The sequence below is a fragment of the Triturus cristatus genome, chromosome 1_1 (genome assembly GCF_964204655.1).
Source record: "Triturus cristatus chromosome 1_1, aTriCri1.1, whole genome shotgun sequence".
Lineage (NCBI taxonomy): Eukaryota > Metazoa > Chordata > Amphibia > Caudata > Salamandridae > Triturus > Triturus cristatus.
Window position 1 is genome coordinate 1193656946 of NC_140579.1, and position 144179 is coordinate 1193801124.

Sequence of the window (144179 nt, forward strand, 5' to 3'; positions counted from 1 at the left end):
TGCTGTCAGAGCGGACATGCAGCGACAATGATCAAAGACGCTGTGGGGACGGTGAGTCCGCTTTGTGGATGTTGTATGGAAAGGATGACAGCCCGGACAGCTTCAGCGCAGCCCACTTGGGTAAACATTTTGAACATTTTGGGGCGAGGCATGCAACCCTGGGGGTAACATTTGTCATGCACCACAACTACCATCATTCCTTGCGCAGACGCCCACAGAGGCGGGACATTTAAATTTGTGCAGATGGTGCGATTGCTGCCTTTCCATTCTGCCAGTGAACAAGAGCGTTGTTGTCCTCGAAACGCGTTTGGCTTGAGATTTGTGCAAAGGAGCAGCTGGTCTGATTGTCCTGTATTTCACAAATAAAGGACTTTACTCACCGTAGTGTGGCTTCATCTTGGAGGCAACTTCCTTTTTTCTGTGTTATGCGGCGTGCCCCGCCGCGATGGAGCCCCACTGCTATCAGGGCGGGACTGCAGCGACAATGATCAAAGACGCTGTGGGGACGGTGAGTCCGCTTTGTGGATGTTGTATGGACAGAATGACAGCCCGGACAGCTTCAGCGCAGCCCACTTGGGTAAACATTTTGAACATTTTGGGGCGAGGCATGCAACCCACTTGGGGTAACATTTATCATGCACCACAACTACCATCATTCCTTGCGCAGTCGCCCACAGAGGCGGTACATTTACATTCGCGCTGGTGGTCCGATTGCTGCCTTTCCCTTCTGCCAGTGAACAAGAGCGTTGTTGCGCTCTAAACGCGTTTGTCTTGAGATTTGTGCAAAGGAGCAGCTGGTCTGATTGTCCTGTATTTCACAAATAAAGGACTTTACTCACCGTAGTGTGGCTTCATCTTGGAGGCAACTTCCGTTTTTCTGTGTTATGCAGCGTGCCCCGCTGCGATGGAGCCCCACTGCTATCAGGGCAGTCCGGCAGCGACAATGATCAAAGACGCTGTGGGGACGGTGAGTCCGCTTTGTGGATGTTGTATGGACAGGATGACAACCCGGACAGCTTCAGCGCAGCCCAGTTGGGTAAACGTTTTGAACATTTTGGGGCGGGGCATGCAACCCACTGGGGGTAACATTTATCATTCACCACAACTACCATCATTCCTTGCGCAGATGCCCACAGAGGCGGGACATTTAAATTGGCGCAGGTGGTGCGATTGCTGCCTTTCCCTTCTGCCAGTGAACAAGAGCGTTGTTGCGCTCGAAACGCGTTTGGCTTGAGATTTGTGCAAAGGAGCAGCTGGTCTGATTGTCCTGTATTTCACAAATAAAGGACTTTACTCACCGTAGTGTGGCTTCATCTTGGAGGCAACTTCCTTTTTTCTGTGTTATGCGGTGTGCGCCACTGCGATGAAGCCCCACTGCTGTCAGAGCGGACATGCAGCGGCAATGATCAAAGACGCTGTGGGGACGGTGAGTCCGCTTTGTGGATGTTGTATGGAAAGGATGACAGCCCGGACAGCTTCAGCGCAGCCCACTTGGGTAAACATTTTGAACATTTTGGGGCGAGGCATGCAACCCTGGGGGTAACATTTGTCATGCACCACAACTACCATCATTCCTTGCGCAGACGCCCACAGAGGCGGGACATTTAAATTTGTGCAGATGGTGCGATTGCTGCCTTTCCATTCTGCCAGTGAACAAGAGCGTTGTTGTCCTCGAAACGCGTTTGGCTTGAGATTTGTGCAAAGGAGCAGCTGGTCTGATTGTCCTGTATTTCACAAATAAAGGACTTTACTCACCGTAGTGTGGCTTCATCTTGGAGGCAACTTCCTTTTTTCTGTGTTATGCGGCGTGCCCCGCCGCGATGGAGCCCCACTGCTATCAGGGCGGGACTGCAGCGACAATGATCAAAGACGCTGTGGGGACGGTGAGTCCGCTTTGTGGATGTTGTATGGACAGAATGACAGCCCGGACAGCTTCAGCGCAGCCCACTTGGGTAAACATTTTGAACATTTTGGGGCGAGGCATGCAACCCACTTGGGGTAACATTTATCATGCACCACAACTACCATCATTCCTTGCGCAGTCGCCCACAGAGGCGGTACATTTACATTCGCGCTGGTGGTGCGATTGCTGCCTTTCCCTTCTGCCAGTGAACAAGAGCGTTGTTGCGCTCTAAACGCGTTTGTTTTGAGATTTGTGCAAAGGAGCAGCTGGTCTGATTGTCCTGTATTTCACAAATAAAGGACTTTACTCACCGTAGTGTGGCTTCATCTTGGAGGCAACTTCCGTTTTTCTGTGTTATGCAGCGTGCCCCGCTGCGATGGAGCCCCACTGCTATCAGGGCAGTCCTGCAGCGACAATGATCAAAGACGCTGTGGGGACGGTGAGTCCGCTTTGTGGATGTTGTATGGACAGGATGACAACCCGGACAGCTTCAGCGCAGCCCACTTGGGTAAACATTTTGAACATTTTGGGGCGAGGCATGGAACCCACTGGGGGTAACATATATTATGCACCACAACTACCATCATTCCTTGCGCAGTCGCCCACAGAGGCGGGACATTTAAATTTGCGCTTGTGGTGCGATTGCTGCCTTTCCCTTCTGCCAGTGAACAAGAGCGTTGTTGCGCTCGAAACACGTTTGGCTTGAGATTTGTGCAAAGGAGCAGCTGGTCTGATTGTCCTGTATTTTACAAATAAAGGACTTTACTCACCGTAGTGTGGCTTCATCTTTGAGGCAACTTCCTTTTTTCTGTGTTATGCGGCGTGCCCCGCCGCGATGGAGCCCCACTGCTATCAGGGTGGGCCTGCAGCGACAATGATCAAAGACGCTGTGGGGACGGTGAGTCCGCTTTGTGGATGTTGTATGGACAGGATGACAACCCGGACAGCTTCAGCGCAGCCCACTTGGGTAAACATTTTGAACATTTTGGGGCGAGACATGCAACCCACTGGGGGTAACATTTATCATGCACCACAACTACCATCATTGCTTGCGCAGACGCCCACAGATGCGGGACATTTAAATTCGCGCTTGTGGTGCGATTGCTGCCTTTACCTTCTGCCAGTGAACAAGAGCGTTGTTGCGCTCGAAACACGTTTGGCTTGAGATTTGTGCAAAGGAGCAGCTGGTCTGATTGTCCTGTATTTCACAAATAAAGGACTTTACTCACCGTAGTGTGGCTTCATCTTGGAGGCAACTTCCTTTTTTCTGTGTTATGCAGCGTGCCCCGCTGCGATGGAGCCCCACTACTATCAGGGCAGTCCTGCAGCGACAATGATCAAAGACGCTGTGGGGACGGTGAGTCCGCTTTGTGGATGTTGTATGGACAGAATGACAGCCCGGACAGCTTCAGCGCAGCCCACTTGGGTAAACATTTTGAACATTTTGGGGCGAGGCATGCAACCCACTGGGGGTAACATTTATCATGCACCACAACTACCATCATTCCTTGCGCAGTCACCCACAGAGGCGGGACATTTAAATTCGCACTGGTGGTGCGATTGCTGCCTTTCCCTTCTGCCAGTGAACAAGAGCGTTGTTGCACTCGAAACGCGTTTGTCTTGAGATTTGTGCAAAGGAGCAGCTGGTCTGATTGTCCTGTATTTCACAAATAAAGGACTTTACTCACCGTAGTGTGGCTTCATCTTGGAGGCAACTTCCTTTTTTCTCTGTTATGCGGCGTGCCCCGCCGCGATGGAGCACCACTGCTATCAGGGCGGGCCTGCAGCGACAATGATCAAAGACGCTGTGGGGACGGTGAGTCCGCTTTGTGGATGTTGTGTGGACCGGATGACAGCCCAGACAGCTTCAGCGCAGCCCAGTTGGGTAAACGTTTAGAAAATTTTGGGGCGGGGCATGCAACCCACTGGGGGTAACATTTATCATGCACCACAACTACCATCATTCCTTGCGCAGATGCCCACAGAGGCGGGACATTTAAATTGGCGCAGGTGGTGCGATTGCTGCCTTTCCCTTCTGCCAGTGAACAAGAGCGTTGTTGCGCTCGAAACGCGTTTGGCTTGAGATTTGTGCAAAGGAGCAGCTGGTCTGATTGTCCTGTATTTCACAAATAAAGGACTTTACTCACCGTAGTGTGGCTTCATCTTGGAGGCAACTTCCTTTTTTCTGTGTTATGCGGCGTGCACCACCGCAATGAAGCCCCACTGCTATCAGAGCGGACCTGCAGCGACAATGATCAAAGACGCTGTGGGGACGGTGAGTCCGCTTTGTGGATGTTGTATGGAAAGGATGACAGCCCGGACAGCTTCAGCGCAGCCCACTTGGGTAAACATTTTGAACATTTTGGGGCGAGGCATGCAACCCTGGGGGTAACATTTGTCATGCACCACAACTACCATCATTCCTTGCGCAGACGCCCACAGAGGCGGGACATTTAAATTTGTGCAGGTGGTGCGATTGCTGCCTTTCCCTTCTGCCAGTGAACAAGAGCGTTGTTGTGCTCGAAACGCGTTTGGCTTGAGATTTGTGCAAAGGAGCAGCTGGTCTGATTGTCCTGTATTTCACAAATAAAGGACTTTACTCACCATAGTGTGGCTTCATCTTGGAGGCAACTTCCTTTTTTCTGTGTTATGCGGCGTGCCCCGCCGCGATGGAGCCCCACTGCTATCAAGGCGGGACTGCAGCGACAATGATCAAAGACGCTGTGGGGACGGTGAGTCCGCTTTGTGGATGCTGTATGGACAGAATGACAGCCCGGACAGCTTCAGCGCAGCCCACTTGGGTAAATATTTTGAACATTTTGGGGCGAGGCACGCAACCCACTTGGGGTAACATTTATCATGCACCACAACTACCATCATTCCTTGCGCAGACGCCCACAGAGGCGGTACATTTACATTCGCGCTGGTGGTGCGATTGCTGCCTTTCCCTTCTGCCAGTGAACAAGAGCGTTGTTGCGCTCTAAACGCGTTTGTCTTGAGATATGTACAAAGGAGCAGCTGGTCTGATTGTCCTGTATTTCACAAATAAAGGACTTTACTCACCGTAGTGTGGCTTCATCTTGGAGGCAACTTCCTTTTTTCTGTGTTATGCAGCGTGCCCCGCTGCGATGGAGCCCCACTGCTATCAGGGCAGTCCGGCAGCGACAATGATCAAAGACGCTGTGGGGACGGTGAGTCCGCTTTGTGGATGTTGTATGGACAGGATGACAACCCGGACAGCTTCAGCGCAGCCCACTTGGGTAAACATTTTGAACATTTTGGGGCGAGGCATGGAACCCACTGGGGGTAACATATATTATGCACCACAACTACCATCATTCCTTGCGCAGTCGCCCACAGAGGCGGGACATTTAAATTCGCGCTTGTGGTGCGATTGCTGCCTTTCCCTTCTGCCAGTGAACAAGAGCGTAGTTGCGCTCGAAACACGTTTGGCTTGATATTTGTGCAAAGGAGCAGCTGGTCTGATTGTCCTGTATTTCACAAATAAAGGACTTTACTCACCGTAGTGTGGCTTCATCTTTGAGGCAACTTCCTTTTTTCTGTGTTATGCGGCGTGCCCCGCCGCGATGGAGCCCCACTGCTATCAGGGTGGGCCTGCAGCGACAATGATCAAAGACGCTGTGGGGACGGTGAGTCCGCTTTGTGGATGTTGTATGGACAGGATGACAACCCGGACAGCTTCAGCGCAGCCCACTTGGGTAAACATTTTGAACATTTTGGGGCGAGACATGCAACCCACTGGGGGTAACATTTATCATGCACCACAACTACCATCATTGCTTGCGCAGATGCCCACAGATGCGGGACATTTAAATTTGCGCAGGTGGTGTGATTGCTGCCTTTCCTTTCTGCCAGTGAACAAGAGCGTTGTTGCGCTCGAAACGCGTTTGGCTTGAGATTTGTGCAAAGGAGCAGCTGGTCTGATTGTCCTGTATTTCACAAATAAAGGACTTTACTCATCGTAGTGTGGCTTCATCTTGGAGGCAACTTCCTTTTTTCTATGTTATGCAGCGTGCCCGGCTGCGATGGAGCCCGACTGCTATCAGGGCAGTCCTGCAGCGACAATGATCAAAGACGCTGTGGGGACGGTGAGTCCGCTTTGTGGATGTTGTATGGACAGAATGACAGCCCGGACAGCTTCAGCGCAGCCCACTTGGGTAAACATTTTGAACATTTTGGGGCGAGGCATGCAACCCACTGGGGGTAACATTTATCATGCACCACAACTACCATCATTCCTTGCGCAGTCGCCCACAGAGGCGGGACATTTAAATTCGCACTGGTGGTGCGATTGCTGCCTTTCCCTTCTGCCAGTGAACAAGAGCGTTGTTGCACTCGAAACGCGTTTGTCTTGAGATTTGTGCAAAGGAGCAGCTGGTCTGATTGTCCTGTATTTCACAAATAAAGGACTTTACTCACCGTAGTGTGGCTTTATCTTGGAGGCAACTTCCTTTTTTCTGTGTTATGAGGCCCGCACCGCCGCGATGGAGCCCCACTAATATCAGGGCGGACCTGCAGCGACAATGATCAAAGACGCTGTGAGGACGGTGAGTCCGCATTGTGGATGTTTTATGGACAGGATGACAGACCGGACAGCTTCAGCACAGCCCACTTGGGTAAACATTTTGAACATTTTGGGGCGAGGCATGCAACCCACTTGGGGTAACATTTATCATGCACCACAACTACCATCATTCCTTGAGTAGTCGCCCACAGAGGCGGGACATTTACATACGCGCTGGTGGTGCGATTGCTGCCTTTAACTTCTGCCAGTGAACAAGAGCGTTGTTGCACTCGAAACGCGTTTGTCTTGAGATTTGTGCAAAGGAGCAGCTGGTCTGATTGTCCTGTATTTCACAAATAAAGGACTTTACTCACCGTAGTGTCGCTTCATCTTGGAGGCAACTTCCTTTTTTCTGTGTTATGCGGCGTGCCCCACCGCGATGGAGCCCCACTGCTATTAGGGCGGGACTGCAGCGACAATGATCAAAGACGCTGTGAGGACGGTGAGTCCGCATTGTGGATGTTGTATGGACAGGATGACAGCCCGGACAGCTTCAGCGCAGCCCACTTGGGTAAACATTTTGAACATTTTGGGGCGAGGCATGCAACCCACTTGGGGTAACATTTATCATGCATGACAACTACCATCATTCCTTGCGCAGTCGCCCACAGAGGCGGTACATTTACATTCGCGCTGGTGGTGTGATTGCTGCCTTTCCCTTCTGCCAGTGAACAAGAGCGTTGTTGCGCTCGAAACGCGTTTGTCTTGAGATTTGTGCAAAGGAGCAGCTGGACTGATTGTCCTGTATTTCACAAATAAAGGACTTTACTCACCGTAGTGTGGCTTCATCTTGGAGGCAACTTCCTTTTTTCTGTGTTATGCGGCGTGCTCCACCACGATGGAGCCCCACTGCTATCAGGGCGGGCCTGCAGCGACAATAATTAAAGACGCTGTGGGAACATTGAGTCTGCTTTGTGGATGTTGTATGGACAGGATGACAGCCCGGAGAGCTTCAGCGCAACCCACTTGGGTAAACATTTTGAACATTTTTGGACGAGGCATGTAACCCACTGGGGGTAACATTTATCATGCACCACAACTACCATTTCCTTGCGCAGTCGCCCACAGAGGCGGGACATTTAAATTCGCACTGGTGGTGCGATTGCTGCCTTTCCCTTCTGCCAGTGAACAAGAGCGTTGTTGCACTCGAAACGCGTTTGTCTTGAGATTTGTGCAAAGGAGCAGCTGGTCTGATTGTCCTGTATTTCACAAATAAAGGACTTTACTCACCGTACTGTGGCTTCATCTTGGAGGCAACTTCCTTTTTTCTGTGTTATGCGGCGGGCCCCGCCGTGATGGATCCCCACTGCTATCAGGGCGGGCCTGCAGCGCCAATGATCAAAGACGCTGTGGGGACGGTGAGTCCGCATTGTGAATGTTGTATGGACAGGATGACAGCCCGGACAGCTTCAGCGCAGCCCACTTGGGTAAACATTTTGAACATTTTGGGGCGAGGCATGCAACCCACTTGGGGTAACATTTATCATGCACCACAACTACCATAATTCCTTGCGCAGTCGCCCACAGAGGCGGGACATTTACATTTGCGCTGGTGCTGCGATTGCTGCCTTTCCCTTCTGCCAGTGAACAAGAGCGTTGTTGCGCTCGAAACGCGTTTGTCTTGAGATTTGTGCAAAGGAGCAGCTGGTCTGATTGTCCTGTATTTCACAAATAAAGGACTTTACTCACCGTAGTGTGGCTTCATCTTGGAGGCAACTTCCTTTTTTCTGTGTTATGCGGCGTGCCCCACCGCGATGGAGCGCCACTGCTATCAGGGCAGGCCTGCAGCGAAAATGATCAAAGACGCTGTGGGGACGGTGAGTCCGCTTTGTGGATGTTTTGTGTACCGGATGACAGCCCAGACAGCTTCAGCGCAGCCCAGTTGGGTAAACGTTTTGAACATTTTGGGGCGGGGCATGCAACCCACTGGGGGTAACATTTATCATTCACCACAACTACCATCATTCCTTGCGCAGATGCCCACAGAGGCGGGACATTTAAATTGGCGCAGGTGGTGCGATCGCTGCCTTTCCCTTCTGCCAGTGAACAAGAGCGTTGTTGCGCTCGAAACGCGTTTGGCTTGAGATTTGTGCAAAGGAGCAGCTGGTCTGATTGTCCTGTATTTCACAAATAAAGGACTTTACTCACCGTAGTGTGGCTTCATCTTGGAGGCAACTTCCTTTTTTCTGTGTTATGCGGCGTGCGCCACCGCGATGAAGCCCCACTGCTGTCAGAGCGGACCTGCAGCGACAATGATCAAAGACGCTGTGGGGACGGTGAGTCCGCTTTGTGGATGTTGTATGGAAAGGATGACAGCCCGGACAGCTTCAGCGCAGCCCACTTGGGTAAACATTTTGAACATTTTGGGGCGAGGCATGCAACCCTGGGGGTAACATTTGTCGTGCACCACAACTACCATCATTCCTTGCGCAGACGCCCACAGAGGCGGGACATTTAAATTTGTGCAGATGGTGCGATTGCTGCCTTTCCATTCTGCCAGTGAACAAGAGCGTTGTTGTCCTCGAAACGCGTTTGGCTTGAGATTTGTGCAAAGGAGCAGCTGGTCTGATTGTCCTGTATTTCACAAATAAAGGACTTTACTCACCGTAGTGTGGCTTCATCTTGGAGGCAACTTCCTTTTTTCTGTGTTATGCGGCGTGCCCCGCCGCGATGGAGCCCCACTGCTATCAGGGCGAGACTGCAGCGACAATGATCAAAGACGCTGTGGGGACTGTGAGTCCGCTTTGTGGATGTTGTATGGACAGAATGACAGCCCGGACAGCTTCAGCGCAGCCCACTTGGGTAAACATTTTGAACATTTTGGGGCGAGGCATGCAACCCACTTGGGGTAACATTTATCATGCACCACAACTACCATCATTCCTTGCGCAGTCGCCCACAGAGGCGGTACTTTTACATTCGCGCTGGTGGTGCGATTGCTGCCTCTCCCTTCTGCCAGTGAACAAGAGCGTTGTTGCGCTCTAAACACGTTTGTCTTGAGATTTGTGCAAAGGAGCAGCTGGTCTGATTGTCCTGTATTTCACAAATAAAGGACTTTACTCACCGTAGTGTGGCTTCATCTTGGAGGCAACTTCCTTTTTTCTGTGTTATGCAGTGTGCCCCGCTGCGATGGAGCCCCACTGCTATCAGGGCAGTCCGGCAGCGACAATGATCAAAGACGCTGTGGGGACGGTGAGTCCGCTTTGTGGATGTTGTATGGACAGGATGACAACCCGGACAGCTTCAGCGCAGCCCACTTGGGTAAACATTTTGAACATTTTGGGGCGAGGCATGGAACCCACTGGGGGTAACATATATCATGCACCACAACTACCATCATTCCTTGCGCAGTCGCCCACAGAGGCGGGACATTTAAATTTGCGCTTGTGGTGCGATTGCTGCCTTTCCCTTCTGCCAGTGAACAAGAGCGTTGTTGCGCTCGAAACACGTTTGGCTTGAGATTTGTGCAAAGGAGCAGCTGGTCTGATTGTCCTGTATTTCACAAATAAAGGACTTTACTCACCGTAGTGTGGCTTCATCTTTGAGGCAACTTCCTTTTTTCTGTGTTATGCGGCGTGCCCCGCCGCGATGGAGCCCCACTGCTATCAGGGTGGGCCTGCAGCGACAATGATCAAAGACGCTGTGGGGACGGTGAGTCCGCTTTGTGGATGTTGTATGGACAGGATGACAACCCGGACAGCTTCAGCGCAGCCCACTTGGGTAAACATTTTGAACATTTTGGGGCGAGACATGCAACCCACTGGGGGTAACATTTATCATGCACCACAACTACCATCATTGCTTGCGCAGACGCCCACAGATGCGGGACATTTAAATTTGCGCAGGTGGTGTGATTGCTGCCTTTCCTTTCTGCCAGTGAACAAGAGCGTTGTTGCGCTCGAAACGCGTTTGGCTTGAGATTTGTGCAAAGGAGCAGCTGGTCTGATTGTCCTGTATTTCACAAATAAAGGACTTTACTCACCGTAGTGTGGCTTCATCTTGGAGGCAACTTCCTTTTTTCTATGTTATGCAGCGTGCCCGGCTGCGATGGAGCCCGACTGCTATCAGGGCAGTCCTGCAGCGACAATGATCAAAGACGCTGTGGGGACGGTGAGTCCGCTTTGTGGATGTTGTATGGACAGAATGACAGCCCGGACAGCTTCAGCGCAGCCCACTTGGGTAAACATTTTGAACATTTTGGGGCGAGGCATGCAACTCACTGGGGGTAACATTTATCATGCACCACAACTACCATCATTCCTTGCGCAGTCGCCCACAGAGGCGGGACATTTAAATTCGCACTGGTGGTGCGATTGCTGCCTTTCCCTTCTGCCAGTGAACAAGAGCGTTGTTGCACTCGAAACGCGTTTGTCTTGAGATTTGTGCAAAGGAGCAGCTGGTCTGATTGTCCTGTATTTCACAAATAAAGGACTTTACTCACCGTAGTGTGGCTTCATCTTGGAGGCAACTTCCTTTTTTCTGTGTTATGAGGCGTGCACCGCCGCGTTGGAGCCCCACTAATATCAGGGCGGGCCTGCAGCGACAATGATCAAAGACGCTGTGAGGACGGTGAGTCCGCATTGTGGATGTTGTATGGACAGGATGACAGCCCGGACAGCTTCAGCGCAGCCCACTTGGGTAAACATTTTGAACATTTTGGGGCGAGGCATGCAACCCACTTGGGGTAACATTTATCATGCACCACAACTACCATCATTCCTTGAGTAGTCGCCCACAGAGGCAGGACATTTACATTCGCGCTGGTGGTGCGATTGCTGCCTTTCCCTTCTGCCAGTGAACAAGAGCGTTGTTGCGCTCGAAACGCGTTTGTCTTGAGATTTGTGCAAAGGAGCAGCTGGTCTGATTATCCTGTATTTCACAAATAAAGGACTTTACTCACCGTAGTGTGGCTTCATCTTGGAGGCAACTTCCTTTTTTCTGTGTTATGCGGCGCGCCCCGCCGCGATGGAGCCCCACTGCTATCAGGGCGGGCCTGCAGCGACAATGATCAAAGACGCTGTGCGCTCGAAACGCGTTTGTCTTGAGATTTTTGCAAAGGAGCAGCTGGTCTGATTGTCCTGTATTTCACAAATAAAGGACTTTACTCACCGTAGTGTGGCTTCATCTTGGAGGCAACTTCCTTTTTTCTATGTTATGCAGCGTGCCCGGCTGCGATGGAGCCCGACTGCTATCAGGGCAGTCCTGCAGCGACAATGATCAAAGACGCTGTGGGGACGGTGAGTCCGCTTTGTGGATGTTGTATGGACAGAATGACAGCCCGGACAGCTTCAGCGCAGCCCACTTGGGTAAACATTTTGAACATTTTGGGGCGAGGCATGCAACCCACTGGGGGTAACATTTATCATGCACCACAACTACCATCATTCCTTGCGCAGTCGCCCACAGAGGCGGGACATTTAAATTCGCACTGGTGGTGCGATTGCTGCCTTTCCCTTCTGCCAGTGAACAAGAGCGTTGTTGCACTCGAAACGCGTTTGTCTTGAGATTTGTGCAAAGGAGCAGCTTGTCTGATTGTCCTGTATTTCACAAATAAAGGACTTTACTCACCGTAGTGTGGCTTCATCTTGGAGTCAACTTCCTTTTTTCTGTGTTATGAGGCGTGCACCGCCGCGTTGGAGCCCCACTAATATCAGGGCGGGCCTGCAGCGACAATGATCAAAGACGCTGTGAGGCCGGTGAGTCCGCATTGTGGATGTTGTATGGACAGGATGACAGCCCGGACAGCTTCAGCGCAGCCCACTTGGGTAAACATTTTAAACATTTTGGGGCGAGGCATGCAACCCACTTGGGGTAACATTTATCATGCACCACAACTACCATCATTCCTTGAGTAGTCGCCCACAGAGGCAGGACATTTACATTCGCGCTGGTGGTGCGATTGCTGCCTTTCCCTTCTGCCAGTGAACAAGAGCGTTGTTGCGCTCGAAACGCGTTTGTCTTGAGATTTGTGCAAAGGAGCAGCTGGTCTGATTGTCCTGTATTTCACAAATAAAGGACTTTACTCACCGTAGTGTGGCTTCATCTTGGAGGCAACTTCCTTTTTTCTGTGTTATGCGGCGTGCCCCGCCGCGATGGAGCCCCACTGCTATCAGGGCGGGACTGCAGCGACAATGATCAAAGACGCTGTGAGGACGGTGAGTCCGCATTGTGGATGTTGTATGGACAGGATGACAGCCCGGACAGCTTCAGCGCAGTCCACTTGGGTAAACATTTTGAACATTTTGGTGCGAGGCATGCAACCCACTGGGGGTAACATTTATCATGCACCACAACTACCATCATTCCTTGCGCAGTCGCCCACAGAGGCGGGACATTTCAATTCGCACTGGTGGTGCGATTGCTGCCTTTCCCTTCTGCCAGTGAACAAGAGCGTTGTTGCACTCGAAACGCGTTTGTCTTGAGATTTGTGCAAAGGAGCAGCTGGTCTGATTGTCCTGTATTTCACAAATAAAGGACTTTACTCACTGTAGTGTGGCTTCATCTTGGAGGCAACTTCCTTTTTTCTGTGTTATGCGGCGTGCCCCACCGCGATGGAGCCCCACTGCTATCAGGGTGGGCCTGCAGCGACAATGATCAAAGACGCTGTGGGGACGGTGAGTCCGCTTTGTGGATGTTGTATGGACAGGATGACAACCCGGACAGCTTCAGCGCAGCCCACTTGGGTAAACATTTTGAACATTTTGGGGCGAGACATGCAACCCACTGGGGGTAACATTTATCATGCACCACAACTACCATCATTGCTTGCGCAGACGCCCACAGATGCGGGACATTTAAATTTGCGCAGGTGGTGTGATTGCTGCCTTTCCTTTCTGCCAGTGAACAAGAGCGTTGTTGCGCTCGAAACGCGTTTGGCTTGAGATTTGTGCAAAGGAGCAGCTGGTCTGATTGTCCTGTATTTCACAAATAAAGGACTTTACTCACCGTAGTGTGGCTTCATCTTGGAGGCAACTTCCTTTTTTCTATGTTATGCAGCGTGCCCGGCTGCGATGGAGCCCGACTGCTATCAGGGCAGTCCTGCAGCGACAATGATCAAAGACCCTGTGGGGACGGTGAGTCAGCTTTGTGGATGTTGTATGGACAGAATGACAGCCCGGACAGCTTCAGCGCAGCCCACTTGGGTAAACATTTTGAACATTTTGGGGCGAGGCATGCAACCCACTGGGGGTAACATTTATCATGCACCACAACTACCATCATTCCTTGCGCAGTCGCCCACAGAGGCGGGACATTTAAATTCGCACTGGTGGTGCGATTGCTGCCTTTCCCTTCTGCCAGTGAACAAGAGCGTTGTTGCACTCGATACGCGTTTGTCTTGAGATTTGTGCAAAGGAGCAGCTGGTCTGATTGTCCTGTATTTCACAAATAAAGGACTTTACTCACCGTAGTGTGGCTTCATCTTGGAGGCAACTTCCTTTTTTCTGTGTTATGAGGCGTGCACCGCCGCGTTGGAGCCCCACTAATATCAGGGCGGGCCTGCAGCGACAATGATCAAAGACGCTGTGAGGACGGTGAGTCCGCATTGTGGATGTTGTATGGACAGGATGACAGCCCGGACAGCTTCAGCGCAGCCCACTTGGGTAAACATTTTGAACATTTTGGGGCGAGGCATGCAACCCACTTGGGGTAACATTTATCATGCACCACAACTACCATCATTCCTTGAGTAGTCGCCCACAGAGGCAGGACATTTACATTCGCGCTGGTGGTGCGATTGCTGCCTTTCCCTTCTGCCAGTGAACAAGAGCGTTGTTGCGCTCGAAACGCGTTTGTCTTGAGATTTGTGCAAAGGAGCAGCTGGTCTGATTGTCCTGTATTTCACAAATAAAGGACTTTACTCACCGTAGTGTGGCTTCATCTTGGAGGCAACTTCCTTTTTTCTGTGTTATGCGGCGTGCCCCGCCGCGATGAAGCCCCACTGCTATCAGGGCGGGACTGCAGCGACAATGATCAAAGACGCTGTGAGGACGGTGAGTCCGCATTGTGGATGTTGTACGGACAGGATGACAGCCCGGACAGTTTCAGCGCAGCCCACTTGGGTAAACATTTTGAACATTTTGGTGCGAGGCATGCAACCCACTGGGGGTAACATTTATCATGCACCACAACTACCATCATTCCTTGCGCAGTCGCCCACAGAGGCGGGACATTTCAATTCGCACTGGTGGTGCGATTGCTGCCTTTCCCTTCTGCCAGTGAACAAGAGCGTTGTTGCACTCGAAACGCGTTTGTCTTGAGATTTGTGCAAAGGAGCAGCTGGTCTGATTGTCCTGTATTTCACAAATAAAGGACTTTACTCACCGTAGTGTGGCTTCATCTTGGAGGCAACTTCCTTTTTTCTGTGTTATGCGGCGCGCCCCGCCGCGATGGAGCCCCACTGCTATCAGGGCGGGCCTGCAGCGACAATGATCAAAGACGCTGTGGGGACAGTGAGTCCGCTTTGTGGATGTTGTGTGGACCGGATGACAGCCCAGACAGCGTCAGCGCAGGCCAGTTGGGTAAACGTTTTGAACATTTTGGGGCGAGGCATGCAACCCACTGGGGGTAACATTTATCATGCACCACAACTACCATCATTCCTTGCGCAGATGCCCACAGAGGCGGGACATTTAAATTGGCGCAGGTGGAGCGATTGCTGCCTTTCCCTTCTGCCAGTGAACAAGAGCGTTGTTGCGCTCGAAACGCGTTTGGCTTGAGATTTGTGTAAAGGAGCAGCTGGTCTGATTGTCCTGTATTTCACAAATAAAGGACTTTACTCACCGTAGTGTGGCTTCATCTTGGAGGCAACTTCCTTTTTTCTGTGTTATGCGGCGTGCCCCGCCGTGATGGATCCCCACTGCTATCAGGGCAGGCCTGCAGCGACAATGATCAAAGACGCTGTGGGGACGGTGAGTCCGCTTTGTGGATGTTTTGTGTACCGGATGACAGCCCAGACAGCTTCAGCGCAGCCCAGTTGGGTAAACGTTTTGAACATTTTGGGGCGGGGCATGCAACCCACTGGGGGTAACATTTATCATTCACCACAACTACCATCATTCCTTGCGCAGATGCCCACAGAGGCGGGACATTTAAATTGGCGCAGGTGGTGCGATTGCTGCCTTTCCCTTCTGCCAGTGAACAAGAGCGTTGTTGCGCTCGAAACGCGTTTGGCTTGAGATTTGTGCAAAGGAGCAGCTGGTCTGATTGTCCTGTATTTCACAAATAAAGGACTTTACTCACCGTAGTGTGGCTTCATCTTGGAGGCAACTTCCTTTTTTCTGTGTTATGCGGTGTGCGCCACTGCGATGAAGCCCCACTGCTGTCAGAGCGGACATGCAGCGACAATGATCAAAGACGCTGTGGGGACGGTGAGTCCGCTTTGTGGATGTTGTATGGAAAGGATGACAGCCCGGACAGCTTCAGCGCAGCCCACTTGGGTAAACATTTTGAACATTTTGGGGCGAGGCATGCAACCCTGGGGGTAACATTTGTCATGCACCACAACTACCATCATTCCTTGCGCAGACGCCCACAGAGGCGGGACATTTAAATTTGTGCAGATGGTGCGATTGCTGCCTTTCCATTCTGCCAGTGAACAAGAGCGTTGTTGTCCTCGAAACGCGTTTGGCTTGAGATTTGTGCAAAGGAGCAGCTGGTCTGATTGTCCTGTATTTCACAAATAAAGGACTTTACTCACCGTAGTGTGGCTTCATCTTGGAGGCAACTTCCTTTTTTCTGTGTTATGCGGCGTGCCCCGCCGCGATGGAGCCCCACTGCTATCAGGGCGGGACTGCAGCGACAATGATCAAAGACGCTGTGGGGACGGTGAGTCCGCTTTGTGGATGTTGTATGGACAGAATGACAGCCCGGACAGCTTCAGCGCAGCCCACTTGGGTAAACATTTTGAACATTTTGGGGCGAGGCATGCAACCCACTTGGGGTAACATTTATCATGCACCACAACTACCATCATTCCTTGCGCAGTCGCCCACAGAGGCGGTACATTTACATTCGCGCTGGTGGTGCGATTGCTGCCTTTCCCTTCTGCCAGTGAACAAGAGCGTTGTTGCGCTCTAAACGCGTTTGTCTTGAGATTTGTGCAAAGGAGCAGCTGGTCTGATTGTCCTGTATTTCACAAATAAAGGACTTTACTCACCGTAGTGTGGCTTCATCTTGGAGGCAACTTCCGTTTTTCTGTGTTATGCAGCGTGCCCCGCTGCGATGGAGCCCCACTGCTATCAGGGCAGTCCGGCAGCGACAATGATCAAAGACGCTGTGGGGACGGTGAGTCCGCTTTGTGGATGTTGTATGGACAGGATGACAACCCGGACAGCTTCAGCGCAGCCCACTTGGGTAAACATTTTGAACATTTTGGGGCGAGGCATGGAACCCACTGGGGGTAACATATATTATGCACCACAACTACCATCATTCCTTGCGCAGTCGCCCACAGAGGCGGGACATTTAAATTTGCGCTTGTGGTGCGATTGCTGCCTTTCCCTTCTGCCAGTGAACAAGAGCGTTGTTGCGCTCGAAACACGTTTGGCTTGAGATTTGTGCAAAGGAGCAGCTGGTCTGATTGTCCTGTATTTTACAAATAAAGGACTTTACTCACCGTAGTGTGGCTTCATCTTTGAGGCAAATTCCTTTTTTCTGTGTTATGCGGCGTGCCCCGCCGCGATGGAGCCCCACTGCTATCAGGGTGGGCCTGCAGCGACAATGATCAAAGACGCTGTGGGGACGGTGAGTCCGCTTTGTGGATGTTGTATGGACAGGATGACAACCCGGACAGCTTCAGCGCAGCCCACTTGGGTAAACATTTTGAACATTTTGGGGCGAGACATGCAACCCACTGGGGGTAACATTTATCATGCACCACAACTACCATCATTGATTGCGCAGACGCCCACAGATGCGGGACATTTACATTTGCGCAGGTGGTGTGATTGCTGCCTTTCCTTTCTGCCAGTGAACAAGAGCGTTGTTGCGCTCGAAACGCGTTTGGCTTGAGATTTGTGCAAAGGAGCAGCTGGTCTGATTGTCCTGTATTTCACAAATAAAGGACTTTACTCACCGTAGTGTGGCTTCATCTTGGAGGCAACTTCCTTTTTTCTATGTTATGCAGCGTGCCCGGCTGCGATGGAGCCCGACTGCTATCAGGGCAGTCCTGCAGCGACAATGATCAAAGACGCTGTGGGGATGGTGAGTCCGCTTTGTGGATGTTGTATGGACAGAATGACAGCCCGGACAGCTTCAGCGCAGCCCACTTGGGTAAACATTTTGAACATTTTGGGGCGAGGCATGCAACCCACTGGGGGTAACATTTATCATGCACCACAACTACCATCATTCCTTGCGCAGTCGCCCACAGAGGCGGGACATTTAAATTCGCACTGGTGGTGCGATTGCTGCCTTTCCCTTCTGCCAGTGAACAAGAGCGTTGTTGCACTCGAAACGCGTTTGTCTTGAGATTTGTGCAAAGGAGCAGCTGGTCTGATTGTCCTGTATTTCACAAATAAAGGACTTTACTCACCGTAGTGTGGCTTCATCTTGGAGGCAACTTCCTTTTTTCTGTGTTATGAGGCGTGCACCGCCGCGTTGGAGCCCCACTAATATCAGGGCGGGCCTGCAGCGACAATGATCAAAGACGCTGTGAGGACGGTGAGTCCGCATTGTGGATGTTGTATGGACAGGATGACAGCCCGGACAGCTTCAGCGCAGCCCACTTGGGTAAACATTTTGAACATTTTGGGGCGAGGCATGCAACCCATTTGGGGTAACATTTATCATGCACCACAACTACCATCATTCCTTGAGTAGTCGCCCACAGAGGCAGGACATTTACATTCGCGCTGGTGGTGCGATTGCTGCCTTTCCCTTCTGCCAGTGAACAAGAGCGTTGTTGCGCTCGAAACGCGTTTGTCTTGAGATTTGTGCAAAGGAGCAGCTGGTCTAATTGTCCTGTATTTCACAAATAAAGGACTTTACTCACCGTAGTGTCGCTTCATCTTGGAGGCAACTTCCTTTTTTCTGTGTTATGCGGCGTGCCCCGCCGCGATGGAGCCCCACTGCTATCAGGGCGGGACTGCAGCGACAATGATCAAAGACGCTGTGAGGACGGTGAGTCCGCATTGTGGATGTTGTATGGACAGGATGACAGCCCGGACAGCTTCAGCGCAGCCCACTTGGGTAAACATTTTGAACATTTTGGTGCGAGGCATGCAACCCACTGGGGGTAACATTTATCATGCACCACAACAAACATTATACCTTGCGCAGTCGCCCACAGAGGCGGGACATTTCAATTCGCACTGGTGGTGCGATTGCTGCCTTTCCCTTCTGCCAGTGAACAAGAGCGTTGTTGCACTCGAAACGCGTTTGTCTTGAGATTTGTGCAAAGGAGCAGCTGGTCTGATTGTCCTGTATTTCACAAATAAAGGACTTTACTCACCGTAGTGTGGCTTCATCTTGGAGGCAACTTCCTTTTTTCTGTGTTATGCGGCGCGCCCCGCCGCGATGGAGCCCCACTGCTATCAGGGCGGGCCTGCAGCGACAATGATCAAAGACGCTGTGGGGACAGTGAGTCCGCTTTGTGGATGTTGTGTGGACCGGATGACAGCCCAGACAGCTTCAGCGCAGGCCAGTTGGGTAAACGTTTTGAACATTTTGGGGCGAGGCATGAAACCCACTGGGGGTAACATTTATCATGCACCACAACTACCATCATTCCTTGCGCAGATGCCCACAGAGGCGGGACATTTAAATTGGCGCAGGTGGAGCGATTGCTGCCTTTCCCTTCTGCCAGTGAACAAGAGCGTTGTTGCGCTCGAAACGCGTTTGGCTTGAGATTTGTGCAAAGGAGCAGCTGGTCTGATTGTCCTGTATTTCACAAATAAAGGACTTTACTCACCGTAGTGTGGCTTCATCTTGGAGGCAACTTCCTTTTTTCTGTGTTATGCGGCGTGGCCCGCCGTGATGGATCCCCACTGCTATCAGGGCGGGCCTGCAGCGCCAATGATCAAAGACGCTGTGGGGACGGTGAGTCCGCATTGTGGATGTTGTATGGACAGGATGACAGCCCGGACAGCTTCAGCGCAGCCCACTTGGGTAAACATTTTGAACATTTTGGGGCGAGGCATGAAACCCACTTGGGGTAACATTTATCATGCACCACAACTACCATCATTGCTTGCGCAGACGCCCACAGATGCGGGACATTTAAATTTGCGCAGGTGGTGTGATTGCTGCCTTTCCCTTCTGCCAGTGAACAAGAGCGTTGTTGCGCTCGAAACGCGTTTGGCTTGAGATTTGTGCAAAGGAGCAGCTGGTCTGATTGTCCTGTATTTCACAAATAAAGGACTTTACTCACCGTAGTGTGGCTTCATCTTGGAGGCAACTTCCTTTTTTCTGTGTTATGCTTCGTGCTCCACCGCGATGGAGCCCCACTGCTATCACGGCGGGCCTGCAGCGACAATGATTAAAGACGCTGTGGGGACGGTGAGTCCGCTTTGTGGATGTTGTATGTACAGGATGACAGCCCGGACAGCTTCAGTGCAACCCACTTGGGTAAACATTTTGAACATTTTGGGGCGAGGCATGCAACCCACTGGGGGTAACATTTATCATGCACCACAACTACCATCATTCCTTGCGCAGTCACCCACAGAGGCGGGACATTTAAATTTGCACTGGTGGTGCGATTGCTGCCTTTCCCTTCTGCCAGTGAACAAGAGCGTTGTTGCACTCGAAACGCGTTTGTCTTGAGATTTGTGCAAAGGAGCAGCTGGTCTGATTGTCCTGTATTTCACAAATAAAGGACTTTACTCACCGTAGTGTGGCTTCATCTTGGAGGCAACTTCCTTTTTTCTCTGTTATGCGGCGTGCCCCGCCGCGATGGAGCCCCACTGCTATCAGGGCGGGCCTGCAGCGACAATGATCAAAGACGCTGTGGGGACGGTGAGTCCGCTTTGTGGATGTTGTGTGGACCGGATGACAGCCCAGACAGCTTCAGCGCAGCCCAGTTGGGTAAACGTTTTGAAAATTTTGGGGCGGGGCATGCAACCCACTGGGGGTAACATTTATCATGCACCACAACTACCATCATTCCTTGCGCAGATGCCCACAGAGGCGGGACATTTAAATTGGCGCAGGTGGTGCGATTGCTGCCTTTCCCTTCTGCCAGTGAACAAGAGCGTTGTTGCGCTCGAAACGCGTTTGGCTTGAGATTTGTGCAAAGGAGCAGCTGGTCTGATTGTCCTGTATTTCACAAATAAAGGACTTTACTCACCGTAGTGTGGCTTTATCTTGGAGGCAACTTCCTTTTTTCTGTGTTATGCAGCGTGCGCCACCGCAATGAAGCCCCACTGCTATCAGAGCGGACCTGCAGCGACAATGATCAAAGACGCTGTGGGGACGGTGAGTCCGCTTTGTGGATGTTGTATGGAAAGGATGACAGCCCGGACAGCTTCAGCGCAGCCCACTTGGGTAAACATTTTGAACATTTTGGGGCGAGGCATGCAACCCTGGGGGTAACATTTGTCATGCACCACAACTACCATCATTCCTTGCGCAGACGCCCACAGAGGCGGGACATTTAAATTTGTGCAGGTGGTGCGATTGCTGCCTTTCCCTTCTGCCAGTGAACAAGAGCGTTGTTGTGCTCGAAACGCGTTTGGCTTGAGATTTGTGCAAAGGAGCAGCTGGTCTGATTGTCCTGTATTTCACAAATAAAGGACTTTACTCACCGTAGTGTGGCTTCATCTTGGAGGCAACTTCCTTTTTTCTGTGTTATGCGGCGTGCCCCACCGCGATGGAGCCCCACTGCTATCAGGGCGGGACTGCAGCGACAATGATCAAAGACGCTGTGGGGACGGTGAGTCCGCTTTGTGGATGCTGTATGGACAGAATGACAGCCCGGACAGCTTCAGCGCAGCCCACTTGGGTAAATATTTTGAACATTTTGGGGCGAGGCACGCAACCCACTTGGGGTAACATTTATCATGCACCACAACTACCATCATTCCTTGCGCAGGCGCCCACAGAGGCGGTACATTTACATTCGCGCTGGTGGTGCGATTGCTGCCTTTCCCTTCTGCCAGTGAACAAGAGCGTTGTTGCGCTCTAAACGCGTTTGTCTTGAGATATGTACAAAGGAGCAGCTGGTCTGATTGTCCTGTATTTCACAAATAAAGGACTTTACTCACCGTAGTGTGGCTTCATCTTGGAGGCAACTTCCTTTTTTCTGTGTTATGCAGCGTGCCCCGCTGCGATGGAGCCCCACTGCTATCAGGGCAGTCCGGCAGCGACAATGATCAAAGACGCTGTGGGGACGGTGAGTCCGCTTTGTGGATGTTGTATGGACAGGATGACAACCCGGACAGCTTCAGCGCAGCCCACTTGGGTAAACATTTTGAACATTTTGGGGCGAGGCATGGAACCCACTGGGGGTAACATATATTATGCACCACAACTACCATCATTCCTTGCGCAGTCGCCCACAGAGGCGGGACATTTAAATTCGCGCTTGTGGTGCGATTGCTGCCTTTCCCTTCTGCCAGTGAACAAGAGCGTTGTTGCGCTCGAAACACGTTTGGCTTGATATTTGTGCAAAGGAGCAGCTGGTCTGATTGTCCTGTATTTCACAAATAAAGGACTTTACTCACCGTAGTGTGGCTTCATCTTTGAGGCAACTTCCTTTTTTCTGTGTTATGCGGCGTGCCCCGCCGCGATGGAGCCCCACTGCTATCAGGGTGGGCCTGCAGCGACAATGATCAAAGACGCTGTGGGGACGGTGAGTCCGCTTTGTGGATGTTGTATGGACAGGATGACAACCCGGACAGCTTCAGCGCAGCCCACTTGGGTAAACATTTTGAACATTTTGGGGCGAGACATGCAACCCACTGGGGGTAACATTTATCATGCACCACAACTACCATCATTGCTTGCGCAGACGCCCACAGATGCGGGACATTTAAATTTGCGCAGGTGGTGTGATTGCTGCCTTTCCTTTCTGCCAGTGAACAAGAGCGTTGTTGCGCTCGAAACGCGTTTGGCTTGAGATTTGTGCAAAGGAGCAGCTGGTCTGATTGTCCTGTATTTCACAAATAAAGGACTTTACTCACCGTAGTGTGGCTTCATCTTGGAGGCAACTTCCTTTTTTCTATGTTATGCAGCGTGCCCGGCTGCGATGGAGCCCGACTGCTATCAGGGCAGTCCTGCAGCAACAATGATCAAAGACGCTGTGGGGACGGTGAGTCCGCTTTGTGGATGTTGTATGGACAGAATGACAGCCCGGACAGCTTCAGCGCAGCCCACTTGGGTAAACATTTTGAACATTTTGGGGCGAGGCATGCAACCCACTGGGGGTAACATTTATCATGCACCACAACTACCATCATTCCTTGCGCAGTCGCCCACAGAGGCGGGACATTTAAATTCGCACTGGTGGTGCGATTGCTGCCTTTCCCTTCTGCCAGTGAACAAGAGCGTTGTTGCACTCGAAACGCGTTTGTCTTGAGATTTGTGCAAAGGAGCAGCTGGTCTGATTGTCCTGTATTTCACAAATAAAGGACTTTACTCACCGTAGTGTGGCTTTATCTTGGAGGCAACTTCCTTTTTTCTGTGTTATGAGGCGCGCACCGCCGCGATGGAGCCCCACTAATATCAGGGCGGACCTGCAGCGACAATGATCAAAGACGCTGTGAGGACGGTGAGTCCGCATTGTGGATGTTTTATGGACAGGATGACAGACCGGACAGCTTCAGCGCAGCCCACTTGGGTAAACATTTTGAACATTTTGGGGCGAGGCATGCAACCCACTTGGGGTAACATTTATCATGCACCACAACTACCATCATGCCTTGAGTAGTCGCCCACAGAGGCGGGACATTTACATACGCGCTGGTGGTGCGATTGCTGCCTTTAACTTCTGCCAGTGAACAAGAGCGTTGTTGCACTCGAAACGCGTTTGTCTTGAGATTTGTGCAAAGGAGCAGCTGGTCTGATTGTCCTGTATTTCACAAATAAAGGACTTTACTCACCGTAGTGTCGCTTCATCTTGGAGGCAACTTCCTTTTTTCTGTGTTATGCGGCGTGCCCCGCCGCGATGGAGCCCCACTGCTATTAGGGCGGGACTGCAGCGACAATGATCAAAGACGCTGTGAGGACGGTGAGTCCGCATTGTGGATGTTGTATGGACAGGATGACAGCCCGGACAGCTTCAGCGCAGCCCACTTGGGTAAACATTTTGAACATTTTGGGGCGAGGCATGCAACCCACTTGGGGTAACATTTATCATGCATGACAACTACCATCATTCCTTGCGCAGTCGCCCACAGAGGCGGTACATTTACATTCGCGCTGGTGGTGTGATTGTTGCCTTTCCCTTCTGCCAGTGAACAAGAGCGTTGTTGCGCTCGAAACGCGTTTGTCTTGAGATTTGTGCAAAGGAGCAGCTGGACTGATTGTCCTGTATTTCACAAATAAAGGACTTTACTCACCATAGTGTGGCTTCATCTTGGAGGCAACTTCCTTTTTTCTGTGTTATGCGGCGTGCTCCACCACGATGGAGCCCCACTGCTATCAGGGCGGGCCTGCAGCGACAATAATTAAAGACGCTGTGGGAACGGTGAGTCTGCTTTGTGGATGTTGTATGGACAGGATGACAGCCCGGAGAGCTTCAGCGCAACCCACTTGGGTAAACATTTTGAACATTTTTGGACGAGGCATGTAACCCACTGGGGGTAACATTTATCATGCACCACAACTACCATTTCCTTGCGCAGTCGCCCACAGAGGCGGGACATTTAAATTCGCACTGGTGGTGCGATTGCTGCCTTTACCTTCTGCCAGTGAACAAGAGCGTTGTTGCACTCGAAACGCGTTTGTCTTGAGATTTGTGCAAAGGAGCAGCTGGTCTGATTGTCCTGTATTTCACAAATAAAGGACTTTACTCACCGTAGTGTGGCTTCATCTTGGAGGCAACTTCCTTTTTTCTGTGTTATGCGGCGGGCCCCGCCGTGATGGATCCCCACTGCTATCAGGGCGGGCCTGCAGCGCCAATGATCAAAGACGCTGTGGGGACGGTGAGTCCGCATTGTGAATGTTGTATGGACAGGATGACAGCCCGGACAGCTTCAGCGCAGCCCACTTGGGTAAACATTTTGAACATTTTGGGGCGAGGCATGCAACCCACTTGGGGTAACATTTATCATGCACCACAACTACCATCATTCCTTGCGCAGTCGCCCACAGAGGCGGGACATTTACATTTGCGCTGGTGCTGCGATTGCTGCCTTTCCCTTCTGCCAGTGAACAAGAGCGTTGTTGCGCTCGAAACGCGTTTGTCTTGAGATTTGTGCAAAGGAGCAGCTGGTCTGATTGTCCTGTATTTCACAAATAAAGGACTTTACTCACCGTAGTGTGGCTTCTTCTTGGAGGCAACTTCCTTTTTTCTGTGTTATGCGGCGTGCCCCGCCGTGATGGATCCCCACTGCTATCAGGGCGGGCCTGCAGCGCCAATGATCAAAGACGCTGTGGGGATGGTGAGTCCGCTTTGTGGATGTTGTATGGACAGAATGACAGCCCGGACAGCTTCAGCGCAGCCCATTTGGGTAAACATTTTGAACATTTTGGGGCGAGGCATGCAACCCACTGGGGGTAACATTTATCATGCACCACAACTACCATCATTCCTTGCGCTGTCGCCCACAGAGGCGGGACATTTTCAATACGCACTGGTGGTGCGATTGCTGCCTTTCCCTTCTGCCAGTGAACAAGAGCGTTGTTGCACTCGAAACGCGTTTGTCTTGAGATTTGTGCAAAGGAGCAGCTGGTCTGATTGTCTTGTATTTCACAAATAAAGGACTTTACTCACCGTAGTGTGGCTTCATCTTGGAGGCAACTTCCTTTTTTCTGTGTTATGCGGCGCGCCCCGCCGCGATGGAGCCCCACTGCTATCAGGGCGGGACTGCAGCGACAATGATCAAAGACGCTGTGGGGACGGTGAGTCCGCTTTGTGGATGTTGTATGGACAGAATGACAGCCCGGACAGCTTCAGCGCAGCCCATTTGGGTAAACATTTTGAATATTTTGGGGCGAGGCATGCAACCCACTTGGGGTAACATTTATCATGCACCACAACTACCATCATTCCTTGCGCAGTCGCCCACAGAGGCGGTACATTTACATTCACGCTGGTGGTGCGATTGCTGCCTTTCCCTTCTGCAAGTGAACAAGAGCGTTGTTGCGCTCGAAACGCGTTTGGCTTGAGATTTGTGCAAAGGAGCAGCTGGTCTGATTGTCCTGTATTTCACAAATAAAGGACTTTACTCACCGTAGTGTGGCTTCATCTTGGAGGCAACTTCCTTTTTTCTGTGTTATGAGGCGCGCACCGCCGCGATGGAGCCCCACTAATATCAGGGCGGGCCTGCAGCGACAATGATCAAAGACGCTGTGAGGACGGTGAGTCCGCATTGTGGATGTTGTATGGACAGGATGACAGCCCGGACAGCTTCAGCGCAACCCACTTGGGTAAACATTTTGAACATTTTTGGGCGAGGCATGCAACCCACTGGGGGTAACATTTATCATGCACCACAACTACCATTTCCTTGCGCAGTCGCCCACAGAGGCGGGACATTTAAATTCGCACTGGTGGTGCGATTTCTGCCTTTCCCTTCTGCCAGTGAACAAGAGCGTTGTTGCACTCGAAACGCGTTTGTCTTGAGATTTTTGCAAAGGAGCAGCTGGTCTGATTGTCCTGTATTTCACAAATAAAGGACTTTACTCACCGTAGTGTGGCTTCATCTTGGAGGCAACTTCCTTTTTTCTGTGTTATGCGGCGAGCCCCGCCGTGATGGATCCCCAATGCTATCAGGGCGGGCCTGCAGCGCCAATGATCAAAGACGCTGTGGGGACGGCGAGTCCGCATTGTGAATGTTGTATGGACAGGATGACAGCCCGGACAGCTTCAGCGCAGCCCACTTGGGTAAACATTTTGAACATTTTTGGGCGAGGCATGCAACCCACTGGGGGTAACATTTATCATGCACCACAACTACCATCATTCCTTGCGCAGTCGCCCACAGAGGCGGGACATTTAAATTCGCAATGGTGGTGCGATTGCTGGCTTTCCCTTCTGCCAGTGAACAAGAGCGTTGTTGCACTCGAAACGCGTTTGTCTTGAGATTTGTGCAAAGGAGCAGCTGGTCTGATTGTCCTGTATTTCACAAATAAAGGACTTTACTCACCGTAGTGTGGCTTCATCTTGGAGGCAACTTCCTTTTTTCTGTGTTATGAGGCGCGCACCGCCGCGATGGAGCCCCACTAAAATCAGGGCGGGCCTACAGCGACAATGATCAAAGACGCTGTGAGGACGGTGAGTCCGCATTGAGGATGTTGTATGGACAGGATGACAGCCCGGACAGCTTCAGCGCAGCCCACTTGGGTAAACATTTTGAACATTTTGGGGCGAGGCATGCAACCCACTTGGGGTAACATTTATCATGCACCACAACTACCATCATTCCTTGCGCAGTCGCCCACAGAGGCGGGACATTTAAATTCGCGCTTGTGGTGCGATTGCTGCCTTTCCCTTCTGCCAGTGAACAAGAGCGTTGTTGCACTCGAAACGCGTTTGTCTTGAGATTTGTGCAAAGGAGCAGCTGGTCTGATTGTCCTGTATTTCACAAATAAAGGACTTTACTCACCGTAGTGTGGCTTCATCTTGGAGGCAACTTCCTTTTTTCTGTGTTATGCGGCGAGCCCCGCCGTGATGGATCCCCAATGCTATCAGGGCGGGCCTGCAGCGCCAATGATCAAAGACGCTGTGGGGACGGTGAGTCCGCATTGTGAATGTTGTATGGACAGGATGACAGCCCGGACAGCTTCAGCGCAGCCCACTTGGGTAAACATTTTGAACATTTTGGGGCGAGGCATGCAACCCACTGGGGGTAACATTTATCATGCACCACAACTACCATCATTCCTTGCGCAGTCGCCCACAGAGGCGGGACATTTAAATTCGCAATGGTGGTGCGATTGCTGCCTTTCCCTTCTGCCAGTGAACAAGAGCGTTGTTGCACTCGAAACGCGTTTGTCTTGAGATTTGTGCAAAGGAGCAGCTGGTCTGATTGTCCTGTATTTCACAAATAAAGGACTTTACTCACCGTAGTGTGGCTTCATCTTGGAGGCAACTTCCTTTTTTCTGTGTTATGAGGCGCGCACCGCCGCGATGGAGCCCCACTAAAATCAGGGCGGGCCTACAGCGACAATGATCAAAGACGCTGTGAGGACGGTGAGTCCGCATTGTGGATGTTGTATGGACAGGATGACAGCCCGGACAGCTTCAGCGCAGCCCACTTGGGTAAACATTTTGAACATTTTGGGGCGAGGCATGCAACCCACTTGGGGTAACATTTATCATGCACCACAACTACCATCATTCCTTGCGCAGTCGCCCACAGAGGCGGGACATTTAAATTCGCGCTTGTGGTGCGATTGCTGCCTTTCCCTTCTGCCAGTGAACAAGAGCGTTGTTGCGCTCGAAAGACGTTTGTCTTTAGATTTGTGCAAAGGAGCAGCTGGTCTGATTGTCCTGTATTTCACAAATAAAGGACTTTACTCACCATAGTGTGGCTTCATCTTGGATGCAACTTCCTTTTTTCTGTGTTATGCAGCGTGCCCCGCTGCGATGGAGCCCCACTGCTATCAGGGCGGTCCTGCAGTGACAATGATCAAAGACGCTGTGGGGACGGTGAGTCGGCTTTGTGGATGTTGTATGGACAGAATGACAGCCCGGACAGCTTCAGCGCAGCCCACTTGGGTAAACATTTTGAACATTTTTGGGCGAGGCATGTAACCCACTGGGGGTAACATTTATCATGCACCACAACTACCATTTCCTTGCGCAGTCGCCCACAGAGGCGGGACATTTAAATTCGCACTGGTGGTGCGATTGCTGCCTTTCCCTTCTGCCAGTGAACAAGAGCGTTGTTGCACTCGAAACGCGTTTGTCTTGAGATTTGTGCAAAGGAGCAGCTGGTCTGATTGTCCTGTATTTCACAAATAAAGGACTTTACTCACCGTAGTGTGGCTTCATCTTGGAGGCAACTTCCTTTTTTCTGTGTTATGCGGCGGGCCCCGCCGTGATGGATCCCCACTGCTATCAGGGCGGGCCTGCAGCGCCAATGATCAAAGACGCTGTGGGGACGGTGAGTCCGCATTGTGAATGTTGTATGGACAGGATGACAGCCCGGACAGCTTCAGCGCAGCCCACTTGGGTAAACATTTTGAACATTTTGGGGCGAGGCATGCAACCCACTTGGGGTAACATTTATCATGCACCACAACTACCATCATTCCTTGCGCAGTCGCCCACAGAGACGGGACATTTACATTTGGGCTGGTGCTGCGATTGCTGCCTTTCCCTTCTGCCAGTGAACAAGAGCGTTGTTGCGCTCGAAACGCGTTTGTCTTGAGATTTGTGCAAAGGAGCAGCTGGTCTGATTGTCCTGTATTTCACAAATAAAGGACTTTACTCACCGTAGTGTGGCTTCATCTTGGGGGCAACTTCCTTTTTTCTGTGTTATGCAGCGTGCCCCGCTGCGATGGAGCCCCACTGCTATCAGGGCAGTCCTGCAGCGGCAATGATCAAAGACGCTGTGGGGACGGTGAGTCCGCTTTGTGGATGTTGTATGGACAGAATGACAGCCCGGACAGCTTCAGCGCAGCCCACTTGGGTAAACATTTTGAACATTTTGGGGCGAGGCATGCAACCCACTGGGGGTAACATTTATCATGCACCACAACTACTATCATTCCTTGCGCTGTCGCCCACAGAGGCGGGACATTTTCAATTCGCACTGGTGGTGCGATTGCTGCCTTTCCCTTCTGCCAGTGAACAAGAGCGTTGTTGCACTCGAAACGCGTTTGTCTTGAGATTTGTGCAAAGGAGCAGCTGGTCTGATTGTCCTGTATTTCACAAATAAAGGACTTTACTCACCGTAGTGTGGCTTCATCTTGGAGGCAACTTCCTTTTTTCTGTGTTATGCGGCGGGCCCCGCCGTGATGGATCCCCACTGCTATCAGGGCGGGCCTGCAGCGCCAATGATCAAAGACGCTGTGGGGACGGTGAGTCCGCATTGTGAATGTTGTATGGACAGGATGACAGCCCGGACAGCTTCAGCGCAGCCCACTTGGGTAAACATTTTGAACATTTTGGGGCGAGGCATGCAACCCACTTGGGGTAACATTTATCATGCACCACAACTACCAACATTCCTTGCGCAGTCGCCCACAGAGGCGGGACATTTACATTTGCGCTGGTGCTGCGATTGCTGCCTTTCCCTTCTGCCAGTGAACAAGAGCGTTGTTGCGCTCGAAACGCGTTTGTCTTGAGATTTGTGCAAAGGAGCAGCTGGTCTGATTGTCCTGTATTTCACAAATAAAGGACTTTACTCACCGTAGTGTGGCTTCATCTTGGAGGCAACTTCCTTTTTTCTGTGTTATGCGGCGTGCCCCGCCGTGATGGATCCCCACTGCTATCAGGGCGGGCCTGCAGCGCCAATGATCAAAGACGCTGTGGGGACGGTGAGTCCGCATTGTGGATGTTGTATGGACAGGATGACAGCCCGGACAGCTTCAGCGCAGCCCACTTGGGTAAACATTTTGAACATTTTGGGGCGAGGCATGCAACCCACTTGGGGTAACATTTATCATGCATCACAACTACCATCATTCCTTGCGCAGTCGCCCACAGAGGCGGGACATTTACATTAGCGCTGGTGCTGCGATTGCTGCCTTTCCCTTCTGCCAGTGAACAAGAGCGTTGTTGCGCTCGAAACGCGTTTGTCTTGAGATTTGTGAAAAGGAGCAGCTGGTCTGATTATCCTGTATTTCACAAATAAAGGACTTTACTCACAGTAGTGTGGCTTCATCTTGGAGGCAACTTCCTTTTTTCTGTGTTATGCGGCGTGCCCCGCCGCGATGGAGCCCCACTGCTATCAGGGCGGGACTGCAGCGACAATGATCAAAGACGCTGTGGGGACGGTGAGTCCGCTTTGTGGATGTTGTATGGACAGAATGACAGCCCGGACAGCTTCAGCGCAGCCCACTTGGGTAAACATTTTGAACATTTTGGGGCGAGGCATGCAACCCACTTGGGGTAACATTTATCATGCACCACAACTACCATCATTCCTTGCGCAGTCGCCCACAGAGGCGGTACATTTACATTTGCGCTGGTGGTGCGATTGCTGCCTTTCCCTTCTGCCAGTGAACAAGAGCGTTGATGCGCTCTAAACGCGTTTGTCTTGAGATTTGTGCAAAGGAGCAGCTGGTCTGATTGTCCTGTATTTCACAAATAAAGGACTTTACTCACCGTAGTGTGGCTTCATCTTGGAGGCAACTTCCTTTTTTCTGTGTTATGCAGCGTGCCCCGCTGCGATGGAGCCCCACTGCTATCAGGGCAGTCCGGCAGCGACAATGATCAAAGACGCTGTGGGGACGGTGAGTCCGCTTTGTGGATGTTGTATGGACAGGATGACAACCCGGACAGCTTCAGCGCAGCCCACTTGGGTAAACATTTTGAACATTTTGGGGCGAGGCATGTAACCCACTGGGGGTAACATATATCATGCACCACAACTACCATCATTCCTTGCGAAGTCGCCCACAGAGGCGGGACATTTAAATTCGCGCTTGTGGTGCGATTGCTGCCTTTCCCTTCTGCCAGTGAACAAGAGCGTTGTTGCGCTCGAAACACGTTTGGCTTGAGATTTGTGCAAAGGAGCAGCTGGTCTGATTGTCCTGTATTTCACAAATAAAGGACTTTACTCACCGTAGTGTGGCTTCATCTTGGAGGCAACTTCCTTTTTTCTGTGTTATGCAGCGTGCCCCGCTGCGATGGAGCCCCACTGCTATCAGGGCAGTCCGGCAGCGACAATGATCAAAGACGCTGTGGGGACGGTGAGTCCGCTTTGTGGATGTTGTATGGACAGAATGACAGCCCGGACAGCTTCAGCGCAGCCCACTTGGGTAAACATTTTGAACATTTTGGGGCGAGGCATGCAACCCACTGGGGGTAACATTTATCATGCACCACAACTACCATCATTCCTTGCGCTGTCGCCCACAGAGGCGGGACATTTTCAATTCGCACTGGTGGTGCGATTGCTGCCTTTCCCTTCTGCCAGTGAACAAGAGCGTTGTTGCACTGGAAACGCGTTTGTCTTGAGATTTGTGCAAAGGAGCAGCTGGTCTGATTGTCCTGTATTTCACAAATAAAGGACTTTACTCACCGTAGTGTGGCTTCATCTTGGAGGCAACTTCCTTTTTTCTGTGTTATGCGGCGCGCCCCGCCGCGATGGAGCCCCACTGCTATCAGGGCAGGCCTGCAGCGACAATGATCAAAGACGCTGTGGGGACGGTGAGTCCGCTTTGTGGATGTTGTGTGGACCGGATGACAGCCCAGACAGCTTCAGCGCAGGCCAGTTGGGTAAAAGTTTTGAACATTTTGGGGCAAGGCATGCAACCCACTGGGGGTAACATTTATCATGCACCACAACTACCATCATTCCTTGCGCAGATGCCCACAGAGGCGGGACATTTAAATTGGCGCAGGTGGTGTGATTGCTGCCTTTCCCTTCTGCCAGTGAACAAGAGCGTTGTTGCGCTCGAAACGCGTTTGGCTTGAGATTTGTGCAAAGGAGCAGCTGGTCTGATTGTCCTGTATTTCACAAATAAAGGACTTTACTCACCGTAGTGTGGCTTCATCTTGGAGGCAACTTCCTTTTTTCTGTGTTATGCGGCGTGCCCCGCCGTGATGGATCCCCACTGCTATCAGGGCGGGCCTGCAGCGCCAATGATCAAAGACGCTGTGGGGACGGTGAGTCCGCATTGTGGATGTTGTATGGACAGGATGACAGCCCGGACAGCTTCAGCGCAGCCCACTTGGGTAAACATTTTGAACATTTTGGGGCGAGGCATGCAACCCACTTGGGGTAACATTTATCATGCACCACAACTACCATCATTCCTTGCGCAGTCGCCCACAGAGGCGGGACATTTACATTCGCGCTGGTGCTGCGATTGCTGCCTTTCCCTTCTGCCAGTGAACAAGAGCGTTGTTGCGCTCGAAACGCGTTTGTCTTGAGATTTGTGAAAAGGAGCAGCTGGTCTGATTGTCCTGTATTTCACAAATAAAGGACTTTACTCACCGTAGTGTGGCTTCATCTTGGAGGCAACTTCCTTTTTTCTGTGTTATGCGGCGTGCCCCGCCGCGATGGAGCCCCACTGCTATCAGGGCGGGACTGCAGCGACAATGATCAAAGACGCTGTGGGGACGGTGAGTCCGCTTTGTGGATGTTGTATGGACAGAATGACAGCCCGGACAGCTTCAGCGCAGCCCACTTGGGTAAACATTTTGAACATTTTGGGGCGAGGCATGCAACCCACTTGGGGTAACATTTATCATGCACCACAACTACCATCATTCCTTGCACAGTCGCCCACAGAGGCGGGACATTTAAATTCGCGCTTGTGGTGCGATTGCTGCCTTTCCCTTCTGCCAGTGAACAAGAGCGTTGTTGCGCTCGAAACACGTTTGGCTTGAGATTTGTGCAAAGGAGCAGCTGGTCTGATTGTCCTGTATTTCACAAATAAAGGACTTTACTCACCGTAGTGTGGCTTCATCTTGGAGGCAACTTCCTTTTTTCTGTGTTATGCAGCGTGCCCCGCTGCGATGGAGCCCCACTGCTATCAGGGCAGTCCGGCAGCGACAATGATCAAAGACGCTGTGGGGACGGTGAGTCCGCTTTGTGGATGTTGTATGAACAGGATGACAACCCGGACAGCTTCATCGCAGCCCACTTGGGTAAACATTTTGAACATTTTGGGGCGAGGCATGGAACCCACTGGGGGTAACATATATCATGCACCACAACTACCATCATTCCTTGCGAAGTCGCCCACAGAGGCGGGACATTTAAATTCGCGCTTGTGGTGCGATTGCTGCCTTTCCCTTCTGCCAGTGAACAAGAGCGTTGTTGCGCTCGAAACACGTTTGGCTTGAGATTTGTGCAAAGGAGCAGCTGGTCTGATTGTCCTGTATTTCACAAATAAAGGACTTTACTCACCGTAGTGTGGCTTCATCTTGGAGGCAACTTCCTTTTTTCTGTGTTATGCGGCGTGCCCCGCCGTGATGAATCCCCACTGCTATCAGGGCGGGCCTGCAGCGCCAATGATCAAAGACGCTGTGGGAGCGGTGAGTCCGCATTGTGGATGTTGTATGGACAGGATGACAGCCCGGACAGCTTCAGCGCAGCCCACTTGGGTAAACATTTTGAACATTTTGGGGCGAGACATGCAACCCACTGGGGGTAACATTTATCATGCACCACAACTACCATCATTGCTTGCGCAGACGCCCACAGATGCGGGACATTTAAATTTGCGCAGGTGGTGTGATTGCTGCCTTTCCTTTCTGCAAGTGAACAAGAGCGTTGTTGCGCTCGAAACGCGTTTGGCTTGAGATTTGTGCAAAGGAGCAGCTGGTCTGATTGTCCTGTATTTCACAAATAAAGGACTTTACTCACCGTAGTGTGGCTTCATCTTGGAGGCAACTTCCTTTTTTCTATGTTATGCAGCGTGCCCGGCTGCGATGGAGCCCGACTGCTATCAGGGCAGTCCTGCAGCGACAATGATGAAAGACGCTGTGGGGACGGTGAGTCCGCTTTGTGGATGTTGTATGGACAGAATGACAGCCCGGACAGCTTCAGCGCAGCCCACTTGGGTAAACATTTTGAACATTTTGGGGCGAGGCATGCAACCCACTGGGGGTAACATTTATCATGCACCACAACTACCATCATTCCTTGCACAGTCGCCCACAGAGGCGGGACATTTAAATTCGCACTGGTGGTGCGATTGCTGCCTTTCCCTTCTGCCAGTAAACAAGAGCGTTGTTGCACTCGAAACGCGTTTGTCTTGAGATTTGTGCAAAGGAGCAGCTGGTCTGATTGTCCTGTATTTCACAAATAAAGGACTTTACTCACCGTAGTGTGGCTTCATCTTGGAGGCAACTTCCTTTTTTCTGTGTTATGAGGCGCGCACCGCCGCGATGGAGCCCCACTAATATCAGGGCGGGCCTGCAGCGACAATGATCAAAGACGCTGTGAGGACGGTGAGTCCGCATTGTGGATGTTGTATGGACAGGATGACAGCCCGGACAGCTTCAGCGCAGCCCACTTGGGTAAACATTTTGAACATTTTGGGGCGAGGCATGCAACCCACTTGGGGTAACATTTATCATGCACCACAACTACCATCATTCCTTGAGTAGTCGCCCACAGAGGCGGGACATTTACATACGCGCTGGTGGTGCGATTGCTGCCTTTACCTTCTGCCAGTGAACAAGAGCGTTGTTGCGCTCGAAACACGTTTGTCTTGAGATTTGTGCAAAGGAGCAGCTGGTCTGATTGTCCTGTATTTCACAAATAAAGGACTTTACTCACCGTAGTGTCGCTTCATCTTGGAGGCAACTTCCTTTTTTCTGTGTTATGCGGCGTGCCTCGCCGCGATGGAGCCCCACTGCTATTAGGGCTGGACTGCAGCGACAATGATCAAAGACGCTGTGAGGACGGTGAGTCCGCATTGTGGATGTTGTATGGACAGGATGACAGCCCGGACAGCTTCAGCGCAGCCCACTTGGGTAAACATTTTGAACATTTTGGGGCGAGGCATGCAACCCACTTGGGGTAACATTTATCATGCACCACAACTACCATCATTCCTTGAGTAGTCGCCCACAGAGGCGGGACATTTACATACGCGCTGGTGGTGCGATTGCTGCCTTTACCTTCTGCCAGTGAACAAGAGCGTTGTTGCGCTCGAAACGCGTTTGTCTTGAGATTTGTGCAAAGGAGCAGCTGGTCTGATTGTCCTGTATTTCACAAATAAAGGACTTTACTCACCGTAGTGTGGCTTCATCTTGGATGCAACTTCCTTTTTTCTGTGTTATGCAGCGTGCCCCGCTGCGATGGAGCCCCACTGCTATCAGGGCGGTCCTGCAGTGACAATGATCAAAGACGCTGTGGGGACGGTGAGTCCGCTTTGTGGATGTTGTATGGACAGAATGACAGCCCGGACAGCTTCAGCGCAGCCCACTTGGGTAAACATTTTGAACATTTTTGGGCGAGGCATGCAACCCACTGGGGGTAACATTTATCATGCACCACAACTACCATTTCCTTGCGCAGTCGCCCACAGAGGCGGGACATTTAAATTCGCACTGGTGGTGCGATTGCTGCCTTTCCCTTCTGCCAGTGAACAAGAGCGTTGTTGCACTCGAAACGCGTTTGTCTTGAGATTTGTGCAAAGGAGCAGCTGGTCTGATTGTCCTGTATTTCACAAATAAAGGACTTTACTCACCGTAGTGTGGCTTCATCTTGGAGGCAACTTCCTTTTTTCTGTGTTATGCGGCGGGCCCCGCCGTGATGGATCCCCACTGCTATCAGGGCGGGCCTGCAGCGCCAATGATCAAAGACGCTGTGGGGACGGTGAGTCCGCATTGTGAATGTTGTATGGACAGGATGACAGCCCGGACAGCTTCAGCGCAGCCCACTTGGGTAAACATTTTGAACATTTTTGGGCGAGGCATGCAACCCACTGGGGGTAACATTTATCATGCACCACAACTACCATCATTCCTTGCGCAGTCGCCCACAGAGGCGGGACATTTAAATTCGCAATGGTGGTGCGATTGCTGGCTTTCCCTTCTGCCAGTGAACAAGAGCGTTGTTGCACTCGAAACGCGTTTGTCTTGAGATTTGTGCAAAGGAGCAGCTGGTCTGATTGTCCTGTATTTCACAAATAAAGGACTTTACTCACCGTAGTGTGGCTTCATCTTGGAGGCAACTTCCTTTTTTCTGTGTTATGAGGCGCGCACCGCCGCGATGGAGCCCCACTAAAATCAGGGCGGGCCTACAGCGACAATGATCAAAGACGCTGTGAGGACGGTGAGTCCGCATTGTGGATGTTGTATGGACAGGATGACAGCCCGGACAGCTTCAGCGCAGCCCACTTGGGTAAACATTTTGAACATTTTGGGGCGAGGCATGCAACCCACTTGGGGTAACATTTATCATGCACCACAACTACCATCATTCCTTGCGCAGTCGCCCACAGAGGCGGGACATTTAAATTCGCGCTTGTGGTGCGATTGCTGCCTTTCCCTTCTGCCAGTGAACAAGAGCGTTGTTGCACTCGAAACGCGTTTGTCTTGAGATTTGTGCAAAGGAGCAGCTGGTCTGATTGTCCTGTATTTCACAAATAAAGGACTTTACTCACCGTAGTGTGGCTTCATCTTGGAGGCAACTTCCTTTTTTCTGTGTTATGCGGCGAGCCCCGCCGTGATGGATCCCCAATGCTATCAGGGCGGGCCTGCAGCGCCAATGATCAAAGACGCTGTGGGGACGGTGAGTCCGCATTGTGAATGTTGTATGGACAGGATGACAGCCCGGACAGCTTCAGCGCAGCCCACTTGGGTAAACATTTTGAACATTTTGGGGCGAGGCATGCAACCCACTGGGGGTAACATTTATCATGCACCACAACTACCATCATTCCTTGCGCAGTCGCCCACAGAGGCGGGACATTTAAATTCGCAATGGTGGTGCGATTGCTGCCTTTCCCTTCTGCCAGTGAACAAGAGCGTTGTTGCACTCGAAACGCGTTTGTCTTGAGATTTGTGCAAAGGAGCAGCTGGTCTGATTGTCCTGTATTTCACAAATAAAGGACTTTACTCACCGTAGTGTGGCTTCATCTTGGAGGCAACTTCCTTTTTTCTGTGTTATGAGGCGCGCACCGCCGCGATGGAGCCCCACTAAAATCAGGGCGGGCCTACAGCGACAATGATCAAAGACGCTGTGAGGACGGTGAGTCCGCATTGTGGATGTTGTATGGACAGGATGACAGCCCGGCCAGCTTCAGCGCAGCCCACTTGGGTAAACATTTTGAACATTTTGGGGCGAGGCATGCAACCCACTTGGGGTAACATTTATCATGCACCACAACTACCATCATTCCTTGCGCAGTCGCCCACAGAGGCGGGACATTTAAATTCGCGCTTGTGGTGCGATTGCTGCCTTTCCCTTCTGCCAGTGAACAAGAGCGTTGTTGCGCTCGAAAGACGTTTGTCTTTAGATTTGTGCAAAGGAGCAGCTGGTCTGATTGTCCTGTATTTCACAAATAAAGGACTTTACTCACCATAGTGTGGCTTCATCTTGGATGCAACTTCCTTTTTTCTGTGTTATGCAGCGTGCCCCGCTGCGATGGAGCCCCACTGCTATCAGGGCGGTCCTGCAGTGACAATGATCAAAGACGCTGTGGGGACGGTGAGTCGGCTTTGTGGATGTTGTATGGACAGAATGACAGCCCGGACAGCTTCAGCGCAGCCCACTTGGGTAAACATTTTGAACATTTTTGGGCGAGGCATGTAACCCACTGGGGGTAACATTTATCATGCACCACAACTACCATTTCCTTGCGCAGTCGCCCACAGAGGCGGGACATTTAAATTCGCACTGGTGGTGCGATTGCTGCCTTTCCCTTCTGCCAGTGAACAAGAGCGTTGTTGCACTCGAAACGCGTTTGTCTTGAGATTTGTGCAAAGGAGCAGCTGGTCTGATTGTCCTGTATTTCACAAATAAAGGACTTTACTCACCGTAGTGTGGCTTCATCTTGGAGGCAACTTCCTTTTTTCTGTGTTATGCGGCGGGCCCCGCCGTGATGGATCCCCACTGCTATCAGGGCGGGCCTGCAGCGCCAATGATCAAAGACGCTGTGGGGACGGTGAGTCCGCATTGTGAATGTTGTATGGACAGGATGACAGCCCGGACAGCTTCAGCGCAGCCCACTTGGGTAAACATTTTGAACATTTTGGGGCGAGGCATGCAACCCACTTGGGGTAACATTTATCATGCACCACAACTACCATCATTCCTTGCGCAGTCGCCCACAGAGACGGGACATTTACATTTGGGCTGGTGCTGCGATTGCTGCCTTTCCCTTCTGCCAGTGAACAAGAGCGTTGTTGCGCTCGAAACGCGTTTGTCTTGAGATTTGTGCAAAGGAGCAGCTGGTCTGATTGTCCTGTATTTCACAAATAAAGGACTTTACTCACCGTAGTGTGGCTTCATCTTGGGGGCAACTTCCTTTTTTCTGTGTTATGCAGCGTGCCCTGCTGCGATGGAGCCCCACTGCTATCAGGGCAGTCCTGCAGCGGCAATGATCAAAGACGCTGTGGGGACGGTGAGTCCGCTTTGTGGATGTTGTATGGACAGAATGACAGCCCGGACAGCTTCAGCGCAGCCCACTTGGGTAAACATTTTGAACATTTTGGGGCGAGGCATGCAACCCACTGGGGGTAACATTTATCATGCACCACAACTACTATCATTCCTTGCGCTGTCGCCCACAGAGGCGGGACATTTTCAATTCGCACTGGTGGTGCGATTGCTGCCTTTCCCTTCTGCCAGTGAACAAGAGCGTTGTTGCACTCGAAACGCGTTTGTCTTGAGATTTGTGCAAAGGAGCAGCTGGTCTGATTGTCCTGTATTTCACAAATAAAGGACTTTACTCACCGTAGTGTGGCTTCATCTTGGAGGCAACTTCCTTTTTTCTGTGTTATGCGGCGGGCCCCGCCGTGATGGATCCCCACTGCTATCAGGGCGGGCCTGCAGCGCCAATGATCAAAGACGCTGTGGGGACGGTGAGTCCGCATTGTGAATGTTGTATGGACAGGATGACAGCCCGGACAGCTTCAGCGCAGCCCACTTGGGTAAACATTTTGAACATTTTGGGGCGAGGCATGCAACCCACTTGGGGTAACATTTATCATGCACCACAACTACCAACATTCCTTGCGCAGTCGCCCACAGAGGCGGGACATTTACATTTGCGCTGGTGCTGCGATTGCTGCCTTTCCCTTCTGCCAGTGAACAAGAGCGTTGTTGCGCTCGAAACGCGTTTGTCTTGAGATTTGTGCAAAGGAGCAGCTGGTCTGATTGTCCTGTATTTCACAAATAAAGGACTTTACTCACCGTAGTGTGGCTTCATCTTGGAGGCAACTTCCTTTTTTCTGTGTTATGCGGCGTGCCCCGCCGTGATGGATCCCCACTGCTATCAGGGCGGGCCTGCAGCGCCAATGATCAAAGACGCTGTGGGGACGGTGAGTCCGCATTGTGGATGTTGTATGGACAGGATGACAGCCCGGACAGCTTCAGCGCAGCCCACTTGGGTAAACATTTTGAACATTTTGGGGCGAGGCATGCAACCCACTTGGGGTAACATTTATCATGCATCACAACTACCATCATTCCTTGCGCAGTCGCCCACAGAGGCGGGACATTTACATTAGCGCTGGTGCTGCGATTGCTGCCTTTCCCTTCTGCCAGTGAACAAGAGCGTTGTTGCGCTCGAAACGCGTTTGTCTTGAGATTTGTGAAAAGGAGCAGCTGGTCTGATTATCCTGTATTTCACAAATAAAGGACTTTACTCACAGTAGTGTGGCTTCATCTTGGAGGCAACTTCCTTTTTTCTGTGTTATGCGGCGTGCCCCGCCGCGATGGAGCCCCACTGCTATCAGGGCGGGACTGCAGCGACAATGATCAAAGACGCTGTGGGGACGGTGAGTCCGCTTTGTGGATGTTGTATGGACAGAATGACAGCCCGGACAGCTTCAGCGCAGCCCACTTGGGTAAACATTTTGAACATTTTGGGGCGAGGCATGCAACCCACTTGGGGTAACATTTATCATGCACCACAACTACCATCATTCCTTGCGCAGTCGCCCACAGAGGCGGTACATTTACATTCGCGCTGGTGGTGCGATTGCTGCCTTTCCCTTCTGCCAGTGAACAAGAGCGTTGATGCGCTCTAAACGCGTTTGTCTTGAGATTTGTGCAAAGGAGCAGCTGGTCTGATTGTCCTGTATTTCACAAATAAAGGACTTTACTCACCGTAGTGTGGCTTCATCTTGGAGGCAACTTCCTTTTTTCTGTGTTATGCAGCGTGCCCCGCTGCGATGGAGCCCCACTGCTATCAGGGCAGTCCGGCAGCGACAATGATCAAAGACGCTGTGGGGACGGTGAGTCCGCTTTGTGGATGTTGTATGGACAGGATGACAACCCGGACAGCTTCAGCGCAGCCCACTTGGGTAAACATTTTGAACATTTTGGGGCGAGGCATGTAACCCACTGGGGGTAACATATATCATGCACCACAACTACCATCATTCCTTGCGAAGTCGCCCACAGAGGCGGGACATTTAAATTCGCGCTTGTGGTGCGATTGCTGCCTTTCCCTTCTGCCAGTGAACAAGAGCGTTGTTGCGCTCGAAACACGTTTGGCTTGAGATTTGTGCAAAGGAGCAGCTGGTCTGATTGTCCTGTATTTCACAAATAAAGGACTTTACTCACCGTAGTGTGGCTTCATCTTGGAGGCAACTTCCTTTTTTCTGTGTTATGCAGCGTGCCCCGCTGCGATGGAGCCCCACTGCTATCAGGGCAGTCCGGCAGCGACAATGATCAAAGACGCTGTGGGGACGGTGAGTCCGCTTTGTGGATGTTGTATGGACAGAATGACAGCCCGGACAGCTTCAGCGCAGCCCACTTGGGTAAACATTTTGAACATTTTGGGGCGAGGCATGCAACCCACTGGGGGTAACATTTATCATGCACCACAACTACCATCATTCCTTGCGCTGTCGCCCACAGAGGCGGGACATTTTCAATTCGCACTGGTGGTGCGATTGCTGCCTTTCCCTTCTGCCAGTGAACAAGAGCGTTGTTGCACTGGAAACGCGTTTGTCTTGAGATTTGTGCAAAGGAGCAGCTGGTCTGATTGTCCTGTATTTCACAAATAAAGGACTTTACTCACCGTAGTGTGGCTTCATCTTGGAGGCAACTTCCTTTTTTCTGTGTTATGCGGCGCGCCCCGCCGCGATGGAGCCCCACTGCTATCAGGGCAGGCCTGCAGCGACAATGATCAAAGACGCTGTGGGGACGGTGAGTCCGCTTTGTGGATGTTGTGTGGACCGGATGACAGCCCAGACAGCTTCAGCGCAGGCCAGTTGGGTAAAAGTTTTGAACATTTTGGGGCAAGGCATGCAACCCACTGGGGGTAACATTTATCATGCACCACAACTACCATCATTCCTTGCGCAGATGCCCACAGAGGCGGGACATTTAAATTGGCGCAGGTGGTGTGATTGCTGCCTTTCCCTTCTGCCAGTGAACAAGAGCGTTGTTGCGCTCGAAACGCGTTTGGCTTGAGATTTGTGCAAAGGAGCAGCTGGTCTGATTGTCCTGTATTTCACAAATAAAGGACTTTACTCACCGTAGTGTGGCTTCATCTTGGAGGCAACTTCCTTTTTTCTGTGTTATGCGGCGTGCCCCGCCGTGATGGATCCCCACTGCTATCAGGGCGGGCCTGCAGCGCCAATGATCAAAGACGCTGTGGGGACGGTGAGTCCGCATTGTGGATGTTGTATGGACAGGATGACAGCCCGGACAGCTTCAGCGCAGCCCACTTGGGTAAACATTTTGAACATTTTGGGGCGAGGCATGCAACCCACTTGGGGTAACATTTATCATGCACCACAACTACCATCATTCCTTGCGCAGTCGCCCACAGAGGCGGGACATTTACATTCGCGCTGGTGCTGCGATTGCTGCCTTTCCCTTCTGCCAGTGAACAAGAGCGTTGTTGCGCTCGAAACGCGTTTGTCTTGAGATTTGTGAAAAGGAGCAGCTGGTCTGATTGTCCTGTATTTCACAAATAAAGGACTTTACTCACCGTAGTGTGGCTTCATCTTGGAGGCAACTTCCTTTTTTCTGTGTTATGCGGCGTGCCCCGCCGCGATGGAGCCCCACTGCTATCAGGGCGGGACTGCAGCGACAATGATCAAAGACGCTGTGGGGACGGTGAGTCCGCTTTGTGGATGTTGTATGGACAGAATGACAGCCCGGACAGCTTCAGCGCAGCCCACTTGGGTAAACATTTTGAACATTTTGGGGCGAGGCATGCAACCCACTTGGGGTAACATTTATCATGCACCACAACTACCATCATTCCTTGCACAGTCGCCCACAGAGGCGGGACATTTAAATTCGCGCTTGTGGTGCGATTGCTGCCTTTCCCTTCTGCCAGTGAACAAGAGCGTTGTTGCGCTCGAAACACGTTTGGCTTGAGATTTGTGCAAAGGAGCAGCTGGTCTGATTGTCCTGTATTTCACAAATAAAGGACTTTACTCACCGTAGTGTGGCTTCATCTTGGAGGCAACTTCCTTTTTTCTGTGTTATGCAGCGTGCCCCGCTGCGATGGAGCCCCACTGCTATCAGGGCAGTCCGGCAGCGACAATGATCAAAGACGCTGTGGGGACGGTGAGTCCGCTTTGTGGATGTTGTATGAACAGGATGACAACCCGGACAGCTTCATCGCAGCCCACTTGGGTAAACATTTTGAACATTTTGGGGCGAGGCATGGAACCCACTGGGGGTAACATATATCATGCACCACAACTACCATCATTCCTTGCGAAGTCGCCCACAGAGGCGGGACATTTAAATTCGCGCTTGTGGTGCGATTGCTGCCTTTCCCTTCTGCCAGTGAACAAGAGCGTTGTTGCGCTCGAAACACGTTTGGCTTGAGATTTGTGCAAAGGAGCAGCTGGTCTGATTGTCCTGTATTTCACAAATAAAGGACTTTACTCACCGTAGTGTGGCTTCATCTTGGAGGCAACTTCCTTTTTTCTGTGTTATGCGGCGTGCCCCGCCGTGATGAATCCCCACTGCTATCAGGGCGGGCCTGCAGCGCCAATGATCAAAGACGCTGTGGGAGCGGTGAGTCCGCATTGTGGATGTTGTATGGACAGGATGACAGCCCGGACAGCTTCAGCGCAGCCCACTTGGGTAAACATTTTGAACATTTTGGGGCGAGACATGCAACCCACTGGGGGTAACATTTATCATGCACCACAACTACCATCATTGCTTGCGCAGAAGCCCACAGATGCGGGACATTTAAATTTGCGCAGGTGGTGTGATTGCTGCCTTTCCTTTCTGCAAGTGAACAAGAGCGTTGTTGCGCTCGAAACGCGTTTGGCTTGAGATTTGTGCAAAGGAGCAGCTGGTCTGATTGTCCTGTATTTCACAAAGAAAGGACTTTACTCACCGTAGTGTGGCTTCATCTTGGAGGCAACTTCCTTTTTTCTATGTTATGCAGCGTGCCCGGCTGCGATGGAGCCCGACTGCTATCAGGGCAGTCCTGCAGCGACAATGATGAAAGACGCTGTGGGGACGGTGAGTCCGCTTTGTGGATGTTGTATGGACAGAATGACAGCCCGGACAGCTTCAGCGCAGCCCACTTGGGTAAACATTTTGAACATTTTGGGGCGAGGCATGCAACCCACTGGGGGTAACATTTATCATGCACCACAACTACCATCATTCCTTGCACAGTCGCCCACAGAGGCGGGACATTTAAATTCGCACTGGTGGTGCGATTGCTGCCTTTCCCTTCTGCCAGTAAACAAGAGCGTTGTTGCACTCGAAACGCGTTTGTCTTGAGATTTGTGCAAAGGAGCAGCTGGTCTGATTGTCCTGTATTTCACAAATAAAGGACTTTACTCACCGTAGTGTGGCTTCATCTTGGAGGCAACTTCCTTTTTTCTGTGTTATGAGGCGCGCACCGCCGCGATGGAGCCCCACTAATATCAGGGCGGGCCTGCAGCGACAATGATCAAAGACGCTGTGAGGACGGTGAGTCCGCATTGTGGATGTTGTATGGACAGGATGACAGCCCGGACAGCTTCAGCGCAGCCCACTTGGGTAAACATTTTGAACATTTTGGGGCGAGGCATGCAACCCACTTGGGGTAACATTTATCATGCACCACAACTACCATCATTCCTTGAGTAGTCGCCCACAGAGGCGGGACATTTACATACGCGCTGGTGGTGCGATTGCTGCCTTTACCTTCTGCCAGTGAACAAGAGCGTTGTTGCGCTCGAAACGCGTTTGTCTTGAGATTTGTGCAAAGGAGCAGCTGGTCTGATTGTCCTGTATTTCACAAATAAAGGACTTTACTCACCGTAGTGTCGCTTCATCTTGGAGGCAACTTCCTTTTTTCTGTGTTATGCGGCGTGCCTCGCCGCGATGGAGCCCCACTGCTATTAGGGCTGGACTGCAGCGACAATGATCAAAGACGCTGTGAGGACGGTGAGTCCGCATTGTGGATGTTGTATGGACAGGATGACAGCCCGGACAGCTTCAGCGCAGCCCACTTGGGTAAACATTTTGAACATTTTGGGGCGAGGCATGCAACCCACTTGGGGTAACATTTATCATGCACCACAACTACCATCATTCCTTGAGTAGTCGCCCACAGAGGCGGGACATTTACATACGCGCTGGTGGTGCGATTGCTGCCTTTACCTTCTGCCAGTGAACAAGAGCGTTGTTGCGCTCGAAACGCGTTTGTCTTGAGATTTGTGCAAAGGAGCAGCTGGTCTGATTGTCCTGTATTTCACAAATAAAGGACTTTACTCACCGTAGTGTGGCTTCATCTTGGATGCAACTTCCTTTTTTCTGTGTTATGCAGCGTGCCCCGCTGCGATGGAGCCCCACTGCTATCAGGGCGGTCCTGCAGTGACAATGATCAAAGACGCTGTGGGGACGGTGAGTCCGCTTTGTGGATGTTGTATGGACAGAATGACAGCCCGGACAGCTTCAGCGCAGCCCACTTGGGTAAACATTTTGAACATTTTTGGGCGAGGCATGCAACCCACTGGGGGTAACATTTATCATGCACCACAACTACCATCATTCCTTGCGCAGTCGCCCACAGAGGCGGGACATTTAAATTCGCAATGGTGGTGCGATTGCTGCCTTTCCCTTCTGCCAGTGAACAAGAGCGTTGTTGCACTCGAAACGCGTTTGTCTTGAGATTTGTGCAAAGGAGCAGCTGGTCTGATTGTCCTGTATTTCACAAATAAAGGACTTTACTCACCGTAGTGTGGCTTCATCTTGGAGGCAACTTCCTTTTTTCTGTGTTATGAGGCGCGCACCGCCGCGATGGAGCCCCACTAAAATCAGGGCGGGCCTACAGCGACAATGATCAAAGACGCTGTGAGGACGGTGAGTCCGCATTGTGGATGTTGTATGGACAGGATGACAGCCCGGACAGCTTCAGCGCAGCCCACTTGGGTAAACATTTTGAACATTTTGGGGCGAGGCATGCAACCCACTTGGGGTAACATTTATCATGCACCACAACTACCATCATTCCTTGCGCAGTCGCCCACAGAGGCGGGACATTTAAATTCGCGCTTGTGGTGCGATTGCTGCCTTTCCCTTCTGCCAGTGAACAAGAGCGTTGTTGCACTCGAAACGCGTTTGTCTTGAGATTTGTGCAAAGGAGCAGCTGGTCTGATTGTCCTGTATTTCACAAATAAAGGACTTTACTCACCGTAGTGTGGCTTCATCTTGGAGGCAACTTCCTTTTTTCTGTGTTATGCGTCGTGCTCCACCGCGATGGAGCCCCACTGCTATCAGGGCAGTCCTGCAGCGACAATGATCAAAGACGCTGTGGGGACGGTGAGTCCGCTTTGTGGATGTTGTATGGACAGAATGACAGCCCGGACAGCTTCAGCACAGCCCACTTGGGTAAACATTTTGAACATTTTGGGGCGAGGCATGCAACCCACTGGGGGTAACATTTATCATGCACCACAACTACCATCATTCCTTGCGCTGTCGCCCACAGAGGCGGGACATTTTCAATTCGCACTGGAGGTGCGATTGCTGCCTTTCCCTTCTGCCAGTGAACAAGAGCGTTGTTGCACTCGAAACGCGTTTGTCTTGAGATTTGTGCAAAGGAGCAGCTGGTCTGATTGTCCTGTATTTCACAAATGAAGGACTTTACTCACCGTAGTGTGGCTTCATCTTGGAGGCAACCTCCTTTTTTCTGTGTTCTGCGGCGCGCCCCGCCGCGATGGAGCCCCACTGCTATCAGGGCAGGCCTGCAGCGACAATGATCAAAGACGCTGTGGGGACGGTGAGTCCGCTTTGTGGATGTTTGTGGACCGGATGACAGCCCAGACAGCTTCAGCGCAGGCCAGTTGGGTAAACGTTTTGAACATTTTGGGGCAAGGCATGCAACCCACTGGGGGTAACATTTATCATGCACCACAACTACCATCATTCCTTGCGCAGATGCCCACAGAGGCGGGACATTTAAATTGTCGCAGGTGGTGCGATTGCTGCCTTTCCCTTCTGCCAGTGAACAAGAGCGTTGTTGCGCTCGAAACGCGTTTGGATTGAGATTTGTGCAAAGGAGCAGCTGGTCTGATTGTCCTGTATTTCACAAATAAAGGACTTTACTCACCGTAGTGTGGCTTCATCTTGGAGGCAACTTCCTTTTTTCTGTGTTATGCGGCGTGCCCCGCCGTGGTGGATCCCCACTGCTATCAGGGCGGGCCTGCAGCGCCAATGATCAAAGACGCTGTGGGGACGGTGAGTCCGCATTGTGGATGTTGTATGGAAAGGATGACAGCCCGGACAGCTTCAGCGCAGCCCACTTGGGTAAACATTTTGAACATTTTGGGGCGAGGCATGCAACCCACTTGGGGTAACATTTATCATGCACCACAACTACCATCATTCCTTGCGCAGTCGCCCACAGAGGCGGGACATTTACATTTGCGCTGGTGCTGCGATTGCTGCCTTTTCCTTCTGCCAGTGAACAAGAGCGTTGTTGCGCTCGAAACGCGTTTGTCTTGAGATTTGTGCAAAGGAGCAGCTGGTCTGATTGTCCTTTATTTTACAAATAAAGGACTTTACTCACCGTAGTGTGGCTTCATCTTGGAGGCAACTTCCTTTTTTCTGTGTTATGCGGCGTGCCCCGCTGCGATGGAGCCCCACTGCTATCAGGGCGGGACTGCAGCGACAATGATCAAAGACGCTGTGGGGACGGTGAGTCCGCTTTGTGGATGTTGTATGGACAGAATGACAGCCCGGACAGCTTCAGCGCAGCCCACTTGGGTAAACATTTTGAACATTTTGGGGCGAGGCATGCAACCCACTTGGGGTAACATTTATCATGCACCACAACTACCATCATTGCTTGCGCAGACGCCCACAGATGCGGGACAATTAAATTTGCGCAGGTGGTGTGATTGCTGCCTTTCCCTTCTGCCAGTGAACAAGAGCGTTGTTGCGCTCGAAACGCGTTTGGCTTGAGATTTGTGCAAAGGAGCAGCTGGTCTGATTGTCCTGTATTTCACAAATAAAGGACTTTACTCACCGTAGTGTGGCTTCATCTTGGAGGCAACTTCCTTTTTTCTGTGTTATGCGTCGTGCTCCACCGCGATGGAGCCCCACTGCTATCAGGGCGGGCCTGCAGCAACAATGATTAAAGACGCTGTGGGGACGGTGAGTCCGCTTTGTGGATGTTGTATGGACAGGATGACAGTCCGGACAGCTTCAGTGCAACCCACTTTGGTAAACATTTTGAACATTTTGGGGCGAGGCATGCAACCCTCTGGGGGTAACATATATCATGCAGCACAACTACCATCATTCCTTGCGCAGTCGCCCACAGAGGCGGGACATTTAAATTCGCGCTTGTGGTGCGATTGCTGCCTTTACCTTCTGCCAGTGAACAAGAGCGTTGTTGCGCTCGAAACACGTTTGGCTTGAGATTTGTGCAAAGGAGCAGCTTGTCTGATTGTCTTGTATTTCACAAATAAAGGACTTTACTCACCATAGTGTGGCTTCATCTTGGAGGCAACTTCATTTTTTCTGTGTTATGCAGCGTGCCCCGATGCGATGGAGCCCCACTGCTATCAGGGCAGTCCTGCAGCGACAATGATCAAAGACGCTGTGGGGACGGTGAGTCCGCTTTGTGGATGTTGTATGGACAGAATGACAGCCCGGACAGCTTCAGCACAGCCCACTTGGGTAAACATTTTGAACATTTTGGGGCGAGGCATGCAACCCACTGGGGGTAACATTTATCATGCACCACAACTACCATCATTCCTTGCGCAGTCGCCCACAGAGGCGGGACATTTTCAATTCGCACTGGTGGTGCGATTGCTGCCTTTCCCTTCTGCCAGTGAACAAGAGCGTTGTTGCACTCGAAACGCGTTTGTCTTGAGATTTGTGCAAAGGAGCAGCTGGTCTGATTGTCCTGTATTTCACAAATAAAGGACTTTACTCACCGTAGTGTGGCTTCATCTTGGAGGCAACTTCCTTTTTTCTGTGTTATGCGGCGCGCCCCGCCGCGATGGAGCCCCACTGCTATCAGGGCAGGCCTGCAGCGACAATGATCAAAGACGCTGTGGGGACGGTGAGTCCGCTTTGTGGATGTTGTGTGGACCGGATGACAGCCCACACAGCTTCAGCGCAGGCCAGTTGGGTAAACGTTTTGAACATTTTGGGGCAAGGCATTTAACCCACTTGGGGTAACATTTATCATGCACCACATCTACCATCATTCCTTGCGCAGATGCCCACAGAGGCGGGACATTTAAATTGTCGCAGGTGGTGCGATTGCTGCCTTTCCCTTCTGCCAGTGAACAAGAGCGTTGTTGCGCTCGAAACGCGTTTGGCTTGAGATTTGTGCAAAGGAGCAGCTGGTCTGATTGTCCTGTATTTCACAAATAAAGGACTTTACTCACCGTAGTGTGGCTTCATCTTGGAGGCAACTTCCTTTTTTCTGTGTTATGCGGCGGGCCCCGCCGTGATGGATCCCCACTGCTATCAGGGCGGGCCTGCAGCGCCAATGATCAAAGACGGTGTGGGGACGGTGAGTCCGCATGGTGGATGTTGTATGGAAAGGATGACAGCCCGGACAGCTTCAGCGCAGCCCACTTGGGTAAACATTTTGAACATTTTGGGGCGAGGCATGCAACCCACTTGGGGTAACATTTATCATGCACCACAACTACCATCATTCCTTGCGCAGTCGCCCACAGAGGCGGGACATTTACATTCGCGCTGGTGCTGCGATTGCTGCCTTTTCCTTCTGCCAGTGAACAAGAGCGTTGTCGCGCTCGAAACGCGTTTGTCTTGAGATTTGTGCAAAGGAGCAGCTGGTCTGATTGTCCTGTATTTTACAAATAAAGGACTTTACTCACCGTAGTGTGGCTTCATCTTGGAGGCAACTTCCTTTTTTCTGTGTTATGCGGCGTGCCCCGCCGCGATGGAGCCCCACTGCTATCAGGGCGGGACTGCAGCGACAATGATCAAAGACGCTGTGAGGACGGTGAGTCCGCTTTGTGGATGTTGTATGGACAGAATGACAGCCCGGACAGCTTCAGCGCAGCCCACTTGGGTAAACATTTTGAACATTTTGGGGCGAGGCATGCAACCCACTTGGGGTAACATTTATCATGCACCACAACTACCATCATTCCTTGCGCAGTCGCCCACAGAGGCGGTACATTTACATTCGCGCTGGTGGTGCGATTGCTGCCTTTCCCTTCTGCCAGTGAACAAGAGCGTTGATGCGCTCTAAACGCGTTTGTCTTGAGATTTGTGCAAAGGAGCAGCTGGTCTGATTGTCCTGTATTTCACAAATAAAGGACTTTACTCTCCGTAGTGTGGCTTCATCTTGGAGGCAACTTCCTTTTTTCTGTGTTATGCAGCGTGCCCCGCTGCGATGGAGCCCCACTGCTATCAGGGCAGTCCGGCAGCGACAATGATCAAAGACGCTGTGGGGACGGTGAGTCCGCTTTGTGGATGTTGTATGGACAGGATGACAACCCGGACAGCTTCAGCGCAGCCCACTTGGGTAAACATTTTGAACATTTTGGGGCGAGGCATGGAACCCACTGGGGGTAACATATATCATGCACCACAACTACCATCATTCCTTGCGCAGTCGCCCACAGAGGCGGGACATTTAAATTCGCGCTTGTGGTGCGATTGCTGCCTTTCCCTTCTGCCAGTGAACAAGAGCGTTGTTGCGCTCGAAACACGTTTGGCTTGAGATTTGTGCAAAGGAGCAGCTGGTCTGATTGTCCTGTATTTCACAAATAAAGGACTTTACTCACCGTAGTGTGGCTTCATCTTTGAGGCAACTTCCTTTTTTCTGTGTTATGCGGCGTGCCCCGCCGCGATGGAGCCCCACTGCTATCAGGGTGGGCCTGCAGCGACAATGATCAAAGACGCTGTGGGGACGGTGAGTCCGCTTTGTGGATGTTGTATGGACAGAATGACAACACGGACAGCTTCAGCGCAGCCCACTTGGGTAAACATTTTGAACATTTTGGGGCGAGACATGCAACCCACTGGGGGTAACATTTATCATGCACCACAACTACCATCATTGCTTGCGCAGACGCCCACAGATGCGGGACATTTAAATTTGCGCAGGTGGTGTGATTGCTGCCTTCCCTTCTGCCAGTGAACAAGAGCGTTGTTGCGCCCGAAACGCGTTTGGCTTGAGATTTGTGAAAAGGAGCAGCTGGTCTGATTGTCCTGTATTTCACAAATAAAGGACGTTACTCACCGTAGTGTGGCTTCATCTTGGAGGCAACTTCCTTTTTTCTGTGTTATACGTCGTGCTCCACCGCGATGGAGCCCCACTGCTATCAGGGCGGGCCTGCAGCGACAATGATTAAAGACGCAGTGGGGACGGTGAGTCCGCTTTGTGGATGTTGTATGGACAGGATGACAGCCCGGACAGCTTCAGCGCAATCCACTTGGGTGAACATTTTGAACATTTTGGGGCGAGGCATGCAACCCTCTGGGGGTAACATATATCATGCACCACAACTACCATCATTCCTTGCGCAGTCGCCCACAGAGGCGGGACATTTAAATTCGTGCTTGTGGTGCGATTGCTGCCTTTACCTTCTGCCAGTGAACAAGAGCGTTGTTGCCCTCGAAACACGTTTGGCTTGAGATTTGTGCAAAGGAGCAGCTTGTCTGATTGTCCTGTATTTCACAAATAAAGGACTTTACTCACCATAGTGTGGCTTCATCTTGGAGGCAACTTCCTTTTTCTGTGTTATGCAGCGTGCCCCGCTGCGATGGAGCCCCACTGCTATCAGGGCAGTCCGGCAGCGACAATGATCAAAGACGCTGTGGGGACGGTGAGTCCGCTTTGTGGATGTTGTATGGACAGGATGACAACCCGGACAGCTTCAGCGCAGCCCACTTGGGTAAACATTTTGAACATTTTGGGGCGAGGCATGGAACCCACTGGGGGTAACATATATTATGCACCACAACTACCATCATTCCTTGCGCAGTCGCCCACAGAGGCGGGACATTTAAATTCGCGCTTGTGGTGCGATTGCTGCCTTTCCCTTCTGCCAGTGAACAAGAGCGTTGTTGCGCTCGAAACACGTTTGGCTTGATATTTGTGCAAAGGAGCAGCTGGTCTGATTGTCCTGTATTTCACAAATAAAGGACTTTACTCACCGTAGTGTGGCTTCATCTTTGAGGCAACTTCCTTTTTTCTGTGTTATGCGGCGTGCCCCGCCGCGATGGAGCCCCACTGCTATCAGGGTGGGCCTGCAGCGACAATGATCAAAGACGCTGTGGGGACGGTGAGTCCGCTTTGTGGATGTTGTATGGACAGGATGACAACCCGGACAGCTTCAGCGCAGCCCACTTGGGTAAACATTTTGAACATTTTGGGGCGAGACATGCAACCCACTGGGGGTAACATTTATCATGCACCACAACTACCATCATTGCTTGCGCAGACGCCCACAGATGCGGGACATTTAAATTTGCGCAGGTGGTGTGATTGCTGCCTTTCCTTTCTGCCAGTGAACAAGAGCGTTGTTGCGCTCGAAACGCGTTTGGCTTGAGATTTGTGCAAAGGAGCAGCTGGTCTGATTGTCCTGTATTTCACAAATAAAGGACTTTACTCACCGTAGTGTGGCTTCATCTTGGAGGCAACTTCCTTTTTTCTATGTTATGCAGCGTGCCCGGCTGCGATGGAGCCCGACTGCTATCAGGGCAGTCCTGCAGCAACAATGATCAAAGACGCTGTGGGGACGGTGAGTCCGCTTTGTGGATGTTGTATGGACAGAATGACAGCCCGGACAGCTTCAGCGCAGCCCACTTGGGTAAACATTTTGAACATTTTGGGGCGAGGCATGCAACCCACTGGGGGTAACATTTATCATGCACCACAACTACCATCATTCCTTGCGCAGTCGCCCACAGAGGCGGGACATTTAAATTCGCACTGGTGGTGCGATTGCTGCCTTTCCCTTCTGCCAGTGAACAAGAGCGTTGTTGCACTCGAAACGCGTTTGTCTTGAGATTTGTGCAAAGGAGCAGCTGGTCTGATTGTCCTGTATTTCACAAATAAAGGACTTTACTCACCGTAGTGTGGCTTTATCTTGGAGGCAACTTCCTTTTTTCTGTGTTATGAGGCGCGCACCGCCGCGATGGAGCCCCACTAATATCAGGGCGGACCTGCAGCGACAATGATCAAAGACGCTGTGAGGACGGTGAGTCCGCATTGTGGATGTTTTATGGACAGGATGACAGACCGGACAGCTTCAGCGCAGCCCACTTGGGTAAACATTTTGAACATTTTGGGGCGAGGCATGCAACCCACTTGGGGTAACATTTATCATGCACCACAACTACCATCATGCCTTGAGTAGTCGCCCACAGAGGCGGGACATTTACATACGCGCTGGTGGTGCGATTGCTGCCTTTAACTTCTGCCAGTGAACAAGAGCGTTGTTGCACTCGAAACGCGTTTGTCTTGAGATTTGTGCAAAGGAGCAGCTGGTCTGATTGTCCTGTATTTCACAAATAAAGGACTTTACTCACCGTAGTGTCGCTTCATCTTGGAGGCAACTTCCTTTTTTCTGTGTTATGCGGCGTGCCCCGCCGCGATGGAGCCCCACTGCTATTAGGGCGGGACTGCAGCGACAATGATCAAAGACGCTGTGAGGACGGTGAGTCCGCATTGTGGATGTTGTATGGACAGGATGACAGCCCGGACAGCTTCAGCGCAGCCCACTTGGGTAAACATTTTGAACATTTTGGGGCGAGGCATGCAACCCACTTGGGGTAACATTTATCATGCATGACAACTACCATCATTCCTTGCGCAGTCGCCCACAGAGGCGGTACATTTACATTCGCGCTGGTGGTGTGATTGCTGCCTTTCCCTTCTGCCAGTGAACAAGAGCGTTGTTGCGCTCGAAACGCGTTTGTCTTGAGATTTGTGCAAAGGAGCAGCTGGACTGATTGTCCTGTATTTCACAAATAAAGGACTTTACTCACCATAGTGTGGCTTCATCTTGGAGGCAACTTCCTTTTTTCTGTGTTATGCGGCGTGCTCCACCACGATGGAGCCCCACTGCTATCAGGGCGGGTCTGCAGCGACAATAATTAAAGACGCTGTGGGAACGGTGAGTCTGCTTTGTGGATGTTGTATGGACAGGATGACAGCCCGGAGAGCTTCAGCGCAACCCACTTGGGTAAACATTTTGAACATTTTTGGACGAGGCATGTAACCCACTGGGGGTAACATTTATCATGCACCACAACTACCATTTCCTTGCGCAGTCGCCCACAGAGGCGGGACATTTAAATTCGCACTGGTGGTGCGATTGCTGCCTTTACCTTCTGCCAGTGAACAAGAGCGTTGTTGCACTCGAAACGCGTTTGTCTTGAGATTTGTGCAAAGGAGCAGCTGGTCTGATTGTCCTGTATTTCACAAATAAAGGACTTTACTCACCGTAGTGTGGCTTCATCTTGGAGGCAACTTCCTTTTTTCTGTGTTATGCGGCGGGCCCCGCCGTGATGGATCCCCACTGCTATCAGGGCGGGCCTGCAGCGCCAATGATCAAAGACGCTGTGGGGACGGTGAGTCCGCATTGTGAATGTTGTATGGACAGGATGACAGCCCGGACAGCTTCAGCGCAGCCCACTTGGGTAAACATTTTGAACATTTTGGGGCGAGGCATGCAACCCACTTGGGGTAACATTTATCATGCACCACAACTACCATCATTCCTTGCGCAGTCGCCCACAGAGGCGGGACATTTACATTTGCGCTGGTGCTGCGATTGCTGCCTTTCCCTTCTGCCAGTGAACAAGAGCGTTGTTGCGCTCGAAACGCGTTTGTCTTGAGATTTGTGCAAAGGAGCAGCTGGTCTGATTGTCCTGTATTTCACAAATAAAGGACTTTACTCACCGTAGTGTGGCTTCTTCTTGGAGGCAACTTCCTTTTTTCTGTGTTATGCGGCGTGCCCCGCCGTGATGGATCCCCACTGCTATCAGGGCGGGCCTGCAGCGCCAATGATCAAAGACGCTGTGGGGATGGTGAGTCCGCTTTGTGGATGTTGTATGGACAGAATGACAGCCCGGACAGCTTCAGCGCAGCCCATTTGGGTAAACATTTTGAACATTTTGGGGCGAGGCATGCAACCCACTGGGGGTAACATTTATCATGCACCACAACTACCATCATTCCTTGCGCTGTCGCCCACAGAGGCGGGACATTTTCAATACGCACTGGTGGTGCGATTGCTGCCTTTCCCTTCTGCCAGTGAACAAGAGCGTTGTTGCACTCGAAACGCGTTTGTCTTGAGATTTGTGCAAAGGAGCAGCTGGTCTGATTGTCTTGTATTTCACAAATAAAGGACTTTACTCACCGTAGTGTGGCTTCATCTTGGAGGCAACTTCCTTTTTTCTGTGTTATGCGGCGCGCCCCGCCGCGATGGAGCCCCACTGCTATCAGGGCGGGACTGCAGCGACAATGATCAAAGACGCTGTGGGGACGGTGAGTCCGCTTTGTGGATGTTGTATGGACAGAATGACAGCCCGGACAGCTTCAGCGCAGCCCATTTGGGTAAACATTTTGAATATTTTGGGGCGAGGCATGCAACCCACTTGGGGTAACATTTATCATGCACCACAACTACCATCATTCCTTGCGCAGTCGCCCACAGAGGCGGTACATTTACATTCACGCTGGTGGTGCGATTGCTGCCTTTCCCTTCTGCAAGTGAACAAGAGCGTTGTTGCGCTCGAAACGCGTTTGGCTTGAGATTTGTGCAAAGGAGCAGCTGGTCTGATTGTCCTGTATTTCACAAATAAAGGACTTTACTCACCGTAGTGTGGCTTCATCTTGGAGGCAACTTCCTTTTTTCTGTGTTATGAGGCGCGCACCGCCGCGATGGAGCCCCACTAATATCAGGGCGGGCCTGCAGCGACAATGATCAAAGACGCTGTGAGGACGGTGAGTCCGCATTGTGGATGTTGTATGGACAGGATGACAGCCCGGACAGCTTCAGCGCAACCCACTTGGGTAAACATTTTGAACATTTTTGGGCGAGGCATGCAACCCACTGGGGGTAACATTTATCATGCACCACAACTACCATTTCCTTGCGCAGTCGCCCACAGAGGCGGGACATTTAAATTCGCACTGGTGGTGCGATTTCTGCCTTTCCCTTCTGCCAGTGAACAAGAGCGTTGTTGCACTCGAAACGCGTTTGTCTTGAGATTTTTGCAAAGGAGCAGCTGGTCTGATTGTCCTGTATTTCACAAATAAAGGACTTTACTCACCGTAGTGTGGCTTCATCTTGGAGGCAACTTCCTTTTTTCTGTGTTATGCGGCGAGCCCCGCCGTGATGGATCCCCAATGCTATCAGGGCGGGCCTGCAGCGCCAATGATCAAAGACGCTGTGGGGACGGCGAGTCCGCATTGTGAATGTTGTATGGACAGGATGACAGCCCGGACAGCTTCAGCGCAGCCCACTTGGGTAAACATTTTGAACATTTTTGGGCGAGGCATGCAACCCACTGGGGGTAACATTTATCATGCACCACAACTACCATCATTCCTTGCGCAGTCGCCCACAGAGGCGGGACATTTAAATTCGCAATGGTGGTGCGATTGCTGGCTTTCCCTTCTGCCAGTGAACAAGAGCGTTGTTGCACTCGAAACGCGTTTGTCTTGAGATTTGTGCAAAGGAGCAGCTGGTCTGATTGTCCTGTATTTCACAAATAAAGGACTTTACTCACCGTAGTGTGGCTTCATCTTGGAGGCAACTTCCTTTTTTCTGTGTTATGAGGCGCGCACCGCCGCGATGGAGCCCCACTAAAATCAGGGCGGGCCTACAGCGACAATGATCAAAGACGCTGTGAGGACGGTGAGTCCGCATTGTGGATGTTGTATGGACAGGATGACAGCCCGGACAGCTTCAGCGCAGCCCACTTGGGTAAACATTTTGAACATTTTGGGGCGAGGCATGCAACCCACTTGGGGTAACATTTATCATGCACCACAACTACCATCATTCCTTGCGCAGTCGCCCACAGAGGCGGGACATTTAAATTCGCGCTTGTGGTGCGATTGCTGCCTTTCCCTTCTGCCAGTGAACAAGAGCGTTGTTGCACTCGAAACGCGTTTGTCTTGAGATTTGTGCAAAGGAGCAGCTGGTCTGATTGTCCTGTATTTCACAAATAAAGGACTTTACTCACCGTAGTGTGGCTTCATCTTGGAGGCAACTTCCTTTTTTCTGTGTTATGCGGCGAGCCCCGCCGTGATGGATCCCCAATGCTATCAGGGCGGGCCTGCAGCGCCAATGATCAAAGACGCTGTGGGGACGGTGAGTCCGCATTGTGAATGTTGTATGGACAGGATGACAGCCCGGACAGCTTCAGCGCAGCCCACTTGGGTAAACATTTTGAACATTTTGGGGCGAGGCATGCAACCCACTGGGGGTAACATTTATCATGCACCACAACTACCATCATTCCTTGCGCAGTCGCCCACAGAGGCGGGACATTTAAATTCGCAATGGTGGTGCGATTGCTGCCTTTCCCTTCTGCCAGTGAACAAGAGCGTTGTTGCACTCGAAACGCGTTTGTCTTGAGATTTGTGCAAAGGAGCAGCTGGTCTGATTGTCCTGTATTTCACAAATAAAGGACTTTACTCACCGTAGTGTGGCTTCATCTTGGAGGCAACTTCCTTTTTTCTGTGTTATGAGGCGCGCACCGCCGCGATGGAGCCCCACTAAAATCAGGGCGGGCCTACAGCGACAATGATCAAAGACGCTGTGAGGACGGTGAGTCCGCATTGTGGATGTTGTATGGACAGGATGACAGCCCGGACAGCTTCAGCGCAGCCCACTTGGGTAAACATTTTGAACATTTTGGGGCGAGGCATGCAACCCACTTGGGGTAACATTTATCATGCACCACAACTACCATCATTCCTTGCGCAGTCGCCCACAGAGGCGGGACATTTAAATTCGCGCTTGTGGTGCGATTGCTGCCTTTCCCTTCTGCCAGTGAACAAGAGCGTTGTTGCGCTCGAAAGACGTTTGTCTTTAGATTTGTGCAAAGGAGCAGCTGGTCTGATTGTCCTGTATTTCACAAATAAAGGACTTTACTCACCATAGTGTGGCTTCATCTTGGATGCAACTTCCTTTTTTCTGTGTTATGCAGCGTGCCCCGCTGCGATGGAGCCCCACTGCTATCAGGGCGGTCCTGCAGTGACAATGATCAAAGACGCTGTGGGGACGGTGAGTCGGCTTTGTGGATGTTGTACGGACAGAATGACAGCCCGGACAGCTTCAGCGCAGCCCACTTGGGTAAACATTTTGAACATTTTTGGGCGAGGCATGTAACCCACTGGGGGTAACATTTATCATGCACCACAACTACCATTTCCTTGCGCAGTCGCCCACAGAGGCGGGACATTTAAATTCGCACTGGTGGTGCGATTGCTGCCTTTCCCTTCTGCCAGTGAACAAGAGCGTTGTTGCACTCGAAACGCGTTTGTCTTGAGATTTGTGCAAAGGAGCAGCTGGTCTGATTGTCCTGTATTTCACAAATAAAGGACTTTACTCACCGTAGTGTGGCTTCATCTTGGAGGCAACTTCCTTTTTTCTGTGTTATGCGGCGGGCCCCGCCGTGATGGATCCCCACTGCTATCAGGGCGGGCCTGCAGCGCCAATGATCAAAGACGCTGTGGGGACGGTGAGCCCGCATTGTGAATGTTGTATGGACAGGATGACAGCCCGGACAGCTTCAGCGCAGCCCACTTGGGTAAACATTTTGAACATTTTGGGGCGAGGCATGCAACCCACTTGGGGTAACATTTATCATGCACCACAACTACCATCATTCCTTGCGCAGTCGCCCACAGAGACGGGACATTTACATTTGGGCTGGTGCTGCGATTGCTGCCTTTCCCTTCTGCCAGTGAACAAGAGCGTTGTTGCGCTCGAAACGCGTTTGTCTTGAGATTTGTGCAAAGGAGCAGCTGGTCTGATTGTCCTGTATTTCACAAATAAAGGACTTTACTCACCGTAGTGTGGCTTCATCTTGGGGGCAACTTCCTTTTTTCTGTGTTATGCAGCGTGCCCCGCTGCGATGGAGCCCCACTGCTATCAGGGCAGTCCTGCAGCGGCAATGATCAAAGACGCTGTGGGGACGGTGAGTCCGCTTTGTGGATGTTGTATGGACAGAATGACAGCCCGGACAGCTTCAGCGCAGCCCACTTGGGTAAACATTTTGAACATTTTGGGGCGAGGCATGCAACCCACTGGGGGTAACATTTATCATGCACCACAACTACTATCATTCCTTGCGCTGTCGCCCACAGAGGCGGGACATTTTCAATTCGCACTGGTGGTGCGATTGCTGCCTTTCCCTTCTGCCAGTGAACAAGAGCGTTGTTGCACTCGAAACGCGTTTGTCTTGAGATTTGTGCAAAGGAGCAGCTGGTCTGATTGTCCTGTATTTCACAAATAAAGGACTTTACTCACCGTAGTGTGGCTTCATCTTGGAGGCAACTTCCTTTTTTCTGTGTTATGCGGCGGGCCCCGCCGTGATGGATCCCCACTGCTATCAGGGCGGGCCTGCAGCGCCAATGATCAAAGACGCTGTGGGGACGGTGAGTCCGCATTGTGAATGTTGTATGGACAGGATGACAGCCCGGACAGCTTCAGCGCAGCCCACTTGGGTAAACATTTTGAACATTTTGGGGCGAGGCATGCAACCCACTTGGGGTAACATTTATCATGCACCACAACTACCAACATTCCTTGCGCAGTCGCCCACAGAGGCGGGACATTTACATTTGCGCTGGTGCTGCGATTGCTGCCTTTCCCTTCTGCCAGTGAACAAGAGCGTTGTTGCGCTCGAAACGCGTTTGTCTTGAGATTTGTGCAAAGGAGCAGCTGGTCTGATTGTCCTGTATTTCACAAATAAAGGACTTTACTCACCGTAGTGTGGCTTCATCTTGGAGGCAACTTCCTTTTTTCTGTGTTATGCGGCGTGCCCCGCCGTGATGGATCCCCACTGCTATCAGGGCGGGCCTGCAGCGCCAATGATCAAAGACGCTGTGGGGACGGTGAGTCCGCATTGTGGATGTTGTATGGACAGGATGACAGCCCGGACAGCTTCAGCGCAGCCCACTTGGGTAAACATTTTGAACATTTTGGGGCGAGGCATGCAACCCACTTGGGGTAACATTTATCATGCATCACAACTACCATCATTCCTTGCGCAGTCGCCCACAGAGGCGGGACATTTACATTAGCGCTGGTGCTGCGATTGCTGCCTTTCCCTTCTGCCAGTGAACAAGAGCGTTGTTGCGCTCGAAACGCGTTTGTCTTGAGATTTGTGAAAAGGAGCAGCTGGTCTGATTATCCTGTATTTCACAAATAAAGGACTTTACTCACAGTAGTGTGGCTTCATCTTGGAGGCAACTTCCTTTTTTCTGTGTTATGCGGCGTGCCCCGCCGCGATGGAGCCCCACTGCTATCAGGGCGGGACTGCAGCGACAATGATCAAAGACGCTGTGGGGACGGTGAGTCCGCTTTGTGGATGTTGTATGGACAGAATGACAGCCCGGACAGCTTCAGCGCAGCCCACTTGGGTAAACATTTTGAACATTTTGGGGCGAGGCATGCAACCCACTTGGGGTAACATTTATCATGCACCACAACTACCATCATTCCTTGCGCAGTCGCCCACAGAGGCGGTACATTTACATTCGCGCTGGTGGTGCGATTGCTGCCTTTCCCTTCTGCCAGTGAACAAGAGCGTTGATGCGCTCTAAACGCGTTTGTCTTGAGATTTGTGCAAAGGAGCAGCTGGTCTGATTGTCCTGTATTTCACAAATAAAGGACTTTACTCACCGTAGTGTGGCTTCATCTTGGAGGCAACTTCCTTTTTTCTGTGTTATGCAGCGTGCCCCGCTGCGATGGAGCCCCACTGCTATCAGGGCAGTCCGGCAGCGACAATGATCAAAGACGCTGTGGGGACGGTGAGTCCGCTTTGTGGATGTTGTATGGACAGGATGACAACCCGGACAGCTTCAGCGCAGCCCACTTGGGTAAACATTTTGAACATTTTGGGGCGAGGCATGTAACCCACTGGGGGTAACATATATCATGCACCACAACTACCATCATTCCTTGCGAAGTCGCCCACAGAGGCGGGACATTTAAATTCGCGCTTGTGGTGCGATTGCTGCCTTTCCCTTCTGCCAGTGAACAAGAGCGTTGTTGCGCTCGAAACACGTTTGGCTTGAGATTTGTGCAAAGGAGCAGCTGGTCTGATTGTCCTGTATTTCACAAATAAAGGACTTTACTCACCGTAGTGTGGCTTCATCTTGGAGGCAACTTCCTTTTTTCTGTGTTATGCAGCGTGCCCCGCTGCGATGGAGCCCCACTGCTATCAGGGCAGTCCGGCAGCGACAATGATCAAAGACGCTGTGGGGACGGTGAGTCCGCTTTGTGGATGTTGTATGGACAGAATGACAGCCCGGACAGCTTCAGCGCAGCCCACTTGGGTAAACATTTTGAACATTTTGGGGCGAGGCATGCAACCCACTGGGGGTAACATTTATCATGCACCACAACTACCATCATTCCTTGCGCTGTCGCCCACAGAGGCGGGACATTTTCAATTCGCACTGGTGGTGCGATTGCTGCCTTTCCCTTCTGCCAGTGAACAAGAGCGTTGTTGCACTGGAAACGCGTTTGTCTTGAGATTTGTGCAAAGGAGCAGCTGGTCTGATTGTCCTGTATTTCACAAATAAAGGACTTTACTCACCGTAGTGTGGCTTCATCTTGGAGGCAACTTCCTTTTTTCTGTGTTATGCGGCGCGCCCCGCCGCGATGGAGCCCCACTGCTATCAGGGCAGGCCTGCAGCGACAATGATCAAAGACGCTGTGGGGACGGTGAGTCCGCTTTGTGGATGTTGTGTGGACCGGATGACAGCCCAGACAGCTTCAGCGCAGGCCAGTTGGGTAAAAGTTTTGAACATTTTGGGGCAAGGCATGCAACCCACTGGGGGTAACATTTATCATGCACCACAACTACCATCATTCCTTGCGCAGATGCCCACAGAGGCGGGACATTTAAATTGGCGCAGGTGGTGTGATTGCTGCCTTTCCCTTCTGCCAGTGAACAAGAGCGTTGTTGCGCTCGAAACGCGTTTGGCTTGAGATTTGTGCAAAGGAGCAGCTGGTCTGATTGTCCTGTATTTCACAAATAAAGGACTTTACTCACCGTAGTGTGGCTTCATCTTGGAGGCAACTTCCTTTTTTCTGTGTTATGCGGCGTGCCCCGCCGTGATGGATCCCCACTGCTATCAGGGCGGGCCTGCAGCGCCAATGATCAAAGACGCTGTGGGGACGGTGAGTCCGCATTGTGGATGTTGTATGGACAGGATGACAGCCCGGACAGCTTCAGCGCAGCCCACTTGGGTAAACATTTTGAACATTTTGGGGCGAGGCATGCAACCCACTTGGGGTAACATTTATCATGCACCACAACTACCATCATTCCTTGCGCAGTCGCCCACAGAGGCGGGACATTTACATTCGCGCTGGTGCTGCGATTGCTGCCTTTCCCTTCTGCCAGTGAACAAGAGCGTTGTTGCACTCGAAACGCGTTTGTCTTGAGATTTGTGAAAAGGAGCAGCTGGTCTGATTGTCCTGTATTTCACAAATAAAGGACTTTACTCACCGTAGTGTGGCTTCATCTTGGAGGCAACTTCCTTTTTTCTGTGTTATGCGGCGTGCCCCGCCGCGATGGAGCCCCACTGCTATCAGGGCGGGACTGCAGCGACAATGATCAAAGACGCTGTGGGGACGGTGAGTCCGCTTTGTGGATGTTGTATGGACAGAATGACAGCCCGGACAGCTTCAGCGCAGCCCACTTGGGTAAACATTTTGAACATTTTGGGGCGAGGCATGCAACCCACTTGGGGTAACATTTATCATGCACCACAACTACCATCATTCCTTGCACAGTCGCCCACAGAGGCGGGACATTTAAATTCGCGCTTGTGGTGCGATTGCTGCCTTTCCCTTCTGCCAGTGAACAAGAGCGTTGTTGCGCTCGAAACACGTTTGGCTTGAGATTTGTGCAAAGGAGCAGCTGGTCTGATTGTCCTGTATTTCACAAATAAAGGACTTTACTCACCGTAGTGTGGCTTCATCTTGGAGGCAACTTCCTTTTTTCTGTGTTATGCAGCGTGCCCCGCTGCGATGGAGCCCCACTGCTATCAGGGCAGTCCGGCAGCGACAATGATCAAAGACGCTGTGGGGACGGTGAGTCCGCTTTGTGGATGTTGTATGAACAGGATGACAACCCGGACAGCTTCATCGCAGCCCACTTGGGTAAACATTTTGAACATTTTGGGGCGAGGCATGGAACCCACTGGGGGTAACATATATCATGCACCACAACTACCATCATTCCTTGCGAAGTCGCCCACAGAGGCGGGACATTTAAATTCGCGCTTGTGGTGCGATTGCTGCCTTTCCCTTCTGCCAGTGAACAAGAGCGTTGTTGCGCTCGAAACACGTTTGGCTTGAGATTTGTGCAAAGGAGCAGCTGGTCTGATTGTCCTGTATTTCACAAATAAAGGACTTTACTCACCGTAGTGTGGCTTCATCTTGGAGGCAACTTCCTTTTTTCTGTGTTATGCGGCGTGCCCCGCCGTGATGAATCCCCACTGCTATCAGGGCGGGCCTGCAGCGCCAATGATCAAAGACGCTGTGGGAGCGGTGAGTCCGCATTGTGGATGTTGTATGGACAGGATGACAGCCCGGACAGCTTCAGCGCAGCCCACTTGGGTAAACATTTTGAACATTTTGGGGCGAGACATGCAACCCACTGGGGGTAACATTTATCATGCACCACAACTACCATCATTGCTTGCGCAGACGCCCACAGATGCGGGACATTTAAATTTGCGCAGGTGGTGTGATTGCTGCCTTTCCTTTCTGCAAGTGAACAAGAGCGTTGTTGCGCTCGAAACGCGTTTGGCTTGAGATTTGTGCAAAGGAGCAGCTGGTCTGATTGTCCTGTATTTCACAAATAAAGGACTTTACTCACCGTAGTGTGGCTTCATCTTGGAGGCAACTTCCTTTTTTCTATGTTATGCAGCGTGCCCGGCTGCGATGGAGCCCGACTGCTATCAGGGCAGTCCTGCAGCGACAATGATGAAAGACGCTGTGGGGACGGTGAGTCCGCTTTGTGGATGTTGTATGGACAGAATGACAGCCCGGACAGCTTCAGCGCAGCCCACTTGGGTAAACATTTTGAACATTTTGGGGCGAGGCATGCAACCCACTGGGGGTAACATTTATCATGCACCACAACTACCATCATTCCTTGCACAGTCGCCCACAGAGGCGGGACATTTAAATTCGCACTGGTGGTGCGATTGCTGCCTTTCCCTTCTGCCAGTAAACAAGAGCGTTGTTGCACTCGAAACGCGTTTGTCTTGAGATTTGTGCAAAGGAGCAGCTGGTCTGATTGTCCTGTATTTCACAAATAAAGGACTTTACTCACCGTAGTGTGGCTTCATCTTGGAAGCAACTTCCTTTTTTCTGTGTTATGAGGCGCGCACCGCCGCGATGGAGCCCCACTAATATCAGGGCGGGCCTGCAGCGACAATGATCAAAGACGCTGTGAGGACGGTGAGTCCGCATTGTGGATGTTGTATGGACAGGATGACAGCCCGGACAGCTTCAGCGCAGCCCACTTGGGTAAACATTTTGAACATTTTGGGGCGAGGCATGCAACCCACTTGGGGTAACATTTATCATGCACCACAACTACCATCATTCCTTGAGTAGTCGCCCACAGAGGCGGGACATTTACATACGCGCTGGTGGTGCGATTGCTGCCTTTACCTTCTGCCAGTGAACAAGAGCGTTGTTGCGCTCGAAACGCGTTTGTCTTGAGATTTGTGCAAAGGAGCAGCTGGTCTGATTGTCCTGTATTTCACAAATAAAGGACTTTACTCACCGTAGTGTCGCTTCATCTTGGAGGCAACTTCCTTTTTTCTGTGTTATGCGGCGTGCCTCGCCGCGATGGAGCCCCACTGCTATTAGGGCTGGACTGCAGCGACAATGATCAAAGACGCTGTGAGGACGGTGAGTCCGCATTGTGGATGTTGTATGGACAGGATGACAGCCCGGACAGCTTCAGCGCAGCCCACTTGGGTAAACATTTTGAACATTTTGGGGCGAGGCATGCAACCCACTTGGGGTAACATTTATCATGCACCACAACTACCATCATTCCTTGAGTAGTCGCCCACAGAGGCGGGACATTTACATACGCGCTGGTGGTGCGATTGCTGCCTTTACCTTCTGCCAGTGAACAAGAGCGTTGTTGCGCTCGAAACGCGTTTGTCTTGAGATTTGTGCAAAGGAGCAGCTGGTCTGATTGTCCTGTATTTCACAAATAAAGGACTTTACTCACCGTAGTGTGGCTTCATCTTGGATGCAACTTCCTTTTTTCTGTGTTATGCAGCGTGCCCCGCTGCGATGGAGCCCCACTGCTATCAGGGCGGTCCTGCAGTGACAATGATCAAAGACGCTGTGGGGACGGTGAGTCCGCTTTGTGGATGTTGTATGGACAGAATGACAGCCCGGACAGCTTCAGCGCAGCCCACTTGGGTAAACATTTTGAACATTTTTGGGCGAGGCATGCAACCCACTGGGGGTAACATTTATCATGCACCACAACTACCATTTCCTTGCGCAGTCGCCCACAGAGGCGGGACATTTAAATTCGCACTGGTGGTGCGATTGCTGCCTTTCCCTTCTGCCAGTGAACAAGAGCGTTGTTGCACTCGAAACGCGTTTGTCTTGAGATTTGTGCAAAGGAGCAGCTGGTCTGATTGTCCTGTATTTCACAAATAAAGGACTTTACTCACCGTAGTGTGGCTTCATCTTGGAGGCAACTTCCTTTTTTCTGTGTTATGCGGCGGGCCCCGCCGTGATGGATCCCCACTGCTATCAGGGCGGGCCTGCAGCGCCAATGATCAAAGACGCTGTGGGGACGGTGAGTCCGTATTGTGAATGTTGTATGGACAGGATGACAGCCCGGACAGCTTCAGCGCAGCCCACTTGGGTAAACATTTTGAACATTTTGGGGCGAGACATGCAACCCACTGGGGGTAACATTTATCATGCACCACAACTACCATCATTGCTTGCGCAGACGCCCACAGATGCGGGACATTTAAATTTGCGCAGGTGGTGTGATTGCTGCCTTTCCCTTCTGCCAGTGAACAAGAGCGTTGTTGCGCTCGAAACGCGTTTGGCTTGAGATTTGTGCAAAGGAGCAGCTGGTCTGATTGTCCTGTATTTCACAAATAAAGGACTTTACTCACCGTAGTGTGGCTTCATCTTGGAGGCAACTTCCTTTTTTCTGTGTTATGCGTCGTGCTCCACCGCGATGGAGCCCCACTGCTATCAGGGCAGTCCTGCAGCGACAATGATCAAAGACGCTGTGGGGACGGTGAGTCCGCTTTGTGGATGTTGTATGGACAGAATGACAGCCCGGACAGCTTCAGCACAGCCCACTTGGGTAAACATTTTGAACATTTTGGGGCGAGGCATGCAACCCACTGGGGGTAACATTTATCATGCACCACAACTACCATTTCCTTGCGCAGTCGCCCACAGAGGCGGGACATTTAAATTCGCACTGGTGGTGCGATTGCTGCCTTTCCCTTCTGCCAGTGAACAAGAGCGTTGTTGCACTCGAAACGCGTTTGTCTTGAGATTTGTGCAAAGGAGCAGCTGGTCTGATTGTCCTGTATTTCACAAATGAAGGACTTTACTCACCGTAGTGTGGCTTCATCTTGGAGGCAACCTCCTTTTTTCTGTGTTCTGCGGCGCGCCCCGCCGCGATGGAGCCCCACTGCTATCAGGGCAGGCCTGCAGCGACAATGATCAAAGACGCTGTGGGGACGGTGAGTCCGCTTTGTGGATGTTTGTGGACCGGATGACAGCCCAGACAGCTTCAGCGCAGGCCAGTTGGGTAAACGTTTTGAACATTTTGGGGCAAGGCATGCAACCCAGTGGGGGTAACATTTATCATGCACCACAACTACCATCATTCCTTGCGCAGATGCCCACAGAGGCGGGACATTTAAATTGTCGCAGGTGGTGCGATTGCTGCCTTTCCCTTCTGCCAGTGAACAAGAGCGTTGTTGCGCTCGAAACGCGTTTGGATTGAGATTTGTGCAAAGGAGCAGCTGGTCTGATTGTCCTGTATTTCACAAATAAAGGACTTTACTCACCGTAGTGTGGCTTCATCTTGGAGGCAACTTCCTTTTTTCTGTGTTATGCGGCGTGCCCCGCCGTGGTGGATCCCCACTGCTATCAGGGCGGGCCTGCAGCGCCAATGATCAAAGACGCTGTGGGGACGGTGAGTCCGCATTGTGGATGTTGTATGGAAAGGATGACAGCCCGGACAGCTTCAGCGCAGCCCACTTGGGTAAACATTTTGAACATTTTGGGGCGAGGCATGCAACCCACTTGGGGTAACATTTATCATGCACCACAACCACCATCATTCCTTGCGCAGTCGCCCACAGAGGCGGGACATTTACATTTGCGCTGGTGCTGCGATTGCTGCCTTTTCCTTCTGCCAGTGAACAAGAGCGTTGTTGCGCTCGAAACGCGTTTGTCTTGAGATTTGTGCAAAGGAGCAGCTGGTCTGATTGTCCTTTATTTTACAAATAAAGGACTTTACTCACCGTAGTGTGGCTTCATCTTGGAGGCAACTTCCTTTTTTCTGTGTTATGCGGCGTGCCCCGCTGCGATGGAGCCCCACTGCTATCAGGGCGGGACTGCAGCGACAATGATCAAAGACGCTGTGGGGACGGTGAGTCCGCTTTGTGGATGTTGTATGGACAGAATGACAGCCCGGACAGCTTCAGCGCAGCCCACTTGGGTAAACATTTTGAACATTTTGGGGCGAGGCATGCAACCCACTTGGGGTAACATTTATCATGCACCACAACTACCATCATTGCTTGCGCAGACGCCCACAGATGCGGGACAATTAAATTTGCGCAGGTGGTGTGATTGCTGCCTTTCCCTTCTGCCAGTGAACAAGAGCGTTGTTGCGCTCGAAACGCGTTTGGCTTGAGATTTGTGCAAAGGAGCAGCTGGTCTGATTGTCCTGTATTTCACAAATAAAGGACTTTACTCACCGTAGTGTGGCTTCATCTTGGAGGCAACTTCCTTTTTTCTGTGTTATGCGTCGTGCTCCACCGCGATGGAGCCCCACTGCTATCAGGGCGGGCCTGCAGCAACAATGATTAAAGACGCTGTGGGGACGGTGAGTCCGCTTTGTGGATGTTGTATGGACAGGATGACAGTCCGGACAGCTTCAGTGCAACCCACTTTGGTAAACATTTTGAACATTTTGGGGCGAGGCATGCAACCCTCTGGGGGTAACATATATCATGCACCACAACTACCATCATTCCTTGCGCAGTCGCCCACAGAGGCGGGACATTTAAATTCGCGCTTGTGGTGCGATTGCTGCCTTTACCTTCTGCCAGTGAACAAGAGCGTTGTTGCGCTCGAAACACGTTTGGCTTGAGATTTGTGCAAAGGAGCAGCTTGTCTGATTGTCTTGTATTTCACAAATAAAGGACTTTACTCACCATAGTGTGGCTTCATCTTGGAGGCAACTTCATTTTTTCTGTGTTATGCAGCGTGCCCCGATGCGATGGAGCCCCACTGCTATCAGGGCAGTCCTGCAGCGACAATGATCAAAGACGCTGTGGGGACGGTGAGTCCGCTTTGTGGATGTTGTATGGACAGAATGACAGCCCGGACAGCTTCAGCACAGCCCACTTGGGTAAACATTTTGAACATTTTGGGGCGAGGCATGCAACCCACTGGGGGTAACATTTATCATGCACCACAACTACCATCATTCCTTGCGCAGTCGCCCACAGAGGCGGGACATTTTCAATTCGCACTGGTGGTGCGATTGCTGCCTTTCCCTTCTGCCAGTGAACAAGAGCGTTGTTGCACTCGAAACGCGTTTGTCTTGAGATTTGTGCAAAGGAGCAGCTGGTCTGATTGTCCTGTATTTCACAAATAAAGGACTTTACTCACCGTAGTGTGGCTTCATCTTGGAGGCAACTTCCTTTTTTCTGTGTTATGCGGCGCGCCCCGCCGCGATGGAGCCCCACTGCTATCAGGGCAGGCCTGCAGCGACAATGATCAAAGACGCTGTGGGGACGGTGAGTCCGCTTTGTGGATGTTGTGTGGACCGGATGACAGCCCAGACAGCTTCAGCGCAGGCCAGTTGGGTAAACGTTTTGAACATTTTGGGGCAAGGCATTCAACCCACTTGGGGTAACATTTATCATGCACCACAACTACCATCATTCCTTGCGCAGATGCCCACAGAGGCGGGACATTTAAATTGTCGCAGGTGGTGCGATTGCTGCCTTTCCCTTCTGCCAGTGAACAAGAGCGTTGTTGCGCTCGAAACGCGTTTGGCTTGAGATTTGTGCAAAGGAGCAGCTGGTCTGATTGTCCTGTATTTCACAAATAAAGGACTTTACTCACCGTAGTGTGGCTTCATCTTGGAGGCAACTTCCTTTTTTCTGTGTTATGCGGCGGGCCCCGCCGTGATGGATCCCCACTGCTATCAGGGCGGGCCTGCAGCGCCAATGATCAAAGACGGTGTGGGGACGGTGAGTCCGCATGGTGGATGTTGTATGGAAAGGATGACAGCCCGGACAGCTTCAGCGCAGCCCACTTGGGTAAACATTTTGAACATTTTGGGGCGAGGCATGCAACCCACTTGGGGTAACATTTATCATGCACCACAACTACCATCATTCCTTGCGCAGTCGCCCACAGAGGCGGGACATTTACATTCGCGCTGGTGCTGCGATTGCTGCCTTTTCCTTCTGCCAGTGAACAAGAGCGTTGTCGCGCTCGAAACGCGTTTGTCTTGAGATTTGTGCAAAGGAGCAGCTGGTCTGATTGTCCTGTATTTTACAAATAAAGGACTTTACTCACCGTAGTGTGGCTTCATCTTGGAGGCAACTTCCTTTTTTCTGTGTTATGCGGCGTGCCCCGCCGCGATGGAGCCCCACTGCTATCAGGGCGGGACTGCAGCGACAATGATCAAAGACGCTGTGAGGACGGTGAGTCCGCTTTGCGATGTTGTATGGACAGAATGACAGCCCGGACAGCTTCAGCGCAGCCCACTTGGGTAAACATTTTGAACATTTTGGGGCGAGGCATGCAACCCACTTGGGCTAACATTTATCATGCACCACAACTACCATCATTCCTTGCGCAGTCGCCCACAGAGGCGGTACATTTACATTCGCGCTGGTGGTGCGATTGCTGCCTTTCCCTTCTGCCAGTGAACAAGAGCGTTGATGCGCTCTAAACGCGTTTGTCTTGAGATTTGTGCAAAGGAGCAGCTGGTCTGATTGTCCTGTATTTCACAAATAAAGGACTTTACTCTCCGTAGTGTGGCTTCATCTTGGAGGCAACTTCCTTTTTTCTGTGTTATGCAGCGTGCCCCGCTGCGATGGAGCCCCACTGCTATCAGGGCAGTCCGGCAGCGACAATGATCAAAGACGCTGTGGGGACGGTGAGTCCGCTTTGTGGATGTTGTATGGACAGGATGACAACCCGGACAGCTTCAGCGCAGCCCACTTGGGTAAACATTTTGAACATTTTGGGGCGAGGCATGGAACCCACAGGGGGTAACATATATCATGCACCACAACTACCATCATTCCTTGCGCAGTCGCCCACAGAGGCGGGACATTTAAATTCGCGCTTGTGGTGCGATTGCTGCCTTTCCCTTCTGCCAGTGAACAAGAGCGTTGTTGCGCTCGAAACACGTTTGGCTTGAGATTTGTGCAAAGGAGCAGCTGGTCTGATTGTCCTGTATTTCACAAATAAAGGACTTTACTCACCGTAGTGTGGCTTCATCTTTGAGGCAACTTCCTTTTTTCTGTGTTATGCGGCGTGCCCCGCCGCGATGGAGCCCCACTGCTATCAGGGTGGGCCTGCAGCGACAATGATCAAAGACGCTGTGGGGACGGTGAGTCCGCTTTGTGGATGTTGTATGGACAGAATGACAACACGGACAGCTTCAGCGCAGCCCACTTGGGTAAACATTTTGAACATTTTGGGGCGAGACATGCAACCCACTGGGGGTAACATTTATCATGCACCACAACTACCATCATTGCTTGCGCAGACGCCCACAGATGCGGGACATTTAAATTTGCGCAGGTGGTGTGATTGCTGCCTTCCCTTCTGCCAGTGAACAAGAGCGTTGTTGCGCTCGAAACGCGTTTGGCTTGAGATTTGTGAAAAGGAGCAGCTGGTCTGATTGTCCTGTATTTCACAAATAAAGGACGTTACTCACCGTAGTGTGGCTTCATCTTGGAGGCAACTTCCTTTTTTCTGTGTTATACGTCGTGCTCCACCGCGATGGAGCCCCACTGCTATCAGGGCGGGCCTACAGCGACAATGATTAAAGACGCAGTGGGGACGGTGAGTCCGCTTTGTGGATGTTGTATGGACAGGATGACAGCCCGGACAGCTTCAGCGCAATCCACTTGGGTGAACATTTTGAACATTTTGGGGCGAGGCATGCAACCCTCTGGGGGTAACATATATCATGCACCACAACTACCATCATTCCTTGCGCAGTCGCCCACAGAGGCGGGACATTTAAATTCGTGCTTGTGGTGCGATTGCTGCCTTTACCTTCTGCCAGTGAACAAGAGCGTTGTTGCCCTCGAAACACGTTTGGCTTGAGATTTGTGCAAAGGAGCAGCTTGTCTGATTGTCCTGTATTTCACAAATAAAGGACTTTACTCACCATAGTGTGGCTTCATCTTGGAGGCAACTTCCTTTTTCTGTGTTATGCAGCGTGCCCCGCTGCGATGGAGCCCCACTGCTATCAGGGCAGTCCTGCAGCGACAATGATCAAAGACGCTGTGGGGACGGTGAATACGCTTTGTGGATGTTGTATGGACAGGATGACAGCCCGGACAGCTTCAGCGCAACCCACTTGGGTAAACATTTTGAACATTTTGGGGCGAGGCATGCAACCCTCTGGGGGTAACTTTTATCATGCACCACAACTACCATCATTCCTTGCGCAGTCGCCCACAGAGGCGGGACATTTAAATTCGCACTTGTGGTGCGATTGCTGCCTTTCCCTTCTGCCAGTGAACAAGAGCGTTGTTGCGCTCGAAACACGTTTGTCTTGAGATTTGTGCAAAGGAGCAGCTGGTCTGATTGTCCTGTATTTCACAAATAAAGGACCTTACTCACCTTAGTGTGGCTTCATCTTGGAGGCAACTTCCTTTTTTCTGTGTTATGCAGCGTGCCCCGCTGCGATGGAGCCCCACTGCTATCAGGGCGGTCCTGCATCGACAATGATCAAAGACGCTGTGGAGACGGTGAGTCCGCTTTGTGGATGTTGTATGGACAGAATGACAGCCCGGACAGCTTCAGCGCAGCCCACTTGGGTAAACATTTTGAACATTTTGGGGCGAGGCATGCAACCCACTGGGGGTAACTTTTATCATGCACCACAACTACCATCATTCCTTGCGCAGTCGCCCACAGAGGCGGGATATTTAAATTCGCACTGGTGGTGCGATTGCTGCCTTTCCCTTCTGCCAGTGAACAAGAGCGTTGTTGCACTCCAAACCCGTTTGTCTTGAGATTTGTGCAAAGGAGCAGCTGGTCTGATTGTCCTGTATTTCACAAATAAAGGACTCTACTCACCGTAGTGTGGCTTCATCTTGTAGGCAACTTCCTTTTTTCTGTGTTATGCGGCATGCCCTGCCGCGATGGAGCCCCACTGCTATCAGGGCGGGCCTGCAGCGTCAATGATCAAAGACGCTGTGAGGACGGTGAGTCCGCATTGTGGATGTTGTATGGACAGGATGACAGCCCGGACATCTTCAGCGCAGCCCACTTGGGTAAACATTTTGAACATTTTGGGGCAAGGCATGCAACCCACTTGGGGTAACATTTATCATGCACCACAACTACCATCATTCCTTGAGTAGTCGCCCACAGAGGCGGGACATTTACATTCGCGCTGGTGGTGCGATTGCTGCCTTTCCCTTCTGCCAGTGAACAAGAGCGTTGTTGCGCTCGAAACGCGTTTGTCTTGAGATTTGTGCAAAGGAGCAGCTGGTCTGATTGTCCTGTATTTCTCAAATAAAGGACTTTACTCACCGTAGTGTGGCTTCATCTTGGAGGCAACTTCCTTTTTTCTGTGTTATGCGGCGTGCTCCTCCGCGATGGAGCCCCACTGCTATCAGGGCGGGCCTGCAGCGACAATGATTAAAGACGCTGTGGGGACGGTGAGTCCGCTTTGTGGATGTTGTATGGACAGGATGACAGCCAGGACAGCTTCAGCGCAACCCACTTGGGTAAACATTTTGAACATTTTGGGATGAGGCATGCAACCCTCTGGGGGTAACTTTTATCATGCACCACAACTACCATCATTCCTTGCACAGTCGCCCACAGAGGCGGGACATTTAAATTCGCGCTTGTGGTGCGATTGCTGCCTTGCCCTTCTGCCAGTGAACAAGAGCGTTGTTGCGCTCGAAACGCGTTTGGCTTGAGATTTGTGCAAAGGAGCAGCTGGTCTGATTGTCCTGTATTTCACAAATAAAGGACTTTACTCACCGTAGTGTGGCTTCATCTTGGAGGCAACTTCCTTTTTTCTGTGTTATGCGGCGTGCCCCGCCGTGATGGAGCCCCACTGCTATCAGGGCGGGACTGCAGCGACAATGATCAAAGACGCTGTGGGGACGGTGAGTCCGCTTTGTGGATGTTGTATGGACAGGATGACAGCCCGGACAGCTTCAGCGCAACCCACTTGGGTAAACATTTTGAACATTTTGGGGCGAGGCATGCAACCCTCTGGGGGTAACTTTTATCATGCACCACAACTACCATCATTCCTTGCGCAGTCGCCCACAGAGGCGGGACATTTAAATTCGCACTTGTGGTGCGATTGCTGCCTTTCCCTTCTGCCAGTGAACAAGAGCGTTGTTGCGCTCGAAACACGTTTGTCTTGAGATTTGTGCAAAGGAGCAGCTGGTCTGATTGTCCTGTATTTCACAAATAAAGGACCTTACTCACCTTAGTGTGGCTTCATCTTGGAGGCAACTTCCTTTTTTCTGTGTTATGCAGCGTGCCCCGCTGCGATGGAGCCCCACTGCTATCAGGGCGGTCCTGCATCGACAATGATCAAAGACGCTGTGGGGACGGTGAGTCCGCTTTGTGGATGTTGTATGGACAGAATGACAGCCCGGACAGCTTCAGCGCAGCCCACTTGGGTAAACATTTTGAACATTTTGGGGCGAGGCATGCAACCCACTGGGGGTAACTTTTATCATGCACCACAACTACCATCATTCCTTGCGCAGTCGCCCACAGAGGCGGGATATTTAAATTCGCACTGGTGGTGCGATTGCTGCCTTTCCCTTCTGCCAGTGAACAAGAGCGTTGTTGCACTCGAAACCCGTTTGTCTTGAGATTTGTGCAAAGGAGCAGCTGGTCTGATTGTCCTGTATTTCACAAATAAAGGACTCTACTCACCGTAGTGTGCTTCATCTTGTAGGCAACTTCCTTTTTTCTGTGTTATGCGGCATGCCCTGCCGCGATGGAGCCCCACTGCTATCAGGGCGGGCCTGCAGCGTCAATGATCAAAGACGCTGTGAGGACGGTGAGTCCGCATTGTGGATGTTGTATGGACAGGATGACAGCCCGGACATCTTCAGCGCAGCACACTTGGGTAAACATTTTGAACATTTTGGGGCAAGGCATGCAACCCACTTGGGGTAACATTTATCATGCACCACAACTACCATCATTCCTTGAGTAGTCGCCCACAGAGGCGGGACATTTACATTCGCGCTGGTGGTGCGATTGCTGCCTTTCCCTTCTGCCAGTGAACAAGAGCGTTGTTGCGCTCGAAACGCGTTTGTCTTGAGATTTGTGCAAAGGAGCAGCTGGTCTGATTGTCCTGTATTTCTCAAATAAAGGACTTTACTCACCGTAGTGTGGCTTCATCTTGGAGGCAACTTCCTTTTTTCTGTGTTATGCGGCGTGCTCCTCCGCGATGGAGCCCCACTGCTATCAGGGCGGGCCTGCAGCGACAATGATTAAAGACGCTGTGGGGACGGTGAGTCCGCTTTGTGGATGTTGTATGGACAGGATGACAGCCAGGACAGCTTCAGCGCAACCCACTTGGGTAAACATTTTGAACATTTTGGGATGAGGCATGCAACCCTCTGGGGGTAACTTTTATCATGCACCACAACTACCATCATTCCTTGCACAGTCGCCCACAGAGGCGGGACATTTAAATTCGCGCTTGTGGTGCGATTGCTGCCTTGCCCTTCTGCCAGTGAACAAGAGCGTTGTTGCGCTCGAAACACGTTTGTCTTGAGATTTGTGCAAAGGAGCAGCTGGTCTGATTGTCCTGTATTTCACAAATAAAGGACTTTACTCACCGTAGTGTGGCTTCATCTTGGAGGCAACTTCCTTTTTTCTTTGTTATGCAGCTTGCCCCGCCGCGATGGAGCCCCACTGCTATCAGGGCGGTCCTGCAACGACAATGATCAAAGACGCTGTGGGGACGGTGAGTCCGCTTTATGGATTTTGTATGGACAGAATGATAGCCCGGACAGCTTCAGCGCAGCCCACTTGGGTAAACATTTTGAACATTTTGGGGCGAGGCATGCAACCCTCTGGGGGTAACTTTTATCATGCACCACAACTACCATCATTCCTTGCGCAGTCGCCCACAGAGGCGGGACATTTAAATTCGCACTTGTGGTGCGATTGCAGCCTTTCCCTTCTGCCAGTGAACAATAGAGCGTTGTTGCGCTCGAAACACGTTTGTCTTGAGATTTGTGCAAAGGAGCAGCTGGTCTGATTGTCCTGTATTTCACAAATAAAGGACCTTACTCAGCTTAGTGTGGCTTCATCTTGGAGGCAACTTCCTTTTTTCTGTGTTATGCGGCGTGCCCCGCCACGATGGAGCCCCACTGCTATCAGGACGGGCCTGCAGCGACAATGATTAAAGACGCTGTGGGGACGGTGAGTCCGCTTTGTGGATGTTGTATGGACAGGATGACAGCCCGGACAGCTTCAGCGCAGCCCACTTGGGTAAACATTTTGAACATTTTGGGGCAAGGCATGCAACCCACTTGGGGTAACATTTATCATGCACCACAACTACCATCATTCCTTGAGTAGTCGCCCACAGAGGCGGGACATTTAAATTCGCGCTGGTGGTGCGATTGCTGCCTTTCCCTTCTGCCAGTGAACAAGAGCGTTGTTGCGCTCGAAACGCGTTTGTCTTGAGATTTGTGCAAAGGAGCAGCTGGTCTGATTGTCCTGTATTTCTCAAATAAAGGACTTTACTCACCGTAGTGTGGCTTCATCTTGGAGGCAACTTCCTTTTTTCTGTGTTATGCGGCGTGCTCCTCGCGATGGAGCCCCACTGCTATCAGGGCGGGCCTGCAGCGACAATGATTAAAGACGCTGTGGGGACGGTGAGTCCGCTTTGTGGATGTTGTATGGACAGGATGACAGCCCGGACAGCTTCAGCGCAACCCACTTGGGTAAACATTTTGAACATTTTGGGATGAGGCATGCAACCCTCTGGGGGTAACTTTTATCATGCACCACAACTACCATCATTCCTTGCACAGTCGCCCACAGAGGCGGGAGATTTAAATTCGCGCTTGTGGTGCGATTGCTGCCTTGCCCTTCTGCCAGTGAACAAGAGCGTTGTTGCGCTCGAAACACGTTTGTCTTGAGATTTGTGCAAAGGAGCAGCTGGTCTGATTGTCCTGTATTTCACAAATAAAGGACTTTACTCACCGTAGTGTGGCTTCATCTTGGAGGCAACTTCCTTTTTTCTTTGTTATGCAGCGTGCCCCGCCGCGATGGAGCCCCACTGCTATCAGGGCGGTCCTGCAGCGACAATGATCAAAGACGCTGTGGGGACGGTGAGTCCGCTTTGTGGATTTTGTATGGACAGAATGACAGCCCGGACAGCTTCAGCGCAGCCCACTTGGGTAAACATTTTGAACATTTTGGGGCGAGACATGCAACCCACTAGGGGTAACATTTATCATGCACCACAACTACCATCATTGCTTGCGCAGACGCCCACAGATGCGGGACATTTAAATTTGCGCAGGTGGTGTGATTGCTGCCTTCCCTTCTGCCAGTGAACAAGAGCGTTGTTGCGCTCGAAACGCGTTTGGCTTGAGATTTGTGAAAAGGAGCAGCTGGTCTGATTGTCCTGTATTTCACAAATAAAGGACGTTACTCACCGTAGTGTGGCTTCATCTTGGAGGCAACTTCCTTTTTTCTGTGTTATACGTCGTGCTCCACCGCGATGGAGCCCCACTGCTATCAGGGCGGGCCTGCAGCGACAATGATTAAAGACGCAGTGGGGACGGTGAGTCCGCTTTGTGGATGTTGTATGGACAGGATGACAGCCCGGACAGCTTCAGCGCAATCCACTTGGGTGAACATTTTGAACATTTTGGGGCGAGGCATGCAACCCTCTGGGGGTAACATATATCATGCACCACAACTACCATCATTCCTTGCGCAGTCGCCCACAGAGGCGGGACATTTAAATTCGTGCTTGTGGTGCGATTGCTGCCTTTACCTTCTGCCAGTGAACAAGAGCGTTGTTGCCCTCGAAACACGTTTGGCTTGAGATTTGTGCAAAGGAGCAGCTTGTCTGATTGTCCTGTATTTCACAAATAAAGGACTTTACTCACCATAGTGTGGCTTCATCTTGGAGGCAACTTCCTTTTTCTGTGTTATGCAGCGTGCCCCGCTGCGATGGAGCCCCACTGCTATCAGGGCAGTCCTGCAGCGACAATGATCAAAGACGCTGTGGGGACGGTGAATCCGCTTTGTGGATGTTGTATGGACAGAATGACAGCCCGGACAGCTTCAGCGCAGCCCACTTCGGTAAACATTTTGAACATTTTGGGGCGAGGCATGCAACCCACTGGGGGTAACATTTATCATGCACCACAACTACCATCATTCCTTGCGCAGTCGCCCACAGAGGCGGGACATTTAAATTCGCACTGGTGGTGCGATTGCTGCCTTTCCCTTCTGCCAGTGAACAAGAGCGTTGTTGCACTCGAAACGCGTTTGTCTTGAGATTTGTGCAAAGGAGCAGCTGGTCTGATTGTCCTGTATTTCACAAATAAAGGACTTTACTCACCGTAGTGTGGCTTCATCTTGGAGGCAACTTCCTTTTTTCTGTGTTATGCGGCGTGCCCCGCCGCGATGGAGCCCCACTGCTATCAGGGCGGTCCTGCAGCGACAATGATCAAAGACGCTGTGGGGACGGTGAGTCCGCTTTGTGGATGTTGTGTGGACCGGATGACAGCCCAGACAGCTTCAGCGCAACCCAGTTGGGTAAACGTTTTGAACATTTTGGGGCGAGGCATGCAACCCACTGGGGGTAACCTTTATCATGCACCACAACTACCATCATTCCTTGCGCAGATGCCCACAGAGGCGGGACATTTAAATTTGCGCAGGTGGTGCGATTTCTGCCTTTCCCTTCTGCCAGTGAACAAGAGCGTTGTTGCGCTCGAAACGCGTTTGGCTTGAGATTTGTGCAAAGGAGCAGCTGGTCTGATTGTCCTGTATTTCACAAATAAAGGACTTTACTCACCGTAGTGTGGCTTCATCTTGGAGGCAACTTCCTTTTTTCTGTGTTATGCAGCATGCCCCGCTGCGATGGAGCCCCACTGCTATCAGGGCGGTCCTGCATCGACAATGATCAAAGACGCTGTGGGGACGGTGAGTCCGCTTTGTGGATGTTGTATGGACAGAATGACAGCCCGGACAGCTTCAGTGCAGCCCACTTGGGTAAACATTTTGAACATTTTGGGGCGAGGCATGCAACCCACTGGGGGTAACTTTTATCATGCACCACAACTACCATCATTCCTTGCGCAGTCGCCCACAGAGGCGGGATATTTAAATTCGCACTGGTGGTGCGATTGCTGCCTTTCCCTTCTGCCAGTGAACAAGAGCGTTGTTGCACTCGAAACGCGTTTGTCTTGAGATTTGTGCAAAGGAGCAGCTGGTCTGATTGTCCTGTATTTCACAAATAAAGGACTTTACTCACCGTAGTGTGGCTTCATCTTGTAGGCAACTTCCTTTTTTCTGTGTTATGCGGCATGCCCTGCCGCGATGGAGCCCCACTGCTATCAGGGCGGGCCTGCAGCGTCAATGATCAAAGACGCTGTGAGGACGGTGAGTCCGCATTGTGGATGTTGTATGGACAGGATGACAGCCCGGACAGCTTCAGCGCAGCCCACTTGGGTAAACATTTTGAACATTTTGGGGCAAGGCATGCAACCCACTTGGGGTAACATTTATCATGCACCACAACTACCATCATTCCTTGCACAGTCGCCCACAGAGGCGGGACATTTAAATTCGCGCTTGTGGTGCGATTGCTGCCTTGCCCTTCTGCCAGTGAACAAGAGCGTTGTTGCGCTCGAAACACGTTTGTCTTGAGATTTGTGCAAAGGAGCAGCTGGTCTGATTGTCCTGTATTTCACAAATAAAGGACTTTACTCACCGTAGTGTGGCTTCATCTTGGAGGCAACTTCCTTTTTTCTTTGTTATGCAGCGTGCCCCGCCGCGATGGAGCCCCACTGCTATCAGGGCGGTCCTGCAACGACAATGATCAAAGACGCTGTGGGGACGGTGAGTCCGCTTTGTGGATTTTGTATGGACAGAATGACAGCCCGGACAGCTTCAGCGCAGCCCACTTGGGTAAACATTTTGAACATTTTGGGGCAAGGCATGCAACCCATTGAGGGTAACATTCATCATGCACCACAACTACCATCATTCCTTGCGCAGTCGCCCACAGAGGCGGGACATTTACATTCGCGCTGGTGGTGCGATTGCTGCCTTTCCCTTCTGCCAGGGAACAAGAGCGTTGTCGCACTCGAAATGCGTTTGTCTTGAGATTTGTGCAAAGGAGCAGCTGGTCTGATTGTCCTGTATTTCACAAATAAAAGACTTTACTCACCGTAGTGTGGCTTCATCTTGGAGGCAACTTCCTTATTTCTGTGTTATGCGGCGTGCCCCGCCGCGATGGATCCCCACTGGTATCAGGGCGGGCCTGCAGCGCCAATGATCAAAGACGCTGTGGGGACGGTGAGTCCGCATTGTGGATGTTGTATGGACAGGATGACAGCCCGGACAGCTTCAGCGCAGCCCACTTGGGTAAACATTTTGAACATTTTGGGGCGAGGCATGCAACCCACTTGGGGTAACATTTATCATGCACCACAACTACCATCATTCCTTGCGCAGTCGCCCACAGAGGCGGTACATTTACATTCGCGCTGGTGGTGCGATTGCTGCCTTTCCCTTCTGCCAGTGAACAAGAGCGTTGATGCGCTCTAAACGCGTTTGTCTTGAGATTTGTGCAAAGGAGCAGCTGGTCTGATTGTCCTGTATTTCACAAATAAAGGACTTTACTCTCCGTAGTGTGGCTTCATCTTGGAGGCAACTTCCTTTTTTCTGTGTTATGCGGCGTGCCCCGCCACGATGGAGCCCCACTGCTATCAGGACGGGCCTGCAGCGACAATGATTAAAGACTCTGTGGGGACGGTGAGTCCGCTTTGTGGATGTTGTATGGACAGGGTGACAGCCCGGACAGCTTCAGCGCAACCAACTTGGGTAAACATTTTGAACATTTTGGGGCGAGGCATGCAACCCTCTGGGGGTAACTTTTATCATGCACCACAACTACCATCATTCCTTGCACAGTCGCCCACAGAGGCGGGAGATTTAAATTCGCGCTTGTGGTGCGATTGCTGCCTTGCCCTTCTGCCAGTGAACAAGAGCGTTGTTGCGCTCGAAACACGTTTGTCTTGAGATTTGTGCAAAGGAGCAGCTGGTCTGATTGTCCTGTATTTCACAAATAAAGGACTTTACTCACCGTAGTGTGGCTTCATCTTGGAGGCAACTTCCTTTTTTCTTTGTTATGCAGCGTGCCCCGCCGCGATGGAGCCCCACTGCTATCAGGGCGGTCCTGCAGCGACAATGATCAAAGACGCTGTGGGGACGGTGAGTCCGCTTTGTGGATTTTGTATGGACAGAATGACAGCCCGGACAGCTTCAGCGCAGCCCACTTGGGTAAACATTTTGAACATTTTGGGGCGAGACATGCAACCCACTAGGGGTAACATTTATCATGCACCACAACTACCATCATTGCTTGCTCAGACGCCCACAGATGCGGGACATTTAAATTTGCGCAGGTGGTGTGATTGCTGCCTTCCCTTCTGCCAGTGAACAAGAGCGTTGTTGCACTCGAAACGCGTTTGTCTTGAGATTTGTGCAAAGGAGCAGCTGGTCTGATTGTCCTGTATTTCACATATAAAGGACTTTACTCACCGTAGTGTGGCTTCATCTTGTAGGCAACTTCCTTTTTTCTGTGTTATGCGGCGTGCCCTGCCGCGATGGAGCCCCACTGCTATCAGGGCGGGCCTGCAGCGTCAATGATCAAAGACGCTGTGAGGACGGTGAGTCCGCATTGTGGATGTTGTATGGACAGGATGACAGCCCGGACAGCTTCAGCGCAGCCCACTTGGGTAAACATTTTGAACATTTTGGGGCAAGGCATGCAACCCACTTGGGGTAACATTTATCATGCACCACAACTACCATCATTCCTTGAGTAGTCGCCCACAGAGGCGGGACATTTACATTCGCGCTGGTGGTGCGATTGCTGCCTTTCCCTTCTGCCAGTGAACAAGAGCGTTGTTGCGCTCGAAACGCGTTTGTCTTGAGATTTGTGCAAAGGAGCAGCTGGTCTGATTGTCCTGTATTTCTCAAATAAAGGACTTTACTCACCGTAGTGTGGCTTCATCTTGGAGGCAACTTCCTTTTTTCTGTGTTATGCGGCGTGCTCCTCGCGATGGAGCCCCACTGCTATCAGGGCGGGCCTGCAGCGACAATGATTAAAGACGCTGTGGGGACGGTGAGTCCGCTTTGTGGATGTTGTATGGACAGGATGACAGCCCGGACAGCTTCAGCGCAACCCACTTGGGTAAACATTTTGAACATTTTGGGGCGAGGCATGCAACCCACTTGGGGTAACGTTTATCATGCACCACAACTACCATCATTCCTTGCGCAGTCGCCCACAGAGGCGGGACATTTACATTCGCGCTGGTGGTGCGATTGCTGCCTTTCCCTTCTGCCAGGAAACAAGAGCGTTGTTGCGCTCTAAACGCGTTTGTCTTGAGATTTGTGCAAAGGAGCAGCTGGTCTGATTGTCCTGTATTTCACAAATAAAGGACTTTACTCACCGTAGTGTGGCTTCATCTTGGAGGCAACTTCCTTTTTTCTGTGTTATGCGGCGTGCCCCGCCGCGATGGAGCCCCACTGCTATCAGGGCGGGCCTGCAGCGACAATGATTAAAGACGCTGTGGGGACGGTGAGTCCGCTTTGTGGATGTTGTATGGACAGGATGACAGCCCGGACAGCTTCAGCGCAACCCACTTGGGTAAACATTTTGAACATTTTGGGGCGAGGCATGCAACCCTCTGGGGGTAACTTTTATCATGCACCACAACTATCATCATTCCTTGCGCAGTCGCCCACAGAGGCGGGACATTTAAATTCGCACTTGTGGTGCGATTGCTGCCTTTCCCTTCTGCCAGTGAACAAGAGCGTTGTGGCACTCGAAACACGTTTGTCTTGAGATTTGTGCAAAGGAGCAGCTGGTCTGATTGTCCTGTATTTCACAAATAAAGGACTTTACTCACCGTAGTGTGGCTTCATCTTGGAGGCAACTTCCTTTTTTCTGTGTTATGCGTCGTGCTCCACCGCGATGGAGCCCCACTGCTATCAGGGTGGGCCTGCAGCGACAATGATCAAAGACGCTGTGGGGACGGTGAGTCCGCTTTGTGGATGTTGTATGGACAGAATGACAGCCCGGACAGCTTCAGCGCAGCCCACTTGGGTAAACATTTTGAACATTTTGGGGCGAGGCATGCAACCCACTTGGGGTAACATTTATCATGCACCACAACTACCATCATTCCTTGCGCAGTCGCCCACAGAGGCGGTACATTTACATTTGCGCTGGTGGTGCGATTGCTGCCTTTCCCTTCTGCCAGGGAACAAGAGCGTTGTTGCGCTCTAAACGCGTTTGTCTTGAGATTTGTGCAAAGGAGCAGCTGGTCTGATTGTCCTGTATTTCACAAATAAAGGACTTTACTCACCGTAGTGTGGCTTCATCTTGGAGGCAACTTCCTTTTTTCTGTGTTATGCGGCGTGCCCCGCCGCGATGGAGCCCCACTGCTATCAGGGCGGGCCTGCAGCGACAATGATTAAAGACGCTGTGGGGACGGTGAGTCCGCTTTGTGGATGTTGTATGGACAGGATGACAGCCCGGACAGCTTCAGCGCAACCCACTTGGGTAAACATTTTGAACATTTTGGGGCGAGGCATGCAACCCTCTGGGGGTAACTTTTATCATGCACCACAACTATCATCATTCCTTGCGCAGTCGCCCACAGAGGCGGGACATTTAAATTCGCACTTGTGGTGCGATTGCTGCCTTTCCCTTCTGCCAGTGAACAAGAGCGTTGTGGCACTCGAAACACGTTTGTCTTGAGATTTGTGCAAAGGAGCAGCTGGTCTGATTGTCCTGTATTTCACAAATAAAGGACTTTACTCACCGTAGTGTGGCTTCATCTTGGAGGCAACTTCCTTTTTTCTGTGTTATGCGTCGTGCTCCACCGCGATGGAGCCCCACTGCTATCAGGGTGGGCCTGCAGCGACAATGATCAAAGACGCTGTGGGGACGGTGAGTCCGCTTTGTGGATGTTGTATGGACAGAATGTCAGCCCGGACAGCTTCAGCGCAGCCCACTTGGGTAAACATTTTGAACATTTTGGGGCGAGGCATGCAACCCACTTGGGGTAACATTTCTCATGCACCACATCTACCATCATTCCTTGCGCAGTCGCCCACAGAGGCGGTACATTTACATTCGCGCTGGTGGTGCGATTGCTGCCTTTCCCTTCTGCCAGGGAACAAGAGCGTTGTTGCGCTCTAAACGCGTTTGTCTTGAGTTTTGTGCAAAGGAGCAGCTGGTCTGATTGTCCTGTATTTCACAAATAAAGGACCTTACTCAGCTTAGTGTGGCTTCATCTTGGAGGCAACTTCCTTTTTTCTGTGTTATGCAGCGTGCCCCGCTGCGATGGAGCCCCACTGCTATCAGGGCGGTCCTGCGGCGACAATGATCAAAGACGCTGTGGGGACGGTGAGTCCGCTTTGCGGATGTTGTATGGACAGAATGACAGCCCGGACAGCTTCAGCGCAGCCCACTTGGGTAAACATTTTGAACATTTTGGGGCGAGGAATGCAACCCACTGGGGGTAACATTTATCATCCACCACAACTACCATCATTCCTTGCGCAGTCGCCCACAGAGGCGGGATATTTAAATTCGCACTGGTGGTGCGATTGCTGCCTTTCCCTTCAGCCAGTGAACAAGAGCGTTGTTGCACTCGAAACGCGTTTGTCTTGAGATTTGTGCAAAGGAGCAGCTGGTCTGATTGTCCTGTATTTCACAAATAAAGGACTTTACTCACCGTAGTGTGGCTTCATCTTGTAGGCAACTTCCTTTTTTCTGTGTTATGCGGCGTGCCCCGCCGCGATGGAGCCCCACTGCTATCAGGGCGGGCCTGCAGCGTCAATGATCAAAGACACTGTGAGGACGGTGAGTCCGCATTGTGGATGTTGTATGGACAGGATGACAGCCCGGACAGCTTCAGCGCAGCCCACTTGGGTAAACATTTTGAACATTTTGGGGCAAGGCATGCAACCCACTTTGGGTAACATTTATCATGCACCACAACTACCATCATTCCTTGAGTAGTCGCCCACAGAGGAGGGACATTTACATTCGCGCCGGTAGTGCGATTGCTGCCTTTCCCTTCTGCCAGTGAACAAGAGCGTTGTCGCACTCGAAACGCGTTTGTCTTGAGATTTGTGCAAAGGAGCAGCTGGTCTGATTGTCCTGTATTTCTCAAATAAAGGACTTTACTCACCGTAGTGTGGCTTCATCTTGGAGGCAACTTCCTTTTTTCTGTGTTATGCAGCGTGCCCCGCAGCGATGGAGCCCCACTGCTATCAGGGCGGTCCTGCAGCGACAATGATCAAAGACGCTGTGGGGACGGTGAGTCCGCTTTGTGGATGTTGTATGGACAGAATGACAGCCCGGACAGCTTCAGCGCAGCCCACTTGGTTAAACATTTTGAACATTTTGGGGCGAGGCATGCAACCCACTGGGGGTAACATTTATCATGCACCACAACTACCATCATTCCTTGCGCAGTCGCCCCACAGAGGCGGGACATTTAAATTCGCACTGGTGGTGCGATTGCTGCCTTTCCCTTCTGCCAGTGAACAAGAGCGCTGTCGCACTCGAAACACGTTTGTCTTGAGATTTGTGCAAAGGAGCAGCAGGTCTGATTGTCCTGTATTTCACAAATAAAGGACTTTACTCACCGTAGTGTGGCTTCATCTTTGAGGCAACTTCCTTTTTTCTGTGTTATGCGGCGTGCCCCGCCGCGATGGAGCCCCACTGCTATCAGGGTGGGCCTGCAGCGACAATGATCAAAGACGCTGTGGGGACGGTGAGTCCGCTTTGTGGAAGTTGTATGGACAGGATGACAACCCGGACAGCTTCAGCGCAGCCCACTTGGGTAAACATTTTGAACATTTTGGGGCGAGACTTGCAACCCACTGGGGGTAACATTTATCATGCACCACAACTACCATCATTGCTTGCGCAGACGCCCACAGATGCGGGACATTTAAATTTGCGCAGGTGGTGTGATTGCTGCCTTTCCCTTCTGCCAGTGAACAAGAGCGTTGTTGCGCTCGAAACGCGTTTGGCTTGAGATTTGTGCAAAGGAGCAGCTGGTCTGATTGTCCTGTATTTCACAAATAAAGGACTTTACTCACCGCAGTGTGGCTTCATCTTGGAGGCAACTTCCTTTTTTCTGTGTTATGCGTCGTGCTCCACCGCGATGGAGCCCCACTGCTATCAGGGTGGGCCTGCAGCGACAATGATCAAAGACGCTGTGGGGACGGTGAGTCCGCTTTGTGGATGTTGTATGGACAGAATGACAGCCCGGACAGCTTCAGCGCAGCCCACTTAGGTAAACATTTTGAACATTTTGGGGCGAGGCATGCAACCCTCTTGGGGTAACATTTATCATGCACCACAACTACCATCATTCCTTGCGCAGTCGCCCACAGAGGCGGTACATTTACATTTGCGCTGGTGGTGCGATTGCTGCCTTTCCCTTCTGCCAGGTAACAAGAGCGTTGTTGCGCTCTAAACGCGTTTGTCTTGAGATTTGTGCAAAGGAGCAGCTGGTCTGATTGTCCTGTATTTCACAAATAAAGGACTTTACTCACCGTAGTGTGGCTTCATCTTGGAGGCAACTTCCTTTTTTCTGTGTTATGCGGCGTGCCCCGCCGCGATGGAGCCCCACTGCTATCAGGGCGGGCCTGCAGCGACAATGATTAAAGACGCTGTGGGGACGGTGAGTCCGCTTTGTGGATGTTGTATGGACAGGATGACAGCCCGGACAGCTTCAGCCCAACCCACTTGGGTAAACATTTTGAACATTTTGGGGCGAGGCATGCAACCCTCTGGGGGTAACTTTTATCATGCACCACAACTACCATCATTCCTTGCGCAGTCGCCCACAGAGGCGGGACATTTAAATTCGCACTTGTGGTGCGATTGCTGCCTTTCCCTTCTGCCAGTGAACAAGAGCGTTGTTGCACTCGAAACACGTTTGTCTTGAGATTTGTGCAAAGGAGCAGCTGGTCTGATTGTCCTGTATTTCACAAATAAAGGACCTTACTCACCGTAGTGTGGCTTCATCTTGGAGGCAACTTCCTTTTTTCTGTGTTATGCAGCGTGCCCCGCAGCGATGGAGCCCCACTGCTATCAGGGCGGTCCTGCAGCGACAATGATCAAAGACGCTGTGGGGACGGTGAGTCCGCTTTGTGGATGTTGTATGGACAGAATGACAGCCCGGACAGCTTCAGCGCAGCCCACTTGGGTAAACATTTTGAACATTTTGGGGCGAGGCATGCAACCCACTGGGGGTAACATTTATCATGCACCACAACTACCATCATTCCTTGCGCAGTCGCCCACAGAGGCGGGACATTTAAATTCGCACTGGTGGTGCGATTGCTGCCTTTCCCTTCTGCCAGTGAACAAGAGCGTTGTCGCACTCGAAACGCGTTTGTCTTGAGATTTGTGCAAAGGAGCAGCTGGTCTGATTGTCCTGTATTTCACTAATAAAGGACTTTACTCACCGTAGTGTGGCTTCATCTTTGAGGCACCTTCCTTTTTTCTGTGTTATGCGGCGTGCCCCACCGCGATGGAGCCCCACTGCTATCAGGGTGGGCCTGCAGCGACAATGATCAAAGACGCTATGGGGACGGTGAGTCCGCTTTGTGGATGTTGTATGGACAGGATGACAACCCGGACAGCTTCAGCGCAGCCCACTTGGGTAAACATTTTGAACATTTTGGGGCGAGACATGCAACCCACTGGGGGTAACATTTATCATGCACCACAACTACCATCATTGCTTGCGCAGACGCCCACAGATGCGGGACATTTAAATTTGCGCAGGTGGTGTGATTGCTGCCTTTCCCTTCTGCCAGTGAACAAGAGCGTTGTTGCGCTCGAAACGCGTTTGGCTTGAGATTTGTGCAAAGGAGCAGCTGGTCTGATTGTCCTGTATTTCACAAATAAAGGACTTTACTCACCGTAGTGTGGCTTCATCTTGGAGGCAACTTCCTTTTTTCTGTGTTATGCGTCGTGCTCCACCGCGATGGAGCCCCACTGCTATCAGGGTGGGCCTGCAGCGACAATGATCAAAGACGCTGTGGGGACGGTGAGTCCGCTTTGTGGATGTTGTATGGACAGAATGTCAGCCCGGACAGCTTCAGCGCAGCCCACTTGGGTAAACATTTTGAACATTTTGGGGTGAGGCATGCAACCCACTTGGGGTAACATTTCTCATGCACCACATCTACCATCATTCCTTGCGCAGTCGCCCACAGAGGCGGTACATTTACATTCGCGCTGGTGGTGCGATTGCTGCCTTTCCCTTCTGCCAGGGAACAAGAGCGTTGTTGCGCTCTAAACGCGTTTGTCTTGAGTTTTGTGCAAAGGAGCAGCTGGTCTGATTGTCCTGTATTTCACAAATAAAGGACCTTACTCAGCTTAGTGTGGCTTCATCTTGGAGGCAACTTCCTTTTTTCTGTGTTATGCAGCGTGCCCCGCTGCGATGGAGCCCCACTGCTATCAGGGCGGTCCTGCGGCGACAATGATCAAAGACGCTGTGGGGACGGTGAGTCCGCTTTGTGGATGTTGTATGGACAGAATGACAGCCCGGACAGCTTCAGCGCAGCCCACTTGGGTAAACATTTTGAACATTTTGGGGCGAGGAATGCAACCCACTGGGGGTAACATTTATCATCCACCACAACTACCATCATTCCTTGCGCAGTCGCCCACAGAGGCGGGATATTTAAATTCGCACTGGTGGTGCGATTGCTGCCTTTCCCTTCAGCCAGTGAACAAGAGCGTTGTTGCACTCGAAACGCGTTTGTCTTGAGATTTGTGCAAAGGAGCAGCTGGTCTGATTGTCCTGTATTTCACAAATAAAGGACTTTACTCACCGTAGTGTGGCTTCATCTTGTAGGCAACTTCCTTTTTTCTGTGTTATGCGGCGTGCCCCGCCGCGATGGAGCCCCACTGCTATCAGGGCGGGCCTGCAGCGTCAATGATCAAAGACACTGTGAGGATGGTGAGTCCGCATTGTGGATGTTGTATGGACAGGATGACAGCCCGGACAGCTTCAGCGCAGCCCACTTGGGTAAACATTTTGAACATTTTGGGGCAAGGCATGCAACCCACTTTGGGTAACATTTATCATGCACCACAACTACCATCATTCCTTGAGTAGTCGCCCACAGAGGAGGGACATTTACATTCGCGCCGGTAGTGCGATTGCTGCCTTTCCCTTCTGCCAGTGAACAAGAGCGTTGTCGCACTCGAAACGCGTTTGTCTTGAGATTTGTGCAAAGGAGCAGCTGGTCTGATTGTCCTGTATTTCTCAAATAAAGGACTTTACTCACCGTAGTGTGGCTTCATCTTGGAGGCAACTTCCTTTTTTCTATGTTATGCGGCGTGCTCCTCCGCGATGGAGACCCACTGCTATCAGGGCGGGCCTGCAGCGACAATGATTAAAGACGCTGTGGGGACAGTGAGTCCGCTTTGTGGATGTTGTATGGACAGGATGACAGCCCGGACAGCTTCAGCGCAACCCAGTTGGGTAAACATTTTGAACATTTTGGGATGAGGCATGCAACCCTCTGGGGGTAACTTTTATCATGCACCACAACTACCATCATTCCTTGCGCAGTCGCCCACAGAGGCGGGACATTTAAATTCGCGCTTGTGGTGCGATTGCTGCCTTTCCCTTCTGCCAGTGAACAAGAGCGTTGTTGCGCTCGAAACACGTTTGTCTTGAGATTTGTGCAAAGGAGCAGCTGGTCTGATTGTCCTGTATTTCACAAATAAAGGACTTTACTCACCGTAGTGTGGCTTCATCTTGGAGGCAACTTCCTTTTTTCTGTGTTATGCAGCGTGCCCCACAGCGATGGAGCCCCACTGCTATCAGGGCGGTCCTGCAGCGACAATGATCAAAGACGCTGTGGGGACAGTGAGTCCGCTTTGTGGATGTTGTATGGACAGAATGACAGCCCGGACAGCTTCAGCGCAGCCCACTTGGTTAAACATTTTGAACATTTTGGGGCGAGGCATGCAACCCAATGGGGGTAACATTTATCATGCACCACAACTACCATCATTCCTTGCGCAGTCGCCCACAGAGGCGGGACATTTAAATTCGCACTGGTGGTGCGATTGCTGCCTTTCCCTTCTGCCAGTGAACAAGAGCGTTGTCGCACTCGAAACACGTTTGTCTTGAGATTTGTGCAAAGGAGCAGCAGGTCTGATTGTCCTGTATTTCACAAATAAAGGACTTTACTCACCGTAGTGTGGCTTCATCTTTGAGGCAACTTCCTTTTTTCTGTGTTATGCGGCGTGCCCCGCCGCGATGGAGCCCCACTGCTATCAGGGTGGGCCTGCAGCGACAATGATCAAAGACGCTGTGGGGACGGTGAGTCCGCTTTGTGGAAGTTGTATGGACAGGATGACAACCCGGACAGCTTCAGCGCAGCCCACTTGGGTAAACATTTTGAACATTTTGGGGCGAGACTTGCAACCCACTGGGGGTAACATTTATCATGCACCACAACTACCATCATTGCTTGCGCAGACGCCCACAGATGCGGGACATTTAAATTTGCGCAGGTGGTGTGATTGCTGCCTTTCCCTTCTGCCAGTGAACAAGAGCGTTGTTGCGCTCGAAACGCGTTTGGCTTGAGATTTGTGCAAAGGAGCAGCTGGTCTGATTGTCCTGTATTTCACAAATAAAGGACTTTACTCACCGCAGTGTGGCTTCATCTTGGAGGCAACTTCCTTTTTTCTGTGTTATGCGTCGTGCTCCACCGCGATGGAGCCCCACTGCTATCAGGGTGGGCCTGCAGCGACAATGATCAAAGACGCTGTGGGGACGGTGAGTCCGCTTTGTGGATGTTGTATGGACAGAATGACAGCCCGGACAGCTTCAGCGCAGCCCACTTAGGTAAACATTTTGAACATTTTGGGGCGAGGCATGCAACCCACTTGGGGTAACATTTATCATGCACCACAACTACCATCATTCCTTGCGCAGTCGCCCACAGAGGCGGTACATTTACATTTGCGCTGGTGGTGCGATTGCTGCCTTTCCCTTCTGCCAGGGAACAAGAGCGTTGTTGCGCTCTAAACGCGTTTGTCTTGAGATTTGTGCAAAGGAGCAGCTGGTCTGATTGTCCTGTATTTCACAAATAAAGGACTTTACTCACCGTAGTGTGGCTTCATCTTGGAGGCAACTTCCTTTTTTCTGTGTTATGCGGCGTGCCCCGCCGCGATGGAGCCCCACTGCTATCAGGGCGGGCCTGCAGCGACAATGATTAAAGACGCTGTGGGGACGGTGAGTCCGCTTTGTGGATGTTGTATGGACAGGATGACAGCCCGGACAGCTTCAGCGCAACCCACTTGGGTAAACATTTTGAACATTTTGGGGCGAGGCATGCAACCCTCTGGGGGTAACTTTTATCATGCACCACAACTACCATCATTCCTTGCGCAGTCGCCCACAGAGGCGGGACATTTAAATTCGCACTTGTGGTGCGATTGCTGCCTTTCCCTTCTGCCAGTGAACAAGAGCGTTGTGGCACTCGAAACACGTTTGTCTTGAGATTTGTGCAAAGGAGCAGCTGGTCTGATTGTCCTGTATTTCACAAATAAAGGACCTTACTCACCGTAGTGTGGCTTCATCTTGGAGGCAACTTCCTTTTTTCTGTGTTATGCAGCGTGCCCCGCAGCGATGGAGCCCCACTGCTATCAGGGCGGTCCTGCAGCGACAATGATCAAAGACGCTGTGGGGACGGTGAGTCCGCTTTGTGGATGTTGTATGGACAGAATGACAGCCCGGACAGCTTCAGCGCAGCCCACTTGGGTAAACATTTTGAACATTTTGGGGCGAGGCATGCAACCCACTGGGGGTAACATTTATCATGCACCACAACTACCATCATTCCTTGCGCAGTCGCCCACAGAGGCGGGACATTTAAATTCGCACTGTTGGTGCGATTGCTGCCTTTCCCTTCTGCCAGTGAACAAGAGCGTTGTCGCACTCGAAACGCGTTTGTCTTGAGATTTGTGCAAAGGAGCAGCTGGTCTGATTGTCCTGTATTTCACAAATAAAGGACTTTACTCACCGTAGTGTGGCTTCATCTTTGAGGCAACTTCCTTTTTTCTGTGTTATGCGGCGTGCCCCACCGCGATGGAGCCCCACTGCAATCAGGGTGGGCCTGCAGCGACAATGATCAAAGACGCTATGGGGACGGTGAGTCCGCTTTGTGGATGTTGTATGGACAGGATGACAACCCGGACAGCTTCAGCGCAGCCCACTTGGGTAAACATTTTGAACATTTTGGGGTGAGACATGCAACCCACTGGGGGTAACATTTATCATGCACCACAACTACAATCATTGCTTGCGCAGACGCCCACAGATGCGGGACATTTAAATTTGCGCAGGTGGTGTGATTGCTGCCTTTCCCTTCTGCCAGTGAACAAGAGCGTTGTTGCGCTCGAAACGCGTTTGGCTTGAGATTTGTGCAAAGGAACAGCTGGTCTGATTGTCCTGTATTTCACAAATAAAGGACTTTACTCACCGTAGTGTGGCTTCATCTTGGAGGCAACTTCCTTTTTTCTGTGTTATGCGTCGTGCTCCACCGCGATGGAGCCCCACTGCTATCAGGGTGGGCCTGCAGCGACAATGATCAAAGACGCTGTGGGGACGGTGAGTCCGCTTTGTGGATGTTGTATGGACAGAATGTCAGCCCGGACAGCTTCAGCGCAGCCCACTTGGGTAAACATTTTGAACATTTTGGGGCGAGGCATGCAACCCACTTGGGGTAACATTTCTCATGCACCACATCTACCATCATTCCTTGCGCAGTCGCCCACAGAGGCGGTACATTTACATTCGCGCTGGTGGTGCGATTGCTGCCTTTCCCTTCTGCCAGGGAACAAGAGCGTTGTTGCGCTCTAAACGCGTTTGTCTTGAGTTTTGTGCAAAGGAGCAGCTGGTCTGATTGTCCTGTATTTCACAAATAAAGGACCTTACTCAGCTTAGTGTGGCTTCATCTTGGAGGCAACTTCCTTTTTTCTGTGTTATGCAGCGTGCCCCGCTGCGATGGAGCCCCACTGCTATCAGGGCGGTCCTGCGGCGACAATGATCAAAGACGCTGTGGGGACGGTGAGTCCGCTTTGTGGATGTTGTATGGACAGAATGACAGCCCGGACAGCTTCAGCGCAGCCCACTTGGGTAAACATTTTGAACATTTTGGGGCGAGGAATGCAACCCACTGGGGGTAACATTTATCATCCACCACAACTACCATCATTCCTTGCGCAGTCGCCCACAGAGGCGGGATATTTAAATTCGCACTGGTGGTGCGATTGCTGCCTTTCCCTTCAGCCAGTGAACAAGAGCGTTGTTGCACTCGAAACGCGTTTGTCTTGAGATTTGTGCAAAGGAGCAGCTGGTCTGATTGTCCTGTATTTCACAAATAAAGGACTTTACTCACCGTAGTGTGGCTTCATCTTGTAGGCAACTTCCTTTTTTCTGTGTTATGCGGCGTGCCCCGCCGCGATGGAGCCCCACTGCTATCAGGGCGGGCCTGCAGCGTCAATGATCAAAGACACTGTGAGGACGGTGAGTCCGCATTGTGGATGTTGTATGGACAGGACGACAGCCCGGACAGCTTCAGCGCAGCCCACTTGGGTAAACATTTTGAACATTTTGGGGCAAGGCATGCAACCCACTTTGGGTAACATTTATCATGCACCACAACTACCATCATTCCTTGAGTAGTCGCCCACAGAGGAGGGACATTTACATTCGCGCCGGTAGTGCGATTGCTGCCTTTCCCTTCTGCCAGTGAACAAGAGCGTTGTCGCACTCGAAACGCGTTTGTCTTGAGATTTGTGCAAAGGAGCAGCTGGTCTGATTGTCCTGTATTTCTCAAATAAAGGACTTTACTCACCGTAGTGTGGCTTCATCTTGGAGGCAACTTCCTTTTTTCTATGTTATGCGGCGTGCTCCTCCGCGATGGAGACCCACTGCTATCAGGGCGGGCCTGCAGCGACAATGATTAAAGACGCTGTGGGGACAGTGAGTCCGCTTTGTGGATGTTGTATGGACAGGATGACAGCCCGGACAGCTTCAGCGCAACCCACTTGGGTAAACATTTTGAACATTTTGGGATGAGGCATGCAACCCTCTGGGGGTAACTTTTATCATGCACCACAACTACCATCATTCCTTGCGCAGTCGCCCACAGAGGCGGGACATTTAAATTCGCGCTTGTGGTGCGATTGCTGCCTTTCCCTTCTGCCAGTGAACAAGAGCGTTGTTGCGCTCGAAACACGTTTTTCTTGAGATTTGTGCAAAGGAGCAGCTGGTCTGATTGTCCTGTATTTCACAAATAAAGGACTTTACTCACCGTAGTGTGGCTTCATCTTGGAGGCAACTTCCTTTTTTCTGTGTTATGCAGCGTGCCCCGCAGCGATGGAGCCCCACTGCTATCAGGGCGGTCCTGCAGCGACAATGATCAAAGACGCTGTGGGGACAGTGAGTCCGCTTTGTGGATGTTGTATGGACAGAATGACAGCCCGGACAGCTTCAGCGCAGCCCACTTGGTTAAACATTTTGAACATTTTGGGGCGAGGCATGCAACCCACTGGGGGTAACATTTATCATGCACCACAACTACCATCATTCCTTGCGCAGTCGCCCACAGAGGCGGGACATTTAAATTCGCACTGGTGGTGCGATTGCTGCCTTTCCCTTCTGCCAGTGAACAAGAGCGTTGTCGCACTCGAAACACGTTTGTCTTGAGATTTGTGCAAAGGAGCAGCTGGTCTGATTGTCCTGTATTTCACAAATAAAGGACTTTACTCACCGTAGTGTGGCTTCATCTTTGAGGCAACTTCCTTTTTTCTGTGTTATGCGGCGTGCCCCGCCGCGATGGAGCCCCACTGCTATCAGGGTGGGCCTGCAGCGACAATGATCAAAGACGCTGTGGGGACGGTGAGTCCGCTTTGTGGAAGTTGTATGGACAGGATGACAACCCGGACAGCTTCAGCGCAGCCCACTTGGGTAAACATTTTGAACATTTTGGGGCGAGACTTGCAACCCACTGGGGGTAACATTTATCATGCACCACAACTACCATCATTGCTTGCGCAGACGCCCACAGATGCGGGACATTTAAATTTGCGCAGGTGGTGTGATTGCTGCCTTTCCCTTCTGCCAGTAAACAAGAGCGTTGTTGCGCTCGAAACGCGTTTGGCTTGAGATTTGTGCAAAGGAGCAGCTAGTCTGATTGTCCTGTATTTCACAAATAAAGGACTTTACTCACCGTAGTGTGGCTTCATCTTGGAGGCAACTTCCTTTTTTCTGTGTTATGCGTCGTGCTCCACCGCGATGGAGCCCCACTGCTATCAGGGTGGGCCTGCAGCGACAATGATCAAAGACGCTGTGGGGACGGTGAGTCCGCTTTGTGGATGTTGTATGGACAGAATGACAGCCCGGACAGCTTCAGCGCAGCCCACTTGGGTAAACATTTTGAACATTTTGGGGCGAGGCATGCAACCCACTTGGGGTAACATTTATCATGCACCACAACTACCATCATTCCTTGCGCAGTCGCCCACAGAGGCGGTACATTTACATTCGCGCTGGTGGTGCGATTGCTGCCTTTCCCTTCTGCCAGGGAACAAGAGCGTTGTTGCGCTCTAAACGCGTTTGTCTTGAGATTTGTGCAAAGGAGCAGCTGGTCTGATTGTCCTGTATTTCACAAATAAAGGACTTTACTCACCGTAGTGTGGCTTCATCTTGGAGGCAACTTCCTTTTTTCTGTGTTATGCGGCGTGCCCCGCCGCGATGAAGCCCCACTGCTATCAGGGCGGGCCTGCAGCGACAATGATTAAAGACGCTGTGGGGACGGTGAGTCCGCTTTGTGGATGTTGTATGGACAGGATGACAGCCCGGACAGCTTCAGCGCAACCCACTTGGGTAAACATTTTGAACATTTTGGGGCGAGGCATGCAACCCTCTGGGGGTAACTTTTATCATGCACCACAACTACCATCATTCCTTGCGCAGTCGCCCACAGAGGCGGGACATTTAAATTCGCACTTGTGGTGCGATTGCTGCCTTTCCCTTCTGCCAGTGAACAAGAGCGTTGTTGCACTCGAAACACGTTTGTCTTGAGATTTGTGCAAAGGAGCAGCTGGTCTGATTGTCCTGTATTTCACAAATAAAGGACCTTACTCACCGTAGTGTGGCTTCATCTTGGAGGCAACTTCCTTTTTTCTGTGTTATGCAGCGTGCCCCGCAGCGATGAAGCCCCACTGCTATCAGGGCGGTCCTGCAGCGACAATGATCAAAGACGCTGTGGGGACGGTGAGTCCGCTTTGTGGATGTTGTATGGACAGAATGACAGCCCGGACAGCTTCAGCGCAGCCCACTTGGGTAAACATTTTGAACATTTTGGGGCGAGGCATGCAACCCACTGGGGGTAACATTTATCATGCACCACAACTACCATCATTCCTTGCGCAGTCGCCCACAGAGGCGGGACATTTAAATTTGCACTGGTGGTGCGATTAGTGCCTTTCCCTTCTGCCAGTGAACAAGAGCGTTGTCGCACTCGAAACGCGTTTGTCTTGAGATTTGTGCAAAGGAGCAGCTGGTCTGATTGTCCTGTATTTCACAAATAAAGGACTTTACTCACCGTAGTGTGGCTTCATCTTTGAGGCAACTTCCTTTTTTCTGTGTTATGCGGCGTGCCCCACCGCGATGGAGCCCCACTGCTATCAGGGTGGGCCTGCAGCGACAATGATCAAAGACGCTATGGGGACGGTGAGTCCGCTTTGTGGATGTTGTATAGACAGGATGACAACCCGGACAGCTTCAGCGCAGCCCACTTGGGTAAACATTTTGAACATTTTGGGGCGAGACATGCAACCCACTGGGGGTAACATTTATCATGCACCACAACTACCATCATTGCTTGCGCAGACGCCCACAGATGCGGGACATTTAAATTTGCGCAGGTGGTGTGATTGCTGCCTTTCCCTTCTGCCAGTGAACAAGAGCGTTGTTGCGCTCGAAACGCGTTTGGCTTGAGATTTGTGCAAAGGAGCAGCTGGTCTGATTGTCCTGTATTTCACAAATAAAGGACTTTACTCACCGTAGTGTGGCTTCATCTTGGAGGCAACTTCCTTTTTTCTGTGTTATGCGTCGTGCTCCACCGCGATGGAGCCCCACTGCTATCAGGGTGGGCCTGCAGCGACAATGATCAAAGACGCTGTGGGGACGGTGAGTCCGCTTTGTGGATGTTGTATGGACAGAATGTCAGCCCGGACAGATTCAGCGCAGCCCACTTGGGTAAACATTTTGAACATTTTGGGGCGAGGCATGCAACCCACTTGGGGTAACATTTATCATGCACCACAACTACCATCATTCCTTGCGCAGTCGCCCACAGAGGCGGTACATTTACATTCGCGCTGGTGGTGCGATTGCTGCCTTTCCCTTCTGCCAGGGAACAAGAGCGTTGTTACGCTCTAAACGCGTTTGTCTTGAGTTTTGTGCAAAGGAGCAGCTGGTCTGATTGTCCTGTATTTCACAAATAAAGGACCTTACTCAGCTTAGTGTGGCTTCATCTTGGAGGCAACTTCCTTTTTTCTGTGTTATGCAGCGTGCCCCGCTGCGATGGAGCCCCACTGCTATCAGGGCGGTCCTGCGGCGACAATGATCAAAGACGCTGTGGGGACGGTGAGTCCGCTTTGTGGATGTTGTATGGACAGAATGACAGCCCGGACAGCTTCAGCGCAGCCCACTTGGGTAAACATTTTGAACATTTTGGGGCGAGGAATGCAACCCACTGGGGGTAACATTTATCATCCACCACAACTACCATCATTCCTTGCGCAGTCGCCCACAGAGGCGGGATATTTAAATTCGCACTGGTGGTGCGATTGCTGCCTTTCCCTTCAGCCAGTGAACAAGAGCGTTGTTGCACTCGAAACGGGTTTGTCTTGAGATTTGTGCAAAGGAGCAGCTGGTCTGATTGTCCTGTATTTCACAAATAAAGGACTTTACTCACCGTAGTGTGGCTTCATCTTGTAGGCAACTTCCTTTTTTCTGTGTTATGCGGCGTTCCCCGCCGCGATGGAGCCCCACTGCTATCAGGGCGGGCCTGCAGCGTCAATGATCAAAGACGCTGTGAGGACGGTGAGTCCGCATTGTGGATGTTGTATGGACAGGATGACAGCCCGGACAGCTTCAGCGCAGCCCACTTGGGTAAACATTTTGAACATTTTGGGGCAAGGCATGCAACCCACTTGGGGTAACATTTATCATGCACCACAACTGCCATCATTCCTTGAGTAGTCGCCCACAGAGGCGGGACATTTACATTCGCGCTGGTGGTGCGATTGCTGCCTTTCCCTTCTGCCAGTGAACAAGAGCGTTGTTGCGCTCGAAACGCGTTTGTCTTGAGATTTGTGCAAAGGAGCAGCTGGTCTGATTGTCCTGTATTTCTCAAATAAAGGACTTTACTCACCATAGTGTGGCTTCATCTTGGAGGCAACTTCCTTTTTTCTGTGTTATGCGGCGTGCTCCTCCGCGATGGAGTCCCACTGCTATCAGGGCGGGCCTGCAGCGACAATGATTAAAGACGCTGTGGGGACGGTGAGTCCGCTTTGCGGATGTTGTATGGACAGGATGACAGCCCGGACAGCTTCAGCGCAACCCACTTGGGTAAACATTTTGAACATTTTGGGATGAGGCATGCAACCCTCTGGGGGTAACTTTTATCATGCACCACAACTACCATCATTCCTTGCGCAGTCGCCCACAGAGGCGGGACATTTAAATTCGCGCTTGTGGTGCGATTGCTGCCTTGCCCATCTGCCAGTGAACAAGAGCGTTGTTGCGCTCGAAACACGTTTGTCTTGAGATTTGTGCAAAGGAGCAGCTGGTCTGATTTTCCTGTATTTCACAAATAAAGGACTTTACTCACCGTAGTGTGGCTTCATCTTGGAGGCAACTTCCTTTTTTCTGTGTTATGCAGCGTGCCCCGCCGCGATGGAGGCCCACTGCTATCAGGGCGGTCCTGCAGCGACAATGATCAAAGACGCTGTGGGGACGGTGAGTCCGCTTTGTGGATGTTGTATGGACAGATTGACAGCCCAGACAGCTTCAGCGCAGCCCACTTGGGTAAACATTTTGAACATTTTGGGGCGAGGCATGCAACCCACTGGGGGTAACATTTATCATGCACCACAACTACCATCATTCCTTGCGCAGTCGCCCACAGAGGCGGGACATTTCAATTCGCACTGCTGGTGTGATTGCTGCCTTTCCCTTCTGCCAGTGAACAAGAGCGTTGTCGCACTCGAAACGCGTTTGTCTTGAGATTTGTGCAAAGGAGCAGCTGGTCTGATTGTCCTGTATTTCACAAATAAAGGACTTTACTCACCGTAGTGTGGCTTCATCTTGGAGGCAACTTCCTTTTTTCTGTGTTATGCGGCGTGCCCCGCCACGATGGAGCCCCACTGCTATCAGGACGGGCCTACAGCGACAATGATTAAAGACGCTGTGGGGACGGTGAGTCCGCTTTGTGGATGTTGTATGGACAGGATGACAGCCCGGACAGCTTCAGCGCAGCCCACTTGGGTAAACATTTTGAACATTTTTGGGCGAGGCATGCAACCCTCTGGGGGTAACTTTTATCATGCACCACAACTACCATCATTCCTTGCGCAGTCGCCCACAGAGGCGGGACATTTAAATTCGCACTTGTGGTGCAATTGCTGCCTTTCCCTTCTGCCAGTGAACAATAGAGCGTTGTTGCGCTCGAAACACGTTTGTCTTGAGATTTGTGCAAAGGAGCAGCTGGTCTGATTGTCCTGTATTTCACAAATAAAGGACCTTATTCACCTTAGTGTGGCTTCATCTTGGAGGCAACTTCCTTTTTTCTGTGTTATGCAGCGTGCCCCGCTGCGATGGAGCCCCACTGCTATCAGGGCGGTCCTGCGGCGACAATGATCAAAGTCGCTGTGGGGACGGTGAGTCCGCTTTGTGGATGTTGTATGGACAGAATGACAGCCCGGACAGCTTCAGCGCAGCCCACTTGGGTAAACATTTTGATCATTTTGGGGCGAGGCATGCAACGCACTGGGGGTAACATTTATCATCCACCACAACTACTATCATTCCTTGCGCAGTCGCCCACAGAGGCGGGATATTTAAATTCGCACTGGTGGTGCGATTGCTGCCTTTCCCTTCTGCCAGTGAACAAGAGCGTTGTTGCACTCGAAACGCGTTTGTCTTGAGATTTGTGCAAAGGAGCAGCTGGTCTGATTGTCCTGTATTTCACAAATAAAGGACTTTACTCACCGTAGTGTGGCTTCATCTTGTAGGCAACTTCCTTTTTTCTGTGTTATGCGGCGTGCCCCGCCGCGATGGAGCCCCACTGCTATCAGGGCGGGCCTGCAGCGTCAATGATCAAAGACGCTGTGAGGACGGTGAGTCCGCATTGTGGATGTTGTATGGACAGGATGACAGCCCTGACAGCTTCAGCGCAGCCCACTTGGGTAAACATTTTGAACATTTTGGGGCAAGGCATGCAACCCACTTGGGGTAACATTTATCATGCACCACAACTACCATCATTCCTTGAGTAGTCGCCCACAGAGGCGGGACATTTACATTCGCGCTGGTGGTGCGATTGCTGCCTTTCCCTTCTGCCAGTGAACAAGAGCGTTGTTGCGCTCGAAACGCGTTTGTCTTGAGATTTGTGCAAAGGAGCAGCTGGTCTGATTGTCCTGTATTTCAAAAATAAAGGACTTTACTCACCGTAGTGTGGCTTCATCTTGGAGGCAACTTCCTTTTTTCTGTGTTATGCGTCGTGCTCCACCGCGATGGAGCCCCACTGCTATCACGGCGGGCCTGCAGTGACAATGATTAAAGACGCTGTGGGGACGGTGAGTCCGCTTTGTGGATGTTGTATGGACAGGATGACAGCCCGGACAGCTTCAGTGCAACCCACTTGGGTAAACATTTTGAACATTTTGGGGCGAGGCATGCAACCCTCTGGGGGTAACATATATCATGCACCACAACTACCATCATTCCTTGCGCAGACGCCCACAGAGGCGGGACATTTAAATTCGCGCTTGTGGTGCGATTGCTGCCTTTACCTTCTGCCAGTGAACAAGAGCGTTGTTGCGCTCGAAACACGTTTGGCTTGAGATTTGTGCAAAGGAGCAGCTTGTCTGATTGTCCTGTATTTCACAAATAAAGGACTTTACTCACCGTAGTGTGGCTTCATCTTGGAGGCAACTTCCTTTTTTCTGTGTTATGCAGTGTGCCCCGCTGCGATGGAGCCCCACTGCTATCAGGGCAGTCCTGCAGCGACAATGATCAAAGACGCTATGGGGACGGTGAGTCCGCTTTGTGGATGTTGTATGGACAGAATGACAGCCCGGACAGCTTCAGCGCAGCCCACTTGGGTAAACATTTTGAACATTTTGGGGCGAGGCATGCAACCCACTGGGGGTAACATTTATCATGCACCACAACTACCATCATTCCTTGCGCAGTCGCCCACAGAGGCGGGACATTTCAATTCGCACTGGTGGTGCGATTGCTGCCTTTCCCTTCTGCCAGTGAACAAGAGCGTTGTTGCACTTGAAACGCGTTTGTCTTGAGATTTGTGCAAAGGAGCAGCTGGTCTGATTGTCCTGTATTTCACAAATAAAGGACTTTACTCACCATAGTGTGGCTTCATCTTGGAGGCAACTTCCTTTTTTCTGTGTTATGCGGCGTGCCCCGCCGCGATGGAGCCCCACTGAGATCAGGGCGGGCCTGCAGCGATAATGATCAAAGACGCTGTGGGGACAGTGAGTCCGCTTTGTGGATGTTGTGTGGACTGGATGACAGCCCAGACAGCTTCAGCGCAGCCCAGTTGGGTAAACGTTTTGAACATTTTGGGGCGAGGCATGCAACCCTCTGGGGGTAACATATATCATGCACCACAACTACCATCATTCCTTGCGCAGATGCCCACAGAGGTGGGACATTTAAATTGGCGCAGGTGGTGCGATTGCTGCCTTTCCCTTCTGCCAGTGAAAAAAAGCGTTGTTGCGCTCGAAACGCGTTTGGCTTGAGATTTGTGCAAAGGAGCAGCTGGTCTGATTGTCCTGTATTTCACAAATAAAGGACTTTACTCACCGTAGTGTGGCTTCATCTTGGAGGCAACTTCCTTTTTTCTGTGTTATGCGGCGTGCTCCTCCGCGATGAAGCCCCACTGCTATCAGAGCGGACCTGCAGCGACAATGATCAAAGACGCTGTGGGGACGGTGAGTCCGCTTTGTGGATGTTGTATGGAAAGGATGACAGCCCGGACAGCTTCAGCGCAGCCAACTTGGGTAAACATTTTGAACATTTTGGGGCGAGGCATGCAACCCTGGGGGTAACATTTGTCATGCACCACAACTACCATCATTCCTTGCGCAGATGCCCACAGAGGCGGGACATTTAAATTGGCGCAGGTGGTGCGATTGCTGCCTTTCCCTTCTGCCAGTGAACAAGAGCGTTGTTGCGCTCGAAACGCGTTTGGCTTGAGATTTGTGCAAAGGAGCAGCTGGTCTGATTGTCCTGTATTTCACAAATAAAGGACTTTACTCACCGTAGTGTGGCTTCATCTTGGAGGCAACTTCCTTTTTTCTGTGTTATGCGGCGTGCTCCTCCGCGATGAAGCCCCACTGCTATCAGAGCGGACCTGCAGCGACAATGATCAAAGACGCTGTGGGGACGGTGAGTCCGCTTTGTGGATGTTGTATGGAAAGGATGACAGCCCGGACAGCTTCAGCGCAGCCCACTTGGGTAAACATTTTGAACATTTTGGGGCGAGGCATGCAACCCTGGGGGTAACATTTGTCATGCACCACAACTACCATCATTCCTTGCGCAGACGCCCACAGAGGCGGGACATTTAAATTTGTGCAGGTGGTGCGATTGCTGCCTTTCCCTTCTGCCAGTGAACAAGAGCGTTGTTGTGCTCGAATCGCGTTTGGCTTGAGATTTGTGCAAAGGAGCAGCTGGTCTGATTGTCCTGTATTTCACAAATAAAGGACTTTACTCACCGTAGTGTGGCTTCATCTTGGAGGCAACTTCCTTTTTTCTGTGTTATGCGGCGTGCCCCGCCGCGATGGAGCCCCACTGCTATCAGGGCGGGACTGCAGCGACAATGATCAAAGACGCTGTGGGGATAGTGAGTCCGCTTTGTGGATGTTGTATGGACAGAATGACAGCCCGGACAGCTTCAGCGCAGCCCACTTGGGTAAACATTTTGAACATTTTGGGGTGAGGCATGCAACCCACTTGGGGTAACATTTATCATGCACCACAACTACCATCATTCCTTGCGCAGTCGCCCACAGAGGCGGGACATTTCAATTCGCACTGGTGGTGCGATTGCTGCCTTTCTCTTCTGCCAGTGAACAAGAGCGTTGTTGCACTCGAAACGCGTTTGTCTTGAGATTTGTGCAAAGGAGCAGCTGGTCTGATTGTCCTGTATTTCACAAATAAAGGACTTTACTCACCGTAGTGTGGCTTCATCTTGGAGGCAACTTCCTTTTTTCTGTGTTATGCAGCGTGCCCCGCTGCGATGGAGCCCCACTGCTATCAGGGCAGTCCTGCAGCGACAATGATCAAAGACGCTGTGGGGACGGTGAGTCCGCTTTGTGGATGTTGTATGGACAGAATGACAGCCCGGACAGCTTCAGCGCAGCCCACTTGGGTAAACATTTTGAACATTTTGGGGCGAGGCATGCAACCCACTGGGGGTAACATTTATCATGCACCACAACTACCATCATTCCTTGCGCAGTCGCCCACAGAGGCGGGACATTTAAATTCGCACTGGTGGTGCGATTGCTGCCTTTCCCTTCTGCCAGTGAACAAGAGCGTTGTTGCGCTCGAAACGCGTTTGGCTTGAGATTTGTGCAAAGGAGCAGCTAGTCTGATTGTCCTGTATTTCACAAATAAAGGACTTTACTCACCGTAGTGTGGCTTCATCTTGGAGGCAACTTCCTTTTTTCTGTGTTATGCGTCGTGCTCCACCGCGATGGAGCCCCACTGCTATCAGGGTGGGCCTGCAGCGACAATGATCAAAGACGCTGTGGGGACGGTGAGTCCGCTTTGTGGATGTTGTATGGACAGAATGACAGCCCGGACAGCTTCAGCGCAGCCCACTTGGGTAAACATTTTGAACATTTTGGGGCGAGGCATGCAACCCACTTGGGGTAACATTTATCATGCACCACAACTACCATCATTCCTTGCGCAGTCGCCCACAGAGGCGGTACATTTACATTCGCGCTGGTGGTGCGATTGCTGCCTTTCCCTTCTGCCAGGGAACAAGAGCGTTGTTGCGCTCTAAACGCGTTTGTCTTGAGATTTGTGCAAAGGAGCAGCTGGTCTGATTGTCCTGTATTTCACAAATAAAGGACTTTACTCACCGTAGTGTGGCTTCATCTTGGAGGCAACTTCCTTTTTTCTGTGTTATGCGGCGTGCCCCGCCGCGATGAAGCCCCACTGCTATCAGGGCGGGCCTGCAGCGACAATGATTAAAGACGCTGTGGGGACGGTGAGTCCGCTTTGTGGATGTTGTATGGACAGGATGACAGCCCGGACAGCTTCAGCGCAACCCACTTGGGTAAACATTTTGAACATTTTGGGGCGAGGCATGCAACCCTCTGGGGGTAACTTTTATCATGCACCACAACTACCATCATTCCTTGCGCAGTCGCCCACAGAGGCGGGACATTTAAATTCGCACTTGTGGTGCGATTGCTGCCTTTCCCTTCTGCCAGTGAACAAGAGCGTTGTTGCACTCGAAACACGTTTGTCTTGAGATTTGTGCAAAGGAGCAGCTGGTCTGATTGTCCTGTATTTCACAAATAAAGGACCTTGCTCACCGTAGTGTGGCTTCATCTTGGAGGCAACTTCCTTTTTTCTGTGTTATGCAGCGTGCCCCGCAGCGATGAAGCCCCACTGCTATCAGGGCGGTCCTGCAGCGACAATGATCAAAGACGCTGTGGGGACGGTGAGTCCGCTTTGTGGATGTTGTATGGACAGAATGACAGCCCGGACAGCTTCAGCGCAGCCCACTTGGGTAAACATTTTGAACATTTTGGGGCGAGGCATGCAACCCACTGGGGGTAACATTTATCATGCACCACAACTACCATCATTCCTTGCGCAGTCGCCCACAGAGGCGGGACATTTAAATTTGCACTGGTGGTGCGATTAGTGCCTTTCCCTTCTGCCAGTGAACAAGAGCGTTGTCGCACTCGAAACGCGTTTGTCTTGAGATTTGTGCAAAGGAGCAGCTGGTCTGATTGTCCTGTATTTCACAAATAAAGGACTTTACTCACCGTAGTGTGGCTTCATCTTTGAGGCAACTTCCTTTTTTCTGTGTTATGCGGCGTGCCCCACCGCGATGGAGCCCCACTGCTATCAGGGTGGGCCTGCAGCGACAATGATCAAAGACGCTATGGGGACGGTGAGTCCGCTTTGTGGATGTTGTATAGACAGGATGACAACCCGGACAGCTTCAGCGCAGCCCACTTGGGTAAACATTTTGAACATTTTGGGGCGAGACATGCAACCCACTGGGGGTAACATTTATCATGCACCACAACTACCATCATTGCTTGCGCAGACGCCCACAGATGCGGGACATTTAAATTTGCGCAGGTGGTGTGATTGCTGCCTTTCCCTTCTGCCAGTGAACAAGAGCGTTGTTGCGCTCGAAACGCGTTTGGCTTGAGATTTGTGCAAAGGAGCAGCTGGTCTGATTGTCCTGTATTTCACAAATAAAGGACTTTACTCACCGTAGTGTGGCTTCATCTTGGAGGCAACTTCCTTTTTTCTGTGTTATGCGTCGTGCTCCACCGCGATGGAGCCCCACTGCTATCAGGGTGGGCCTGCAGCGACAATGATCAAAGACGCTGTGGGGACGGTGAGTCCGCTTTGTGGATGTTGTATGGACAGAATGTCAGCCCGGACAGATTCAGCGCAGCCCACTTGGGTAAACATTTTGAACATTTTGGGGCGAGGCATGCAACCCACTTGGGGTAACATTTATCATGCACCACAACTACCATCATTCCTTGCGCAGTCGCCCACAGAGGCGGTACATTTACATTCGCGCTGGTGGTGCGATTGCTGCCTTTCCCTTCTGCCAGGGAACAAGAGCGTTGTTACGCTCTAAACGCGTTTGTCTTGAGTTTTGTGCAAAGGAGCAGCTGGTCTGATTGTCCTGTATTTCACAAATAAAGGACCTTACTCAGCTTAGTGTGGCTTCATCTTGGAGGCAACTTCCTTTTTTCTGTGTTATGCAGCGTGCCCCGCTGCGATGGAGCCCCACTGCTATCAGGGCGGTCCTGCGGCGACAATGATCAAAGACGCTGTGGGGACGGTGAGTCCGCTTTGTGGATGTTGTATGGACAGAATGACAGCCCGGACAGCTTTAGCGCAGCCCACTTGGGTAAACATTTTGAACATTTTGGGGCGAGGAATGCAACCCACTGGGGGTAACATTTATCATCCACCACAACTACCATCATTCCTTGCGCAGTCGCCCACAGAGGCGGGATATTTAAATTCGCACTGGTGGTGCGATTGCTGCCTTTCCCTTCAGCCAGTGAACAAGAGCGTTGTTGCACTCGAAACGGGTTTGTCTTGAGATTTGTGCAAAGGAGCAGCTGGTCTGATTGTCCTGTATTTCACAAATAAAGGACTTTACTCACCGTAGTGTGGCTTCATCTTGTAGGCAACTTCCTTTTTTCTGTGTTATGCGGCGTTCCCCGCCGCGATGGAGCCCCACTGCTATCAGGGCGGGCCTGCAGCGTCAATGATCAAAGACGCTGTGAGGACGGTGAGTCCGCATTGTGGATGTTGTATGGACAGGATGACAGCCCGGACAGCTTCAGCGCAGCCCACTTGGGTAAACATTTTGAACATTTTGGGGCAAGGCATGCAACCCACTTGGGGTAACATTTATCATGCACCACAACTGCCATCATTCCTTGAGTAGTCGCCCACAGAGGCGGGACATTTACATTCGCGCTGGTGGTGCGATTGCTGCCTTTCCCTTCTGCCAGTGAACAAGAGCGTTGTTGCGCTCGAAACGCGTTTGTCTTGAGATTTGTGCAAAGGAGCAGCTGGTCTGATTGTCCTGTATTTCTCAAATAAAGGACTTTACTCACCATAGTGTGGCTTCATCTTGGAGGCAACTTCCTTTTTTCTGTGTTATGCGGCGTGCTCCTCCGCGATGGAGTCCCACTGCTATCAGGGCGGGCCTGCAGCGACAATGATTAAAGACGCTGTGGGGACGGTGAGTCCGCTTTGCGGATGTTGTATGGACAGGATGACAGCCCGGACAGCTTCAGCGCAACCCACTTGGGTAAACATTTTGAACATTTTGGGATGAGGCATGCAACCCTCTGGGGGTAACTTTTATCATGCACCACAACTACCATCATTCCTTGCGCAGTCGCCCACAGAGGCGGGACATTTAAATTCGCGCTTGTGGTGCGATTGCTGCCTTGCCCATCTGCCAGTGAACAAGAGCGTTGTTGCGCTCGAAACACGTTTGTCTTGAGATTTGTGCAAAGGAGCAGCTGGTCTGATTTTCCTGTATTTCACAAATAAAGGACTTTACTCACCGTAGTGTGGCTTCATCTTGGAGGCAACTTCCTTTTTTCTGTGTTATGCAGCGTGCCCCGCCGCGATGGAGGCCCACTGCTATCAGGGCGGTCCTGCAGCGACAATGATCAAAGACGCTGTGGGGACGGTGAGTCCGCTTTGTGGATGTTGTATGGACAGATTGACAGCCCAGACAGCTTCAGCGCAGCCCACTTGGGTAAACATTTTGAACATTTTGGGGCGAGGCATGCAACCCACTGGGGGTAACATTTATCATGCACCACAACTACCATCATTCCTTGCGCAGTCGCCCACAGAGGCGGGACATTTCAATTCGCACTGCTGGTGTGATTGCTGCCTTTCCCTTCTGCCAGTGAACAAGAGCGTTGTCGCACTCGAAACGCGTTTGTCTTGAGATTTGTGCAAAGGAGCAGCTGGTCTGATTGTCCTGTATTTCACAAATAAAGGACTTTACTCACCGTAGTGTGGCTTCATCTTGGAGGCAACTTCCTTTTTTCTGTGTTATGCGGCGTGCCCCGCCACGATGGAGCCCCACTGCTATCAGGACGGGCCTACAGCGACAATGATTAAAGACGCTGTGGGGACGGTGAGTCCGCTTTGTGGATGTTGTATGGACAGGATGACAGCCCGGACAGCTTCAGCGCAGCCCACTTGGGTAAACATTTTGAACATTTTTGGGCGAGGCATGCAACCCTCTGGGGGTAACTTTTATCATGCACCACAACTACCATCATTCCTTGCGCAGTCGCCCACAGAGGCGGGACATTTAAATTCGCACTTGTGGTGCAATTGCTGCCTTTCCCTTCTGCCAGTGAACAATAGAGCGTTGTTGCGCTCGAAACACGTTTGTCTTGAGATTTGTGCAAAGGAGCAGCTGGTCTGATTGTCCTGTATTTCACAAATAAAGGACCTTATTCACCTTAGTGTGGCTTCATCTTGGAGGCAACTTCCTTTTTTCTGTGTTATGCAGCGTGCCCCGCTGCGATGGAGCCCCACTGCTATCAGGGCGGTCCTGCGGCGACAATGATCAAAGTCGCTGTGGGGACGGTGAGTCCGCTTTGTGGATGTTGTATGGACAGAATGACAGCCCGGACAGCTTCAGCGCAGCCCACTTGGGTAAACATTTTGATCATTTTGGGGCGAGGCATGCAACGCACTGGGGGTAACATTTATCATCCACCACAACTACTATCATTCCTTGCGCAGTCGCCCACAGAGGCGGGATATTTAAATTCGCACTGGTGGTGCGATTGCTGCCTTTCCCTTCTGCCAGTGAACAAGAGCGTTGTTGCACTCGAAACGCGTTTGTCTTGAGATTTGTGCAAAGGAGCAGCTGGTCTGATTGTCCTGTATTTCACAAATAAAGGACTTTACTCACCGTAGTGTGGCTTCATCTTGTAGGCAACTTCCTTTTTTCTGTGTTATGCGGCGTGCCCCGCCGCGATGGAGCCCCACTGCTATCAGGGCGGGCCTGCAGTGTCAATGATCAAAGACGCTGTGAGGACGGTGAGTCCGCATTGTGGATGTTGTATGGACAGGATGACAGCCCTGACAGCTTCAGCGCAGCCCACTTGGGTAAACATTTTGAACATTTTGGGGCAAGGCATGCAACCCACTTGGGGTAACATTTATCATGCACCACAACTACCATCATTCCTTGAGTAGTCGCCCACAGAGGCGGGACATTTACATTCGCGCTGGTGGTGCGATTGCTGCCTTTCCCTTCTGCCAGTGAACAAGAGCGTTGTTGCGCTCGAAACGCGTTTGTCTTGAGATTTGTGCAAAGGAGCAGCTGGTCTGATTGTCCTGTATTTCAAAAATAAAGGACTTTACTCACCGTAGTGTGGCTTCATCTTGGAGGCAACTTCCTTTTTTCTGTGTTATGCGTCGTGCTCCACCGCGATGGAGCCCCACTGCTATCACGGCGGGCCTGCAGTGACAATGATTAAAGACGCTGTGGGGACGGTGAGTCCGCTTTGTGGATGTTGTATGGACAGGATGACAGCCCGGACAGCTTCAGTGCAACCCACTTGGGTAAACATTTTGAACATTTTGGGGCGAGGCATGCAACCCTCTGGGGGTAACATATATCATGCACCACAACTACCATCATTCCTTGCGCAGACGCCCACAGAGGCGGGACATTTAAATTCGCGCTTGTGGTGCGATTGCTGCCTTTACCTTCTGCCAGTGAACAAGAGCGTTGTTGCGCTCGAAACACGTTTGGCTTGAGATTTGTGCAAAGGAGCAGCTTGTCTGATTGTCCTGTATTTCACAAATAAAGGACTTTACTCACCGTAGTGTGGCTTCATCTTGGAGGCAACTTCCTTTTTTCTGTGTTATGCAGTGTGCCCCGCTGCGATGGAGCCCCACTGCTATCAGGGCAGTCCTGCAGCGACAATGATCAAAGACGCTATGGGGACGGTGAGTCCGCTTTGTGGATGTTGTATGGACAGAATGACAGCCCGGACAGCTTCAGCGCAGCCCACTTGGGTAAACATTTTGAACATTTTGGGGCGAGGCATGCAACCCACTGGGGGTAACATTTATCATGCACCACAACTACCATCATTCCTTGCGCAGTCGCCCACAGAGGCGGGACATTTCAATTCGCACTGGTGGTGCGATTGCTGCCTTTCCCTTCTGCCAGTGAACAAGAGCGTTGTTGCACTTGAAACGCGTTTGTCTTGAGATTTGTGCAAAGGAGCAGCTGGTCTGATTGTCCTGTATTTCACAAATAAAGGACTTTACTCACCATAGTGTGGCTTCATCTTGGAGGCAACTTCCTTTTTTCTGTGTTATGCGGCGTGCCCCGCCGCGATGGAGCCCCACTGAGATCAGGGCGGGCCTGCAGCGATAATGATCAAAGACGCTGTGGGGACAGTGAGTCCGCTTTGTGGATGTTGTGTGGACTGGATGACAGCCCAGACAGCTTCAGCGCAGCCCAGTTGGGTAAACGTTTTGAACATTTTGGGGCGAGGCATGCAACCCTCTGGGGGTAACATATATCATGCACCACAACTACCATCATTCCTTGCGCAGATGCCCACAGAGGTGGGACATTTAAATTGGCGCAGGTGGTGCGATTGCTGCCTTTCCCTTCTGCCAGTGAAAAAAAGCGTTGTTGCGCTCGAAACGCGTTTGGCTTGAGATTTGTGCAAAGGAGCAGCTGGTCTGATTGTCCTGTATTTCACAAATAAAGGACTTTACTCACCGTAGTGTGGCTTCATCTTGGAGGCAACTTCCTTTTTTCTGTGTTATGCGGCGTGCTCCTCCGCGATGAAGCCCCACTGCTATCAGAGCGGACCTGCAGCGACAATGATCAAAGACGCTGTGGGGACGGTGAGTCCGCTTTGTGGATGTTGTATGGAAAGGATGACAGCCCGGACAGCTTCAGCGCAGCCAACTTGGGTAAACATTTTGAACATTTTGGGGCCAGGCATGCAACCCTGGGGGTAACATTTGTCATGCACCACAACTACCATCATTCCTTGCGCAGATGCCCACAGAGGCGGGACATTTAAATTGGCGCAGGTGGTGCGATTGCTGCCTTTCCCTTCTGCCAGTGAACAAGAGCGTTGTTGCGCTCGAAACGCGTTTGGCTTGAGATTTGTGCAAAGGAGCAGCTGGTCTGATTGTCCTGTATTTCACAAATAAAGGACTTTACTCACCATAGTGTGGCTTCATCTTGGAGGCAACTTCCTTTTTTCTGTGTTATGCGGCGTGCTCCTCCGCGATGAAGCCCCACTGCTATCAGAGCGGACCTGCAGCGACAATGATCAAAGACGCTGTGGGGACGGTGAGTCCGCTTTGTGGATGTTGTATGGAAAGGATGACAGCCCGGACAGCTTCAGCGCAGCCCACTTGGGTAAACATTTTGAACATTTTGGGGCGAGGCATGCAACCCTGGGGGTAACATTTGTCATGCACCACAACTACCATCATTCCTTGCGCAGACGCCCACAGAGGCGGAACATTTAAATTTGTGCAGGTGGTGCGATTGCTGCCTTTCCCTTCTGCCAGTGAACAAGAGCGTTGTTGTGCTCGAATCGCGTTTGGCTTGAGATTTGTGCAAAGGAGCAGCTGGTCTGATTGTCCTGTATTTCACAAATAAAGGACTTTACTCACCGTAGTGTGGCTTCATCTTGGAGGCAACTTCCTTTTTTCTGTGTTATGCGGCGTGCCCCGCCGCGATGGAGCCCCACTGCTATCAGGGCGGGACTGCAGCGACAATGATCAAAGACGCTGTGGGGATAGTGAGTCCGCTTTGTGGATGTTGTATGGACAGAATGACAGCCCGGACAGCTTCAGCGCAGCCCACTTGGGTAAACATTTTGAACATTTTGGGGTGAGGCATGCAACCCACTTGGGGTAACATTTATCATGCACCACAACTACCATCATTCCTTGCGCAGTCGCCCACAGAGGCGGGACATTTCAATTCGCACTGGTGGTGCGATTGCTGCCTTTCTCTTCTGCCAGTGAACAAGAGCGTTGTTGCACTCGAAACGCGTTTGTCTTGAGATTTGTGCAAAGGAGCAGCTGGTCTGATTGTCCTGTATTTCACAAATAAAGGACTTTACTCACCGTAGTGTGGCTTCATCTTGGAGGCAACTTCCTTTTTTCTGTGTTATGCAGCGTGCCCCGCTGCGATGGAGCCCCACTGCTATCAGGGCAGTCCTGCAGCGACAATGATCAAAGACGCTGTGGGGACGGTGAGTCCGCTTTGTGGATGTTGTATGGACAGAATGACAGCCCGGACAGCTTCAGCGCAGCCCACTTGGGTAAACATTTTGAACATTTTGGGGCGAGGCATGCAACCCACTGGGGGTAACATTTATCATGCACCACAACTACCATCATTCCTTGCGCAGTCGCCCACAGAGGCGGGACATTTCAATTCGCACTGGTGGTGCGATTGCTGCCTTTCCCTTCTGCCAGTGAACAAGAGCGTTGTTGCACTCGAAACGCGTTTGTCTTGAGATTTGTGCAAAGGAGCAGCTGGTCTGATTGTCCTGTATTTCACAAATAAAGGACTTTACTCACCGTAGTGTGGCTTCATCTTGGAGGCAACTTCCTTTTTTCTGTGTTATGCGGCGTGCCCCGCCGCGATGGAGCCCCACTGAGATCAGGGCGGGCCTGCAGCGACAATGATCAAAGACGCTGTGGGGACGGTGAGTCCGCTTTGTGGATGTTGTGTGGACTGGATGACAGCCCAGACAGCTTCAGCGCAGCCCAGTTGGGTAAACGTTTTGAACATTTTGGGGCGAGGCATGCAACCCACTGGGGGTAACATTTATCATGCACCACAACTACCATCATTCCTTGCGCAGATGCCCAGAGAGGCGGGACATTTAAATTGGTGCAGGTGGTGCAATTGCTGCCTTTCCCTTCTGCCAGTGAACAAGAGCGTTGTTGCGCTCGAAACGCGTTTGGCTTGAGATTTGTGCAAAGGAGCAGCTGGTCTGATTGTCCTGTATTTCACAAATAAAGGACTTTACTCACCGTAGTGTGGCTTCATCTTGGAGGCAACTTCCTTTTTTCTGTGTTATGCGGCGTGCTCCTCTGCGATGAAGCCCCACTGCTATCAGAGCAGACCTGCAGCGACAATGATCAAAGACGCTGTGGGAACGGTGAGTCCGCTTTGTGGATGTTGTATGGAAAGGATGACAGCCCGGACAGCTTCAGCGCAGCCCACTTGGGTAAACATTTTGAACATTTTGGGGCGAGGCATGCAACCCTGGGGGTAACATTTGTCATGCACCACAACTACCATCATTCCTTGCGCAGACGCCCACAGAGGCGGGACATTTAAATTTGTGCAGGTGGTGCGATTGCTGCCTTTCCCTTCTGCCAGTGAACAAGAGCGTTGTTGTGCTCGAAACGAGTTTGGCTTGAGATTTGTGCAAAGGAGCAGCTGTTCTGATTGTCCTGTATTTCACAAATAAAGGACTTTACTCACCGTAGTGTGGCTTCATCTTGGAGGCAACTTCCTTTTTTCTGTGTTATGCGGCGTGCCCCGCCGCGATGGAGCCCCACTGCTATCAGGGCGGGACTGCAGCGACAATGATCAAAGACGCTGTGGGGATGGTGAGTCCGCTTTGTGGATGTTGTATGGACAGAATGACAGCCCGGACAGCTTCAGCGCAGCCCACTTGGGTAAACATTTTGAACATTTTGGGGCGAGGCATGCAACCCACCTGGGGTAACATTTATCATGCACCACAACTACCATCATTCCTTGCGCAGTCGCCCACAGAGGCGGTACATTTACATTTGGGCTGGTGGTGCGATTGCTGCCTTTCCCTTCTGCCAGTGAACAAGAGTGTTGTTGCACTCTAAACGCGTTTGTCTTGAGATTTGTGCAAAGGAGCAGCTGGTCTGATTGTCCTGTATTTCACAAATAAAGGACTTTACTCACCGTAGTGTGGCTTCATCTTGGAGGCAACTTCCTTTTTTCTGTGTTATGCAGCGTGCCCCGCTGCGATGGAGCCCCACTGCTATCAGGGCAGTCCGGCAGCGACAATGATCAAAGACGCTGTGGGGACGGTGAGTCCGCTTTGTGGATGTTGTATGGACAGGATGACAACCCGGACAGCTTCAGCGCAGCCCACTTGGGAAAACATTTTGAACATTTTGGGTCAAGGCATGGAACCCACTGGGGGTAACATATATCATGCACCCCAACTAGCATCATTCCTTGCGCAGTTGCCCACAGAGGCGGGACATTTAAATTTGCGCTTGTGGTGCGATTGCTGCCTTTCCCTTCTGCCAGTGAACAAGAGCGTTGTTGCGCTCGAAACACGTTTGGCTTGAGATTTGTGCAAAGGAGCAGCTGGTCTGATTGTCCTGTATTTCACAAATAAAGGACTTTACTCACCGTAGTGTGGCTTCATCTTTGAGGCAACTTCCTTTTTTCTGTGTTATGCGGCGTGCCCCGCCGCGTTGGAGCCCCACTGCTATCAGGGTGGGCCTGTAGCGACAATGATCAAAGACGCTGTGGGGACGGTGAGTCCGCTTTGTGGATGTTGTATGGACAGGATGACAACCCGGACAGCTTCAGCGCAGCCCACTTGGGTAAACATTTTGAACATTTTGGGGCGAGACATGCAACCCACTGGGGGTAACATTTATCATGCACCACAACTACCATCATTGCTTGCGCAGACGCCCACAGATGCGGGACATTTAAATTTGCGCAGGTGGTGTGATTGCTGCCTTTCCCTTCTGCCAGTGAACAAGAACGTTGTTGCGCTCGAAACGCGTTTGGCTTGAGATTTGTGCAAAGGAGCAGCTGGTCTGATTGTCCTGTATTTCACAAATAAAGGACTTTACTCACCGTAGTGTGGCTTCATCTTGGAGGCAACTTCCTATTTTTCTGTTTTATGCTTCGTGCTCCACCGCGATGGAGCCCCACTGCTATCAGGGCGGGCTTGCAGCGACAATGATTAAAGACGCTGTGGGGACGTTGAGTCCGCTTTGTGGATGTTGTATGGACAGGATGACAGCCCGGACAGCTTCAGCGCAACCCACTTGGGTAAACATTTTGAACATTTTGGGGCGAGGCATGCAACCCTCTGGGGGTAACATATATCATGCACCACAACTACCATCATTCCTTGCGCAGTCGCCCACAGAGGCGGGACATTTAAATTCGCGCTTGTGGTGCGATTGCTGCCTTTACCTTCTGCCAGTGAACAAGAGCGTTGTTGCCCTCGAAACACGTTTGGCTTGAGATTTGTGCAAAGGAGCAGCTTGTCTGATTGTCCTGTATTTCACAAATAAAGGACTTTACTCACCATAGTGTGGCTTCATCTTGGAGGCAACTTCCTTTTTTCTGTGTTATGCAGCGTGCCCCGCTGCGATGGAGCCCCACTGCTATCAGGGCAGTCCTGCAGCGACAATGATCAAAGACGCTGTGGGGACGGTGAGTCCGCTTTGTGGATGTTGTATGGACAGAATGACAGCCCGGACAGCTTCAGCGCAGCCCACTTGGGTAAACATTTTGAACATTTTGGGGCGAGGCATGCAACCCACTGGGGGTAACATTTATCATGCACCACAACTACCATCATTCCTTGCGCAGTCACCCACAGAGGCAGGACATTTCAATTCGCACTGGTGGTGCGATTGCTGCCTTTCCCTTCTGCCAGTGAACAAGAGCGTTGTTGCACTCGAAACACGTTTGTCTTGAGATTTGTGCAAAGGAGCAGCTAATCTGATTGTCCTGTATTTCACAGATAAAGGACTTTACTCACCGTAGTGTGGCTTCATCTTGGAGGCAACTTCCTTTTTTCTGTGTTATGCGGCGTGCCCCGCCGCGATGGAGCCCCACTGAGATCAGGGCGGGCCTGCAGCGACAATGATCAAAGACGCTGTGGGGACGGTGAGTCCGCTTTGTGGATGTTGTGTGGACTGGATGACAGCCCAGACAGCTTCAGCGCAGCCCAGTTGGGTAAACGTTTTGAACATTTTGGGGCGAGGCATGCAACCCACTGGGGGTAACATTTATCATGCACCACAACTACCATCATTCCTTGCGCAGATGCCCACAGAGGAGGGATATTTAAATTGGCGCAGGTGGTGCGATTGCTGCCTTTCCCTTCTGCCAGTGAACAAGAGCGTTGTTGCGCTCGAAACGCGTTTGGCTTGAGATTTGTGCAAAGGAGCAGCTGGTCTGATTGTCCTGTATTTCACAAATAAAGGACTTTACTCACCGTAGTGTGGCTTCATCTTGGAGGCAACTTCCTTTTTTCTGTGTTATGCGGCGTGCTCCTCCGCGATGAAGCCCCACTGCTATCAGAGCAGACCTGCAGCGACAATGATCAAAGACGCTGTGGGGACGGTGAGTCCGCTTTGTGGATGTTGTATGGAAAGAATGACAGCCCGGACAGCTTCAGCGCAGTCCACTTGGGTAAACATTTTGAACATTTTGGGGCGAGGCATGCAACACTGGGGGTAACATTTGTCATGCACCACAACTACCATCATTCCTTGCGCAGACGCCCACAGAGGCGGGACATTTAAATTTGCGCTTGTGGTGCGATTGCTGCCTTTCCCTTCTGCCAGTGAACAAGAGCGTTGTTGCGCTCTAAACGCGTTTGTCTTGAGATTTGTGCAAAGGAGCAGCTGGTCTGATTGTCCTGTATTTCACAAATAAAGGACTTTACTCACCGTAGTGTGGCTTCATCTTTGAGGCAACTTCCTTTTTTCTGTGTTATGCGGCGTGCCCCGCCGCGATGGAGCCCCACTGCTATCAGGGTGGGCCTGCAGCGACAATGATCAAAGACGCTGTGGGGACGGTGAGTCCGCTTTGTGGATGTTGTATGGACAGGATGACAACCCGGACAGCTTCAGCGCAGCCCACTTGGGTAAACATTTTGAACATTTTGGGGCGAGGCATGCAACCCACTTGGGGTAACATTTATCATGCACCACAACTACCATCATTCCTTGCGCAGTCACCCACAGAGGCGGTACATTTACATTCGCGCTGGTGGTGCGATTGCTGCCTTTCCCTTCTGCCAGTGAACAAGAGCGTTGTTGCGCTCTAAACGCGTTTGTCTTGAGATTTGTGCAAAGGAGCAGCTGGTCTGATTGTCCTGTATTTCACAAATAAAGGACTTTACTCACCGTAGTGTGGCTTTATCTTGGAGGCAACTTCCTTTTTTCTGTGTTATGCAGCGTGCCCCGCTGCGATGGAGCCCCACTGCTATCAGGGCAGTCCGGCAGCGACAATGATCAAAGACGCTGTGGGGACGGTGAGTCCGCTTTGTGGATGTTGTATGGACAGGATGACAACCCGGACAGCTTCAGCGCAGCCCACTTGGGTAAACATTTTGAACATTTTGGGGCGAGGCATGGAACCCACTGGGGGTAACATATATCATGCACCACAACTAGTATTATTCCTTGCGCAGTCGCCCACAGAGGCGGGACATTTAAATTTGTGCTTGTGGTGCGATTGCTGCCTTTCCCTTCTGCCAGTGAACAAGAGCGTTGTTGCACTCAAAACACGTTTGGCTTGAGATTTGTGCAAAGGAGCAGCTGGTCTGATTGTCCTGTATTTCACAAATAAAGGACTTTACTCACTGTAGTGTGGCTTCATCTTTGAGGCAACTTCCTTTTTTCTGTGTTATGCGGCGTGCCCCGCCGCGATGGAGCCCCACTGCTATCAGGGTGGGCCTGCAGCGACAATGATCAAAGACGCTGTGGGGACGGTGAGTCCGCTTTGTGGATGTTGTATGGACAGGATGACAACCCGGACAGCTTCAGCGCAGCCCACTTGGGTAAACATTTTGAACATTTTGGGGCGAGACATGCAACCCACTGGGGGTAACATTTATCATGCACCACAACTACCATCATTGCTTGCGCAGACGCCCACAGATGCGGGACATTTAAATTTGTGCAGGTGGTGCGATTGCTGCCTTTCCCTTCTGCCAGTGAACAAGAGCGTTGTTGTGCTCGAAACGAGTTTGGCTTGAGATTTGTGCAAAGGAGCAGCTGTTCTGATTGTCCTGTATTTCACAAATAAAGGATTTTACTCACCGTAGTGTGGCTTCATCTTGGAGGCAACTTCCTTTTTTCTGTGTTATGCGGCGTGCCCCGCCGCGATGGAGCCCCACTGCTATCAGGGCGGGACTGCAGCGACAATGATCAAAGACGCTGTGGGGATGGTGAGTCCGCTTTGTGGATGTTGTATGGACAGAATGACAGCCCGGACAGCTTCAGCGCAGCCCACTTGGGTAAACATTTTGAACATTTTGGGGCGAGGCATGCAACCCACTTGGGGTAACATTTATCATGCACCACAACTACCATCATTCTTTGAGTAGTCGCCCACAGAGGCGGGACATTTACATTCGCGCTGGTGGTGCGATTGCTGCCTTTCCCTTCTGCCAGTGAACAAGAGCGTTGTTGCGCTCGAAACGCATTTGTCTTGAGATTTGTGCAAAGGAGCAGCTGGTCTGATTGTCCTGTATTTCTCAAATAAAGGACTTTACTCACCGTAGTGTGGCTTCATCTTGGAGGCAACTTCCTTTTTTCTGTGTTATACGGCGTGCTCCTCCGCGATGGAGCCCCACTGCTATCAGGGCGGGCCTGCAGCGACAATGATTAAAGACGCTGTGGGGACGGTGAGTCCGCTTTGTGGATGTTGTATGGACAGGATGACAGCCCGGACAGCTTCAGCGCAACCCACTTGGGTAAACATTTTGAACATTTTGGGATGAGGCATGCAACCCTCTGGGGGTAACTTTTATCATGCACCACAACTACCATCATTCCTTGCGCAGTCGCCCATAGAGGCGGGACATTTAAATTCGAGCTTGTGGTGCGATTGCTGCCTTTCCCTTCTGCCAGTGAACAGGAGCGTTGTTGCGCTCGAAACACGTTTGTCTTGAGATTTGTGCAAAGGAGCAGCTGGTCTGATTGTCCTGCATTTCACAAATAAAGGACTTTACTCACCGTAGTGTGGCTTCATCTTGGAGGCAACTTCCTTTTTTCTGTGTTATGCAGCGTGACCCGCCGCGATGTAGCCCCACTGCTATCAGGGCGGTCCTGCAGCGACAATGATCAAAGACGCTGTGGGGACGGTGAGTCCGCTTTGTGGATGTTGTATGGACAGAATGACAGCCCGGACAGCTTCAGCGCAGCCCACTTGGGAAAACATTTTGAACATTTTGGGTCAAGGCATGGAACCCACTGGGGGTAACATATATCATGCACCCCAACTAGCATCATTCCTTGCGCAGTCGCCCACAGAGGCGGGACATTTAAATTTGCGCTTGTGGTGCGATTGCTGCCTTTCCCTTCTGCCAGTGAACAAGAGCGTTGTTGCGCTCGAAACACGTTTGGCTTGAGATTTGTGCAAAGGAGCAGCTGGTCTGATTGTCCTGTATTTCACAAATAAAGGACTTTACTCACCGTAGTGTGGCTTCATCTTTGAGGCAACTTCCTTTTTTCTGTGTTATGCGGCGTGCCCCGCCGCGTTGGAGCCCCACTGCTATCAGGGTGGGCCTGTAGCGACAATGATCAAAGACGCTGTGGGGACGGTGAGTCCGCTTTGTGGATGTTGTATGGACAGGATGACAACCCGGACAGCTTCAGCGCAGCCCACTTGGGTAAACATTTTGAACATTTTGGGGCGAGACATGCAACCCACTGGGGGTAACATTTATCATGCACCACAACTACCATCATTGCTTGCGCAGACGCCCACAGATGCGGGACATTTAAATTTGCGCAGGTGGTGTGATTGCTGCCTTTCCCTTCTGCCAGTGAACAAGAACGTTGTTGCGCTCGAAACGCGTTTGGCTTGAGATTTGTGCAAAGGAGCAGCTGGTCTGATTGTCCTGTATTTCACAAATAAAGGACTTTACTCACCGTAGTGTGGCTTCATCTTGGAGGCAACTTCCTATTTTTCTGTTTTATGCTTCGTGCTCCACCGCGATGGAGCCCCACTGCTATCAGGGCGGGCTTGCAGCGACAATGATTAAAGACGCTGTGGGGACGTTGAGTCCGCTTTGTGGATGTTGTATGGACAGGATGACAGCCCGGACAGCTTCAGCGCAACCCACTTGGGTAAACATTTTGAACATTTTGGGGCGAGGCATGCAACCCTCTGGGGGTAACATATATCATGCACCACAACTACCATCATTCCTTGCGCAGTCGCCCACAGAGGCGGGACATTTAAATTCGCGCTTGTGGTGCGATTGCTGCCTTTACCTTCTGCCAGTGAACAAGAGCGTTGTTGCCCTCGAAACACGTTTGGCTTGAGATTTGTGCAAAGGAGCAGCTTGTCTGATTGTCCTGTATTTCACAAATAAAGGACTTTACTCACCATAGTGTGGCTTCATCTTGGAGGCAACTTCCTTTTTTCTGTGTTATGCAGCGTGCCCCGCTGCGATGGAGCCCCACTGCTATCAGGGCAGTCCTGCAGCGACAATGATCAAAGACGCTGTGGGGACGGTGAGTCCGCTTTGTGGATGTTGTATGGACAGAATGACAGCCCGGACAGCTTCAGCGCAGCCCACTTGGGTAAACATTTTGAACATTTTGGGGCGAGGCATGCAACCCACTGGGGGTAACATTTATCATGCACCACAACTACCATCATTCCTTGCGCAGTCACCCACAGAGGCAGGACATTTCAATTCGCACTGGTGGTGCGATTGCTGCCTTTCCCTTCTGCCAGTGAACAAGAGCGTTGTTGCACTCGAAACGCGTTTGTCTTGAGATTTGTGCAAAGGAGCAGCTAATCTGATTGTCCTGTATTTCACAGATAAAGGACTTTACTCACCGTAGTGTGGCTTCATCTTGGAGGCAACTTCCTTTTTTCTGTGTTATGCGGCGTGCCCCGCCGCGATGGAGCCCCACTGAGATCAGGGCGGGCCTGCAGCGACAATGATCAAAGACGCTGTGGGGACGGTGAGTCCGCTTTGTGGATGTTGTGTGGACTGGATGACAGCCCAGACAGCTTCAGCGCAGCCCAGTTGGGTAAACGTTTTGAACATTTTGGGGCGAGGCATGCAACCCACTGGGGGTAACATTTATCATGCACCACAACTACCATCATTCCTTGCGCAGATGCCCACAGAGGAGGGACATTTAAATTGGCGCAGGTGGTGCGATTGCTGCCTTTCCCTTCTGCCAGTGAACAAGAGCGTTGTTGCGCTCGAAACGCGTTTGGCTTGAGATTTGTGCAAAGGAGCAGCTGGTCTGATTGTCCTGTATTTCACAAATAAAGGACTTTACTCACCGTAGTGTGGCTTCATCTTGGAGGCAACTTCCTTTTTTCTGTGTTATGCGGCGTGCTCCTCCGCGATGAAGCCCCACTGCTATCAGAGCAGACCTGCAGCGACAATGATCAAAGACGCTGTGGGGACGGTGAGTCCGCTTTGTGGATGTTGTATGGAAAGAATGACAGCCCGGACAGCTTCAGCGCAGCCCACTTGGGTAAACATTTTGAACATTTTGGGGCGAGGCATGCAACACTGGGGGTAACATTTGTCATGCACCACAACTACCATCATTCCTTGCGCAGACGCCCACAGAGGCGGGACATTTAAATTTGCGCTTGTGGTGCGATTGCTGCCTTTCCCTTCTGCCAGTGAACAAGAGCGTTGTTGCGCTCTAAACGCGTTTGTCTTGAGATTTGTGCAAAGGAGCAGCTGGCCTGATTGTCCTGTATTTCACAAATAAAGGACTTTACTCACCGTAGTGTGGCTTCATCTTTGAGGCAACTTCCTTTTTTCTGTGTTATGCGGCGTGCCCCGCCGCGATGGAGCCCCACTGCTATCAGGGTGGGCCTGCAGCGACAATGATCAAAGACGCTGTGGGGACGGTGAGTCCGCTTTGTGGATGTTGTATGGACAGGATGACAACCCGGACAGCTTCAGCGCAGCCCACTTGGGTAAACATTTTGAACATTTTGGGGCGAGGCATGCAACCCACTTGGGGTAACATTTATCATGCACCACAACTACCATCATTCCTTGCGCAGTCACCCACAGAGGCGGTACATTTACATTCGCGCTGGTGGTGCGATTGCTGCCTTTCCCTTCTGCCAGTGAACAAGAGCGTTGTTGCGCTCTAAACGCGTTTGTCTTGAGATTTGTGCAAAGGAGCAGCTGGTCTGATTGTCCTGTATTTCACAAATAAAGGACTTTACTCACCGTAGTGTGGCTTTATCTTGGAGGCAACTTCCTTTTTTCTGTGTTATGCAGCGTGCCCCGCTGCGATGGAGCCCCACTGCTATCAGGGCAGTCCGGCAGCGACAATGATCAAAGACGCTGTGGGGACGGTGAGTCCGCTTTGTGGATGTTGTATGGACAGGATGACAACCCGGACAGCTTCAGCGCAGCCCACTTGGGTAAACATTTTGAACATTTTGGGGCGAGGCATGGAACCCACTGGGGGTAACATATATCATGCACCACAACTAGTATTATTCCTTGCGCAGTCGCCCACAGAGGCGGGACATTTAAATTTGTGCTTGTGGTGCGATTGCTGCCTTTCCCTTCTGCCAGTGAACAAGAGCGTTGTTGCGCTCGAAACACGTTTGGCTTGAGATTTGTGCAAAGGAGCAGCTGGTCTGATTGTCCTGTATTTCACAAATAAAGGACTTTACTCACTGTAGTGTGGCTTCATCTTTGAGGCAACTTCCTTTTTTCTGTGTTATGCGGCGTGCCCCGCCGCGATGGAGCCCCACTGCTATCAGGGTGGGCCTGCAGCGACAATGATCAAAGACGCTGTGGGGACGGTGAGTCCGCTTTGTGGATGTTGTATGGACAGGATGACAACCCGGACAGCTTCAGCGCAGCCCACTTGGGTAAACATTTTGAACATTTTGGGGCGAGACATGCAACCCACTGGGGGTAACATTTATCATGCACCACAACTACCATCATTGCTTGCGCAGACGCCCACAGATGCGGGACATTTAAATTTGCGCAGGTGGTGTAATTGCTGCCTTTCCCTTCTGCCAGTGAACAAGAGCGTTGTTGCGCTCGAAACGCGTTTGGCTTGAGATTTGTGCAAAGGAGCAGCTGGTCTGATTGTCCTGTATTTCACAAATAAAAGACTTTACTCACCATAGTGTGGCTTCATCTTGGAGGCAACTTCCTTTTTTATGTGTTATGCGGCGTGCCCCACCGCGATGGAGCCCCACTGCTATCAGGGCGGGACTGCAGCGACAATGATCAAAGATGCTGTGGGGACGGTGAGTCCGCTTTGTGGATGTTGTATGGACAGAATGACAGCCCGGACAGCTTCAGCGCAGCCCACTTGGGTAAACATTTTGAACATTTTGTGGCGAGGCATGCGACCCACTTGGGGTAACATTTATCATGCACGACAACTACCATCATTCCTTGCGCAGTCGCCCACAGAGGCGGTACATTTACATTCGCGCTGGTGGTGCGATTGCTGCCTTTCCCTTCTGCCAGTAAACAAGGGCGTTGTTGCGCTCGAAACGCGTTTGTCTTGAGATTTGTGCAAAGGAGCAGCTGGTCTGATTGTCCTGTATTTCACAAATAAAGGACTTTACTCACCGTAGTGTGGCTTCATCTTGGAGGCAACTTCCTTTTTTCTGTGTTATGCGGCGTGCCCCGCCGCGATGGAGCCCCACTGCTATCAGGGCGGGCCTGCAGCGTCAATGATCAAAGACGCTGTGAGGACGGTGAGTCCGCATTGTGGATGTTGTATGGACAGGATGACAGCCCGGACAGCTTCAGCGCAGCCCACTTGGGTAAACATTTTGAACATTTTGGGGCAAGGCATGCAACCCACTTGGGGTAACATTTATCATGCACCACAACTACCATCATTCTTTGAGTAGTCGCCCACAGAGGCGGGACATTTACATTCGCGCTGGTGGTGCGATTGCTGCCTTTCCCTTCTGCCAGTGAACAAGAGCGTTGTTGCGCTCGAAACGCATTTGTCTTGAGATTTGTGCAAAGGAGCAGCTGGTCTGATTGTCCTGTATTTCTCAAATAAAGGACTTTACTCACCGTAGTGTGGCTTCATCTTGGAGGCAACTTCCTTTTTTCTGTGTTATACGGCGTGCTCCTCCGCGATGGAGCCCCACTGCTATCAGGGCGGGCCTGCAGCGACAATGATTAAAGACGCTGTGGGGACGGTGAGTCCGCTTTGTGGATGTTGTATGGACAGGATGACAGCCCGGACAGCTTCAGCGCAACCCACTTGGGTAAACATTTTGAACATTTTGGGATGAGGCATGCAACCCTCTGGGGGTAACTTTTATCATGCACCACAACTACCATTATTCCTTGCGCAGTCGCCCATAGAGGCGGGACATTTAAATTCGAGCTTGTGGTGCGATTGCTGCCTTTCCCTTCTGCCAGTGAACAGGAGCGTTGTTGCGCTCGAAACACGTTTGTCTTGAGATTTGTGCAAAGGAGCAGCTGGTCTGATTGTCCTGCATTTCACAAATAAAGGACTTTACTCACCGTAGTGTGGCTTCATCTTGGAGGCAACTTCCTTTTTTCTGTGTTATGCAGCGTGACCCGCCGCGATGTAGCCCCACTGCTATCAGGGCGGTCCTGCAGCGACAATGATCAAAGACGCTGTGGGGACGGTGAGTCCGCTTTGTGGATGTTGTATGGACAGAATGACAGCCCGGACAGCTTCAGCGCAGCCCACTTGGGTAAACATTTTGAACATTTTGGGGCGAGGCATGCAACCCACTGGGGGTAACATTTATCATGCACCACAACTACCATCATTCCTTGCGCAGTCGCCCACAGAGGCGGGACATTTAAATTCGCACTGGTGGTGCGATTGCTGCCTTTCACTTCTGCCAGTGAACAAGAGCGTTGTCGCACTCGAAACACGTTTGTCTTGAGATTTGTGCAAAGGAGCAGCTGGTCTGATTGTCCTGTATTTCACAAATAAAGGACTTTACTCACCGTAGTGTGGCTTCATCTTTGAGGCAACTTCCTTTTTTCTGTGTTATGCGGCGTGCCCTGCCGCGATGGAGCCCCACTGCTATCAGGGTGGGCCTTCAGCGACAATGATCAAAGACGCTGTGGGGACGGTGAGTCCGCTTTGTGGATGTTGTATGGACAGGATGACAACCCAGACAGCTTCAGCGCAGCCCACTTGGGTAAACATTTTGAACATTTTGGGGCGAGACATGCAACCCACTGGGGGTAACATTTATCATGCACCACAACTACCATCATTGCTTGCGCAGACGCCCACAGATGCGGGACATTTAAATTTGCGCAGGTGGTGCGATTGCTGCCTTTCCCTTCTGCCAGTGAACAAGAGCGTTGTTGTGCTCGAAACGCGTTTGGCTTGAGATTTGTGCAAAGGAGCAGCTGGTCTGATTGTCCTGTATTTCACAAATAAAGGACTTTACTCACCGTAGTGTGGCTTCATCTTGGAGGCAACTTCCTTTTTTCTGTGCTATGCGGCGTGCTCCACCGCGATGGAGCCCCACTGCTATCAGGGCAGGCCTGCAGCGACAATGATTAAAGACGCTGTGGGGACGGTGAGTCCGCTTTGTGGATGTTGTATGGACAGGATGACAGCCCGGACAGCTTCAGCGCAACCCACTTGGGTAAACATTTTGGGGCGAGGCATGCAACCCTCTGGGGGTAACATATTATTAGAGACGGGAATCTCTGATTGGCGCAAGGATGTCCTTGTGTCAAGCAGTGCCCTTCTCCTCCATGTCAGGGCAAAGGATAACCCCTTTGGAATGACCCTTGCTCACCCTCTAGGTGCGTGGTGGGAGCAGCCAAGGTGATTCTTCAGGCGTTGTTGGTTAAGCAATTATAATCACACACACAGTAAATACATTAATCCCCCCAGAAACGGACACCAGGCTTAGGTATGTGAAAATACGGTTCTTTATATAAAAATAGTTATCTTAATATGCAGATTTATTACAAGACCAGTAACGTGGGTTCTAGGCCCCCAGATTATCAAGCAGGTAAACGGTTCTTTTAAGCGGATGCTTCTTTCGTCTCTTTTCAATGTCACTTGGGAGATTCCAGTCTTTGACTTACGTTCAGGCCTACCGCGGCTCACACATCGGTCGTGGGCGCGCTCGCGCCGTGCACAGCTCCTCCCAGTGGCTCCCGGGCAGCGGCGGTGAGACGGGCGTGCGGTGAGGATTAACGGGGAAGTAAGGCGGTGCGGGCCCCGAGCCCGATACTGGAATTCCTGTAGCACTGTTGCGAGGAGAGAGTTGCCCAGATCGGAGCGACTCTCGGCTTTGGGGTAGTGTCTTTGGATCCTCAATCAGCGGGGGTGTGCAGCAGGCAGGCGCGGCCAGCGACCCTTAGCACGGCGGTGCAGGGGGGTCTCCACAGCGGGGGCGGCGTGGCTTGAGATGTCCGGGGATAGCAAAGCGGGGTCACAGGGCACGGTCAGTGCAGCTGGGTGACCCGGCGTAGATCACAGTCGTCGGACGGATTCCGGCGGGAGGGGTGACAGCGCGTTCAGCGCACTCCAGTGGCAGGCGATGACAGGGGTGCAGGCAACCTAGCTCGGGGACAGAGAGAGGCTCCGGACGGAGCGGGGCTCTCACGGGGTAGAGGCAGGCAAGCTCCTGAGTGTCACGGCCCTAGGAGGGGGCGATGAGGGGCGCAGTCTCTTTCCAGCGGGATGCACACACGGCTCGAATTGGAGGACGAGCAAAAGCACAGAGAACCCACTAGTCCTGGGGTTCAGTTCAGGGGGCAAGCTCAGATCAAGCCCTTGGAGAATGTTCAAGCACAAAGTAGCAAAGTCTTTTCAGCAAGTCTTTTTCCTCTCCTTTCTTAGCAAGGCAAGCAGCAGGCCAGTCCTTCCAGCGTCTTCTTCTCCTTCTAGTCGAGCAGAGGTCCTTTGTGGTAAACAGGATTCTGATTTGCAAGGAGCAGGGCTCCTACTTTTATACCACATTTCTTTTGTTCTTTCAGGCCAGGGGGGCCTTCGCATAGTCGTTCTCAGTCCTGAGCACTTTGTTGGGGGTACTCTGACTTCTGCTTTCAGTGTGAGGGGCAGGCACATCAGCCGCTCCACAGGAGGTGGAGCCGGCATTCAGGGGACAAGTACTTTCAGGATCACCTTGTGGACAGCGCTTCGCCCGTCCAGGGCCAGGTGCAGGCTGAGTCATCAGTCGCTCCCCAGGGGGCGGAGCCAGCTTTGTGGTGGTGGAGCACTGCCCTATTCAGAGTCCAAGGGGCACCCCCACCTCCCACCAAGGTGCTCTCCTGCCATTCGCTACCTGTCATCCCCCCAGCCCTGTCACTCACATAGCCCAGACAGTCAGATACACGCACAGCAGAGGCGGGCTGAGATGGTTAAGCGAGTAAATACGGACTTTCTAAAAGTCGTATTTACAAACCCAGGATAGTAAAATAAACTTGACTACAAGAAGTATTTTATCATTCCGAGTTCAGGCATACTAAACATATCTCTCTACCATGTTCCCTGAGCCTGCTGGGATTATAGGATGTAATAATTCCAGCAGCTCATCTGGCCTAAGGGGAACAGGTAGCCTTGCAATAGTGATCCACGAAGATGGCGGTGATTCACTATTAGGACAGGCCTCACAACCAGGGCCTGTCCTACCTTACACCTACAACGCACCCTGCCCGCGGGCCTACCATAGGGGTGACTAACATGAGGCTAAGGGAAGGTTCTGGGGGCTGGCAAGTGTGTGCACTTGCCCAGCCAGCGTGACAGTACGGGACTGCACGCGGGGTCGGCAGTGGCAGACCCAGGACACATTTTACATGGCCGCTGGTGTGGGTGGCGCAACCAGCGCTGCAGCCCACTAGCGGCATTGGCATTCACAAGCCCTGGCACTCCGGGTGCACTTTACTGGGGACTGACAGTGAATCCAATAAACCAATCATGTATACCAATGATGAACACTTTATCTTAGGGAGCACTTGCGCTGCGGCACGGATTAGCCGTGGCGCAGCGCCCTGAGCGGACAACACCAGAAAAACAATCGAGGCACACCATCAAAAAGTGGAAGGGAAACTCACGCCAAGGTGCCAGGTCTAACACGTGTCCCCTCCAGCTGAAAGGTGGGGAGAACTACCCTTGCCCAGGGGGTTCCTCGTCACTAAGGCGGAAGTACCTGGACAGACCGTCAGCGTTGGCGTGATCTGTGCCAGGACGGTGGTCCACCGTAAAGTCCATACCCTGTAGGGAGATGGACCACCTCAACAGTTTCGGGTTCTCACCCCTCATTTACATCAACCATCTGAGGGGCCTGTGGTCTGTCTGAACTCGGAAGTGAGACCCAAACAAGTAGGGTCTTAGCTTCTTCAGCGCCTAGACCACAGCAAATGCTTCTTGCTCAATTGCACTCCACCTACTTTCCCGTGGAAGAACCTCCTACTGATGAAGGCTACGGGTTGGTCCCAGCCCTCCTCAGTCATCTGTGAGAGAACAGCCCCTACACAATGCTCTGAAGCGTCTGTCTGGACTAGGAATTCCTTTGAGAAATCAGGGGCCAAGAGCACGGGCGCCGTGCACATGGCAGTCTTCAGGGTGTCAAAAGCTTTCTGACAGGTGTCAGTCCAGATCACTTTCCTGGGCTGCTTCTTAGAAGTCAGCTCTGTCAAGGGGGCAACGATCGTTCCATAGCCCTTGACAAACCTCCTGTAGTACCCAGTGAGCCCCAGGAAGGCCCTCACTGCGGTCTGTGTCTTGGGGGGCTCCCAAGCCAGGATGGTATCAATCTTGGGTTGCAAGGGTGCCACCTTGCCACTCCCCACTTGGTGTCCTAAGTACACCACGGAACCCTGCCCGATCTGGCACTTGCTCGCCTTGATCGTGAGGCCTGCTCGGCGTAGCGCCATCAACACTTCCCAGAGGTGGCGCAGGTGGTCGGGCCAGGTGGCACTGAACACTGCGATGTCATCCAGGTAGGCGGCACTGAACGCGTCCAGTCCAACCAACACCTGGTTGACCAACCTCTGAAAGGTGGCAGGGGCATTCTTCATCCCAAATGGCATTACGCGGAACTGGAAGTGCCCATCTGGTGTAGAGAATGCTGACCTCTCTTTGGCCCCATCGGTCAAGGCGATCTGCCAGTACCCAGACGTTAAATCAAACGTGCTGAGGAACCGGGCAGCCCCTAGCCGATCAATGAGCTCATCAGCTCTGGGGATGGGGTGCGCGTCAGTCTTAGTTACTGAATTGAGTCCTCTGTAGTCCACACAGAACCGGAGTTCAGGTGTGGCTCCCGGCGCAGCAGCTTTGGGGACCAAGACCACGGGGCTGGACCAAGGACTGCTGGAGGATTCAATCACCCCTAAAGCCAGCATCTTGGAGACCTCCTCCTTGATGCAAGCTCTGACTCTGTCAGTTACCCTGTAAGCCTTGTGCTTCACAGGTAAGCTGTCTCCTGTGTCCACCTCATGGACGCACCAATCGGTGACACCAGGAACCAGGGAGAACAGGTCAGGGAACTGCCCCAGCAACTGGCGGCAATCTTCCTGTTGTTAGGGCGTCAGGGAGGGTGAGAGGTTAACTCCATCCACTGACCCATCTTTCTCAGAGGCCACTAAGAGGTCAGGAAGAGGCTCGGTCTCCTCTTCCATTCCGTCATCAGTGGCCAGCAACATGCCCACTTCGGTCCTCTCTAAGTGGGGCTTAAGGCGGTTAACATGTAGGACCCTCAAAGGGTTCCTGGGAGACTGCATGTTCACCGGGTAGGTGATTGGACTTTTGCGCTCCACAACCTCAAATGGACCTGTCCACTTATCCTGAAGTGCACACGGTTCCACTGGGGCCAAGACCCACACCTTTTGTCCAGGTTGAAGCTCTACCAGAGTGGCATTCTGGTCGTACGACCGCTTCATCTCTTCCTGGCTGGCTTCCAGATTTGCCTCAGCAAGTTGCCTGAAACGCCTAGTCTGGTTTCGGAAGGCCAGCATGTAACTATATACATTCTGCGGAGGTTTCCTGGGAGATTGCTCCCAGCCCTCCTTTACCAAACTCAGAGGGCCTCTTACCGGGTGACCATACAGAAGCTCAAAGGGGCTGAACCCTAAAGACTTCTGTGGCACCTCTCGGTAAGCGAAGAGGAGGCATGGCAAGAGGACGTCCCACTTACGCCTCATTGGACCGTCTAGGCCCATGATCATGCCTTTGAGGGTTCGGTTGAATCTCTCAACCAACCCATTTCCTTTGGGGTGGTAAGGAGTGGTGAACTTGTAGCTTACCCCGCACTTCTTCCACAGGGATTTCATATATGTGGATATGCAATTGGTCCCCCTGTCGCTCACCACCTCTAGAGGGAACCCCACTCGGGAAAAGATTCCCATCAGTGCCCGTCCCACCACGGGGGCCGTCACTGTCCTCAGAGGGATGGCTTCAGGGTACCGGGTGGCATGGTCCACCAAGACCAGGATGAACCTGTTGCCCAGGGCTGTCTTGGGGTCCAGAGGCCCCACAATATCAATACCCACTCGTTGGAATGGCGTACCGACCACAGGAAAAGGTTGCAGAGGAGCCTTGTGCTTCCCTCCGCTCTTACCACTTGCCTGGCAAGTCTGACAGGTTCTGCAGTAGGAATCTGAATTCTTATGCATTTGGGGACAGTAAAAGTGGGTGACAAGCCTGTCATAGGTCTTGTCCATCCCCAAATGTCCTGCTAAAGGCACATCGTGAGCCAGTCCCAGTAGGAAGGTTCTGAACTTCTGGGGTACCACCAGCACACGGGCTGACCCAGGTTCAGCAGCCTTAGGCTCCGAATACAGGAGGTCACTCTCCCAGTACACGTAGTGTGTCTTGGCCTGAACACCTTTGGCCTGGTCTGCAGCCTGTTGCCGCATACCCACGAGAGAAGGGCATTCCCTCTGCTCCTTGCAGAATTCCTCCCTGGAAGGGCCTCCTTCTTGCTGCCAATGGGTCAGCTCAGGCAGGTCTCCCAGTTCGGCAATCTGTTCCCCGGTAGGCTCCAGAGCATCCCCCTCAGGGTCCGCTTCCTCCTGAGCCGTGGGAACTTTGGGGGCCGGTTTCCCGCGCCTCCTGTGCCTTCTCCCTAAGACCGGTTCCTGGACCTCTCCCTCAGGCTCCAGGACCCTTTCGACACCCCTACTGGCTGCCATTGACCGGGTGGTCACGCACGCCCAGTCGGGTAGACCCACCATCCTCAGATGCGTGGTCTTCTCCACCTTTTCCCAAGGGGAGCTCTCCAGGTCGTTCCCTAGCAGACAATCTACAGGCATGTCAGTTCTCACAGCAACTTGTAGAGTACCAGAGACCCCCCCACTCAAAGGGAACTTGAGCCATTGGACAACGACTCTCGATGTTGTCAGCATTGACAACCCTACAGTAGGCATGGGGTACAACCTGCTCTTGAGACACCAGGTGTTGCCTCACCGAGGTCACGCTGGCTCCTGTATCTCTAAGAGCCTCAACCTTCTTTCCATTGATGGTCACTACTTGCCCATATTTCTTAGTGTTAGAGGGTAAGTAGGTTTCAGTGACCATCTCACTGTCTCCTAGCGAGACTAGGGTCATATGCGCTGGACCCCCACCCCCCTGGACTGCTACCTCCTCCCCAAAATTAACATTAGCCACTTGCCGGGGTGGAGCACCAGTGGGTGCCGTCTTACCAAACAGGCGACACTTAGGATCAGAGGCAATGTGACCCGGTTCACCACATTTATAACAATTGAAGGGCCCCTTTGGAACAGGCCTACCTGTCGGGGCCCCGTTCTGCTGCGGGGGTGGGGGAGGCTGAGAACCCTTCTGCTGGTTCCCTTGGGAATTACTTTGGGGGCCTTTTTGGAACCCCTTCTGTTTACCCTTGTCCCCCCCACTCTTCTGCTGGGGACCCTGCCCACCTTTGGCGGAGTCTCCCACTTGACCCTTGTGGACCCTGGTGCTGAGCCAGGGGTCCGCCTCCTCAGCGAGCTTCCTCGGGTTGGACAGCTTGCTATCAATCAGGTGCTGGCGTAGCTCAGGAAAACATTGACTGGACAAGTGCTCCCATGTAATTAAATCAAGCAGCCCTTGATAATCATTCACCTTGCTACCCTTCACCCAACCATCCAGTGCTCTGCAGAAAAAAGTTACATACTCCACATACGTACTCTCAGGGATCTTCTTAGTCTCCCTGAACCTCTGTCTATATAGTTCAGGAGTTAACCCATACCTGGTCATTAAAGCTTCCTTCATATGGGGGTATGAGGTCTGGATCTCTAGGGGCAAATCTAACAGTGTGTCACGCCCTTCAGCAAGGAACCTTCCCCACAACCCCGCTCCCCAGTCTTTCTCAGGGACCCGGTGTGAAGACATGGCTACCTCGTAGGCCCTAAACCACTGCCCTATGTCATCCTTCCTAAAATACTCCTTCACTACATCTTTGGGGATGTACACCTTGGACTCTACCTGCACCGGTGGAGTGCTGCCACCAGAAGGAGCGGTTTCCAAACTTTTCGCCTTCAGCTCCAACTCCTTCACTTTCAGATCATGATCCATTTGGCGTTGTTGTGCCTCCAAGGCCAACTTCTGCTTCTCCATTTCCATTTGTCCTGCCAACTTTTCCATCTCCATTGCATGCGCCCTGTCTGCTGCCCTGTCCGCCAGCTCTTCTGGGGACAGGCATCTGGTGGGCTCCACAAAGTGGTCGGGCGGAACGATGTCCCCCGCATTCTGTGGGTCTCTTGACTCTTTCCAGGCTCTCAACGCCTTGAGGTACTGGTTCTTCTTCCTGAATCCAGTATGGGGAACTCTGAATTTCACACTGTAGCCTTTCAATTGCTCCACGGTGCAGTCCTCCAGTTTCTCCCAATCCACCTCATCCATTCCAGAAATCACAGAGAGTGCTCTTCCAGCAGGAAGTGAGCCAGGCATGGCTGCAGTAATGGCAGATGTCTCAACGGTTCACAAATGAAAAAAACCTGTGGCTGCGTTACTTGGTCTGCTCTCACTATCTGGTGATTAATAATTCACTGTATGCAAACTACAAATGCAAATCCGAAATCCCAGCCGCTGCCAACAATGTTAGAGACGGGGATCTCTGATTGGCGCAAGGATGTCCTTGTGTCAAGCAGTGACCCTCTCCTCCACGTCAGGGCAAAGGATAACCCCTTGGGAATGACCCTTGCTCACCCTCTAGGTGCGTGGCGTGAGCAGCCAAGGCGATTCTCCAGGCGTTGTTGGTTAAGAAATTATAATCACACACACAGTAAATACATTAATCCCCCCAGAAACGGACACCAGGCTTAGGAATGTGAAAATACGGTTCTTTATATAAAAATAGTTATCTTAATATGCAGATTTATCGGGGAACAAACTTTACAACGCAACTTTTACAACGCACTACACTTACAACGCATTTTTTACAACGCAAAATCCATTACAACGCATTCCATTACAACGCATGACACTACAACGCATTTTTAAAAACTACCTTTACAACGCATTCCATTATATCGCATACTACCTTTACAACGCATACCATTACAACGCATAATATTACATTAAAACCCCTACACTATCCAACACTTACCCTACTGTTGCACCCCCTGGAGTTAGAATAGTAATTTTTACCCCTATACTATCCAACACTTACCCTACTGTTGCACCCCCTGGAGTTAGAATAGTAATTTTTACCCCTATACTATCCAACACTTGCCCTACTGTTGCACCCCCTGGAGTTAGAATAGTAATTTTTACCCCTATACTATCCAACACTTGCCCTACTGTTGCACCCCCTGGAGTTAGAATAGTAATTTTTACCCCTATACTATCCAACACTTGCCCTACTGTTGCACCCCCTGGAGTTAGAATAGTAATTTTTACCCCTATACTATCCAACACTTACCCTACTGTTGCACCCCCTGGAGTTAGAATAGTAATTTTTACCCCTATACTATCCAACACTTGCCCTACTGTTGCACCCCCTGGAGTTAGAATAGTAATTTTTACCCCTATATTACCCAACACTTACCCTACTGTTGCACCCCCTGGAGTTAGAATAGTAATTTTTACCCCTATACTATCCAACACTTACCCTACTGTTGCACCCCCTGGAGTAAGAATAGTAATTTTTACCCCTATACTATCCAATACTTACCTTAAATGCAATGTAATATTATGCGTTGTAATGGTATGCGTTGTAAAGGTAGTATGCGATATAATGGAATGCGTTGTAAAGGTAGTTTTTAAAAATGCGTTGTAGTGTCATGCGTTGTAATGGAATGCGTTGTAATGGATTTTGCGTTGTAAAAAATGCGTTGTAAGTGCATGCGTTGTAAAAGTGTGCGTTGTAACGTCATACATCCAGATTTATCACAAGACCAGTAATGTGGGTTCTAGGCCCCCAGATTATCAAGCAGGTAAACGGTTCTTTTAAGCGGATGCTTCTTTAGTCTCTTTTCACTGTCACTTGGGAGATTCCAGTCTTTGACTTACGTTCAGGCCTACCGCGGCTCACACATCGGTCGTGGGCGCGCTCGCGCCGTGCACAGCTCCTCCCGGTGGCTCCCGGGCAGCGGCGGTGAGACGGGCGTGCGGTGAGGATTAACGGGGAAGTAAGGCGGTGCGGGCCCCAAGCCCGATACTGGAATTCCTGTAGCACTGTTGCGAGGAGAGAGTTGCCCAGATCGGAGCGACTCTCGGCTTTGGGGTAGTGTCTTTGGATCCTCAATCAGCGGGGGTGTGCAGCAGGCAGGCGCGGCCAGCGACCCTTAGCACGGCGGTGCAGGGGGGTCTCCACAGCGGGGGCGGCGCGGCCTGAGATGTCCGGGGATAGCGAAGCGGGGTCACAGGGCACGGTCAGTGCAGCTGGGTGACCCGGCGTAGATCACAGTCGTCGGACGGATTCCGGCGGGAGGGGTGACAGCGCGTTCAGCGCACTCCAGTGGCAGGCGATGACAGGGATGCAGGCAACCTAGCCCGGGGACAGAGAGCGGCTCCGGACGGAGCGGGGCTCTCACGGGGTAGAGGCAGGCAAGCTCCTGAGTGTCACGGCCCTAGGAGGGGGCGATGAGGGGCGCAGTCTCTTTCCAGCGGGATGCACACACGGCTCGAATTGGAGGACAAGTAAAAGCACAGAGAACCCACTAGTCCTGGGGTTCAGTTCAGGGGGCAAGCTCAGATCAAGCCCTTGGAGAATGTTCAAGCACAAAGTAGCAAAGTCTTTTCAGCAAGTCTTTTTCCTCTCCTTTCTCAGCAAGGCAAGCAGCAGGCCAGTCCTTCCAGCGTCTTCTTCTCCTTCTAGTCGAGCAGAGGTCCTTTGTGGTAAACAGGATTCTGATTTGCAAGGAGCAGGGCTCCTACTTTTATACCACATTTCTTTTGTTCTTTCAGGCCAGGGGGGCCTTCGCATAGTCGTTCTCAGTCCTGAGCACTTTGTTGGGGGTACTCTGACTTCTGCTTTCAGTGTGAGGGGCAGGCACATCAGCCGCTCCACAGGAGGTGGAGCCGGCATTCAGGGGACAAGTACTTTCAGGATCACCTTGTGGACAGCGCTTCGCCCGTCCGGGGCCAGGTGCAGGCTGAGTCATCAGTCGCTCCCCAGGGGGCGGAGCCAGCTTTGAGGTGGTGGAGCACTGCCCTATTCAGAGTCCAAGGGGCACCCCCACCTCCCACCAAGGTGCTCTCCTGCCATTCGCTACCTGTCATCCCCCCAGCCCTGTCACTCACATAGCCCAGACAGTCAGATACACGCACAGCAGAGGCGGGCTGAGATGGTTAAGCGAGTAAATACGGACTTTCTAAAAGTCGTATTTACAAACCCAGGATAGTAAAATAAACTTGACTACAAGAAGTATTTTATCATTCCGAGTTCAGGCGTACTAAACATATCTCTCTACCATGTTCCCTGAGCCTGCTGGGATTATAGGATGTAATAATTCCAGCAGCTCATCTGGCCTAAGGGGAACAGGTAGCCTTGCAATAGTGAACCACGAAGATGGCGGTGATTCACTATTAGGACAGGCCTCACAACCAGGGCCTGTCCTACCTTACACCTACAACGCACCCTGCCCGCGGGCCTACCATAGGGGTGACTAACATGAGGCTAAGGGAAGGTTCTGGGGGCTGGCAAGTGTGTGCACTTGCCCAGCCAGCGTGACAGTACGGGACTGCACGCGGGGTCGGCAGTGGCAGACCCAGGACACATTTTACATGGCCACTGGTGTGGGTGGCGCAACCAGCGCTGCAGCCCACTAGCGGCATTGGCATTCACAAGCCCTGGCACTCCGGGTGCACTTTACTGGGGACTGACAGTGAATCCAATAAACCAATCATGTATACCAATGATGAACACTTTATCTTAGGGAGCAATTGCGCTGCGGCACGGATTAGCCGTGGCGCAGCGCCCTGAGCGGACAACACCAGAAAAACAATCGAGGCACACCATCAAAAAGTGGAAGGGAAACTCACGCCAAGGTGCCAGGTCTAACACATATATCATGCACCACAACTACCATCATTCCTTGCCCGGCTGCAATGGAGCCCGACTGCTATCAGGGCAGTCCTGCAGCGACAATGATCAAAGACGCTGTGGGGACGGTGAGTCCGCTTTGTGGATGTTGTGTGGACTGGATGACAGCCCGGACAGCTTCAGCGCAGCCCAGTTGGGTAAACGTATTGAACATTTTGGGGCGAGGCATGCAACCCACTTGGGGTAACATTTATCATGCACCACAACTACCATCATTCCTTGCGCAGTCGCCCACAGAGGCGGGACATTTAAATTTGCGCAGGTGGTGCGATTGCTGCCTTTCCCTTCTGCCAGTGAACAAGAGCGTTGTTGTGCTCGAAACACGTTTGGCTTGAGATTTGTGCAAAGGAGCAGCTGGTCTGATTGTCCTGTATTTCACAAATAAAGGACTTTACTCACCGTATTGTGGCTTCATCTTGGAGGCAACTTCCTTTTTTCTGTGTTATGCGGCGTGCGCCATCGCGATGAAGCCCCACTGCTATCAGAGCGGACCTGCAGCGACAATGATCAAAGACGCTGTGGGGACGGTGAGTCCGCTTTGTGGATGTTGTATGGAAAGGAAGACAGCCCGGACAGCTTCAGCGCAGCCCACTTGGGTAAACATTTTGAACATTTTGGGGCGAGTCATGCAACCCACTGGGGGTAACATTTGTCATGCACCACAAATACCATCATTCCTTGGGCAGACGCCCACAGAGGCGGAACATTTAAATTTGTGCAGGTGGTGCGATTGCTGCCTTTCCCTTCTGCCAGTGAACAAGAGCGTTGTTGCGCTCGAAACGCGTTTGGCTTGAGATTTGTGCAAAGGAGCAGATGGTCTGATTGTCCTGTATTTCACAAATAAAGGACTTTACTCACCGTAGTGTGGCTTCATCTTGGAGGCAACTTCCTTTTTTCTGTGTTATGCGGCGTGCCCCGCCGCGATGGAGCCCCACTGCTATCAGGGCGGGCCTGCAGCGACAATGATTAAAGACGCTGTGGGGACGGTGAGTCCGCTTTGTGGATGTTGTATGGACAGGATGACAGCCCGGACAGCTTCAGCGCAACCCACTTGGGTAAACATTTTGAACATTTTGGGATGAGGCATGCAACCCTCTGGGGGTAACTTTTATCATGCACCACAACTACCATCATTCCTTGCGCAGTCGACCATAGAGGCGGGACATTTAAATTCGAGCTTGTGGTGCGATTGCTGCCTTTCCCTTCTGCCAGTGAACAGGAGCGTTGTTGCGCTCGAAACACGTTTGTCTTGAGATTTGTGCAAAGGAGCAGCTGGTCTGATTGTCCTGCATTTCACAAATAAAGGACTTTACTCACCGTAGTGTGGCTTCATCTTGGAGGCAACTTCCTTTTTTCTGTGTTATGCAGCGTGACCCGCCGCGATGTAGCCCCACTGCTATCAGGGCGGTCCTGCAGCGACAATGATCAAAGACGCTGTGGGGACGGTGAGTCCGCTTTGTGGATGTTGTATGGACAGAATGACAGCCCGGACAGCTTCAGCGCAGCCCACTTGGGTAAACATTTTGAACATTTTGGGGCGAGGCATGCAACCCACTGGGGGTAACATTTATCATGCACCACAACTACCATCATTCCTTGCGCAGTCGCCCACAGAGGCGGGACATTTAAATTCGCACTGGTGGTGCGATTGCTGCCTTTCACTTCTGCCAGTGAACAAGAGCGTTGTCGCACTCGAAACACGTTTGTCTTGAGATTTGTGCAAAGGAGCAGCTGGTCTGATTGTCCTGTATTTCACAAATAAAGGACTTTACTCACCGTAGTGTGGCTTCATCTTGGAGGCAACTTCCTTTTTTCTGTGTTATGCGGCGTGCCCCGCCGCGATGGATCCCCACTGCTATCAGGGCGGGCCTGCAGCGCCAATGATCAAAGATGCTGTGGGGACGGTGAGTCCGCATTGTGGATGTTGTATGGACAGGATGACAGCCCGGACAGCTTCAGCGCAGCCCACTTGGGTAAACATTTTGAACATTTTGGGGCGAGGCATGCAACCCACTTGGGGTAACATTTATCATGCACCACAACTACCATCATTCCTTGCGCAGTCGCCCACAGAAGCGGGACATTTACATTCGCGCTGGTGGTGCGATTGCTGCCTTTCCCTTCTGCCAGTGAACAAGAGCGTTGTTGCGCTCGAAACGCGTTTGTCTTGAGATTTGTGCAAAGGAGCAGCTGGTCTGATTGTCCTGTATTTCACAAATAAAGGACTTTACTCACCGTAGTGTGGCTTCATCTTTGAGGCAACTTCCTTTTTTCTGTGTTATGCGGCGTGCCCTGCCGCGATGGAGCCCCACTGCTATCAGGGTGGGCCTTCAGCGACAATGATCAAAGATGCTGTGGGGACGGTGAGTCCGCATTGTGGATGTTGTATGGACAGGATGACAGCCCGGACAGCTTCAGCGCAGCCCACTTGGGTAAACATTTTGAACATTTTGGGGCGAGACATGCAACCCACTGGGGGTAACATTTATCATGCACCACAACTACCATCATTGCTTGCGCAGACGCCCACAGATGCGGGACATTTAAATTTGCGCAGGTGGTGCGATTGCTGCCTTTCCCTTCTGCCAGTGAACAAGAGCGTTGTTGTGCTCGAAACGCGTTTGGCTTGAGATTTGTGCAAAGGAGCAGCTGGTCTGATTGTCCTGTATTTCACAAATAAAGGACTTTACTCACCGTAGTGTGGCTTCATCTTGGAGGCAACTTCCTTTTTTCTGTGCTATGCGGCGTGCTCCACTGCTATCAGGGCAGGCCTGCAGCGACAATGATTAAAGACGCTGTGGGGACGGTGAGTCCGCTTTGTGGATGTTGTATGGACAGGATGACAGCCCGGACAGCTTCAGCGCAACCCACTTGGGTAAACATTTTGGGGCGAGGCATGCAACCCTCTGGGGGTAACATATTATTAGAGACGGGAATCTCTGATTGGCGCAAGGATGTCCTTGTGTCAAGCAGTGCCCTTCTCCTCCATGTCAGGGCAAAGGATAACCCCTTTGGAATGACCCTTGCTCACCCTCTAGGTGCGTGGTGGGAGCAGCCAAGGCGATTCTTCAGGCGTTGTTGGTTAAGCAATTATAATCACACACACAGTAAATACATTAATCCCCCCAGAAACGGACACCAGGCTTAGGTATGTGAAAATACGGTTCTTTATATAAAAATAGTTATCTTAATATGCAGATTTATTACAAGACCAGTAACGTGGGTTCTAGGCCCCCAGATTATCAAGCAGGTAAACGGTTCTTTTAAGCGGATGCTTCTTTCGTCTCTTTTCAATGTCACTTGGGAGATTCCAGTCTTTGACTTACGTTCAGGCCTACCGCGGCTCACACATCGGTCGTGGGCGCGCTCGCGCCGTGCACAGCTCCTCCCAGTGGCTCCCGGGCAGCGGCGGTGAGACGGGCGTGCGGTGAGGATTAACGGGGAAGTAAGGCGGTGCGGGCCCCGAGCCCGATACTGGAATTCCTGTAGCACTGTTGCGAGGAGAGAGTTGCCCAGATCGGAGCGACTCTCGGCTTTGGGGTAGTGTCTTTGGATCCTCAATCAGCGGGGGTGTGCAGCAGGCAGGCGCGGCCAGCGACCCTTAGCACGGCGGTGCAGGGGGGTCTCCACAGCGGGGGCGGCGTGGCTTGAGATGTCCGGGGATAGCAAAGCGGGGTCACAGGGCACGGTCAGTGCAGCTGGGTGACCCGGCGTAGATCACAGTCGTCGGACGGATTCCGGCGGGAGGGGTGACAGCGCGTTCAGCGCACTCCAGTGGCAGGCGATGACAGGGGTGCAGGCAACCTAGCTCGGGGACAGAGAGCGGCTCCGGACGGAGCGGGGCTCTCACGGGGTAGAGGCAGGCAAGCTCCTGAGTGTCACGGCCCTAGGAGGGGGCGATGAGGGGCGCAGTCTCTTTCCAGCGGGATGCACACACGGCTCGAATTGGAGGACGAGCAAAAGCACAGAGAACCCACTAGTCCTGGGGTTCAGTTCAGGGGGCAAGCTCAGATCAAGCCCTTGGAGAATGTTCAAGCACAAAGTAGCAAAGTCTTTTCAGCAAGTCTTTTTCCTCTCCTTTCTCAGCAAGGCAAGCAGCAGGCCAGTCCTTCCAGCGTCTTCTTCTCCTTCTAGTCGAGCAGAGGTCCTTTGTGGTAAACAGGATTCTGATTTGCAAGGAGCAGGGCTCCTACTTTTATACCACATTTCTTTTGTTCTTTCAGGCCAGGGGGGCCTTCGCATAGTCGTTCTCAGTCCTGAGCACTTTATTGGGGGTACTCTGACTTCTGCTTTCAGTGTGAGGGGCAGGCACATCAGCCGCTCCACAGGAGGTGGAGCCGGCATTCAGGGGACAAGTACTTTCAGGATCACCTTGTGGACAGCGCTTCGCCCGTCCAGGGCCAGGTGCAGGCTGAGTCATCAGTCGCTCCCCAGGGGGCGGAGCCAGCTTTGTGGTGGTGGAGCACTGCCCTATTCAGAGTCCAAGGGGCACCCCCACCTCCCACCAAGGTGCTCTCCTGCCATTCGCTACCTGTCATCCCCCCAGCCCTGTCACTCACATAGCCCAGACAGTCAGATACACGCACAGCAGAGGCGGGCTGAGATGGTTAAGCGAGTAAATACGGACTTTCTAAAAGTCGTATTTACAAACCCAGGATAGTAAAATAAACTTGACTACAAGAAGTATTTTATCATTCCGAGTTCAGGCATACTAAACATATCTCTCTACCATGTTCCCTGAGCCTGCTGGGATTATAGGATGTAATAATTCCAGCAGCTCATCTGGCCTAAGGGGAACAGGTAGCCTTGCAATAGTGATCCACGAAGATGGCGGTGATTCACTATTAGGACAGGCCTCACAACCAGGGCCTGTCCTACCTTACACCTACAATGCACCCTGCCCGCGGGCCTACCATAGGGGTGACTAACATGAGGCTAAGGGAAGGTTCTGGGGGCTGGCAAGTGTGTGCACTTGCCCAGCCAGCGTGACAGTACGGGACTGCACGCGGGGTCGGCAGTGGCAGACCCAGGACACATTTTACATGGCCGCTGGTGTGGGTGGCGCAACCAGCGCTGCAGCCCACTAGCGGCATTGGCATTCACAAGCCCTGGCACTCCGGGTGCACTTTACTGGGGACTGACAGTGAATCCAATAAACCAATCATGTATACCAATGATGAACACTTTATCTTAGGGAGCACTTGCGCTGCGGCACGGATTAGCCGTGGCGCAGCGCCCTGAGCGGACAACACCAGAAAAACAATCGAGGCACACCATCAAAAAGTGGAAGGGAAACTCACGCCAAGGTGCCAGGTCTAACACGTGTCCCCTCCAGCTGAAAGGTGGGGAGAACTACCCTTGCCCAGGGGGTTCCTCGTCACTAAGGCGGAAGTACCTGGACAGACCGTCAGCGTTGGCGTGATCTGTGCCAGGACGGTGGTCCACCGTAAAGTCCATACCCTGTAGGGAGATGGACCACCTCAACAGTTTCGGGTTCTCACCCCTCATTTGCATCAACCATCTGAGGGGCCTGTGGTCTGTCTGAACTCGGAAGTGAGACCCAAACAAGTAGGGTCTTAGCTTCTTCAGCGCCCAGACCACAGCAAATGCTTCTTGCTCAATTGCACTCCACCTACTTTCCCGTGGAAGAACCTCCTACTGATGAAGGCTACGGGTTGGTCCCAGCCCTCCTCAGTCATCTGTGAGAGAACAGCCCCTACACAATGCTCTGAAGCGTCTGTCTGGACTAGGAATTCCTTTGAGAAATCAGGGGCCAAGAGCACGGGCGCCGTGCACATGGCAGTCTTCAGGGTGTCAAAAGCTTTCTGACAGGTGTCAGTCCAGATCACTTTCCTGGGCTGCTTCTTAGAAGTCAGCTCTGTCAAGGGGGCAACGATCGTTCCATAGCCCTTGACAAACCTCCTGTAGTACCCAGTGAGCCCCAGGAAGGCCCTCACTGCGGTCTGTGTCTTGGGGGGCTCCCAAGCCAGGATGGTATCAATCTTGGGTTGCAAGGGTGCCACCTTGCCACTCCCCACTTGGTGTCCTAAGTACACCACGGAACCCTGCCCGATCTGGCACTTGCTCGCCTTGATCGTGAGGCCTGCTCGGCGTAGCGCCATCAACACTTCCCAGAGGTGGCGCAGGTGGTCGGGCCAGGTGGCACTGAACACTGCGATGTCATCCAGGTAGGCGGCACTGAACGCGTCCAGTCCAACCAACACCTGGTTGACCAACCTCTGAAAGGTGGCAGGGGCATTCTTCATCCCAAATGGCATTACGCGGAACTGGAAGTGCCCATCTGGTGTAGAGAATGCTGACCTCTCTTTGGCCCCATCGGTCAAGGCGATCTGCCAGTACCCAGACGTTAAATCAAACGTGCTGAGGAACCGGGCAGCCCCTAGCCGATCAATGAGCTCATCAGCTCTGGGGATGGGGTGCGCGTCAGTCTTAGTTACTGAATTGAGTCCTCTGTAGTCCACACAGAACCGGAGTTCAGGTGTGGCTCCCGGCGCAGCAGCTTTGGGGACCAAGACCACGGGGCTGGATCAAGGACTGCTGGAGGATTCAATCACCCCTAAAGCCAGCATCTTGGAGACCTCCTCCTTGATGCAAGCTCTGACTCTGTCAGTTACCCTGTAAGCCTTGTGCTTCACAGGTAAGCTGTCTCCTGTGTCCACCTCATGGACGCACCAATCGGTGACACCAGGAACCAGGGAGAACAGGTCAGGGAACTGCCCCAGCAACTGGCGGCAATCTTCCTGTTGTTAGGGCGTCAGGGAGGGTGAGAGGTTAACTCCATCCACTGACCCATCTTTCTCAGAGGCCACTAAGAGGTCAGGAAGAGGCTCGGTCTCCTCTTCCATTCCGTCATCAGTGGCCAGCAACATGCCCACTTCGGTCCTCTCTAAGTGGGGCTTAAGGCGGTTAACATGTAGGACCCTCAAAGGGTTCCTGGAAGACTGCATGTTCACCAGGTAGGTGATTGGACTTTTGCGCTCCACAACCTCAAATGGACCTGTCCACTTATCCTGAAGTGCACACGGTTCCACTGGGGCCAAGACCCACACCTTTTGTCCAGGTTGAAGCTCTACCAGAGTGGCATTCTGGTCGTACGACCGCTTCATCTCTTCCTGGCTGGCTTCCAGATTTGCCTCAGCAAGTTGCCTGAAACGCCTAGTCTGGTTTCGGAAGGCCAGCATGTAACTATATACATTCTGGGGAGGTTTCCTGGGAGATTGCTCCCAGCCCTCCTTTACCAAACTCAGAGGGCCTCTTACCGGGTGACCATACAGAAGCTCAAAGGGGCTGAACCCTAAAGACTTCTGTGGCACCTCTCGGTAAGCGAAGAGGAGGCATGGCAAGAGGACGTCCCACTTACGCCTCATTGGACCGTCTAGGCCCATGATCATGCCTTTGAGGGTTCGGTTGAATCTCTCAACCAACCCATTTCCTTTGGGGTGGTAAGGAGTGGTGAACTTGTAGGTTACCCCGCACTCCTTCCACAGGGATTTCATATATGTGGATATGCAATTGGTCCCCCTGTCGCTCACCACCTCTAGAGGGAACCCCACTCGGGAAAAGATTCCCATCAGTGCCCGTCCCACCACGGGGGCCGTCACTGTCCTCAGAGGGATGGCTTCAGGGTACCGGGTGGCATGGTCCACCAAGACCAGGATGAACCTGTTGCCCAGGGCTGTCTTGGGGTCCAGAGGCCCCACAATATCAAT